General features: G+C 46.8%; 5 protein-coding genes and 1 long non-coding RNA gene across 12 annotated transcripts; 3 read left to right on the top strand and 3 right to left on the bottom strand.

Annotated features, from left to right (window-relative positions):
- Positions 1-3412: 3412 nt before the first annotated feature.
- HIF1AN (hypoxia inducible factor 1 subunit alpha inhibitor) lies at positions 3413-13571 on the bottom strand. The gene is made up of 9 exons (XM_051616868.1): positions 13523-13571; positions 12792-12988; positions 11614-11864; positions 10273-10421; positions 8394-8539; positions 7800-7906; positions 7334-7397; positions 7003-7113; positions 3413-5845 (listed from the first exon to the last, which is right to left on the bottom strand). Exons 1-9 carry the CDS (start codon positions 13569-13571, stop codon positions 5801-5803), a joined length of 1119 nt encoding a protein of 372 aa, XP_051472828.1. The 3' UTR covers positions 3413-5800.
- A 2214-nt stretch (positions 13572-15785) lies between these two features.
- NDUFB8 (NADH:ubiquinone oxidoreductase subunit B8) lies at positions 15786-19360 on the top strand. The gene is made up of 5 exons (XM_051617684.1): positions 15786-15917; positions 16140-16266; positions 16862-16961; positions 18332-18487; positions 19136-19360. Exons 1-5 carry the CDS (start codon positions 15818-15820, stop codon positions 19226-19228), a joined length of 576 nt encoding a protein of 191 aa, XP_051473644.1. The 5' UTR covers positions 15786-15817; the 3' UTR covers positions 19229-19360.
- A 1710-nt stretch (positions 19361-21070) lies between these two features.
- SEC31B (SEC31 homolog B, COPII coat complex component) lies at positions 21071-55288 on the top strand. Of its 6 annotated transcripts, XM_051619329.1 has the most exons (28): positions 21071-21133; positions 22902-22977; positions 25659-25747; positions 27288-27411; positions 28191-28386; positions 29153-29248; positions 30336-30476; positions 30977-31119; positions 31387-31486; positions 33475-33636; positions 35559-35711; positions 36434-36664; positions 38096-38170; positions 38769-38852; positions 39786-39894; positions 40300-40478; positions 41142-41268; positions 42306-42451; positions 43010-43183; positions 43793-43981; positions 44665-44863; positions 45258-45581; positions 46652-46690; positions 49430-49485; positions 50723-50869; positions 51237-51353; positions 52693-52764; positions 53481-55288. In XM_051619329.1, the coding sequence occupies exons 3-28, from the start codon at positions 25669-25671 to the stop codon at positions 53658-53660; spliced, it is 3642 nt and encodes a 1213-aa protein (XP_051475289.1). In that variant the 5' UTR covers positions 21071-21133; positions 22902-22977; positions 25659-25668; the 3' UTR covers positions 53661-55288. The 6 variants fall into 6 exon arrangements, with proteins under 6 accessions (XP_051475289.1, XP_051475287.1, XP_051475290.1 ...); XM_051619327.1 differs by lacking the exon at positions 22902-22977; XM_051619328.1 differs by lacking the exons at positions 21071-21133; positions 22902-22977 and adding an exon at positions 22988-23125.
- Positions 55289-59694: 4406 nt separating this feature from the next.
- Positions 59695-71737, bottom strand: WNT8B (Wnt family member 8B). Its single transcript, XM_051619335.1, has 6 exons — positions 71679-71737; positions 65733-65766; positions 64281-64419; positions 62754-62879; positions 60671-60813; positions 59695-60252 (listed from the first exon to the last, which is right to left on the bottom strand). Exons 1-6 carry the CDS (start codon positions 71735-71737, stop codon positions 59695-59697), a joined length of 1059 nt encoding a protein of 352 aa, XP_051475295.1.
- Positions 66405-137933, top strand: LOC127384627 (uncharacterized). Of its 2 annotated transcripts, none has more exons than XR_007889465.1 (4): positions 66405-66729; positions 69019-69172; positions 89484-89651; positions 137049-137933. It is a non-coding gene; the product is annotated as an uncharacterized LOC127384627 (long non-coding RNA). The 2 variants fall into 2 exon arrangements; XR_007889464.1 differs by lacking the exon at positions 137049-137933 and adding an exon at positions 92236-92846.
- On the bottom strand, positions 98047-118183 carry SCD (stearoyl-CoA desaturase). The gene is made up of 6 exons (XM_051619334.1): positions 117894-118183; positions 113857-114142; positions 106387-106517; positions 103691-103896; positions 103067-103299; positions 98047-101832 (listed from the first exon to the last, which is right to left on the bottom strand). The coding sequence occupies exons 1-6, from the start codon at positions 117918-117920 to the stop codon at positions 101633-101635; spliced, it is 1083 nt and encodes a 360-aa protein (XP_051475294.1). The 5' UTR covers positions 117921-118183; the 3' UTR covers positions 98047-101632.
- Positions 137934-140087: the final 2154 nt, after the last annotated feature.

Raw genomic sequence — 140087 nt, 5'->3', positions numbered from 1 at the left:
GTTGCTGTGAATGAGAATCAGCCCTCCCTCACCTGTTTAAGAGGGGATAAGAGTCACTACCTGACATCTCTTCACTCCAAGCAATGTGACCAGTGATTCTCCCAACTTTCATAATGAACACTGGATGAAAATCCCTATTAGATCCTGTCCTGAGATCTGCTGTTTTCTCTTTTGATTTGAGTTCATGTGGTGAACACTAGCCATAGGAAAAGGCTGAAAATCCAAGGTGACATCATTTATCTGAGCTCAGAGCCACCTGGGATCAAGCCAACATATATTCAGCTCTCCTCTCTGCAAGTATCTGCTCTGATTTCCTGGCACAGGAAGAATAAAGACCCTGATGGACACCTCCATCTCAAGTGAATGACACAGCCTTGCAAAAACAGGAATTGTCACTTAAATCAATTACTCCAATAAACTAAATGTTAAGATGCACCAACATTATATGCCCCACAAATGGTCTGCCATCCCCCCTCCCAAGTTAACAGCTGATGATCTTACCAAACACAGTGCCTCTTCATGTAAATCACACCAAAATGTTTAACCTGACAAGACTATGAATGATAGCTCTAGAAAAAACAGGTAAGAGACTTCATGTGTACTCATAATTTGACCAAAACCCAAACAAATGCATATACTGGATTGTGCATGGCTGGATTATGAGCTAAGCCAGCAAACGACAGACACAGAGAAGTTGCAACTGCCTTCTTTTTTTCACCTGTCATGCAGCCCATCAGGTTCTTCCTTGCTCTTGTGGAAAATAACATTATAAGGAAAAGAGCCTGGAACTGCTTTCACATTGCTCATCTTCATTTCTATGCATACCAGTCAAGGACAGTACCTATTCTCCTCTGCACCAGAAACTGCAGGATGCGGGGAGAGAATGCAAACAATTTAATAAGTTGATTCTGTAGTTTCTGCTGCCAGTTTGCAGCTAGGCACTGAGAAGGAAATGCAAGCTGTTGATGGGCCAAGGAAAGGGCTCCAAGATTTGCACTCTCCCCTACTAGCTGAGAATCACTGAACAGCATGGGAAGGATTTTGCCTAGCTGCCTTCCTCCACAAACTTTCAAATCAAGCCAAGACCCTTGCTGCTGCTCTGTACCTAGGCAGAGGGGGCTCTGTAGAGCAACAGTAGCACTCAGTTACACATCTCATGGACTTCACTGTGGCTCTATAGTGGCTGCCTCCATTGTTTGTGGAATATTCTCCCCCCCATTCCCTCCTTCTAACAAAGATTCTGATTAATGATCACTCATTCCTAATTGTCAAATTTCTTTTCCTTCATCCTGTGTCTAATCACCAGTGACAGAAGCCATTACGCAAATGAGAGCAGACGACTTCCCACAACTGTTCTCGTTGGTAAAAGCCTTGTAATTTAAAGCTCTGATTTGTAGAGGAAAGCTGCGTTTCCCCAAGGCGTCCGGGCATCTGTTCCACTTACACTCCAAGAGCCTCGACTTCCGCTCCCTCCCCCCACAATTAGTCCTCTGCTTGCAACAAATATTTGACTTTTCAAGGCAGTAATTAGAACTTACTTTGCATGTGTTTGTCACAGTAAGAGCAACTCTTTCCCTTTCACTCTAGGCAGTGCCAATGACAAAAAGTGCCCTGGGAAGATGATGACTTCAGGACTTACCAGGACACTGACAGAAGTGCAGTCTCCAAAACAGGAATGGAAGATGAAGAGAATAACCCTAACAGAAAGCAAGGAAGCTCCCCACACATAAGTAGTAGAAAGGAGGCTTAGAGAAAAGCACTTAGGAAAAACAGGTGCAAAGTTAGTACACCCTGTTGCAGTTGCTGCTCTGCTTCCACGGCTGGGACTGCAGCATGGGTTACACAGAGGCCTGCTGAGAAATTTTCAACAACCTGAGTGCACCACCCCTGTTCTAGGGCTTTAAAAAGCACTTCTGAGTTCAAGGTCAGCTTGCTCATTACTAAGAACATCTGTAAAGAAGCTGCACTCTTGGCCCAAGCCTGCCCCTCTTTACCTCAACAGCTGCTTTGATGACAATAGTCTTGCCCTTTACCCCACCTGTGTTAGATTGCCCCTGCACAGCAGCTGTGTCTCATACCTTCTCAACCCTGGCCCTGATCCTGATCTGTTGGCTTCACCTTGGACCTACTTTATCACACTGAATTTCCTGAGTGATCACCAGGCTAAGCCTGACCCTAACCATCAAGGGTGCATCAGCCTAAAAACCCATGCTCTTCTCTTTCCATGGGAAAGATCCTGCAGCCATGACCTACAAGGATTAAAAGAAAATTAACTTTTCCTTAGAAAAACCCTACTTTTCAAGAAACAGGGGAATGGTGGAAACAAAATAAAAGTGTTATAGAACCTAAGGTAATAAAAGCAAACAAGACTAAAAGTACAAGTGAAAAATCTTGGAGTCTGATTTGGTTTTCAAATGACAGTTCTCATCCTTGTTTCCTCCATTTCTCTGCACAACCTGAGACATTTCTGAGCTTTATTATGCCAATTGTTTATGTTACCCATGAGGCACATGCACAACAGAAAGACTGCAGGATCAGAGACATAACAGACCACTAAGTTTAGTGGAACAGAAGCAATTGTGTTCAGAGATGATGATCCCAGCAGGCACAGCAGGGAAGAGTGAACACCCATGGTCACAGAAGACTTTATCCACTTGTCTTTCCTACTCCCTCCACATCCCCACTGTCCCCTAATGATGTTCAATTCCAACGGTGGTACTCCAGGCTCAAACAGCTGTTTCTTTTTCTCCCCACCACCCCCAACATTCTTAATCTCTATTCAACTCTTCCTGATTGTACCACACATTAGAAATTTGTCTGGATTTAGGGCAACAACATTTCATTGATGGTTTGATGCCAAGACTGCTGTTAAGTGAATATTACCATAAAATAACTTGTGTCTTTATTAGGCAGAGCAGACTCCACCACTGCAAAGCTGCTAACATACAGCAAAGGTACACACAAAGGATGCCTCACTCCAAGATCTCCTTGAACAAAGTATGAATCAGATAAAGGACCAAATGGAGGACAAGATAACCCAAAGAATAAGCAACTGATAGAACTCATTAGACCTAACAGCATATTTTGCTCCATTGGTCCCATCAGTGACCAGAGCATGGTGACACCATTCAAGTAAGCAGAGAGGGGAATCTGTTCCCTTTTCAACACTTGTTGTCAGGGCTCAAGGATACCACCTTATTTCCCAGCTTTCCTTTCAGGCTTATGACAATAGTCTGAGGAAAGACACAAGGACACACAATAATAATGCAACTGGTATTGCTGTTTTGAAGGCAGTTCTAGAGACCAGCAGCTTTCAACAGTGAAGAACAGAAGTGGAGTTATTAGAAAGACTGAAAAGCAGCTTTATACATAGCTCTCCTGCACAGGCACTCATAAAATAAAAGCCACACAGTTCTGTTGTTCAACATTGGTTGTATTTAAGAACTACACTTCAGAAGGTACCGTGTGTTCATCACACCCCACCCCCTGCACACACACCCCTAGCAGAGAACACACAGCTTCCCAATACCATGGCAAGGGGCATTGAAAGCACAAGGTGAAAAGGGAAGGGGAGGGAAGTCAGTCCATCAGTGCATTGTAAATGAGCTTTCATGAAGTCAAGTGCAGCAAAAACCTGTTCAGACACTTTAAAGGTTAGACCTTTGGCAAATAAAGGAAAAAAAAAAAAAAATCCCAAAATTCTGTAAGTACCATTCTCTCTCCACATGGGATATGAACTCCCACCCTGAGCTTCAAGAGTTGATGGTGCCTAGCAAACAGTACTGGAGACTACTACGTCCTTAATAAATAGCACAGGGATGGAATTTTATTTGAGAATCTTTCAATGAAGGGCATGTGCCCACGATTCCTGGGAAGCCTTGCTTTTGGCCAGAGTCATCAGCTTAGCATTCTTCCCCACCTGCCCAGGGGCTCAGCATTGCTAAGTTTCCAGCTGAGTGACTTTCATTTGTAATTAAACACAGCTCTGGAGTCTGCAACAAGTAACATGGCAGTCAGACTACTCAGTGACACGGACTTATTTCTTAAACAAGGACCCTACGGCTGCCAATTATACTTCATTTGTTCTGACCTGTAAAGCAACCAGAAAACTAGACCCTGGGACCTCCTGTTTGAGAAGCCTTTCACTTTTGTGCAAGACAAGCCCAAATCAAGTGGTGCATGAGCTGTCCCAGTAAAATACAGGGCCTGAGATCAAAGACCAAGCGCTTCTTGAGCTGATGTTCTCAACACATTTATCAGAATCCCACGTGAGAACAAGCCTTGAAGAACAAGAGGGAAAAAACACTGGGAAGTCTCAACAAAACAAATTCTCTACTGTTCTCTGGGATGAGATATAATGGCCATGAAAAAGTTTCTCCCACTTCCTGGGACCCATTACAACCACATCAGATATACAAGACCTTTGCACCACACAAAAAACAAGGAACAGCAGGGCAACACACCTCAGGGAATAAAAAGTCAGCCTCCATATGAGCCTAAGGCTTTTACATGGAAGAGGAGGAAGAGGAAAGCAAAATGATTTTTCGGGGTGATTGCTAAGAACTCTTAAACAGAAGCTTGTCTGGTTCCTATGCCCTGGTCTTGTCACTTCCTGGTGTGCCATGTCAAGTCCCAGAACACAAAAAAAAAATCAAGATAAACTTAACCACACTGAACAGAAAGCCTTGACCTCTTTCAGGTGACCATGGTTCACATGGAACCACACACTGGTATGGATTTAACTGATGGATAGGAGCCACACAACATCACACAAACATGTGCACCTGTGCACAGCCACACACACTTGAATTCTTGCAGTTTTGGTAAAAAGGGCACTTTCCCTTGTTAGTCCGAAGAACCAGCAACCCTAGGTAGGGAGAAGGGAGGCTCTGTACCTGTCTGACACTGCATTTTGACAGTCTAGCTCAGCACCCCTGGGGAATTTATGTTAAAAATGTGGCTGAATCATTCAAGACTTGGGAAAGTGCCCTGACATTTATGCATCTCCCTTCATAACGCTACATCTCCTTTTAATCACACTGCACCTTCCAAAGAGCGCAAGAGAAGCCTTCACTCTCCAGAGAAAGCTGTCAGAAAGGAGGTTTATCTAGACTTCTACAACACAGATGTTATTTGGAGAGCATAGGATTTGGTGCTCACACACTAAATGAATTCACTCTGATGTCTGCCCGTACTAAGTCCAAAGCATAAATGTCTTAAGTTGAAGAAACTGAATAATTTGTCCAGTTGCTCATCATATACAGGCCAGCTCACATGTTCATTTCCATCAGAGAGGTGCCAGAGATGAGCATGGACAGGTCCTCTAACAACAGAGGACTGTGAAACCTATCACTTCCCATCTTACATCCACTGCAGGCACCAACACAAACCCAACCAGGAGGCCCAAGCCCCACAAGGCTGAGGACACAAGATCACTCCTGATTCTCCTCCGAAGTCTTCTTCAAATGCCTGAAAATCCTGAAGTGACACATCCAAGTGCCAGAAGCCATGATCCTTATTGTGGCAAACAGGGCAGAGGGAGAAAAAACAAATTGGTGAGCATGAATCCAGCTTCCAGTAAGTGCAGACTCTTTCTTGGGAGGTTCGGTTAGATGAGATTGGAGGATGAATGGGGTACTAACGGGTTTGCAGTTCCAGTAGCCCCTTTTATTGTAGTGGGGCAGGGATGGGCCAGGAAACCCCTCCAGTCTGTTAAGTGCTGCGTGCAATACTAGCGCTCAGTATCTTCCATTGCTTGTGAAAAAAGCAGCTCCAACATCAGTCACCCGACAGCCAGGCATTAGTCATACCGTCCCTTAATCATCATATTCAACAAGGGACCCACCTGTTCAAAGCAAAAACAGAACATCAGCCAGGACACTTACACAGAAATGGCAGCTGCAGAGCCTGCTCCCACTGCATCACAGCAGCTTATGAGCTGAGGGGCCCAGGGCAGAGTATCTCAGCCTACACACTAAGCCTAAGGAACACCAAATCAGCTTTGAAGTATTTTATAGATGAAACCCTTAAGCACATCCTCAAACACCCTACCAAAATTGCAGGATTCTCTGCCAACACCCAACTTCAGTTATTACCAAAATATTGCATCCACAGTATTTGAAATTTGTTTACTTCTTACCCTAGATTTGTGATTTCTCAGTAGACGATATGAAAAGGAGCCAACGGTCACAGGGGTTTCTTTTTGCAGGGCAGGGAAGGAACATTCTTACTCATCGAATCCTCTCTGGCCCCTGAGGTCACTCAGAATGACAGCGAGGACTGACAATTTTGATAAAGGTTTTGTTTTCAGTTAAGACCACTCCCATTTTCTAAGCAGTGCCTGATCAGCTGAGGGAAGTTCAGCATACTGAGCAGCAAGACAATCTCAGGGAAAGGCATGATCTCACATGAGCGTGCTACAGAGAAGATCCAGCACAGTGGAAAGGGTCTGACCATAAAAACACTTCTATTCACATTTAGCATTTCCACTTTCAGATCAGCAAGAGATCTTCAAAACCATATTCTTCATACTTCAATTTGCTTTATGGAATACCAGTTTATTAAAATTGCGAAGAGTTCAGGAACAACCAAGATGTGTTAGGTGGGAAGGGATTAATAGAAAAGGTTTTCTTATTTAAGAGATTTGGATTCAACAGGTAAAATGCACTCTTTTTTGCAAATACTGGGTATTCCTGCTGCACAGAAGGCCAAGGAGAGTTTGGGAACAACACTTCCCTGGCAGCGCCTAAAGCCAAAGTACACCTTCTCCCAGATACAAGAACAATATTTCATTCTTTGTAGTGGTCCTCTCCAGAATTATACTTAAGGAGATTGCCTTTCTGTAGCCAAAGGACCTTCTGAAGACACCAGGAAGAACCAGTCACAACAACCTTCTTTATCCTACCCTCACTGTCACACCTGCAGAGCCAAATAGTTGGCATCTCAAGTTTCACGTTGAGCCAACTACTTCAACAGCAGTGGCTATATGGTTCTTTTTTGTACCTCTTGTGGATTTCCTAAGGCTTCTCCCAACATCTTCTCAATGTTCCTCATGATGGCGACTTTCTGATGAGCCTTTAATGGATATTCAATTCTCTTTGGGGTTGGGGCACCCTGAAATATCAAAACCAGCTCATTACACACTTCCTGAACTGGCAGACTACTCCACCTTCTCCCAGCCTTCCAGTTCTTCAAACACCACTTAAAAAGAAGTAAGTGAAGGATTTGGTGCAATGAAGTTCTCACATGGACCACACATGCCAATACACTTCTAACTGAAAAAATCCTCTGGGATAGAGCTATCCAAGCTTCTCACTAAGGTACCTGAACTCACCTTATACCAGAAGTTCACAGTGATGGTGATCCCTCCATTCAAGAGAGATTCAATGTGGTGCCACCTGCATGGAAACCACACAAAAAAAGAGAATAAACTATTGCTTTAGCTTACAGTGAAATACCTTGGATAGATGGGATTGGACTGCACTAGACAAGCCTTGCCCTATACCTCCATCATTAAGGCCCCAGAACTTCTGGAACGCTCTCCTTATTTAAATATAGATCTTTTTCTTGCACACATTAGTGTAATACTCACAAGATAACATACTATCAGGAAGAATCACCATGCCCATCCAACAGACAGGAAACAGAAGCAGATTGGCCATAGATACCACAGAAAATACCATGCTTGCTGGAGAAGTTAAAGCAAAATTCTGTTAAGAGCCAACACAAGACTTTGAGCAGAAGACCTTTTAAACCTATGCTTGCTGGGTCACTGTGCAGTCCCCCACCATTGTTCTTACCAGTACATAGGTATGTATAGCACATCCCCTGGACCCACCACTGTCTCATAGCCAACCACACTCCGGAAGTTTGGAAACTTCTCATAGTCAGGATTGTCAAAGTCCACCTAACAGAAGAAAGCATTAAGAAACTCAGAAGAACTTCCTGAAATAATAGTCCTTATTATTGTCTCTCAGAATCAAATCATCCTGATGCTCCTGCTATGAATTTTACATTCCCATTCCATCTTAACTCCATCGAAAGGTCCTGTAGTACCCCCAAAGTATCACCAACATAGACAGGTGTCCTTCAATTTGTCTCTGAGCAAATCTGTGTTTGACCAAGTGATCAAGGAAATAGAACAAAGAAGGTACCAAGTGCAGCCTAGTTGTGCTATCAAAGATGTTTCTAGGCCTAGCAATTGCAAGTCAGGACGAGACACAGAAACATCACCAGTCCTTCCATCTATTTTCAATGTATTCACCAGTTAGCAGATTTTGCAAAAGCTCAGCAAGTAGTATGAAGCTTTCATTCCAGTGGAGCTTCCTCCCACCTAGCATCATCACAAATGCCCTTTTTTGGCATGGGGCAGAGAGCAGATCTGCTACTCTCACCTGGCTCTGTCTGTCACATGGATGGTGCACAGGATAAGGGTAGAGGCATTCAAACTGATCAGGAGGGAACAGGATACACCTCTTGTAACCCTTAATCTGAGCAAAGAAGTTCTGCTGTTCATCATAATGAGCTGGCGTCACATTCCCTGCACAGAGAGAAAAGACACTCTTACACACAGGTATGAAAGACAGAAGTTATATTCCTTACTCAAGACAGTAAATTCACTGCTACGTATTCAGCAAACTAAACAAAGAAAGTGACCACAGGATGGTTACAAACTCATTGCTGTATCAGTCAGCCTTTATTGAACAGCTGCTACCCCACTCAATAATTTCCACCCTAAATCTATATTCAGCAACTTATCTACTACAGGATTAGGATTTCCAGATTGTTTCCATGAGCAGCAGATGGCAAACATTGACAAGAAACTTTTTCATAAAACAGTCTCTTTAGATGACAAGTTGTGCAATGGACTTTCAAAAAATCATTAGTCTTGAGAAAAGGAATCTAACAGTCTGATTTTTGAAAAAAGTCCTAGTAGTTTGGCAAGAAAACAAGTAAACAAATCTCTTTGTCATCAGGGCTCCCAAGAGCACCTCCTCAGTCTCATTAACAGTTATGAAGCTTGACTGTCACTACTAGATCTTAAATTTAATCAAATCTTTAAACACAGTGGATCAGTCTGAACCCCTCAGAACTATGTTGTTCAGGCTATTTGCTAAATCAGATATTACTCTTTTAGTTTGTCTCTTATATGAATTTTCACTAAAGAGAATTAAAGTAACAGTTCATTAAATAGACCATACAATCACACGTTCCTGACAAGACACTCCTTTTTCTAGCACACACTGGTTCAAGACAACTCCTTGGTTCTTGTGCATAGCCTGTTGAAAAGAGGATTTCACTGATCATTTTCTGACCTGTAGGGAAGTGTTGATGCAGTGCTTTTATGTCAGGTTCTTTGCTCTCAGCTAGTAAAACAAGCGGCAAAGACAAACTACTCTAAGTTGAGTATGACTTGTTGCAAAGGACAAAAAACGTCTGCTGTCAGAACTGAACAGCCATGAATTGCCAAATAATTGTAACTGGACAATGATAATTGGATGTGCAGGCCAGCCTGATTATAGGCCACCCCACTCCACAAAACTGTACACATTCCTTGCCCAGTTTTTGAGATCACTTTCTACTAGAATGCTCTCCTTGCCAACAGCATAGCTGTATCTCTGTCTTCTAAGGCACCTGTCTATGAGTCAGTCTCCATGTGGATTTGGAATTCCACTCTATCCAGATATTTTTAGGTTTTATCAAGTTCTCCAGTGCCCTCCAACCTTCCAAGAAGAAATTCAGCTCTTAATTGAAAGACAATTTCTCCCCAGAGTGTACCAGCTCAAAAAAGATCAAATGCTTCACAGAATAACTGACATTTCCTCCTAGGTAGACACTGGATGTGCTAAGAAAAGCCCGAAGACCAGCTTTGCTCAAATTGCAAATCCTTTTGCATTTTAAATCTGCCAACTCTGAGCATTTAAAATGTACAGCACCTGAAACTTCAAACAATAAACAGGTCTCTGAGAAACTGGAACTAAAAGGCAGCCCTACCAGCATCACATAGAGCCTTTCCATGAGCAGGACACTACATCCAGGCATTCAAAGTACATCTCTGGGGAAATACACGCTATTCCTTTGGTTGTTTCCTCTCTGTAACCCAAGCTAAGTTGTGACAACAGAACCCTCCCAACCCAAAGCTTCAAACTACCTGCTATGAAGGAACACATAGAAACTAGTGGAAAATCCAACTGAAACACATTCTGGACATCAAATGCAGAACTGCTGACCAAATCTTCTCCACTTTCCTTCCAGTCAGATGAAACTGCTTACCTTCCATTCCAATAAGAAGCAAGTTGGAGGTCAGCTGACCCCAGCCACGCTTCCCCTGCTGCTTGTTAATCCAGTTCCAGTTGAAGCCAAGGAAATCCACCACAATCTTCCTTCCAACTGTGTCATTCAGGGTTTGCTGCAGATACAGCCTGTATTTCCCCAGAGAGAAGCGGAAAGCAAGTATTAATTTTTGCCATGAACATAAAGACTTATCTCGGCATCTCTTCAGAATGACTTCAACACAAACAGACGTGACTCTTAGAGATTCTGTTCTATCACCACATACCATAAACACTTGTGGAAGGAAACAGCTTCAGAAAGTCCCCAGACTTTGCTGAAAGATTTCCTCGCACAGAAAGGAACAGAATTCAGTTCTGCTTGATCACAAGAGAAAAAAGAATTTTGGAGCAAGAATAACCCCCTCACAGTACAGAAAGAGAAAAATATAAAAAGACTGGCCACTATCAAATATGGAACACACTAATAAACCATCTCCAGATAAATGGCACCACTGTGAGTCATCTGCAATAAGAGTTACCTCTTGTACCAGAAGTGAGTGCAAAAAAGGGCTCAGGAAACCCAACATGCTTCAGTATCACATTACTTTAAAGCCACATTCACATTAGGCATAGAGGATCAGAGGAGTCAAACATCAGTGTTAACAACTGCAGTACTACAGACCGCTGTCTGCAATGCTGGAAGAAAAATGCATTTTTAAGCTCAAGGATTGCCTTCTCTCTTGGAAAAAGCACAACCAAAACTGATAAAGAAAAGTATAGTTGACAAGTGGACACAGACACTGAGTTGCTTCCAGTTAATATACAATAAAGCATCTATATCTCCTTTTAAATGGCTAGTAACTGATAAAATTAACTGGCTATTTCAGTACAGCTGCTCAGAGTAATATTCCATATAAATGTGAAGCTTCTCTCAGTAAATTACAGCTGTTAGTGATGTACACCATCAGCACCAACAAATACTCAGCACATATGCAACATCATCTCATCTTTCTGAATGAGGGTTAGCACCAGCTGCCTTGCTATTCTGTAAAAAATAGGCTGAGTGCCACAGCCTGTACCTTTGGATCAGATAACTAAGCTCCTCTACCAATAACAGTCTGCCAAAATAAAGTGATGGTCAAGGCTTCCTCTATCCAAACCCTGCCTCAGACAGAGAAGAAAAAAATAAAAACCTCTGCAGACAATGCAAACAGTTCGCTCAGAAAAAGCAGGGCTATAAAAAAGAAAAGTTTGAGAGGACTTAGCCATCAACACTCACTGAAGATAAACTTACTCACTCCTCAGACCTGCAGAAATGGAGAAATCTCTGTATGTTACTTACCTCTCAGCACTTCCTTTTTGTTGTATTTCTTTAAGTCTGTCCACAAACTCAGCAAACTTCATCTCTTCTCTGCTCGACTTGGGTTTGAAATTCTTAAAATTGGCCATCTTCTTCTCATCATAGTACAAAAACTTGTGTGTGCTGGCACTATACACTGAGAAGTCCCCGTTGCCAATGTTTTCCTGCAGGTAGTCCAGGTCCCATTTCAGAGCAGGATAAACCAGATTTGTATCTGTCAGCACCACTGGCTCCTGGAGAGAAACAGGAAGTTTATCGATTCAAGGACCTCTTGAACTCGAGAACCATCACATTCATTACTGCAAGAGCACAAGCTCTCTTTGAAAACTGAGAATCAAAAAAGGCACTTAGGGTAATAAATATGACACCATGGTCTGGAAAGAAAAACAAACAAAACATGATGTGAAGCTTTAAGAAACTGGTGGCCTGCTCCTACAGTTGGCTCCTGGTAGCAATGGGACAGTCCCACTATCTACTTGGCTAATCTCTAACACGTGAGGCTACACAAACACTAGCTGGGACCAGTTTTAGACCTACTTGGTCCTGCCACGTAGCAAGGAAACAGTAGATTCTGTCTGGTCACTTTCAGCCTTAGCTATGAAGGGCTAAATACTGGAAGATAAATACTTCTGAATCCAGAAACAGACAGAGACAGCACCCATCTCTTTTCTCAGAGGACTGCAGATAGCCATCAGCCATTGAAAAACAGAGATTACACCGCCTCTTCTACACAAAAAAAAAACCCCACCACTACAAAAGGAAAACGACCAACATCCTCTCTCTCCTCGCTTATAAACAGCAACAACCTAAACGTGTGCTGATGGTTTTACACATAATTCCCACGAATTCCATCCCCAGAACGAAGTACGTTTCCTGCAAACTTCACAGCTCAACTCTGTGGCAGGGAAAAGCCATGCCCGCAACACCTAAAAGGCACAGGTCAGCGGCAACAACCGGGCCCGGGCGGGAAGCGGGGACCCCTGGAGGGCAGAACCGGGACGGGTGGGTGGGGGTACCCGGGACGGGGCCGGGCCCCGGGGAGCCCCACGCCCCGCCCTGCGGCCCTGCACCGCCCGGCCGGGCTGGCTGCCCCTCGCCGCGCCGCACGAGGTGCCGGCCCCGCCGCAGCCCCCGGGCCGGGCCGGCAGCGCTCCCCGTACCTCGTTCTCGATGAGCTCCTCGGCGCGGGGGTCGCTGTGACTGAGCCGCGGGATGGGCCGCGTCTCGAAGGAGTAACGACGGAACTGGGAGTCGCTCCAGCCGGGCCCAGCGGTAGCGGCCGGGCCCTCTCGGCAGCCCGCGGCCGCCGCCGAGGAGGAGGCCGCCGCCATCGCCGCCGCCACCGGAACACCCGGAACTTAAAAGCCGGAAGCGGACGTTGTCCGCGGAGACGGCGGGAGGCGGAGGAGGCACCATCGAGAGGACCGGAAGGAGCGGCGGCGGCGGCGACCGGCGCCCCCGCGCGGCGGGAGGCTGGGTGGTCCCTGCCCCACGTCCCGGCCCTTCCCAAGCCCCTTCCCAAGCCCCTTCCCGAGCCCTTCCCAAGCCCCTTCCCAAGCCCCTTCCCAAGCCCCTTCCCGAGCCCTTCCCAAGCCCCTTCCCGAGCCCTTCCCAAGCCCCTTCCCAAGCCCCTTCCCAAGCCCTTGGGAGGGCGGGAGGTCGCGCTGCGGGGAACAGAAACGCTTCAGTGTGCGTGTGGGGACATCGCTGCCTGCCTCCCCCGCCTGCGGGGGGTGCGGGCGGTAGGAGCCGCGGGGCCGCGCCCTCCCGCCTGGCCGGGCTCTGCTCCGTGGCCGTGCCCGAAGGGAGACACCGAGCTGCCCACCCACAGCTGAGTGCTGTGCCCGAAAGCCTGGAGCTTAATTAACACTTGCTGCAAGAAAAAGTGTACAGTGCTGCTCAGTGTCACTAACATCCACCTTTTGGTCATGGATGGACATGGGGTGAGTACGTTTCATTCATTGCGTGCCTGGGTTCAGAGATACTGCATTTATTTTCTTGGTATTGTGTTTATTAAGTGAGACGTAGTCTACATTTTGCTTTTAGTCTGCAAGCAGCAAGAACTATGGTTGCTCTTTCTCAAGAATGAGTGCCATGTCAGTTCTTGAGGAAGTTTCAGTCGCTGGTATTCAGTGGTTCTCATCTTACAGTCTATGGATCTACTTTTCTGGCCACAAAGAGCTTTGCTTTCTTGAGAATAATGCAATCTGTTTTCCTTTATCCTTCCAAAATGTATTAACATGCTTAGCTTCTGGGAAAATGAGTGTGCCCTTGCCCTTTAAATTTACAGCACTACTCCTGTACAGGTTAAGAAAATTTTTTACAATGTACTTGCAAACATATTTGGGTGTTTAAGAAGCTTAAGCCACATCTGTGGAATATTCAAACATAAGCCAGAAAGTAAATACCCTTCAGTGAAGCACCAACACAAAGAGCAGCCAACCACGACCTGAGCCTGCAGCGAGGGCTGAGCCCAGCCTGACAGCACAGCCAAAGGTCCCCATTTCCAGCATGATGCTGCTGTCCTCAAAGTGCCATGCGCTGCAGAGGTGGGAACAGGCACCCAGCACTGCTCGTGGAAAATGCCAGCAGCCTCTGCATCGAAGGGCTGGGCTCTGAGCAAGTAACTTGACTAAATAACTGACTGACATACTAACTTTGCTGCATAGTCAGTTGTAAGGGAGTGGGCTGAATTAAGACACTGTCCCTAAAGCAACTCGACGAGGCCTTTCTTTGGGTAAGTGAAATGATCCTGTTCCAGTCTGCTCCATTTCCCCACCTCAGGCATGCTTTGCATCACATGTATTTTTGTGGTTCATCACTCTCTTCATTCAGTTAGTACGTTTACAATTAATGTTGTTATTAGAAGGAATGGTTTTAATGACAAATTTTCAGTGATAGTTTTTGAGCTGCAAAGGTTTATAATGCAGATCGTTATAGAGACATTACCCATTACAGCTGATGTGAATAACTGAAGGAAAATGAGTTCAACTACCACAGTTTACATAATGAAGTAAACTGCAAAATCCTTTAATGCTCATATCGATTTTATCTGCAATAACATATAGCCTGTGTTTGAAGAATAGCATCCCTAAGTTAACACGCCATTTCAGCTGCTCATTTCCCTGGTTCCACAAAGGCAAGGCGCTTACATTTGGGTGTTAACTTTAATAGCATTGATACTGATACACAGAAGGTTGTTTGCATAAGGCCACCAGCCGCCCCAGCATCGATCTGGCTGAGCATCGACTGGCTGCTCCACAGCAGGCAGCCCTGCCTCTGGAGGGCAACACCAGCCGTAAATTCCCTGCCGTTCCCAGACGATGACAGCCAGGGTGGCATCCCGCCCCCGTGCCCTTTCCACATGTCACAGAGTGATACAGAATCACAGAACGGTTTGGGTTGGAAGGGATCTTAAAGATCATCTAGTTCCAATTGCTCTGCCATGGGTAGGGACATCTTCCAGTAGACCAGGTTGCTCAAAGCTCCATCCAACACCTCCAGGGATGGGGTATCCACAGCTTCTCTGGGCAACCTGTTCCAGTGTCTCACCACTCTCACAGTAAAGAATTTCTTCCTGACATCTAAATCTTCCCTCTCTCAGTTTGAAACTGTTACCCCTTTTTCTTATCACTACATGCCCTTGTAAAACATCCTCCCTCGGTTCTCCAGTTTACCTTTCAGGTACTGGAAGGCTGCTGTAAGGTCTCTCCGGAGCCTTCCCTTCTGCAGGCAGAACATCCCCAATTCTCTGAGCCAGCCCTCACAGGAGAGGTGCTCCAGCACCCCGATCACCCTCCTGGCCTTCCTCTGGGCTCACTCCAACCGCTCCGTGTCCCCCTGATGTTGAGAGCTCCAGAACTGGACACAGGATTCCCGGCGGGGCCTCACGAGAGCGGAGCAGAGGGGGAGACTCCGCTCCCTAGCCCCGGGGATGCAGCCCCAGGCACTGCGGCTTCCCGGGCCGCGGGCGCCCAGTGCGGGCCCTGCTGGAGCCGCTGGGCAGCCAGCACCCGCGCTGTGTATTTATGCCGCTACCACAACAACGTCGGGGAGCCAGCTCATCAGGACGGGTTCGCACCCGCCGCGCAGCCGGTGCGGGGACCGCCCTGCCCCGCCTCGGCCCCGCCTCCCGCCCTTCCCGGCCCCACCGGCCCCCGCCGGCCGCGCCTGCGCGCTGGGGGCGATGGCGGCGGCCGGGCTGCGCGGTGTCCTCTGGCTGCGGGCGGCCGCCCGGCTGCGGGCGCTGCGGGGCCCCGCGGCGGCGCCCCCGGGGGCAAGGGCGGGTGAGTGCGCGGGCGGGCGGGCGGAGGTGGTTCTGGGCGGAGGTGGTTCTGGGCGGAGGTGGTTCTGGGCGGAGGTGGTTCTGGGCGGTTGCGGCGCGGGTGTCCTTGGGGCAGCGGGCTGGTGGCACCGGGGCCGCGGGGTGAGGGTGGCGGGGCCTCCGCGGCCCGGCGGCGGCTGCCGGAGGGGTCCGCGCCCACCCTGCCCTGCTGCTCTCCCGCCAGCCTCGGAGATGTCCAAGGACATGATGCCGGGGCCGTATCCGCGGACGCCAGAGGAGAGGGCAGCGGCCGCCAGGAAGTACAACATGCGGGTGGAGGACTACGAGCCCTATCCCGACGACGGCTTCGGGTGAGGCGGGGGGTCCCGTGCTCCTGCTTCGGGCAGCAGGCCGAGGCCGGCAGCTCCTGCTTTGTGGGGCTGGCTGTCCCTGCTGCAAGCCTGGGGTGCTGTGCTGCGAGCTTAGAGCGCCGAAGGCACACGTCACTGTTGTAAAACAGGAGTAAATTGAATTGCTTGGGGGCCCCTGTGAATAAAACACCGTGTGAGCTGCTTCATACGCTGATGCAGAGCACGGCTAACAGATTAAATGAAAGCTGTCTCTGGAATTAGGGTTTCTGGAGACAACGTTTAAGTGTGGAGGAATGCTTTGACATGCAAAATACTGGATGGCTAGGGTTCTGTATTCCAGTTAAGCCTGTATTTTCTTCCACCTAGTATATGGCCCAAGAAGGTCACCTGGAGGAATGCTGTTTTTTACAATGACTGGGGTCAAGCTAATGGTTGCTGTGTTAGTTGCATGTGTGCCTTTAAAAATGTGCATATGTACAAGCTATAAAAACCATGCTTTAAGTTTTCAATTCCATAGACTGCAGTGTCTCCTATAAAATGTATATATTTTAATACAGATTTCTTTTGTGTTTGGCTTTTTGTCTGTTTCTTGCAGGTATGGTGACTATCCCAAGCTCCCTAATAAGTCTCTCCATGAGAGAGACCCCTGGTACCAGTGGGACCAGCAGGATGTGCGACATAACTGGGGGCAGCCGGTAGGAATCCTAGTAGCTCTTTTCATTGTGATTAAAATGGTACTGTTATTAAATGCTAACATCTGCATCTAGTGTACATATTTAATTCTTTGTGTATGTGTAACTTTACGAACTTGAGTTCCTCTGTCAGAATGGGAAAGCCTCATCCACTTTCTTTGCCTGATCTGGCTCAGTATGAGAGCTTAGTTCAGAACCATTTAGCAAAGAAGCCATTGTTTGAGAAAAGTCCTTCTAGTTCAATGGAAGTAGCTATTGTTGCTTTGTTATTTTGGGGTAGAATGCAACTATGGAGGCTTCCTCTGAAGAAAGCTTGCAAGATATCCTTAAGAGAGGTGGGTGAATTGAGAATCTATGTTAACTTTCAAAATCCAAGTTCTTCAAACTCCTTGTTGGGAGCAACTTTTCCATTAGTGCATGGTTTTTCTGCAAATGACTGTGATTACTGAACTTGGTAATTGATTTGAGCTCTCCTTACTAAAAGCAGAGATTATGTAAGCATATGTATGTAATACATCATAGTATAAACATATCAGAACATCATAGTGTGTGTACTACAGTGAAGTGAATGTTGTAACGACTGTAGAAACACAGGAAAAAACCCATGGTGATTCTGTGTTGTGGTGCTTGGCACGGGAAGGCTTGAGTATGTATCCTTGCACCTGGGGTTGGAGGTGGGGCACCAAAGGGAATAAACTGGTACGTTCCAGGGGTCAGCAGATGCCTCTGTTCAGGCAACTGAATGCTTCTTAGTCTTGCTCTCTGTGTTTGCTAGCAAGTGGCTCTCCATTCTGGGAAGCTAGAGGCAGTACTTGAGCTGCAAATTAATGAGTTCTCTGCCTTCTATAGGCAGAACATTCTTGGGACTTTTCTATGTATGTTTCAAAGCAGAAGTTTACATGCCCTTCTGCTTCAATCAGGAAAAGCATTAGTTTGCTACCAGCCCTGCTCTTGTCATGGAGCAACAGTGGCAGGTGCTGTACTGGTTTTGAGGAACCAGCTTCCAAGTGGCAGTTGCTTCTTTGAAATAACACTGATACTTCTCTTTGGGTATGTGACTGAACTTGCAAAATGAGGGCACGAATTTATACTGTGTCTTTTCAAGAGAGCTGGGGAACAAATCTAAGGTGGCATGATTATGGATATAAATAAAAGCTGCTGCTGTTCTGTACTTAAACATATTGCCTGGTATAAGCATAGGGTGGAATTTGGTGTCCTGAGTTTTACTGCAAGTGGCACTTGGCTCCACTGTGGCTTTATCTTCCCTTGCAAGGTGGAAATGAAATGGCTTTTGGCAGTAAAGCATTTCTTGCCTTGATAAAAGCAGCTTGAGCACTGTTGGTAAATGTGCAGTGTTTTCCTTTGTTCTTCAGATGCACTGGGACTTCGACATGTATATTCGGAACCGCGTTGACACGTCCCCCACTCCAGTTCCCTGGCACACCATGCGCAAACACTTCCTTGTCTTTTTGAGTACCATGCTGATCATGTTTGCTCTTGGAGAGATCTATCCATCTTACAGGCCTGTGGTGAGTGACACCCTTGGGTAAAAGGAGGAAAAGTAGCTGTGTTTCTTGTCACTGCTGATGCCCAGAAGAGTGGGTGTGCTGAAGCTGAGTGTTGAGTGTGAATGCAAAACCTTGCTGCCGAATTGTTCTCTTGCCTGGCTTGGCTCAGCTCATAGGTTTTTGTTTCATAGTGAGCACTCACTGTTCACAGGGAAATTATTTTACACTATGCTGCTTAGAGTATCTCTTCTTTGGTCGAGGAGTTCTCCTTCCCTGGGTGCATCTGCTAGAGGGAGATGCTTAATCTCTTGCCCTGTGTTTTTAATTATATCTCATGATCTGGGTCATTTGCAATGTGATTCTGAAAAATACATCTGAATACACAAATAGCCTTTGCAGTATATTATCCTCGTGCTTTGAGATGAACTGTTGGTTAAGATTAAATGCTGACCACCTTTATTTCTGTTAAAGGACTTGGGTTTATACAAAGAACTCTATCTGTGAATTTACTTTCATTGTATGCTAATATTCCTGCTGAAGCACTTAAGAAATAGACATTTCAGTTGTAAATTACAAGCCTTGATTTGGGTGGGATGAGACATTTCCCCTTTTCCCCTTAATTTGCTTGGTGAATGTGGTGAATTTGCCACTCTTTATCTCTCCTTGTAGGGACCGAAGCAATATCCCTTCAATGACCTGTATTTGGAGAAAGGAGGAGACCCCAGTAAAGAGCCACCAGTGGTTACACACTATGAAATCTGAACATTGCTACGTTCCGCCTGTGTCAGCTCTGCTGGGGATGGCATCTTCTCTAGTCTTTACTGTGGTAGATGTTAACGCTTGTTCTTCAATGTTCAATCACTACTTGCAGTGAAATACATCAGTGATACCTACTATGCTAGTTGTCTTCTCTTGGTTTGAGAGGGCTGAACAATGGTCAATGGCATTGAGTGACCTTTGACATTTTTCTACACAGGCTAGTATCTGTGGGGCAAAGTTCTGAGTGCAGTCCTGGCACTGCTGCTGGTTTATGTACCTTGTGCACAAACATTCCTTAGCTAAGCCTGTTTATGTAGGAGAGACATAATTTTATAAAGCTCCTAGATTTGTTTTCCAGTTACTCTTCCCTTAATGTATTATTTTCCCCTTAATGCTGGAGGGAACAGTACATTCAGTATTTACAGTGAAAGCTTTATCAGCTGCCCTGTGCTGTGCCTTGGACCTCACTGTTTGGTTGCTGGAGTGGATGATCACAGGAGGTGAAGGGCTTGGGCTCTTCTGGGTGCTTCCTATAGACTGGATGCTGAGCTGTGCTCTCAACGCCCTGTCGTGACTCATAGATTTGTGCTTTAAGAGAAGCAGGTATTTGAAGACAGTGATTCATGATTTTTCAATCTATAAGGATTTTTAACCCCAGATTCTGAAGGACAGATAGATGAAGCTATGTGTAGGACTTTCTTTATGGGTGTATGTTCAAGAGACTTTGATTGAATGCTAGGACATATAAGTATGTATGTGTAAGTAAAACTAACCCCTTTGGACGTGCTGAACAGTCACCATTCCTCTTGGTTTCTGTAAGCTGTCACCTTCTCTTCTAGTTACAGCAAGGCTTACTTTTAAATTACAGACAATTACGTTTTACCCCGGAAGGGTTTTTAAAAGTATTTTTTGAGCTGTGGGACCTTGAAACTGAGTTCTGTTACAAAGTGTTATGCGGGGGAAAATATAGCTCAGTGATAACTTGATGGCGGTTATGTGACACCACTGTATACAATGCTGAGTGAGTTTAAGGAGTCCACAAGTAAAATAACATTAACAGAGCAGTAATAGGAACCTTGTCGTGGTGTCTGTAAGGTGATAGTGCAGCAGCTGTGCAGAGGCAGGTTACTGTGCAGTGTACCACAGGATGCCCTGCCCCAGCCTGGTTTGCTGCTTCGTTCTCGGCGAAGTTTCGCGCCCAGTCTGTGTCTACTTGTAACTTAATGATCTTTTTCTTCATGGGGAAGGCATAATGGGTTGGGCAGAAAATGCGGCTCAGGAATCCTTAAAAACGGCGTTTGTAGTGTAGGCAAATTTCCTCTTTTTTTTTTTTTTCCTTCTCCTTCCTGAGAGGTAAACTGCTTTTAGGAAAACACCCCTAAGCTGTGCTCCTTTCCCTCCCGCGTGTTCTCTCAGGAAGGCTTATCGCTCTTGCTGAGGCAAAGTTTTTTTCCGAGGGGGGTGACTTCAGAGGCAGCAGGTCCTGGATGCAGCCGTGGTGTCCGTTGTCCTGCAGGATGAGCCGTCCCTGGCTCGTGGATGGAGCTAATTCCAGCCGAGACCCTGCTGGCGGGCAGCCCCGCGCTGAGCCCCGGCCGCTCCTGCGGCCCGCCGTCGAGATGCCCCCCCCCCCCCGAACCTGCTCGGGGGAGACTGAAAGCAGCCCTTCCGCCGCCACCCTCGGGACGCACCCGCAGGGCGCTGGGGGCCAGACCCCGCATGGGGCCGGTCCCGCACCTCGGGGCGCTCCCGCCTCGCCCGGGCAGGGCGGCTCCTCCCGCCCGGGGGCGGCGTCACGGGCGGCGCTTCGCGGGCGGGGGCTTTTCGGCTCCCGGCGGCCACCGTCGGGAGGAGTCATCCGTGGGAGTCGTTGGGCTTGGGGCGGCGCGGCGGGACCGGAGTGAGCCGGTAAGGGCCGCCGCTTCCCCCCCCCGCTCCCCGCCGCTCCGCTCGGCCGGCTGCCCCTGCCCCGGCTCCCGCGCCCCTCGCCCGTGCCACCTGCGGCGTCCCCGCCCTGCCGCACCCCGGGCCGGGCCTTCGCTGCCGGCCCCCCATCCCCGGCCCGCTGCCCTGCCCTAACCGCCCCGATGTCGCTGTGCCGGCTGCGTCTGCAGATCCCGTGGCTCTGCCCTGGGAGCATGTTGTCTCTCCGCTGGCGGACCAGCTTTGGGCAGCAGCAGGCGGGAGCACCCCGGGGGAGCTGGGCTGTGTGACCTGGGCCGCGGGGAGGCCTCTGGCGTAGCCCAGGGCCTGTTTTGTGACACCCGGGTGCCCCAGGTCAATGCTCTCTTCCTGGACCTTCCCTCTTTTTTAACTTACAGCGCAGTTCTGCTGTGCGGAGCCAGCCCACCCGATACGTGTATCTACGTTCGTGTCTGTGCAGTCCTGTGGTACTTAGCAATAGCTTTTGAAAGTGCTCACAATACAAGAAGTTTGTGTATATAACGTGATAGCTGTCATGGAGGAATGTGCTGAGCCCTACCCTGGAACAACCCCGCCTTGCAAACACCAATGATTAGCTGAGATTAGTGTTTCTGTGCCTCCTGCCTTCTGTAATCAGGGTTTATAATAAGCACTTGGGAGAACAGCTTGGCTGTAGAGTATTGGGGAGCTGAAAAAGGAGAGTGTCAGGCCGATGCAGAGGGAAGAAACAATGCAAAGACTTTAACTTGACTTTGGAAAGTAAAATCTGTAGGACAGCTTGTGTCTTAACTATTGTATCATGGCTGAGAAGCCTTTTTCAGTTCTTAGGGTGGCTGCTTGTTACTTGGGTGACCTTGGATAAGTCTTTTCTGTTCTGATGCTCAAGTTTTACCTTTATCTAAGGGGATCAGGGTACCACTTCCCTTTTGTGCTAAGCTCAAAGTCCAGCATCAGCAGGAATTGTTCAATGAGAAATGGTTGGGTGCCCAGTGGCAGGAGGAGGATTGGGAAAGTCAGTAGGAGGGGATTTCTGATTGACAGTATTTGGGTGGTGCAAGAGAGAGAAGGCCTCACTAGGGTGATATCACAGATGATTATCAGGGCAGCTTTGAGGGTCAATTAGCTGATACAACAACATCAGTTGTGGTCTTTTAAAATGTTCTCTTCAGCCACAAGTATTTCAGGTTGGTGTAGGTGAGGAATATTTGCCTCTGTCAGCACTGTTTGCATGGCTCATCATGATTTGAGAACATGTACTTTTAGTTTTCACAGTTCAGCTGTGTGCTCTCCATATACCAGTCGTGGGGAGTTCTCTGACCTGCCGGGTTTTGCTTTGCAGACAGTGTTACCTTTTAAGGACACTGTGCAGGAAACCATGGCTTGGGGAGGCTGCGGGGAAATGCTGTTTCTGTCCTTTGACACCCGTTGGGGTTGAGGTTCGTTAATACGTTAGATCTGTAATCGGATGTTTGTAGAAGGAGAAAGAGGAAGAATTGTCGTGATTAATTAATTAGAGAAGCGTGAGCTTTCTCAGAATTCTTAGATGCTATTTTGGGAGATGACAGCAGGTGGCAACCTCTCCCTAAAAAGACTGCTGTGGAAGAGTTCGGTGCTTGTGAATTTTCTCAGGCAGCCGCAAGAGGTTGCTGAAGAAGGGCTTCTTGCTGCTTTAAGGGTCGAGAGTTCTGTCCTAGGTACAGACGTTGTAAGATTAAAATGAAGCTTTTTTTTTTTTTTTCCCTTCCAAACTCAGAACCCACTGCCTTAAGAAGGAGGTGCTGCCGCATCCCTGCAGAGCCTCAGCTGCAATGGAACTGAATAGATAGAAGGTGTTTGAAAGATGGTGTGATACTGCAATCTTTGGCTTCTTATGCATCTCCTGTGGGCCTTCTCAAGTCTGTTGGCACTACTGCTGCTTTGCCTTGAGGACCAGGGATACAGCATACCTGTTCAGTATCTGTAATCCAGCACTTTTGGGTTTGTTCTGTTTGCTTTCCTGTGTCTCGGTGTGTCACCATAGGCAAGACACTTTACCTTACTATTCTGTCCTGACTTAAGTTTGTGGAAAGAGAGTAGTAATGTTGACTTTCTTATGCAAAATGCTTTATTGACATGAAAAGCTGGACAGTTGATCAATACTGTTCTGCACTTTTTTTGTGGCTTGTCTTTGTATTTGCCTGTTAAATGGAAATTGTGCCAGCCATACAGTCAGACCAGCACAGGGTAAAGAGTGGGAGCTTGTACCACTCACCTCGCTAAGTTTCTAATGGTTACACTCTTCATTACTTCCTTACCAGTTAACTTACTAGAGGAAGGAGGTGTCTTGGCTGTTGTTGAGTCATGTTGCTGGGTTAGCAAGGGAGTTGTCCTTTCAGAAGCTAAGAAACAGGGAGGCCTGTATGTACAGCCAGTGCCTACAACTGGTGGGTCGTACCTGGAGGATAAAAAGGCAGGAAGGGGCCAGGTAAGGACCATACCAGCTGTCCTGCTCCTCAGCAGCAGGGGAGTCAGGTATGGCCTTGTGTAGTAGGCTGTTGCTAGCAGGTTCATCTGACTCCTGGGGATATTTTCTTTCCTCGCTGCCAATGAAAGGAGAGGACAGAAGTGCTGTGCTAGTGCAGGAGACAGGTAAGTGAGTAGGTGCTAGAATTTCTTGGCAGAGGGAATGTGATGGAGCCCTAATGAGTACCCTGCAAAGGGTGTGCTGAAAGATAGGAAAGTAAGCTTCAGAGGTCTGTTATGCTGATCAGCAGGAGATGATCTTTCCACCTCTGTTCCTAGTTGCACTTCTTTTATTGTACAAGAGTTCTGTTCTCATTCTTCTGAACCTCAGCTAAGTTGGGATAAAGTTAATGTGAGAATAGCAATAGACAGTTTGAGCTTTGGGAGATACTATTACAAAATAATGCTAAAAAGCATACCATAAATTCTAATCAAGCAGCATGCCCTGATAGTGCATGAGAGAGAAAGAGGATATCCTTAGCTTCTCACTGGTGGGACAGAAGAAACCCTAAAAAGAGTGTGGAATTATTAGCCAGGAGGTCCAAGCCCCGGAAAGAATGCTGACCAGATTGTGGGCCTCAGGAGGCCACAGCTTCACATAAGCCATCAGCTGATCAATTGACGGGAGGCTTCTTCTATTATCATTTATTATGATGATTTGGCCAGACAGTGGGCTGGCCACAGCAAACTGCCTTATGAACTTGGTTATGAATAAACATTCATCCTTTGGCCTGACTAAGGCCAAACTCAAGCACTGACACTTGTAGCCCAGCATCTGAAGAGAGGGCCACATGGCACAGATGGTGGTTTAATGGTCAGCCCAGCTAACACCAACAGTGTCAAGTAAGCAGGAAAGGATTAATCACAGTGAGCTAGCAGGTTGCAGAGTGTTTTGCTGTGTGGCCTGCTGGTAGTTTTACTTTATTCAGCATAATATCATCTGAGTGTACCGTTAGCAGCTCTGTTTAGCTAGGGTTAAAAGACTGCACTGTAGCCAAGCTCGAAAAATGTAGGAACTAAACCCCACTAGCCTGCAACTGATACACCCAAGTATGATTTATTTCACTGACATGCCTAGAAGGCCTTGGCATAATATGTGGAGAGGTGCTGGGTACTTTCTCCTCAGCAAGAATGGAATTCTATGTGGAACAATAATTTGTATTTATATTCATATTGCAGCCTTCTGGCTGCCTGCTGTTGATGTTTGACTTTCAGTTGCCCTGCTGCATTATTGCCCAACTAATCTCTCTCTAGTGACATGGGGAAGTTGTGTTCCCTTTTTACAGGTGTCAGTTAATCTATCCATAGTAAATAAAAAGAATTGTCAGAGCTGAGACTGAAACCCAGTTGTTACTTCTGTTACTTCTAGATCACTTCTTCTCACCTTCTACCGTTTACAAACTCGAGCAGAAAGTAATGATTTTTTTTTTCCCCTTTTCAAAGGAACATGAACAAAGTACATTAACTGAATTGGCACGTGATAGCATTGTACTTTGTTTTCTGTTGCCACGTCACTTTTCTGCTTGGAATTTAGCCTGCCCAGAGATTCCTCCTGCTCCCTTTTTGCTTATGTATATACTGACATCAGCTTGCTCAGAGAGAGCAACTAGTGCTTTGCAAATACATTTGTGTAAATTAATTTCTGCAGCTAACCCTAAACCAGCCTGGACTGAAGACTTGAGTACGTTGTTTAATTTAAATCCCCTTTCTTTTACAGAAACTCTCTGCTGTAATTGGGGTATATGAAAAAAAAAGAGATGTATGAAAAAAAAAGAAATCTGGGATCAGACAGCTGGGATTGTTGTGTTGTTTTTTTTTAATGAATTCTAAAATACCTCAATTCCTGTGAAACTGTAGTCACTAGCTCAGGAAATAACAAGTAACTTCTCTCTATTGAGAACTGTATGTTCCCATTGTACTTTTGTAAGGGGGATATTTTGTTACTTGTGTGATTATTTTCATGTTGACTTTATTAACTGTTCTAACCACTATGTGAAATTTCTTCTAGAGCCTAGAAAATGAAGCTAAAAGAAATTGAGCGAACAGCTGTCCAAGCATGGAGCCCAGCAAACAACCACCCCATTTATTTAGCAACAGGTAAAGTTCTTTTCAATTTGTGAAAATTAAAGTTTGAGTCACAGAGTTTTATGTAGATTTGTATTGGCTTTAACTTTCAAAAATTCCCACCTTAATAAACTCTGGAAAGCTTTCAAGCAATATACCAAAAATGTTACAGTCTTAATTTTTTGCTAAATGACTTGTAGAGGATTATTTGTATGCCTATCTTTGACACATTGATGGCCACTGTTTTTTTCAAAGGGTGAAAAGCTAACTAAGACATTCTAATTAAGTCTGTATGAATTCCAACACCTGCTTATTATTACAATTAAAACAAAATAAGATTACATGCTTGGTGTGTCTGTAGGAAGAAAAAGTTTTCTAATCATGTTCATTGAAGATCACTTTTACTCTGTTGGTCTTCAGACATTATCACATGGTTTGTAGTAGAGTAGTAGAAGTCTCCCCAAAGTTTCATGTTTTAGTTATAATTAAATTTTCAGTATTTCTGCAGAACCTTAAATTTGCATGTTGTGGACATTATTCATTATTCACTATTACAGTAATTTTATTTCCTGAAGCACAAGGTCAGCCTGTTCACTGAGTCGGCAGTGAGTGAGTTTAGTGTCATTGTGGAACCAACAGCCTGGGTTGTTTGCCCAAAATGAGAGCTAGTCATCTCTGTCTCCTGCCTGGGTTGTGCAGCCCTGCCATATTGCTTCGTTGTTGTTTTTGTGGGTTTTTTTTAGCAGGGATGAATGTCAAAAGAAAGTGCCAAAATTTCAGCTATTGCCTTAAAAACAACATTACCATTTTGGGGGTACATTGTCTGTGTTTCTCTAATAAGGACAGATTTTTGCTTGGACCAAAGGTCTTGGCTTCAGTCTGCTTTAGATCAGAAACTACATAGTTTCATAATTTGTACTGCTATTTAATAGTCTCTTGGGCACTTTTCATGCCATAGACTTTTACAAAGCACCTCTGTGGTAACTGAGAATTTGCCTGGCAGTGTCCCATTAGGCAATGTTCAATCTATTTTTAGCTTTTGTTCTGTAAGCTAGGGAGAAGAAAGGAAGCCAGCACTGTGTGGCTACTAGCTGTCTGTAGATTACTGGGGAGCGTTTAATTGGCTAAGGTTAAAGAACTTTTGTTGTAGACCAAATTTAGAAATCTTGATCAAGACATAGGGTAATGGTTGAGGAGCAATGTACAGAGGTATTTGGGATCATACTTGTAGCAGGGTTTCATGATGCAACTGCATTTGTAATTTAAATAAGGACAATATCAGAAGCTGTGGCTGCTTGGAAGAAGATATAGGAATTATATTTATCCTAAGAGAGGTATTTATGCAATAGTGACCCTGTTGCCTAGAATTTCTAGAAAAAATTCTAATTTATTTTAAAGTTTTGTATTTATTTGTTGATTCCTCTTTCTGGAGTATTCTAACATGTCCTCTCCTTGAGTGCGTAGAGCCAACGTTGTGTTGACTATGAAGAACAGATTTCCAGTGCCTTGCTCTTTCTGTATCTTGTGCTCTTGAAAAAAGCGCCCACTTGTTTTGCCCTTGTACTTCTGCTAGGAACATCTGCCCAACAACTGGATGCATCCTTCAGTACAAATGCCACTTTGGAAATATTTGAGGTTGACTTCAGGGATCCCTCCCTGGACATGAAGCAGAAAGGAACACTGACTGCCTCAAACAGGTACTAGAAACTCATACTGCCATATCAATCAGTGGAACTGAAAAGGGTTTTTCTGCTGCAAGAATGGAGAGGAGTATAAAGTGATCTTTTACATCATTTGACCTCTGTCTTTAAGGATTGAATGTATTTGTGGACACAAATCATGTTGGGTGTAAAAGTACAACAGTTGGACCATTGGAGAAGTCTGAAAGGACTTACATGGTAGGCAGTCAGGAGAGTCATTCTGTATCGTGAATTTGCTGGGGCTAATGATTTGCAATAAAGAGCGTAGAGGCAGAGTGAAACTTATATTCCAGCTTTTTAAGACAGGGTGATTTCTTAGGCCCATCGGTGTGGGTGACATTTGTACCCAGTGTAAAACAGTCTTGATTTGTAACTGGTGGCTTTTACATTGGATAAGCATTTTTCAGACAGTAGCTCAGGAAAAGAAGGCATGTAGTCCTGTGATCTAATTTTCTGTATAGTGTATGTTAGAGTAGTTCACCACCAAATCCCGTATGAGGTTTCAAACATTTTAAGGGAGGAGGGGTGTGGGAAACTTGCGACGGGGGGGGGCGGTGGGGGGTGAGGGGTGGGGATGGTCTTTGGAAAAAAGCTCATTGTTGTTTTTTTTTTCCCATGTAAGAGCCACAGTCATCATCAAAGGGAAATGGTTATTTAAGTGCAAACTGATGGTTATGTTTGATAGGTCAGAACATGGATGTGGTTTTTGGTAATGCAGAGGGTGTTTTGACTTCCACCACTGTGGCCTGTGATAGCTCTATTTTCTTATTTTTTAGGTTTCATAAGCTGATCTGGGGTAACTTTGGAAATGGGTCCTCAGAGTCCTCTGGAGTGCTCATAGGTGGAGGGGATAATGGTGTACTGACAATGTACAGTGTGCACAACATTTTGGCTTCCAAGAGTGAGCCTATAATTGGGCAGACAGAGAAGCATTCAGGTCCTGTTCGAGCTCTTGACTTCAACCCTTTCCAGGTAGGCAACATCAAGATACTTATAATCAAATAAACCACTATATTAAAAAAAATGTTTTTCCCTTGTGTATAGAGATTTATAAACTGAAGTGACAATTTTTAACCTCAAAGAGGCATGGTAGTTGTGACATGAGACTGGTTTGGGAGCCAAATTTGGGTTCTATTCACGGCTTTAGCCCTCTGGCCTTGATCAAGCCTCTTACCTCTGTAAAAAGGTGTCTATTCCATGTTAGAGCATTATCCATTTGAAATCAGGACTGTTTTTGTTTAATTGGTGTCTGAATCAGTGTGGCTGTGATCACACTGCAGAGATTGCAACATAAGTGAGTGGTGAACGGAACACAGGTTCTCACAGTAGCACAAAAGCAAATTGAAAGTTGTCTGCAGACCCTTCTGGGAAGCCTGCATCTTCTCAGAAGAAATGTCCCTAGTGGCAGGAGGCCAGGCAAAGGCTCAGCTGGCTAGAGACAGTGGCTTCCAGGCCTCTGACAAAATGTAATGATGAGTAACACCAGCCACACACTGCACATCTAGTTTGCTAGACAAATTTTAAAGAGGTCTGTACTGTGGCACAGCTGAAGGCAGAGAGGCCAGAAAAGTGCTTGGTTTGTAATTCGGTTAGTATCTTTCTGCTTCACAGTGGCTGTGAAATGCAGCTCTTATCTGACCTCGGAAACTCTGGGGTTTTTTAATTACATTTATTTTTAAGAAATCTGTCCTCTTTCCTTGTGGAACTCAGCTGAGCTTTTTTTTTTTTTTGTCTATAGAGTAACCTCTTGGCTTCTGGAGCAAATGATTCTGAAATTTTCATCTGGGACTTGAATAACTTCAGTGTGCCTATGACTCCAGGGGCTAAATCACAGGTAAATGAGTTTTCCTCTGGGCAATACCCCTGCAGTTTTATATTGCAGCAGGCAAGGCAAAAAGATGTGGATGTGTGGAGTCCTCCCTGTCTAGTCAGTCTGTGAAGGGGGAATGACCTTGACATCTGTCAGGAGAATGGTGACCCAGAACTGACTGATCAGCTTCATTCTGAAGAGGTGCAAAGTGTGTTATAAGGGGAGGGGAGGTAATCTGGCAGGCTCTGGAAAGATGCGCTTTGCATGGATGGGTAAGCCCTTTGTGGATTTGAATCAAGTAACTGACCAGTTTATCTTGTGATCCAGCTGGGGCATGTGTGATGGATTAAGAAGGCTTATTGGACCTTCTCTGAGGAATGAATTTACTTCAGGCTTCAGCTGAAGCTTTTCATATCTCATAAAAGTAATATCCTTAGCAGAGCCAGTGAGCCGTTTAATGCATCTTGGCTATTAACTCCCAGATGGTGTTTCCTATGTTTGAAGAGGAAGAAGCTTCTGATCTTCTGTTGCTGGTTATATTATTCAGGACAATCCTGAATAGTGAAAAAAATCTTAGTAAACTTGTGTAAAAGCAGGCCAAGTTCTTATTCCAGTAAGCCTCCCATTTGTCTCCTCACCTATCTCCTGCATTGCAGTAGGTACAGTCACAGCAATTAGCCTTGAATGCTTCATCATTTTCCATCTCACTGCACTCCTGAAATGTTGCACAAGGTCATCTTTCCATTTAAGTTCATCCAAGGAGTCAGAGTAGAAGCATGCATCTGTGTTCTCTTAGCTGCAGTTCTCTCTTAACTGGTTTATGGCACATTTGGCCAATGCAGAATCCAGTGCCTGCTTCCAAAATGCAGAGCTGCTTTTCCAAGTGACATTCCCCATACAATTTGACTGTCCACTGTACATGCTGAGTAAAGGTCTTTCTGTGCTTCCTAGTCTTTCTGGTCAGTGTTGCTGCTTCCAGTCAGTTGATCAGTGATTGAAGAGAAGAATCTGTATATCCTCAAATCCCTCAGTTCACCTTGTGACAGAATACTGTGGTTAGTGTTGCCTCAACATGAGAATAATGGATGTGTGGCCTTTCCTATCTTGGCAGCCTCATGAAGACATCAGCGCAGTGTCCTGGAATCGGCAGGTGCAGCATATCCTGTCCTCCGCTCACCCCAGCGGCAAGGCTGTGGTTTGGGACCTCAGGAAGAATGAGCCTATCATCAAAGTCAGTGACCACAGCAACAGAGTGAGTGGAGGAAAGACTGTGGTTCTGACTAGCTTACAATGTGCCACATGTGACTGCAAAGCAATGCACAAGCTCTTGGAATCAAGCATTTTTATTGTGGGAGCCATTGGGGGTGGTTCTCTTGGAACTGAAGCATCAGAGCACCTCTCTCTTTTTCCCCTCATGAAATGGAGAGACAAGGCCTCTAGCTGTTCCTAAAATTATGGCATTCTTGCATTCAGTTTCTGTGTTCACAGCTCATTTATGAGAAGCCTCCTGTGTTTTAATCCCAGCTGTCTTCCTACATAAACTTTGAAATAGTCCTTCAACTTCTGTATGGCTAGTGGGGGTTTTTTGCTATGTAGAGAAGGCAGAAATACTTGCTTTCCACAGCAAGAGATTGCTAGACTTGTTATAAGTGTTCCTGGCAAGTTAAATACAGAATGATGTGGCTCTGGACCATCTGTGCTATTGCCAGGTTGCTTTACTGAATTTTCAGCCTGTGCTATTCTTGTCCCCAGATGCATTGCTCAGGAATGGCCTGGCATCCAGAAGTTGCAACCCAACTGGTCCTTTCCTCTGAGTGTGACCGCTTGCCAGTGATCCAAATATGGGACTTACGTTTTGCTACCTCTCCTTTGAGCCAGCTGGAAAGGCACACTAGGTGAGGACTTGCTTGTTGAGTTGCCTTTTCAAGGATCTCCATCTTTCAAAGGCAGCCATCTGGGAGACTGGACTTAGGAGAGCTATGATTTTTTGCTAGGCTTGCTTTGTTTCACAGGTTAATCTAGTTGAGGGTTGAGTTCTCATCTACCTGAGATGAGCACTAGCATTTCTGAGCTTAAGCAGCATTTCTGCTGCTTTCTTGGTGACAGAGTGGCAGAGTGGACCAGGTATGAAATATGACTGATTTATTTCTGATCTATTTTAGGGGAATTCTCTCTGTCTCTTGGTGCCAGGCTGACCCTGAACTGCTGTTGAGTAGCGCCAAAGACAATCGGATCTTGTGCTGGAACCCAAGTGTGGGGGAGGTACGTAGCCACAGCTACAAGTACACATGGTCTGCTTTATACAGAGTTGCATGCTATGCTATGTGTGTGTCCCTTTTCTGTAGCCCTGTGAAGTACCAATGTAACTTCCTTCAATATATTTTCTTCATTCTTCCTGTCTGGAGTGAATAAGAGTGTTGTCCATATCCAGACTGAAAACAACAGAGACAGGCAGAGATTATCTACAGTATATGTGTGTCCAGAGATCATAGAGGGAAGAAAGCTTTAGTTTCATAGAATCATAGAATCTTAGGGGTTGGAAGGGACCTCGAAAGATCATCTAGTCCAACCCCCCCTGCTAGAGCAGGGTCACCTAGAGCACAATTATGCTAATTATGGTTACTCTTGCTATGCTCACACATGTGGTGTTCTCTGTCTGTTTGTTTCTTCTTTCTTCTCCTGTAGTAGTAAGTTTTTTGGGGGGGGAAACTGGGAGGAAGATGAGGTACATTTGTTAAGGTCATTCAGAGGGGAACAATGTAATCAAATATGTATGTAAACTTTATTCATAGTACAGTGGTTTAATATGTATGTGCTTATCTAGTCACATGTCTCAGATTCACTGTTTTTGAAATATTTTGGTATCACCTGAATTAAAATAAGACGGTGTAAAAATATTTTCTGCACACCTAGTCATTCAATGCTGAATTTCTTTATAAAACTGAATTTCGAACTTTGAACAGAGTTCATGCAGTTGATCTTGATAATAGCATAGGGAAAGTATTCTAATAATACTGACCAAAGTCCAGCTGGGAGCCCCAGGCTTGATTGATTTCATGGGACAGTTTGACTTAGCTGACCACCTCTGCCTTGGAGACATGGAAAAAAATTAATCCTTTTTCATAAAATGCATGAAATGCTGCTGTTGTGGTTTTGTGGGATTTGAAGCTCACTCTGTACAGATGTCTAGTGTCTACAAGAGAATCAGATTCTGAAACATTCCCCAAGACTAATTTTTATTAATCTTTTCACTGTGTTTCAGTAGAAAAATAAAAAAAAACCCACAGTTTTAGCACAGCTGACTCATCTTTATGCATGCTGCTGTAGGTTTGCAGAGTCCACATTCAACTTAGGCATTTATGCACAAACTATTGTTAGGGGGCTGTTCTTGGCTACAATTTTTAGATACTACAAAAATTGGGAAGGTTTCCAATAGTAAGGATAGTACGGTTACAGAATGGCTGATGCAGTGAGTTTGGGAGAAGGGTTGTTTTTTATTATTTTGGGTTTTTTTGGTGCTTGTTTTGTTTTAAATTTAGTGATCCAGATTTTAATACAAGCAAAAACAGTGTTTTATACCTGGAGATAGAAAATGCTGTTCATGTTCCTACAGAGGAGGAAGCTGTGATTCTATGTGCTTTGTGCCTGTGAAGCATAAAGGAAATCTCTCCATTTTACAAACTGGAGGTTCAAAGTCAAGGCTGTGTTAGAGAGTTGCCCAGCATCAGGCAGGAAGTCCATATTTGGGCCATGAATTGAACTTTGGATTTTTAAATTCTGGAGCAGAAACTTGGTGACTGCAATGTCCTTCATAGTTCAGCTGCAGCTATTACAGTTCTCTTCTGCTCTACTTTTCTTTCTTTAGGCTTTTATTTTCCTTCTCAAATTTGTTTCCAGACTGTTCTTTTTGTTTACATGTTCTTGCTCCTGACACCTTCTTGCTTTTGGTTTTCTTGTGGTGTTTTCTGGTGTGTCTTCCTTGGTTAGCAGCAGGTGTGGCTGTACTGACTTGCTGCCTTTGCATTTTGTTCCACAATCAGGGTTCTGTGGTATGGTAGTTTTCTGTGGCTTTCTGCTGTTTGGGCTCAATACACTGTAACTTGGTTGCAATGCATCCTTCAAGAACCAAAATAAGAAAATTGTATACAATGGTGACGTGTAAATAAAGTGTGACACACTGGGCAAGTAATTTGGGGGAAAGCAGGGGAACTATTTGTGTTGTTCTTCTGCCTTCTCTCTTTCTGTCGTAGGTGGTTTATGAGTTGCCCATACGGAGTCAGTGGTGCTTTGATGTCCAGTGGTGTCCAAGGAATCCTTCGGTCTTCTCTGCTGCCACTTTCGATGGCTGGATCAACATTTATTCTGTTATGGGTGGGAACTTAGAAGCTCAGCAGAAGACACAGGCTGACAAGGTAAAGTCCTGTGAACATGTTGATGCTTGACAGATTGGCACTTACCTGACTTCTGAAAGCATTTGAAGCACATGTGTAGCTGTGATTTTTTTAAGTGATGCAGTCTGGCCCACCCACCAGGAGTATAGCTGTATGGTGTGGGAAGCAGAAGCTGCCTGTATGAGGACTTAATATCCACCAACTCCCAAAGGGGCTACCTAGCCTCTTGACAAGGGTGTCTCAGTATTTTTTGTAAAATTCATTAAAGTGTGCGAAGAGAACCAAGATCAAGTGTAGTTTTGATGTTATATATATTGTATGGTTTTTACTACTAGACTAAAAAAACCCAGCACAAGTGTTAGAGCAACAAGCTTGTTTTGTCATTAGATTAAAATGGAATACATTGATACTAATTAATAGATGTTAATATTTATTAGTTCAGAAAATATTTTTTAAAATAGCTTATAAGCCACTATTAGGAATTTTTCCTAAGTCAGTTGACTGTAACTTGGAGCATGTTAATATTTTGGTACTGAAATCCATTACCTAGCCAATGAATATATGGGTGAACTCTGAACAGATTAAGTGTCAGTATTGTCTAAAATTTTAGTTTTAATCTGGTGTCTAGTCTTTTAATTCTCTCCCTCTTTCCCAGCCAACAAATGCCTTACAATACAGGTTTTAAGAGAATATGTATGAGCTGGCTTAAGTGTTATTTATATAGTCATTTACAGCTGACTGAGTTCAGTTTCATAGGATTTGCAAGAGAAAGAAAATACTTTATCATGGAGCAGCTGTAGGAGATTAAGGATTTCTTTTAACCCATGGAGAATTTTCTTTCTGTGGGTTCTTCACATGCGTATGCCACACTTCCACTCTTCAAAATTGGAGAACAGTTAGCATAGAATAACTCTGAGATAAATAAAACAACAAGTAAGAACAAAAATAGAAGGAGATAATTAAAATTATGGAGGTGGGGAGTTCATAACCAAGGGATCTCTTTCCTCTGCATTCCATGGCATCAGGACAGAAACTCTGTTGAGGATCTGGTGGTTGATGTTCCTGGTACCCTGTTAGTGCATGTTGGTTTTTTGAAGGCTTAGGGTGAATGATGTGTTAGGTATAAGCTGTTCCTCCAGGAAATGGTCTTTCTTTAGAATTTGTTTCCCCTCAAGAAAGACTTGAAAGACAAAACATGTAGGTCTTGCCTGTAATTCTTTGTGAGTCCTAGTTTGAGCCTTGTGTTGCTTCTTTTCAGGTGTACCGGTCAGCTGTATTTTGGAGCTATGCCCTATGGTCCAGTCAACCTCAAACAGGGTTGTGTTTAGCAAACAACTAATCTATGCCAACAATGTTAAAAATTAAGAATGCTTGTGAACAGCATTGTATGTATGCTCACTGAATTCCTAAATATCAGAAATTCAGATCAGAGAGCACATAAACACTCTCTTGTCTAAGCGAGAAGGTCTGGAGAGATTATTTCTCCAGCCTTATGTAAGCTATAAAAGCTTGAGACAGTCCTTAAAACCAACCCATTTGGAGGACTTCAGCAACAGAAAGGGAGTCAGCTTTCCTTGCTGAGCAAGGAAAGAAATAAGTTGGACAACTTTTGGCCCTATGTTGTCAACTGTCTTGCATAAAACAAGTAATTTTGTAACTCCCGTGTTTAAGAGATGGTTGCTACACTGAGCAATGTTTGTTAGGGAATTTGCATCTTGCTGAGGAAAAATTACTTGAAAATCTCTCAAGATGAAGCTTTCTTGAGAAATAATTTCTGAAACTGGAAATACTGTTTCTCTCAGAGACTTAGTGGTACTCCAGGAAGAGGTGATATAATACCCTATTTTTTTCATCAGCAAGGAAAGTAAGCAATAGGGTTTTGTCCTTACTCAGTACAGAGAGGAATTGAATTATATTTTATTCTTTTCTCCATCTGATTCTAGATTTCTTCCTCCTTCAACAACCTGGATCCCTTTGGTACAGGACAGGTGCTTCCACCTCTACAAGTGCCAGAGCAAGTAGCTCAGACCACCTTGATTCCACCATTAAAAAAGCCACCCAAGTGGATTCGCAGACCCGTGGGAGTTTCATTTGCAGTAAGCAGATGGAGAATTCTTATCTTAATAAACACAATAAATGTGTCACCTTGTGACACGATTCTGTTCATTCACTACAGAAACCTTTATATCTTCCTGTTGCTAGTTGTTTAATGGCTGTTTAAGGTGCACTGTGGTGTCCCTTGGAGCAAAACTCTTTTGCTCAACATTCGGATATATTTTCGACAGGAGTTTTGTAGCAGAGAAAGGGAGATTATAAGTAAAAGTTAAAAAAGCTAAGGAAGACTTATAAAAGCTATCCTGGTAGGCTGTAACATGCATTCCTGTTCTTATTGGTGTTTCTTCTTCCTACCCATGTATTTAATTTTTTCACCTCTTTCCTACTTAATCAAAAGGCTGAATTGTTCTTTTACCCAAAGGCTTGACTTGTTCACTGTCTGTGTAGTGCCTGCCATTCTCCTGATAGTCATTGACTCTCCTTGTCCTAAAAGAACAAACACTTCCAAATGGTACGTTTTCCTCTGTGCCTATCTGGCATTTGCAAGTGGCTAGGCCTGACAGTGCATACACAACTGTTCTTATTAGTGTTCTGCTGAAGGGCTTGTGATGTGAACTCCCTTGATGTCCGTACCACATTAAACTGCGGGTTTCTTGTAATCACAGCTGGAACTTGAGTCCACCTTGCTGAATGAAGAGCTAACTGAGTTACTTTTACCTTTGTTTATAAGAATGCTTACTGTATCTCATTCTGTCTTCCTCAGTTTGGAGGAAAACTTATTTCCTTTGGTCTCACCAAAGCTCCTGGACAGCAAATGCAGCAGGCTCACCTGCACCAGGTATTCATCAGTCAAGTCACCACTGAAACTGAATTCCTGCTCCGATCCAGAGAACTGCAGATGGCCTTGCAGTCAGAGAACCTTTGTGATTACTGCCAGGGCAAGATCCAGACAGCCAAGTCTCCATTTGATGAGAACCTTTGGAACTTCTTGAAGGTAGGATGTCTGTGATGAAACACAGAGGTCAGTTCTTTTATGGTCCTGAGGTGTAATGTGTTCCTTCTAGCCCTTTATATTCCTGTTCCTTAAGATATAAAATGGAACTGAATAGGCTAGTAACTTACTTGTCTAAAGAAAAGTTTTTGCAGTTAAGGTGTTGGAGATTGCTTTATTTTTCAGTAGGAATGGTCTTTTCTGTGGACTCGTTTGGGCTTCCTGTCAAGGTGCTAAACAGTATTTTCTTGTCTCAACCCACTGCCAAGCTGTATCTGCCTGCTACCCATGGAGCTCTACTGTTACTATTTCTTAAGGCAAAGTCCAACTGGACAATGAGAATCCTCCATAACAAGGGAGAGAGCTGTGGTGGCTTGAGGACTGACTGTAGCCCTACGTAGGATGATTATTTCATTGATAATTTGCTAATATGGAAGAGTTTGATAAGGAGGAGTAGCCACTCTGGCAGGGGCAGAGCTTAGCTTGGGTAGTGTTTTACAGATCCTCACAGGCAGACTGTGCGTGGGGCGAAATACTGGGATCTTTTCCATAGTATTACTTTTACATGGGGAGTGATACCTGTTGAATAGAATGACCAGGTGTTGCCTAGGTAGTGACAGTAGTCTCCATTGCAAAAATGTCTTCAGCTGCATCCAGTGAGATACATCAAACTTTTCTAGTGAATTTTTGTAATCCAGCTGGCCCATGGTCCTGTGGGACCACTTCAGTACATACAAGATCTGTTACTATTGATTGTCTTAAACTACAAACCAAGCTACAGAAGACTGTCTGCATGACCATTTCTGCATCTGCAAGAACAGTTTCTACTGACTGTTTATCAGTTTCTTATCCATGTACAGTTTGGTCAGTTCTGTAGTAGGAAGAACCTGGAACTTATGGAGACAGATTCTCCTTGGGGAATATTAATCACACATTAAAGCATACAAATAGTGCCTGTCAGTTAGGCTGTGTGCTGGAACTGTCTGAAATCCCACCCAGTGAGCTTCCTTAATGATTAGTTAACTAATTTTTGGAAAGTCAGCTAGGACTTCAGGCAAACACCTTGTCTCAGTTTCATCCAGACTCAAATCAGTCTATTGTCTCTATGCAAAGATTAGCTTGGCAATTCCTAGACCATCCAGGGAGTTAACGACCAAGTACATTCGCGAAGTACGTATACAGTCATAGCCCTCACACGCAGTTGTACCTCATTGTAACTATGTGACAAACTTGAATTTCACCCTTTTATCTTGATTATAAATTCCATAGATTTTCCCACAGTAGTAGTTAGGTGGACTTGTCATAGTTGAGTTCCTTATCTATAAGCTGAGCTCTACACTTTGCTGCTGCCAGAAACAGCCACCTGTTGGCAGTGTGTAGATGTCTTGGATTTTTCATGTTTTCGTGTGTTTTTTAATATCCGTTGGGACTCAGGTGAATCTGGAGCAGGAGTCCAGGACTAAACTCCTCAGGCTGCTGGGCTACAGTAAAGAGGATCTACAAAAAAAGGTAAGGGGCCTTTCCAATAGAAGGAAACCTTTAGAGGACTAAAGCTGCTGCACGGGAATTGTAGAGTCCCTGCTGGAAATAAGTGAGAGATGTCACAACACAGAAAACATGGAACTGTATGAAATTTCAGCTGCGTGGCACCTCTATCTCCCCTTAAAAAGCAAATGCAGGCACTTTTAAGGGTATAACTGTATCTGTACTGTATCAAACCAAAGGAATCTTGAGCCCATTTATCTTGCTTCCAGATGGAACTCTGGGAAGTGTATAACAAGCAGAAGAGTTGTGAGAGCATCTAACATCCAGCTCTCTGAATATTAGGGTATTCCACAGCCAGAAAGAAGGTGACAGATGAAGACAGTCTGTCATATCACTGATGGAGCTGCAGGGGAAGAAACGTGCTGCAGCATGGACAATGCTCTGAGCAGGATAAATAAACTGATAGGCAGCCAGCCAGGAATAGGGAGAGGTGGAACTTTTCAAACAGTTGAAAAAGCTGGGAGAATTCTGTTAGGGGCTTGCCAGTCATTTGATACCTCTGCTGCTCAGGTGTTTAACTTTGGTAGGGGCTTCACTCTGTGAATGTCTGTTACTTTTCTAGATCTCTTCGTGCTTGAGTAATGGGATCCCAGATAAACAGCCCCTTCCTGAGGCAGATGAGACAAATGCTGTGCAGCCAGATCAGGTATGTCCTGTTCATCTTGCCAGTCTGGGAGAGCAAGGGAGGGCAGAATGGACGGTTTAATTCCAACCACAAGTTGTTGGACTCAATGCAGGCATCACAGAGGGCAGTTCACAGGCCTGTCAGACCCTCACAGGGTCAGACTAAATGATTGTAGCAGTCTCTGCTGGCTTTTGAGCAAATCAGTGAATTATGGAGACGGATTCCTGACTGTTAACACGGCAAGAAGGCCTGCTTCACCAGTGCTGATTTCTTCAGTGACAGAATTAGCCTTACCCCAGCTTAACTTCATGGTGCAGTTCTGGATTTCCTCTGTGAAGCTTCTCCTGTGGTATTTCTTTTGTATTTCTTTCCTTTTCACCTCTGTCCTTTGAAATACGTTCTCACATGATTTTGGGATGTCCGTCTTCTGGTGCCTTCCAAGGCCTGGTTCACCATGCACTGTAAATTTTGCTCCTCTAAGATATCTAAAACTACTATCCTCAAATTAGTAATCTTCGCAAACCTTAAACGTTTGCTGAGATATTCTCTGGGTAGCAGTTGCGTCCTGCATTTCAATAAAGCACTAAGCATGGCTGTGATCCTACCTGTTAGTTACAAATACCACTTGTTGTGTTTGTCCCTATTCTCTCCAAAATTGTTCAGCTTCCTGAAGCACTGTCAGTTGAGTTGATGAGTACTGGCCAGCGATACTGTTGGCACTGCATGTCTGACTGTCAGTTTCCTACATTTTGTCACTAGCAGCCACTCCAGTTGCTGCACTGTTGAAACTGCCCAGATTGATAGAGCAGTGACAGGAGGCATGATGGTTTTCCAAGTTGAAATCAGACTTATATGAGCATGCTCAAACAAATGGAGAGCAGTAATACATTAAACTGTTTTGGGCAGGATCTCTGTGTTCAATCAATTAATTAACCTCTTGCACTCTTTGCACAGCTTTTGATAAATTCCAGTGATGACGTAGCTGCCGTTTCCTCCTCTTCAGCCTTTTTTGACAACCTCATCCCACAGAATATGAGCACATTGGAGATTCCTGTCACAGAAGGTACATGACATGAAATGTGTTTCTGCACTCTTAGGGAAAGAGGAGAGTAGGGAAAATCAGAAAATGAGAGATACCAGGAAGAATCTGGTCAGTTCCAGCAGATGAATATTTTTAAAACACGACCCATTCCCCTGTTGTGCAACATCTCTCAGCGTCTTGCAAGGAACTCTTTGCAGATAAGAGACCCATTAAAAGTATAGAAGAATATTTTAGATGATGGCTTAATGTCAAGTCAGTGTATTTTTTTGAAGTACCAAACCTGATTTGAGTTTCCAAATCTTCTTTTAGCTAGGCTTCCATACATTGTTGGCTTTGGTTTTTTGTACTGTATGGTCTGTAAAGTGAGCATCATCGATACATCTGAATGATGCCTCTGTGGGTTAACTCTGCTTCTCATCTCTGTAGATACAGATGGACTCATCAGCCAAGCTCTTTTGTTGGGGAACTTTGAGGGTGCAGTGGAGCTGTGCATAAGGGCAGAGCGTTTTGCTGATGCCATAATCTTAGCTATAGCCGGAGGGGAGAACCTCCTGAAGGAGACCCAGAAACGCTATTTTGCCAAGCGTAAGACAAAACTCTCCCTGGTAAGTGACAGTTTTGTGTACCTACTCAGCAGGGGAAGGTGTGCAGTATCTTGGCAGATGTTTGTCTGAATATATGTGGAAATGGTTTGGCAGGAAGTAGAATGTTGGCAGAATCTCTTCATCTCCTCTTGGCTAGACATTTACTCTAATCTCTTGGTAGTTGTGTAACAACTTCATGTTGTCCACCAAGAATGTCTGTGTTCTTTGTTTCTTTTATTTTTTATCTAATGGTTTCTGCCTCAGCTTTCTGTGCTTGTAACTTGTGGAGCATATTGCTCCTTTACAGCACAGCTAGAATGGTCCTAGCTGACAGATTGGCAAAGGATGATGTGTAACAGGAGTTTGGATATCCTAATGCTACATTCCCAGTCATAGAGAGTAGCTGCTCTGAAACAGGTATGTGTTAGCTGAAACTTCAGTCTTCTCTAGTGTGGCTGTTTCCATATTGTCTTAAGTGCCTTGTTGGGCTTTTTTGCTTTCTTTAGTGGCATTGGGTTCCAGTTACCTTTAATACTGGGATTGGTGGACCTTCATGTACAGTGAAGTAGTTGCTGCACTGTGGGAAGTGTACCTGAAAATGAGCTATCCCTGTGGATGCCCGTACTTAAGCAGTCAGCTTACCTTTGTCTGTAGTGACTGACAGGCCTTCTGGTTCTCTTACAGCTGCTTTCCTCCATTGTGCAGCAGAACTGGCAAGATATTGTTTGCACATGTGATCTACAGAGCTGGAAGGAGGCACTGGCCATCTTGTTAACATACTCAAAGCATGAGGACTATACCCAGCTCTGTGGTATGCAGTGTACTATGTTATTATACAGTTTCCCTTACAGGAGGGCAGCTCTGGACTGCTTACCGAAAGAAGTGGATACTGTTAAGGAAGGAAAGCACTCCTTACTCATTAGAGCTAGCTGAAACTTACTAAATAAGTGTGGACTGTTGAGTTACATGAATTATGTGTGCACACTGTATCTGGAGTCATAGTGCAAAGTTACATGTGCTGATATTTCCTGTCACCTCTACCAATAGCATGTGAAAAACCAGGATAGGCACTAGACTGAGACACTAGGAGGAGGATATTTATTATTTTATTCTGGGGAGAAAGGGATTTTCTTTACAGTAGAAGGTAAGGTGGCTTCAGTAGTTTCTTCAGTCTTGTTAGTAGTCCAACATGCTCAGCAACAGGTTGTTCTGAGGCTCCGAGTTAGAGGACGATCTAGTGTCTGAATCTGATTAAGTTACTCATATTGCTTAGCTGGGACCTCCTGACTGATGGGAACAGTTAAGTGCTGTTGGAGAAATGCCAGCAGTTTATGCAAGATGATACAATTTGAAATGCAAGAAAACATGACACCTTTTACAGACTCAACTGTAGGGCTTGGAAGGTGGTGGTGGTGATGGTGGTATAGCTCCAGCTCACCTTTATCTCCTAGCATTTGCTAAACATTGACAACTACCAGATTACTAGGTGTCCCTGGCATTGGACGCTACTGTTGCCTGGATATTCCCACAGTGCTTTGGAGAAAAAAAAAAAAGGATTGGATTTTTTCACTGAATTAATCTGCCATTTTTAAGCCTTTTTCTTTTTTTCATATGTCTGGGCAGACATATAAAAATTAGCAGATACATACAAAATTACTTATTTTTTTAACAAGTTGGGTTTGGGATTTCCTAATGATGCCCATTTCTCTGTGTTATCTAAGAATTAGGTGCACATCCAACATTTTCCCATGCCAAGCCAGAGTAGGATTGCTAAGAGATGACGTTTGGTGTTAAATGAGCTCTTCAGAAAGAGTGTGTTAAATGTTGGTTGTGTTTCTTCCTCTCCAGATATGCTGGGTGCCCGCCTAGAGTCAGAGGGAGATGCATCCCTGTGCAATGATGCCTGCCTCTGCTATATCTCATCAGGCAATGTGGAGAGGTTGGTGGAATGCTGGGTAAAAAACCATGAGACTTCGTCACCCCTTGCCCTGCAGGTACAGGTGCTATAATGTTGGTTGACTCCCCTTTAGCCCAGTCTGGTTGCCCTGATCTGTTTGCACTATCAAACAGAGTATCTGGCTTCCAGCAGACAGTGGAGACCTGTTTGTAGTCACCAAGGTATCTCCTTCTAGACCAGACTCTTAGATGTTAAGGGTTTGTGTGTTCAGAGAGTATTGATTACGTTGCATATAAATCCATGGACAGGAGTTATGGCCTACCTATCTGTTTTTGGATATTGATGTACTAACTTCCTAGTAAAAGATCACAGTTGATGGGAATGTCCTTGTGGCTTCTGACTTTCCTTTTCCTTTAGCATAAAAGTAGCACTGTCAGGGTTTGCTTCCTGGTTCCTGTTTTTCTCCACAAAGTGCACCTGAGGCAACAGTAATCAGTGGTAGTATTTGTTCCAGAGTGGAGTAACTTCCATTCACATTGAATCCAATGTCAGTTGAAAGTGAGGAAAGTCATCTGATACTGTCTCAGCATAACATGGACCAGTGAAGCAAGTCAGATTCTGAGTGGTCTTTTCTATTTCCCTTTGGCTTATTCAGGATCTCATAGAGAAGGTGATGGTGCTGAGTAAGTCCATTGAGATGCTTCGAGGCACAGCAGGACCAGCTCCAGGCCCTGTCTTGGCAGAACGAATCACCCAATATGCCAGTCTCCTGGCATCGCAGGGATGCTTGGCAGCTGCAATGAATTACCTGCCCAGCAGCTCTAAAGAGGTGAGTCAGACATGAGCTGTTGTGGGAAGGAGTAGTATATGAGGGAAAATAACACTTTGTATGAGAGAGACCTTGGATTTTGACAGGAATCGGGACTTAAGGTTTCACCTGAATTATGATAACTTGAGAGTAGGGGTATGGGGTTTTTTTACAGGACAGCTTTTGTCTTCATTTGCTTTTTCTTTTTAGTGCCTTTGATTCTGGGAAAAGGAAGGGAGCTATGGAATGGTAAAGGGGTTCCTAGAGAACAGTGCTGGCAAACAGCTCTCTAGGGAAGCTGCACCTATTCCTGGAACTATCTGGTAGAAGAAGGGAATGGGGAGGTCACCTTGTAGTTTGAAACAAATCTGTCTAGTGCCCAAATGTGGGTCAGGGTTCAGCAGGGAAAAATCTAAAGACTGGAGGAAGGACTGGTGAGACTTTGTCTGCCTGGGAGTATGGCAGGTGACATTCCAGATTGCCACTTGTTTTTTTTCCTAGTGGTTTTTGTGGAAATGGTTAGTTTTGCAGGTTGATAGTCAGTACTTTGTGTCGGGGTCTGCTGACCCTCACCAGCACCTTCCATCTGAGGCTCTCAAGACACTTTTACTAAAGCATAGTTTGTTTCAGCTCCTGATTGAACAGCTCCGAGACCGGCTTTTCCATGCTCAAGGAGAGAATGTGGGTGATCAGCAGCCACCCCCTTTTCCCTACACACGTGTCAATGTAGGTGTCACTAAACACACATCCCCAGCAGCCAAGGGCACTTCTGCACCTGAAGGAGCAGCTCACAAAACAGATCCCAGACACCCAGAGAAGGTAGGCCTTAAATTCAGGTGTTCTGGCTTGGAGAAAGGGAGGAAGGCTTACTGGGTTATGGAAGGCATATGAAGTAATATGAGATGATGCAGTTTGGAGGCACTGAGGAGCTCATCAGTGATGTCCTTCACTGGAGCAAACAAAAACTGTGATAATCCAGAAGTAAACTTCTTGCATCTTTTAATAAAGGCCTGTGCCACAAGTAGTCACTAGAGGAGACTGTTACAAGTGTAGTGATCCACTGAGGGAAAAGGGGGCTGTGGTTCACTCCTCTGTGCCCATCTCATCCTCATATCTCAGTTAAATTAGTGTAGTCTGTCTTCATCTCAGTTCTTGCACAAGAAAACTCTTCAGGAAATTTTGCTTCCACTCTGTACTACTTCTGAATTGTTCCTTTATTATTTCCTCTGGCTGTGCTTCCAGGAGGTCACTGTGTGGGAACTGGCTCCTCAGGACTAATCCTTGTGAGAGCTGGGGAGTGCTCTGAAGAGTATGGTGCTCAGCTTGTTGATCAAGTTATGTGGTGGGAAATCCACCCAAATTGATCAAACCATCCAGGGCACTGACAGCAGCAGCCTATTCCCTTGCCTGAGAAGTGACAGTGATAGAAAGTGCTTCTGCTTGTATGTGTATGCACATGACTGTGTTGGCCATTTGCAAGTTCTTTGCTTTTCTAATTGCAGCCCAACTATCAGTCATCATTTGCCCCCTCAGCACCTTCTCAGCCTTCAGTGCCTTCCCTCTTCACGCCTCAGCCAGTGCCAGCGATGTCGATGACACCTCACCATGTTGCCCCTCCCCAGGCCAGCACGGGTCCACAAACAGGGCCCCCATACCCACAGTACAACTTGGGCTTGGCTCCAGCAACTGTTTCAGGGCCAGGTAAGCATTGTCTGATAGTCGTGTCCATTCTCCAGGTTTTCTTAGACTAAAGCCTTTAACCTGCATGGCAGCTCTACTTTCTTCCTCAAGGGCCTGTCCTACTTAGAACAAACAAGTCAGCTGTCTGACAGGCTTTGCAGTGCTTCTGACACATCTCAGTTCTAGCAACTGTTGCTGGATATCGACTGATTAAGCATATCTAGGGTTGGAGAAGCCACAGCTACCTTTGCGGCAGAGTTTGATTGAAGCAGCCTGGGCTTTGAGGGATACACCTGGCATGGATTTTCTAGGGTATGGCTTGGAGAAGGGCAAACATACTAGTATGAAAGAAAGCATCAGGAGTAGTTTGCACATGAAACGAGTGATGCTGATACATACCCTTTCTCACTTGTAGCTGTGTGTCAGTCTCAGCCATTCGGACCAGCAGGAGTCAGACCGGTTGGACCTGCTCCCTTCCCCAGCCAGCCTTCTCTGCCAGGACAATCCATGCCCGTGGCATCTCCTGGTGTTCCACCACCCAGACCTGCCCACTTCACTCCAGCCTCAGTGCCATCATCTCAGCTTCCTGCAGCTTGTCCTCTCCCTGTGGCAAGCCAGTCTTCTCTAGGTTTCTCTTCAGCATATTTCAGCCCAATGAACATGGGTTACCCTCAGGGAGGTCCTGGAGCTCCAGCTACTCAACCCCTGCCAGCAGCCAGTGTTCCTCCTCCTCCCACAGGTAAGTACTGTTTGTGTGGCTTGTGTGTTCAGGACACTCCTTGATATGGGGTTTTCACTGTTTAATAGACACGGACCTTCTGTGGTCTGGTCTGCCACCATAGAGGCTGGAGGTGGTGCTGTGACTAACCTTACAGGCACATTGTGCTGAGTCTTGTGGTGATGGTGAAACAGTAATGTTGACAGTTTTGTTCAGTCTGTCCCGCTGCTCAGTCTGCCAGGTTGCAGTTACAACATGCTTTCTCTTCAGGTCTCCAGTGCACCCTGAGTAGTCATCCACTGCAGAACAATCTGCTCTGACTGAAAAACTGGCAGTTCCCAGGGAATGCCTGGTGGAAGGCTTGCTGAGCTCATCCCTGCTTATGTAACTTATATAAGAAGTGCATTTGAAATGCTGAGAGAGCAGGTTGCTGCTTCTCTGTCTGTGGGATACCCCTTGCTTCAGGATAAAATTCCTCTGACTGCTATGCTCTATTTCTCCCTGTTTTTTCCTGTTGTTCTGAAGTGCTTGACTGGCACTTCTGTATTCCTCTGTGCAGTGCTCCAGACCTGCAGCCTTTCCCCTCTGGGTCTTTAGTTTGAATTCAGCCCAGCCTGCAAGTACTGTGAAGTCCTTGCTAGCACAGCAAAGAAAAATGAAGTGTTGTTGGACCTAGTTCCTAGTGGATGGGCATCCCCTCTTTCTATTTTCCACAACATCACCATATCAAAGTTAATCCTTTGTGTGCTGCCTCGGGGGACAGGTTTAGCCAGGCTGTGGAGAACCCTAACAATGAGGCTGTCAATTCTTAAAATTTTGAGCAGGTGCTCCTCCAAGTCACATGTATTCTGAGGGTGAAGGAACTGAAACTTTGAGGTTTCCCTCCACCTGGAATCTTTTGCTGGGCTGTGTTTAACCAAGGATAGCAAATCCCACTATGTGAAGCCTGTGGGACTACACACAAAGGTTCTAAGCTAGGGCTGGACAAATTCCTTCTGAAAAGCTAACAGGGATACTAGTCCAGGGACATTACTCACTGAGTATAAAAGCTGTTGGTGATGATGACTCTCCCATCCTACCTTGATTTTCAGGTTTCTTCCCTTGGCTAGATCCCCACGTGGATCATTCAGGTAGTACCCAGAGAAGCCTCCCGACCTGCGGGGGAGGCGATGTTGCTGCTTCCAGTGAAATGTGGGGGGTGTGTGCACGCTTCACTGTGTGTGCATGCATGCTCATTGCTGTTGTTTCCTTGCATGCCTGGGCAGCTGTACAGCTGGGCTAGTGGGCATACTTGTCCTGTGGACCAGTAAGTGACATCTGGAGATGTCAAAAGTGAAATGAAAGCACTGTGATCTTACTGGTTTGGGTACGGAAAGCAGGGGTTCCAGCATGTTCCTTCTCTACTTCCCTCCAGTCTTGGAGGAATTAGACCATTCTCAGTCTCTGTGTCCAGCAGTTGCTGCACCAACAGGACAGGGAAGCAGCCCCTTTTCCTTACTTGGTTCTTTAGGCAAGGAACAAGCCACTGGTTGTAACTTACCTTGTTTTCTCCCTGTTACACTCCCAGTCTTGTGTTTGTGCTTTTCCCAGGTGGTTTGGAAGAGGTGGGTCCCAGCATGAACAGTGGTGGTGGAGAGCTTCCCAAGCAGAATTTGGAGGCTCTATTCCAAACAGAACTGGAAAGCCCTTTTTGCTTTAGTTACAGGACAAGGTTTGGCTTTGAATCTCAGTCCCAGGTTTTCTGACTGACAATGTGTACTTTCTCTCTTTGGGATTCATTGATGATGGAGAGATATTCCAGTCTACACTGTCAGTGGGGTAAGGCTCAATGCCTTGGGCTGTCTCTGCACAGTGAGTTTTATTAAGGAAACCTGAATACTTGGTAGCCACTTACACCACCAAGCAAGGCATGCTGTGTGAAGTGGGACTCTAGAAAGGGAGTTTATCCCTTCAGCAGAGAAATAAAAAATCTCAGTGATTCCCTTTTAAAAGCAAGATGATTCCATGGCAAGGATTTCAAGCACTTCCCCAGGCTGAAGTTGCCTGGGAACTTCACTGGAAATTCACTGCTGGGAAGTTCTCATCCCCTGGTAGCATTTTCCCCTCAGTTTTAATGGCTGCATACAGCACACCCATATCAGAAGTGCAAACTGGCTTCCTTGAGAGTGCTTTCTTGCCCGCTACTGTTGTTTTGGTTTTGATGGGCACTTTTCTTTAGTCCGGAAGGGGACCGTAAGGTCACTTAATCTGACTGACCAAACTTGCTTGCTTTGGAAATTCCTGAACATGATCTGAATAGCTCATGAGCAGTCTCACTAGCAGGATGACAAGAGATCTCCACTTGTAGCAATCCCACGCTCCTGGGGAGTGTCAGGGACAGGGTGAAGTACAACACCATGCTGGCTGATCTCCTTTCTGGCTAGGATAATCCCTGACTCCAACCTGTGCCGACTGTCTTGTTTTTTCTAGGGCAGGCATTGCTGGAGACTGCTGCCATGTGCCACTTCTTTCAGGGTTGGTGAGAAATCCTTTCACAAGTGGCACAGGCAAGATAGCCAGAGTTTCATCCCAGCAGAATGCAGCAGGGTCTTGTTGTCTCTTGTCTGTTGATTAAGTGCCTGGCTTAAAGACTATAATTTAAATAGCTGTTTCCTGTGAGGATTCAAAGTGTCACTGGGTTGGAATAGTGCCAGGGACTGCTAGGCCACAGGCTCGGTGGGGGCCAGCAGAGTTCTAGGGCACAGAATCCCCAAGCTAGAAATAAGTGCCAACTTAATTAAACTACTGATCCAAACTCATCAGAAAGTGAGTCTTGAAATCATGGGAAAAGGGAGGGCAAAAAGAGGCTGCCAGAATTTTAATAATAAAGGTAATTAAAGTAATGAAGCACCTTTTGCATGTCTCCCCTGTGATTTTTAAAGCTCAGTTCAGGATCAGCGGCTCATTAAGTGTGGCACTGAGCTCCAGCAATTTTTATATTGCCCCTTAGAATTATGCTACTTTCTCACAGATTATTCCTGTCTCATCAACTTGAGGTTATTAATACTGGGGTGACAAAAGAAGCACTGGGGTTTTGTCTAGAGATGCAGGTACCCTTACAGGACAGCAGCAGACAAGGTAGTTGGAATTTGACCTTTGCAGAATGAAGTGTAGTCGCAAGTCTTTTGATGTGATTTTTGTCTGATGGGTTTTTAATTACTTGCAGTGAGGTTAGAGGCTAGGTACCACAGAAATGACTGCTGAGACAGCCCTCTGCTCCCAAGGCACTTGCTGGTTGAGTCTGTTCTGTTCTAGTTGGGAGGCCAGCAATTTTGCTAAGCTTTGGTTCTGAACATGATTTTGGAAGAAGCAAAATTTCAACCCACCCCAAACTTTCCCCCTCTTTATCACAGTAACCTGCATTGCTGTGGACTGCCACCGTGAAGCACTCCTGTGAGTGCTGGTCAGAAGATATGAGATTTTATGTTTGGGGAAGCCCAGATGCTCCATGAACCCTGATGTGCACACAGATGCAGATCCTGACCAAGGCTCAGGCCTGACTCTGAGGCTGACTTCTGCAGCCTGTGCAGAATGCAGAATGCTTCAGATAGCTGCAGGCAAGCTTTCTGTGTGGGAGCGGGTGTGTGCCAGTTCAGTCTGATCAGACATCACCTCATGAATCCTATGCACATATACAGATGTTAAAAATATTACTAAGAAAGAAAAGCACGAGCAGTTCTGTGATCTGGGCCTGAAATTCCTCAGTTGAAGTGGTCTGAAGGTGGGAGCCACGGACCCTTTTGCTGAGGGAAGTTCCAAACCATGCAAGCAACCGTGAATTGTTGTTGTGGCCACTTTCTAGGCATTTGTCTTTTTCTTTCTCCTGGCAGCTCAGGAACCTTGGACTGATCCTTCCACTGTGAGAGGAGGCCTTCAAAAGAAAAAGGTAAGCTTTTAGCTGCAATGTGTTGGTTGTCTTTTAGCCAGGGAGTTCCATGTGACAGAATCCTATAAATGCTTCCTATCACACTCAACAGGTCTCATACCATGTTGGCCTGTCTACTTCTGTATTAAATGCATAGCTAAGACTGGAGTCCTAAGTCATCTTGTCCCTTTGCTATCCAAACTTGCTTGCCATTCTCCAGGATGGCTCTTCTGTAGCATGGTAATCATCTGTGATGCTGCATCCACTGTCAGTACTTCTCAGGCTGAGTACAGTTGCTTGTTGCTAGAAATACAGATTTAATCTTATTCCCTTGCCCACACACCTGTTTTGATAGTGGCTGGAGAGATCATGCTCACTTCACATCTGATAGTTGGGAGCATCATTTCCCCTCAGCATAAGGAGACCTACAGTGATTTTCCTCAGATGCTGATACCAACTAATAAGGCACTTCTGCTGAAAGAAGCTGGGACAGGTGTAGCTGTGTGAGCTGCCTGCTGCATTGGCTCTGCTGCTTTCTGCCTTGTAGTGATTGTACTGGAGGACCTGTGAGCTGAGCTCTTTTGCAACATATGCTCTCAGTACCCATTTCTATCACTGCTGCCTGCTGGCAGGTGTGACAAGAAGCTTCTTTGGCACCATTCCCACCCCCCACTCCTCTTCTTTAGCTTGGAACAGACTTCTCGCCCTTTTTCTGGCAGCATAGCTGGGAACCTGCTTCAGGCTGTGCTCACTACAACAGGATTAGCCTCTTGTTAAAGCCATCTCCTTTTGATCTAGCCCTGTCGGAGTGAATCTATCCTGACTCTCTGGCTTAGCAGGGGCACGATGAAGTGTTTGCAAGAGGATTCTCCCCCCATGTCGTGGGATTTTCCCCAACACTTGCTCTGTTGGACACTTTACTGCTGCTAATCTCTACATTCAGGACTCGTGCCGTCGCAGAGCCAAGGCGGCTTTCTGAGGACCCGTGCTTTCAGGGGCAACGGATCTGTTTGATTGAACAATTCCAGAGAAGTTTTCTTGCTGTCGCTTTGACTGTTCATCTAGGATGCAAGAGGAAGGGCCCCATGGTCTGAGTCAGGGGGCTGAAAGAACAGGGATGTGTTACACATCATCTTGAGAACTGGGCACTCTGCAAGTTAGTAAGGAAGTTGAATTTGACTGTGGATAGTGTAACCAACCCTCCTTCCTTCAGCTTGGTTTTCTTGATTTATATTTTTTTTCTTTCTTTTGCTGATAGTTACCTGAGAAATTTACTCCTCCAGCCCCCATCACAGCTCCAGTAATGAGCCTGCCTGCTGAGCCCCAAGGGATTCATCCTCAGCTGTCCAGGTTGCAAGAATCTGGCCAGTCACCCCCAGGAGCACCCAAGGAAGGCAGCCTGCAGGTACCCAGGGAAACAGCCACCAACACACTGTCAAGTAGAAAAACAACTCAGCTTTTGACATTCTTGTTGACTGGCGGCTGCAGGGCTTATGTTGCTCCCTAGCCCTTAAAGACATCTCTGGCTGACTGTTAGAGGAATTGCCAGGTTGGAAAATGACACCTGGGTACGGCTGAGAGAGAGGGAGGGAGGCCAAACAGGCTGTCAGCCTGCTGGGAGTTGAGAATCCACAGAGGCCTGAAGCTATACCAGAGTCTGAAGATCTCTGTGCTTCCAGGTATTCTCTGGGTTTGCAAAGGGATAAAATTCTTCTGTTCATATTTGCAAGAGTTCGCATTGCATTAATTCATCTGATTCTCTCTCTTGACAGTATCAGCAGCTACCTGTGGAGAGGGTTGAGAGGAAGGAGGTGCCTCCTGAGCACCAGGCTCTGAAGACCACATTTGAAGGGTTGGTGCAGCGCTGCTCTGCTGTCGCCACTGATCCAGTAAGTCCTCCTTTCTTTGATATTTGGCCTTTTTGTCCTCATAGATCTTTGACTGGTGCTTTCTTCTTTTGGTTGGCAAAAGAGAGGAGGAGTCTTGTCCCTATAACTGTTTATCTCCATCTGACTCTCTAGAACAATGGTTTTGTTCTCCTGGCTCTTTTCTCTGAGGGAAGTAGAAGAAATCATAGAATCATAGAATGGTTTGCATTGGAAGGGACCTTAAAGATCATGACCCCACTGACTCAGTTTCCTTTTTCATTGGATTAATAGTTTCTGTAGAGCTGGTATTACCAGCTATCTCAGAGTTTGCAGGTAAGGGTTGAGCTATTCTGGCTGAAAGAGAAAGCCAGGCAGTCTTTATGCCCGAGTCACTGTCGTGTCTCCAGCCTCGTTCCTGGAAGGCTGTTGTCATACATGTCATGTTGCATGAATTTATCAGGCCAGACTCTCTGGAACCAGAAGAGCAGTGTTTGCAGCATCTTATTAGGTTGCGAAGTCTTCCCAGAGCTTGGGAGCACCATGAAGTCTTCCAGAATACCTCTGCTTAGGATGAGCTCAGAGCCCAAACTGCTATCCTAGAGTCAATTTGTGTGCAGCAGCAGCTTCAGCTGAATGCTCTATACAAATTCCAGTGCAAGAATTTCTAGGAGATGAGCTAAAGTTTCCCCCTGTGAACAGAAAGGCCTGTTGGTTTGGGTTTAAGCACTCAGCTTATATGAAGGTCAGATGGCTGGGTTGGTACAGCAGTGCCATGCACCTGAGCTCCTAAGGCTGCCAGGCCTGTCCCAGCATTGCCCAGAGCCAGACATTTCTATCCATAGTATAATTTACCTGTGAGTGGATTACCCAAGGTGGAGTGAGCAGGGTTAGTCCCATCAGAGCTTTGGTATTCAGGCCCTTTCCCTAGAGTGGAAAGGATATTCCCTCTTTTCCCCAAGGAGACCAGGAAGAAGCTGATGCTTAGGTCAGCCAGGATTAGGCTGTCTGAAAGCCCTGTGGATCAACTAGCAGATGTTTCTCAAGCTTTGAAAGTAGTCAGTGTCCTGTGGTCTACAGGCACTGGCAGAAAGGAGGAAAGCCTAGGCTGGGAGATGAGGAAAAGGAGCAAATGCAGCTTCCTGACTTGGGAAGAGAATGTGTGCATGTATTTGTGCACAGTGAGGACAAAGGCATGGCTGGCTTGTATCACAGTCTTTGGCTGGCAGAGGCTGAGATGCAGCTGAATTGTAAGGTGCTGTGGGAAGAACAGAGGAGGGGAGGGACTGAGTGGGAAAGAGCCTGGTTCTGGCAGAGGTGGCTTTGTAGCTCTGGCAGAGCTAGCAATACCTGTTTCACTTAGAAAACCCGGAGGAAGCTGGAGGATGCGTTGCAGCGGCTGGACTGTTTGTATGAGAAGCTCCGTGAGCAGGCGGTAAGTAGATGCCACCATTCCCTGTAGTCCAGCCAGTTTTCTGATCCCCCCCCTTTACACAGGGCAATGGGCCTTGGTGTCTATCCCAGTGTTACCAGGACATATGCTCTGGAGAAAGCTCTTGCCAAACCTTATTAATGCAACTTGAATCCAGCCAGCCTTATCTTGTCTGGGCCAAGGTTAAGGAAGACATAATGTAAGAAAAAGCTGGGAAGGTTATCTGCAGGGTCCCTTTGCCCCCAGGAAGTATACTGGCATATAGACAGGTTCCACATGGGAATGGGTAATTGGGTGAACTTGTTAAGTGTGAACCTAATGTAACCTCCAGCTTAGAAAACTCTGAAACTGCTGATGCTAGTTGCTGGAGGGATAGCTATCAAGGGGGAAAATCCTTTTCACATATATCCTTGTCCTGAGTGTCCATATTAGGGTTCTGTGCTAGATGGAGCTTTGACCTCCTTGGATATATTCAGTAAATGCTGAAATGTCATTACTTAGAACCTGTGTTCATTGTAACCAGACTATTAGATTAGTGTTTATTGTGGGCTGAGAAACTGCAGAAAGAAGCAGGCTATCCTTCCTGACAGTGCCTGACTGTGTAGGTAGGTACTGTTTGGTGAGGATGAGGTGGAGAACACGAGGGAAAGGTGTGGAGGAAAGGGTGACCTGTGTTATAGTGCTGAACATGTTGACTCATTTCTACTCCCTCCCCACAGCTCTCTCCAACCATCCTCATGGGTCTCCATGAAATTGCCCGCTGCATTGAAGCTAGGAACTACCAACAAGGTCTCCTGGTTCACACCCAAGTGGTGAGCAGCAGCAGTTTCAGTGAGGTGTCTGGTTTCATGCCCATCCTGAAAGTCCTCATGACCATTGCTGGCAAGCTGAATGTGTGAAGTGTGGAGCAACTGGAACAGAGCACACTGAGAGCTGGTGGACCTCTTCACCTGTTGATGTGCTGCAGGTTATGGACTCTCCTTCTGACTGTGGAGAAATAAGTCTGTGCCAGTGCCTGGAACTGTGCTGGGCCACTGTCCCTGGCCTCATCCACTCTCCAGACAGCCAACTGGGGCTTGGGACTCCTGGAGACTGTTCTTTCTCTTCTTTCTCACTAGTCTGAGGCCACTTCCCAGACCAGGAATCTTAGTTTCAGGCTGTCCAGGTTGCCCAGAGATTCCCCTCTTCCCTGTTTTCCCTGGCACAAATGGGAAACTCCTTCCCACCCAGGCTGACCTTGCTTTCTTGTTTTAGAGGACAAACAGGGCTGGCACCTGCAGCAGACAGAAGAGCCTCGGGCTCTATTCCTTGCTGCAGTGTAAATTGCCTGAGTGATAGCTGAGCTCCCTCAGGACCTAAGCTGGGGTGTCCTTGCTCTGTTGGGCTACAGTGAAGCTCTCTCCTCTGGTTCCTCCTTTCTCTTCATTCTCATCCTTGACTCACCTTCTCACCCCTCTGCACCCATATCCTTACTTGGGCTAACTACCAGCGTGCTCTGGGCTAGCTTTGGTTCTCTTTTTCTTCTTCACCCAGCCCTTTATTTTCATAGTTGAGTCTCCTGTTCACACTGTATTCCCTCTCCTTTAGAACGTATCCTCCATAAGCTGCAGGCTTGAACCCTTTTTGTTTCAGGCCTTGGGCAGGTTCCCCCTTCCAGCTTCTGGGACCTTCCCATTCAGGAGTTACAGCCGATTGGACTGCTGTGTGTGCTCCTCCCCAGAGCCAGGTGCATCCTGTGTTTGGGCTAAAAGCCACACATGCTGGCTTTTTGCTTTTTTTCTTTGTTTATGTTAGGTGGTTGGCCTTTCGCCCACTGGTGTTACCTAGTAATTATCTACATCAGGCTTTTCAGACAGTCTGGGGGCTTTAAGAGCAGAGGGATTGTTCAGGTCCCATAAAGAAAATCACTTCAAGCTACTCTGACCAGCCCAGACTTGAGCAGGAGGACAGAGCTCACTGCTCCAGGTGTGGTGCATTCATTCTGCCTACAGTAACAAATACATGCAGAGGTGGTTCTCAAAGGCCCCTTGACACTATGGTGGCAGGAGGTGATGCTGTCAGGTCCCAAGGATATGGCATTTCCTCTGGGTTAAAATTGATGAATGAAGCACATTGGTCCTGGGGAAGAAATCTAGGAAGGCAGATGGGATTTTAGACCATCTCTGTGTGTCTTTTGCTCTTCTTCTCTCTTGCCCTCTTTCATGCTAACCAAACAGTGTAATTCTTGGGCCCTAACTGGAAGCAGGACTTCTTCCCAGTGTTTGGCTGCAGCCAGCCCCTGCTTCCTCTGCTTGCTGCTTGAGTGCTAATGCCATCATGGGCTGGTGATTCAGCGACTTATGTGAATCAGCCTGCTCTACCATGAGACTCAGGAGGGAGGGGAATCAGAGCAAAGAGGGAGAGGATACATCTCATCCTATCCTTTCCAGGTCAAAGTGCCTCCTCATTGCTGCTGTGTTGTTTCTATTGCTGCAGTTTGATGCACTGAGAGATTACAGAACAGTGAAATAAAAGCTGTGTTTTGTGATACTGTTAGCTTTTTTTCATAGGCTTGTCACCTCTGGCTACAGGGAGTTCCCTTCAGTTTGCAAGGCCACCCACCCAGAGTTGTGTTATCAGCTTTGGTGAAAGAGGGGAGAGTGAGAACGGTGTGGGGCAAACCAGATTGTGGGCTCTGCTGATATGGGCAGCAATGGTCCTGGTGTGGTGAGACCTCAGGCCTTACCCACTTCGTAAAGCTGTGGGGATGAAGAACTGATCTTCTGATCACCCACCTCAGCTGTGACTGAACACCTGCATCAGTCTCAAGATGGTCCCTAGGATGGCTGAGGTTTTCTTCAACAATCACAGCAGTATTGGGGATTTTACAGTTGACACTGGGAGTTGCAAGTATGTCAGTAAGTAAATGGAGAGCTCTTGATGAGATCCTCTCCTGTTGGAAATCAACATTACACCACTGAAGCTGTGCCACTTAAACCAGGATGAGGATCAGACTTGTGTGGAAATCAGATGTATACCATTGAATTGTCCATTCGGTGGTAACTTCCGAATCTGTTGGCTGATTAAATTTAAGCTTTTATGGAGATCAGGCTGTAGGGAAACATCAGTAATGGGATAAAGTCAGGGGAAAACAAACAAAACTTCTGCAAAAAGACTGATGAAGTCTCAAAAATACTTATTTTCTTGTTGCTGTCAGCTGGGTAGCTGGTGTATACATACAGGCTAGCCAGTCAGCACACATGGAGTACTGTATTACCTGATTTGTGGTTGGAGGAAGTAAAGGTTAAGAAAGATGGTTTAGATGAGAAAGATTTGAAGGGCCATTGCTGGGAAGGCACTAGGGTTTATGAAGGTTCTGGGGTGCTATGGACACAGGGCACACTTTCGGGGAAAAGCAGCCTTTATTAGTTCTGCTGCTGGTGGAGACAAACACACTAAGTGTAAAGGAGTCTTGCAGAGCTTTTGCAACCCCATATGGGAGCAGTTAGCAATCAGTCTAGCCTCCCAGCTGTTCCCCATCAGGGAAGTGCAAGCTGATTTGCAAAGGCAGCACTTGTGTTGTGACCTCTTCTGATACCTAACAAGTGAGCAGGTAGCCCCGCAGGCACACATTTGCTTAATGAGTATATCAGTAAAGTCCTACCTTTCTGAGATCACTTAACAAGCCTGGTATTAGATTCTGCCTGTGCAATCAAGCCCCTCTTTCTTTAACTCAGGTGTGTTGTCCTCCCATGTGAGCACACGCTCCTGCAGCATCCCTGACTGCTCAACAGAGAACGCATGTTCTGTTGAGTGAGGAGGCCTTTGGGCTGGCAAAGAACTGGGGAAGGTGGTAGGAAAGGATCCCCGAGCACAGAGAACAGAACTCTAATCCTGTTGCAGATAACATCATGTCTGCCGGCTAGGCTTGTGTGTGTTTGGGGGAGCTGGAGGGGCAGAGATTGTTAGGCAGTATTTGTTTGTAAAGCCACTTGCTCTGAAGATAATGCTTGCACTAACTTCTATTGAGGGAGCAGTGTGAGTCCCCACAAAGTCCTTTCCCAAAGTGCCTTTGAAGCCAAGAACCCATTGAAAGGAAGAAAGGCCAAGAGAGGGGATTAGTTTGTTCAGCAGCTGTGAATTTCAGTGGGAGGCTGATGAACTCCAAAGTCTTTGTTGAGATGTTTTTTGTAAGGAGCCCTGCTGGAGGGAGAGACCCACACGGGGGCCGCAGCCTTAGACAAGAAGGAATCCGAAGCGGCAGGGAGCTGTAAACGGGCCACAAGGACTTTTCCCAAACACTTTTCGGAAAAGGTGTTGTGAAGAGAGCTGAGGGGGATTAGCATGTGAAATGACACTTTCCATTGACTCCACAGAGGGGAGGGGAAAAGGGCTGGCTGGCTGATTTATTAGCATTTCTTTCCTTTCTCTATTCTGCTCCCCCAGCAGCGCCTTCCCCCCCGCTTTGCTCCCCTCCTCCTTGAGCCCTCTAAAGAGGTTTGGATTGGAAAAGGGAGCAGGGGGCTGCCTGTTTGTGTGTCATCTGGGCGAAGGTGGCCACCTGGGAAGCTGAATGTAAATATTTCTCCTCTGAGGAATGCGCCTTCATTAAACCGAAATGAATACATGGAAGCATCCAATCCAGCCGCACAATGGCCGCAGTGCCTTTGCTGCTTCGGGCTCCTTGTGCCGGGGAGAGAGGACCTCTCCGGGCCCCGACCCGATGCTGAGGTCAGCACATTTTGCAGCTGCGGTGCTGCCATTTTCTCCCAGAAAAGGAAGCAGGCAGCGGTGGGGCCCCCGCTTGGAATGCTGCCTGTCTGTCCCCTTCACCAGGAGGCATCCCTGTGCCCAGCGGGCACATCCTGGGCCGTGCCACGGCTCTAACGGGGCATTAGTGTGGGGCAATAATGTCAGCAGGGAAGGGACAGCACAGCCTGCCATGTCCTGGGGAGGAAATGGGAAACGTGTCATTCCACCTGGCCCTGGAATGGGGGGCGCAGAGGGACAAGGAGGGGCTAGAAGCTGTCTTCTCTACTTTACAGTTGTCCTCAAGCCAGCCCACACTGGACCTTTCCCTGCTTGCTGAGAGGCTTTTGCCAGCTCTTTTCTTCCCTGCCCAAGGATGCATCTCCACCACAGGGAGATGGAGAAGATGCAAGGGACACTGAGGGCAGGGTCACTGTACTGATAAGAACCTTTGTGCAAACAGCTGGTAGTTTGTGCATGAAATTGAGGTGTTTCAGCTTTCCCTGAGAATGGGCCAGGATTGCTTCATGCCATCTTTGAAGGGCCAGATTCTTGCTTCACATGAATGCTCTTTGGTAAGATCCTGGCTTGCCATAGATCCAAATTCCCATCCCAAAAAAGTAGTCCTGGGATTGAGGGAGTTATTTGACAACTAAGAGACACATGCAGACTACTGAGTCTGTATTCATGTATCATCTCTGAAATGGGCAAATGGGACCCTGTCTGCCCCCCTTTTTCCCTGCATTGCAGTTGGATGCAACCTCAGACAAGCTCAAGGAAGGAGCAGGCCTTTTCCCTCCTGGTAGGGGCTGTGGTGGTGCTGTGAGGAGGGTGCTGATCTGCTCTTCTTATGCATAACAGATGGGTAAGTGGCTGGGTTTTAAATTACGTACAACCACACATACAATTGGATGAAAAAAAAAATCAACTACTTAGACATGAGCATTTTGCAAGCACTTGGCTACTGATTTATTGTATTGGCTATTGATTTACAAATATTGGCTACAAGACAGGTCTAATGGCCAGTAACTTAGCTCTGCTGGCTTTTCGTCTGGCTAAAGGACACTTTAAACAGCAAAGTAGACGATAACCTCACGAGCCCAGGGGAGATCACTGTGATGAGGGAGCAGTGAGCTTCCCCAGGTCCTGCAGCTGACAGCTTCTTCACTCCCTACCCCAGCCACGGCAAGGGGGCAGAGATGCATCAACCAAATCTTCCTGCTGCTTACTTAGCCTATAGTATATATACAATAAGTGGTAGAGGAAAAACTGTTATGTATACATCACAGTAACTGTGCAATAAATTAAACTTAAAAGTGCTTCACTTTCCTATTTACAACACCATTAAATAGTAACTGACATTATTTTCTCAGACTAGAAGGAAGTATTTAGTTAGTTAGATGACAGAGTGCTCAGCAAGTATACCAGGAGGTGGGGAATGGGCTCAGCTGGCAGCTCCTCTCTGTGAGAGATTTGGGAGGGAAGTGGGACTGGAGAAGTGTGAGGGCATCTTTATGGCACTGATCAAGAGCTTTGGCAGGGTTGCTGGGGTGAAAAGGTTGACTAGACCTGGAGAATTAAAATATACAGAGAAAGCTTCTAAAAATAAGTGACGGGTCTCCACTTTTGGACAGCTGCTTAATGGCCAGGTCAAGCAGCAGCTTCAGTCTCACTGCTGCCATCTCAAATGCCAAGTACAGCACTGGAGAGTTTGGCAAAGTTGTCAAAAGGTAGGAAATGATGCTGGGCCCTCCTGGGGACTGGCTTCCTGCAGGAATAAGTTGCCCCTCTCTAGTGGTGCCATCTCAGCTTCCTCTTACTTTCTTGCATGTTGATCCTGCTTGCTTAAAAGCCCAGAGCAGGTGCTTGCTTGTGGAACAGACAAGCTCGAAAGAGCAGGAGCCACCAAGATCACCTGTGGTTTCAGTGATAAAACTGTAGTCACTTGATAGAGTGACTCTGGGCTGAAGGGACCCAATCTCACCTTGTTTTGTCAACACTTGATGGTTTTTCCATCACCCACTGCACTGATGGGAAGTGCCCTGTGTGGCTAAGGTCCAGGGGCTCATGAGTGCTCTTTGCCTTGGCAAGCCCCAGTGAGGCAGCATTAAGAATGAGACAAAACTAAACCAAAGGGAAATGGTGCTAGGGGGCTGCTGGGGAGATGGAGAGGGTCAGACAGGACTATGGAGGAGCAGAGGCAAGTTAGAGCTTTCTCTTGAGCTTGCGGCTGGCCCTGCCACCCCCACTCCTCTCCCGCTTGTCCTTGCGGACGCAGAAGTACTTGGTGACCCTCTTGCGGCACTGCTCGCACCGCACCGCGCAGCACCAGTGGAACTTGCAGTTGCAGCTGGACACCATCTCGGCTCGCCTCTCCTCCACCGCCAGCCCGCAGTCCCCGCACAGCCGCCGGCAGCTCCGCTTCTCCCACTTGCTGAGCGCCTTGCCCCTCTTCAGGCACTCCCTGCCCTCCGTGCCCAGCAGCCCCAGTGTCTTGTTCTCCAGGCAGTAGTCAGGAGAATCTTCTAAATGGACCAGCTCCTTCTTGGAGATGGAGCTGAAGGTCTCAGCGATGGCTCCCCGGCTGGCAGCACTGTTTCCTGCCCCCTGCAGCAAGTCCACCTTCAGGGCTTTGTGGTACCTCTCCTTGAGGTAAGTGCCCACCTCCCGAAACTCGGGCAGCTGCAGCCAGCAGGTCTGGGTGGTGCAGCTCCCTGACACGCCATGGCATTTGCAAGTCCGCTTCATGGTCCCTTTCACAGCCTACAGGGTGAGGAGGGAGAGGGCATTCAGGAAATAGCCCAGAGGGCTAAATTCTGTTCTGCAGTGCATGCAAAATAACAGCTCGAGGCCTGGGGAGCAATTTGCCATTGATCCGCCCTGCACAGTAGTTCTGTCCAGGGGTGGCTGGCTTAAAGCTCACAGATATGCTTCTCCAAGGTACTCTCCAACTTGAAAGAGGACAGCAGGAAGCTATTAACAGTATAATCACAAAGGGTTTGCTACCTTAGGACAAACACCACCCATCACATCAGTACTGCTACCATCCCCCTCTCCTTAGCAGGGCAGTTGATTCTTCTGGATACGTGTTTTTAGTCACAGCAAGGCTTGACTCTCCACAGTGAATGGCCAGAGCCAATCTGGTACGGGCTGTCAGGACTGAAGGGAGAGAGGTGCTCACCTTTCTACCTGCCTCGTTGTTATGCAGGTTCATAGCAGCTCTGGCATCTTGTCCAGTCTCCAAGGCATCCACAAACTGCTTGGAAATGGCTTCCCCAAAACCCACGTTATCGCTACAGCCTCCCCACAGCCAGCCTTGTCCCCCTAGGAAAGGAGATAAGATGTGCGCTGTCAGGGAACCAGCCCCCTCACCTGCTTGGCTTGTGATTCCAGGGACAAGAAATTATCTGAGAAGTGATGGGAGAGAATGGGGGCAGTGAAGCAAATCCAGCCTTTTACCTCATGATATTCTCAGATTCCCTTCTCTTTGGCTCATGCCATTTCTGCTGAGGCCTGGATAGTACAGGGCTCATGCCTGTAGCAAAGTTTGTCCTATGCGACAAACCCAGGGATGTCCAGGATTCAGAAGCTGTTAATTATCATGCATTAGCAGTCATACAGATGGGGGTTTCAGTTTTCAATCACCTTCCCTCAAACGCTGACTTGAACTGGTTCTGTCTGACTTGCACAGACAGTACCTTGCTAATGTGGATTAGCAAGCTGGCAGAGCCAACCTGGTCAGGAGAAACAGATTCCCCCCTGATGGGAAACAACCCAGGCTTGGCACACAGGTAGACAAGGGCCTCTTTTTGGTACACCCAGAATCCTGGGCTGATATTGAGCATCTCAAAAGGGTCTGATTTTCCCATTATCATAAAGAAACAAAGGAGTCGGCACAGAACTGGGAAACTGCACAGCAGGATGTGGAGGGTATTTTCCTAACCATATGGGAGCTTGATAACTTAGGTCAGTTGACTGGAAACACGTTGTGCGGTTTGCTTCTTTTCTTCCTAGAGAAAAATGCCAAATTATTTTAAAATATTTGAAATCTAGAATATTCTGACCCTGATGCGCCTTGGTAGTATATCTTGGGAGTTGTGGTTTAATGGCTTAGTACCTCTCTTTTCCCTGAAATACCTGGCCCTTCTGAAAGGCCTTTTTCCCTGAAAGACTTCCACAGAAAGACAGGGGTATCTCATGGGCGGTGAAGTCCAAATCAAGATCTGGGACCAAAGGGAGAATGGAAACCTTTCACCAGCTAGGATTCAGCACAACAGCAGTTAGAATTGAATCATGCTGGTTTGGACTAGCCCAGAAGTTTCCTTTGCCTTCTAAGGTTTCAAGCTCACAATGGAAAATTTTCATGACAAATAGATATGTTTTGAGAAAAAGGAGTAGCATGACTAACTCAATTTTCCAGAGAAGATAAAATTTGGTGTGTTGCTGTCCAGAAGTCTTGCTCTGCTAGATGTGGGCTATCCCATGCATTGAGCACCTAAGAAGCAGTGGCTGTTTTAAAAACTATTAGCCAATGAAGCAAATTGCTAAATACTGGGCACTCCAGAGGAGTTTGTTATAAACTGACACATACTGACTATGGTTAGGCAAGGAAAGTATTTTAAAAGATTTTGGCAATTTGAAATCAGACTTCTTTCCATTCAAAACAACAGACTGGAACACCAGTGTTTTCTGTAGAAGCTAAGCAGAGAGCTGGAGTGGTGCCTCCTGTGGTTCCCCCCCCAAGGGTGCCTAACCGCTGTGGGTACTACTGTGATGGGGATGGGGTGAAGGCTGTATGCTGCCACAGTGATTCTCCTAGCTGTGCTCTCATGTGCCTGCCACAGTGATAAATGCTGTTGGGGTCTATAGGTGCCACCTTGCTTTTCCTCCTGGTAATTCTGCTCTGGGGCCACCCTGATCCTGCACACCCTGAGAGCCCTGAGGTCCCTGATCAGAACTGATCTAACCAGACCTGCCATTTAGGTGCACTGCATCAGATTGTCTCCTCTGCCTGTACAATCCAGTCCCTCCAGTGACTTAAAAAGAGTTCTTTATTTGAACCAGGGAAACTGCAACCCCTTTCTACTTTGCTGATCATTTAGAAAGCTACTTTGGTTTGAGCCAGGCAAAGCTTTGCTGTGGGCATTATTTCTAGGTGCTGAGACCAGGAGGAGGGTTTCTGCAGGCCTCAGTGGAGGAGAGGAGAAGAACTTTCTCCTGCCACCTGGGATGTAAGGGAAGGATGGCCACTCCTCTCTCCTTACCCAGCTGTCCATTGCGGGAGTCATCACAGCCACAGTTGTCAAAATCCCCCAGGCTGCAGTTCCGGGTCAGCGTGTACATGACGCCCGCGGAGCTGATGGCGTGGACAAAAGCAGTTTCTCGGTTCGCTGTCAAGTGGAAATAAGTAAGAGCAGATGGGCTAAAGATTTCAGGGCAACACCAGTGTTAAAATGACTCATGCCATGCAGCAGACTGGGTAGGAAGAGATCTGCAACCGGCAGGGCTTTGTGGGGTGAAGAGGAGGCCCTACGTGTCAGATTGGCTTGGTTTTGGCTTGAACTACACAAAGACAGAAGCTCCCAAATTCAATCCAGTCTGACTTGTGCCATTGACAAGGGCATGGAAGACTTTAGCAGTTGGCTGTCCTTGTGGGAGCTCACCAGTGGGGACAGAGCACAGACAGCCATATGTCCCCTTTGTCTCACTAATACACTTTGAAGGGGAAGGGGCCCTTCCCAAGCATCAAAGAGCTCGTTCCCCCCAGCCCCTGTGAGCCTTACCTTCTGCTGGACACTCTCTGGTGCTCAGGGCAGTGTCCATACCTACCCACCAGGATCAGTGTAGTGATCATCAGCTGACTTCACTGAGCCTTTGACTTTCATTTAATACCAGCAAGATCTGGATCTGAGCAGGTAACCTTGATGGGAATGGTCCAGGGACCTGCTCCCAGTCCCCAAGTGTTACTTTGTGCTGCAATTGCCACCTCAAGGGCCTACTTCAAAACCTCTGTCCACCTCTGCCTGTGGCCCTGGGCCCTTGGCTGCTGCCAGTCCCACCAGAGACCTGAGGGTCCCCTCCATACCCAGCTCCAGCCTGTACAGGGCAGGTATGAGCTCAGGCCAACAGCACACATGTCTCTAGAGGATCAGGTATGCACTGAAACATTTCCTGGCACCTGCAAATGGGTAATGAATGGGAAATAATGACAATGACCACAGCACCACACCCTTTGGTGACACAGGTCATGGGTGCTGGATTTCTGCCCAAGGTGACTCTGATATCTGGAAGCTACAGGAAGACCCTTGCCTCTTGGCCAGAGCACAGCCACTGGTGAACTTTTCCCTGCCATTTAGCCGTATCTCTCTGCTTGGCACCCCACCACCCTGTGCTGGTTCTCAACCTGCCTGGGACACCCAGGTAAGAGCCACTGCTTGGACAAAGCGTGTCCAGAAGCCCATACCACAGGTTGTGGTGGTGCCTCCTTGTGGGGAGCCAGTTGTGGGAGGGCTGGTGGGACACTCTGGTCCTGTGCAAGCTAGGGCCTGGTGGGTCCACAGGCAATGCTGCCATTGCAAGGCTGCCTTATCTTGAAGCTAGATACCAGCATGTGTCTGGGAGCTGATGGGTGAAGGGGCCTTCTGGAAAGATCCCTCTGGGACATTCCTGAGAGAGTGACATCTCTGGTGCGAATGGGGAAGAAAAGGAGTCACTTTGGAAGAGACAAGTGGCCTGCAGGCTCTAACCTGTAGTGAGGGGTTCCCAGTAGTGGTATCCAATGGTTTCCTTACCGCTGCGCAGCCCGCCATGGCTGGAGAGCTGCAGTGCCCTCTCAGGGCAGTTCCAGCGGTCCCAGGCAAACTGGAACTTGCACTCCTCGATGCCGCTCTGTGCCCCAGCTGCCACACTGCTCGAGTAGATGAGATAGGCCTAGGAGAAGAGCAGGTGGTCAGGAGAGGGAGTGGTGCATGCCCCACTTCAGCCTCCCAACGCTAGGTGTTAGCCTGTAAAACTGATTCAGAGTGAGGTGGCTTGGTGAGAAGAGACCACCTTATGAGCAACAGGCTTGGAATGTCTCTAGGCTGCTTCTAGGGTCCAGGACAGTCACTCAGCAGCTTTAGTTTCCATTGCAGACAGTGTGAAGCTGGTGTAGCCCCAGCTGCTTCCCACACAGCCGTGGGACTGATGCAGGCGTCAGCTTTCCTGTCCTGTGCTGTATATTGTGGGTCCTGCTGCTTTGGGGTCTAGATGAATGGAGAAGCACAGTGCAAAACACCAGGGAGAATATGGCCCCAAGCTCCCCAGAAGGTGGGTGTTCAGCTGAAAATAAGTCACATGCCATCTGCCAGAGACAAGATGTACAGAGCTGAGGATGTCTCCCAGGCTTTGTGGCCCTGGGGAGCAGTGCTCGCCAGCAGCAGCAAGGAATGCATTTTGTGCTGTGCCAGGTCAGAGCCTGAGCCTCCCCGGGGAGAAGGCCAAGCAGGGCTGTTGGCTGTTAGCCATGTTAGGAGATGTGCTAGCTCGTCACTGCAATGGGGAACCCTTTATCTCACCAGCATGAGAGGAGGCAGAGGTGTCTCCTCAGAGACCAGCAGGCCCCAGACCAACAGGTACCTCAGCCCACCTCCTTCACCACAGCCCCAGGGTGACAGACACTGCTTTGGGGCAAGGTTGCTCCACCACAGCACTGAGAGATTTAGCAAGAGATAGATGGGCTTGAGGTTTTCCTTGGAAATAGCCAGGAACATAATATAGGTGAATTTCACAACTGGTCCTGGCTAGGGGAAAAAAAAAAAAAAAAAAAAAAGGGAGGGCCTGTGAAAAGGGGTGCAAGGAGGAAGGGGGTCAAAAACACTGAGCAAGTCATGGCAATTCCAGTTTTGCTTCTTGTGGAAGTATATTTTGCAGGGCCTACAAAAGTGCCCTTCCAGCTGGATGAATATGCTAATCCGATCATCAGGAAGCAACAGATGACAGGTGAGATGCCCAGCTGGTGCCAATATACCTATCTGCAGAGCCTGGCCCCCAACCAGCTTAAAACCAGACCAACTTTGCCTAAGGCTGACATAGTTCAAGGAGTTGCAGCTTGTAACAGATCATTTCTGACCCTCCTTGCCTGGCTGCTGGAAATCTGGGGGTAAGAGGAGTTGTGGCCAGGGCTGACTGGAGTGGGAAAGAGGAGCCCCTCCCTCCCTGGGTTTAGTAGAATCAGGGACAGAGATCAAAGGAATTTCTCTTACCTTGGGGCCCGTCATCAGGAAATTATTCACTGACCTGGAAGACAGAGACAGTGTCAGCAGGGAGGGGGTGATGGTGGAGGAGTCTGGGGAATGCCAGGCATCCCAGGGCTCATCTCTTGCCCACTGCAGCCTGTCTGTCTCCTGGCTGCAGGCACCTTTGGTCTCTCCCCCTGTCTTCTCTTGCTGGTCCCTTCAAGCTGGGATGGTGCCTTTTCCATCTCACTCACCCTGCTCCCCCAAGCAGGCTGTACCAGGCTGCAACCTCCTCACCTCTCCCTCTTTTTGCTTTCTTCTGCACAGCTGCCCTTCATGCCAGTCCCTGATTTATTTAGGGTGCTCCTGTTCCTTCAGCCTTGCTTTTTGCTGTACTGAGATGCTGCTCAGCTTAACTCAGGGTAGTGTTGCCCCAGCCCCAGGAGCACCCTGGTTGCTCTTGCTTTCCCGGGAGGTGGGCTGTGTGCCAGCACTGCTCTCCCTGCAGGACCATGTTGAGGGAAGCTGCTTCTACGTAGTGTGTATGTCCTGGCAGCATCACTGCAGATCACAGTCCCCTCTTTCCCTGCAGTGCCAGGTCTGGCTGCCCAGTCGCTCCGCTTGGTCACATTAGGGTGATGGCTGAGCACTAACACACTTGTCCCACCTGCTGGACTCTGCCTGGGGAGGTGTGGGGGCATGAGTGAGGTGGTCTTCGCCAAAATTAAACTTTTCTGTTTTGTTTTTTTTTTCCAAATGAAATATGAAAAATCAAGATGAACAGTTTCCAGTGGTGCATATTTGTAAGTATTCCTGTGAAACATTTAATTCTGTCACCATTCATGGAAAACTGTTCTACTGAAAATAGGTTTTGTAATCTGAAATTGCACACTCCTGAAACCTCCACCTCTGGGGAGCCTCATGATTCACACTTTGTTCTGTAGGTCAGTAGCTCCTGCTCCTTGTGTGGAAGAGGACACTGAGGCCAGAGAGACGGCATGAGGGGACTGAGACCTTACAGTGGGTGAGTGATTGGGCAGAAGGTAGAGCACACACTAAGAAACAAGGCTCTTCAGCTTCCTCTTGACATGATGTTCTACTTCATATCCTGGTCATTTCCCAGTGGAGGATTCCTCTCCGTTTTAGCTAGCCTTTAACCCACACTGTGTCCCTTCAGCACTCTCTGCTCTGCTATCTCATATGCAGTGATATTTGTTGCTTTTCTAGCTTCTCTCTCTTTCCTGAAAATCCAGCTGGATGGGCCTTGGCTGGCTGTGTGGAGAAAGTTGCTGCTTAGGGTATGTTTTTTTCTCCCTGTGTTTTCAAGTGATGTTGTCTGAAGCCACAGGTCTCCCTGGTAAGGGGAAGAATGGCAGTGTCCTGTTGTGCTACAAATCCAGCACAGAAAAGCACAGGGGCATCCCAGGGTGGGCTTGAGCACAGGCAAAAGCAGGCACTGCTGCCACAAGCTGGGGGACGAAGTGTAGCTGTGCAGCAGCCCGGAAGTGGCATGGGACAGACAGAACGTGGCTGGGTTGAAACCTCAAAAAAGAAAAAATAGTGTTTGCTGTTTCTCACAGTTTAGAGAGAGTTGAGAGAACTAGTTTGTAAAGTTTCACTTTGGCAAGTCTAACTTTTTTTAGTTGTGTGTCCATATGAATTAATTGTGTGCTGGGAAAGATTGCCCTGGGTCAAAATGGGAGGGAGAGGGCTGTGCCAGGGCACTGCGAGAGCAGCAGATCCTTTCCCTTTGTTCCGAGCTCAGGATTCAGACCCAGCTGTGCTCCAGCTCCTGTGGGTACTCTAGCACAAAGTTGATGGCTGTTTTGCAGAGGAATTTTCCTTTGGGAGCTGGTTCTGCATTGTACAGCTAATTAAATATTTCCTGGGACTCGGAGAGACGGCATCTGTAGCCGGGTGATTAGAGCATTGGGTGACCTGAATCACACAGGGCCATGAACCTGGGGCTTTTCAGACTGTGTAAGCTCCATGGGTCCCCATCCATCCTAGTGCAACTGGGTAGCAGCATGAACAAGTCATTTTTCCATCTGGTTTCCCTCCTGTCCTTTGCTTTGCCCTTAAGCACTTTGCTATGGGGACCACACTCAGGATGGTGTCAGTGTGAATCTGAGCTCTTGAGTAGCAGCTGTGAGAAAACTCTGCTAAAATGTCCCTGTGTAGGCAAGGGAATTGCAAGTCCTTGCTTATCTTGCTTTTGTGACCAAAACAAGGGACACGTCCCCCCATCAGCATTACTTCCCCTCTCAGTAGCAAAAGTCAAATTCATAGTGTGCAAGAAGGATTTGCTTCAAACCCTTTCTGGCCTCATCTTGGATTAGGAACTTCTGAGCCCTTGCATGGGTGGCTTTAGGAGAAGGACAGTAATCCACAAGTTCAGGGTTTACAGCAAACCAGCCTGTTAGCAGGTGTCAATTGACATAACAGCATTGAAGCAGAGGATCTGTTCCTCCCGGGATAAACCTCAAGGTTCATAAAAAGGCCAAGTTCAGGATACGCCAATTCACCATCTGCAGCTGAGCAAATGGTACAGTAGCAATTTCCCAGCAGCATATTCTAACCATTTTTATTAAGTCAGAAGGACAGAAGGCATTTCCCTGATCTCTCTGATGAACAGGCAGGCACGCTGCTGGGCGGGTTTGTAGGACTTAGACAAATAAGAGATTCATTTAGACTGATACACTTGACACGCCCCCCCCCCTCCCCCATTTATCTCATGCAGCTGCAAGTGAATGCAGGAGAAGGTGAGATGGGACTGTCACATGGCTGAAATTTTTATTTGTGGTAAGAGAAAAGGAAAGATAATAATGGAGACAAAATCTGTGTGCTTGTCTTTGCTCATATGATCTAGCTAAGAAAAAATGCGTCTTTGTTCTGGATGTCTTCTCCAGCAAGGGTAGGGAGTGATTAAGTTACTTGTTCCACAGATGTACAATATTGACAATGCCACTAGAGTAATCTCTGTGCTGCAAATAGGAATCACTATGAAAATGATTCTCTCTTCATTTTTGTCTCTGTAGTGGTCCTGGTTTTTGTTTTTAATGTATGTATTTCTGCTAATTTTCCATACTACTGTAAAGAAAAGCAGAATGTAATCCTAAACTAACTGGCTAGCTGCATCTACACTGGGTGTAAACCAGCCCAATTCCCATGACTACAGTGTCACCACAGTCACTTAAAACTTTTTGAAATCACACACATGAAAGGAAATGCTTGGAATTATTATTGAAAGTATCTTCTCCAAGAAAGCTCACAGAGTTTCTAGCTATCTAAACCCCTTTCTCTCCACCTTCAGTCTCCAGGATAGCATTACACATGCTGAAGCTGAGCAGGGGCAGACCTCAGCAGGTAGACAGAGGAGTCCCACCGAGTTCTTCAGCCCCTCCCCAGCCCATGCAGGGCCCTGGGCAGGACATGCTGCTTCTCTCACTGCAACTCTACACGTCCAGGTAAAAAGGAAATCTAGGGCAAGTGATTTTCATTGCATCTGATATTAGGAAATTATCTCATAGCTAATGAGTATCTATAGCAGGAGTTCTCTATCATAGTTTTATTGAACCCAAAAGCGAATCATCCTGCCAAGCATCTGTCCCATTATATTTCACATATATCAAATACTAATAAGCCTCTGATAATTTCTGTTCAGTTACAACTTTAACCAACAACAGCATACTGCTCCTCAGCTTAATATGCCCCAGGAACCCTATCAAATCTTCCATTAAAGTATTTGTTTGATACCTTATCACCCCCTCATGCTGCTGTGCTGCTGGTTCAGCTCATTAGAAAGTTATAAAGCTGTCTGTAGATCTTTACTGTCATTATTGTGAATATGGAAAATTGATGTAATTTCACTTTGCATCCAATTTCCATTCTCAAGTACAAACTACCCCAAGATATTAGAAAACCAATGACACTGGAAATGAAAGGCAGTCCTACAGCTGAAGTGTAAAAAAAAATTTAGAAACAAGCTGCTGGGTTAGAGATTTTTACGTTATTCCAACCAGATAGGAGACTGGGAGAAAACTCAATGTTTGGAGCATTTCAGCCCCCCCCCCCCCCCCCCCCCGGCCCCGATTTTTCTGGTTTTTATAGTTATTTGTTTTTTAGTTCCTAAATGCAACCCTGATAATTTTGCTCATCTAGAAACACAATGACCATTCAGCCCAGCTTACAGAATGTAATTCATACTCAGGGAATGGCCACATGTACTTAAAACAAAAGAAATTATCTATATTGCCCCTCACTCCCGATTCTCGATATTAAATCACAAGAAAAAAGCATCTTGAAGCATTTTAAGCTGTTGGATCCAATAAAGAAGACCAGCAAAAATTACAAGCAGGATGATTCCCACAAACCTTGCTTTTTTTCTACTCCAGAGTTAAGGGACAGGATCTGCAATATGAGAATTTTGAATAAAGTTTGCAATTTTCTCAGGAAATTATGGTCTGCAAGCAACATACAGAGTGGAGCAGGGCCATTTTGATCTATAAACTTTTATTTTGGATAAAAACTTCTGAAAGGCAGATAGGGATTATAGACATCCAACTTCCACAGAAAATGCCTGGAATTTCTGTATTTAACTCTACCTCTACTCTGTGCTCCAAAATTTCTTCCCCTTTGAACTGTTTCTTGAAAGTCTTAGGTTTAATTTTTTTTTTTCATGTATTCTAAACATGTTTATATTGACAAAAGCAAGAGACATACACAAGAAGAGCAGTAAAAAAAATAACAGCATTAAGTTCTTGCCTAGCTTCTGCGTAACATACATATCCCCCGTGATCCAGAAGGGAGGTTTATTTGCTACTGTATAATATTTAGATACGTAAACATTGTTGCACATTCTTTTAATGAAGGGAATAGAAAATCTCTGAAGGAACACCCAGCCTAAGAGGAATGAGTTCCCATTTACTCTTGAGTTTCTTTTCTGTAATTTTGTTTTCTCCATCCATGGTAGTAACCCTAGAGATCTTCTATGGGGGAGGCAGGAGATTTTAGTAACTGAACAGGAAAAGACTTTCACTGCTATCAGAGATAAGTCTGTAACCCACTGAGCAGATTCCCCAGGGTGTCACATAAATGGAGAATAAAGTTTGGATACTTGGTAAAATCACACAGGAAAAAATACCTACAGAGCCAGGCTGTTTGAGTCCATCTCCATTTTGACATGGGATAGATAAATTCCACAAGGAATGAAACAAGATTTGATACAAGTGCAATCTCTTTCTGTTCACCCTTATAAAACATTTCTGGAAATAAATGTAAAACCACTCTTAGGACAGAGCAAGAGGCCCAGAGGAGATGACTGCAGGTTTCTGCACAGGGGAACTGCTCTGACTGGACCCAGGTGGTTGGGAAAGAAGCTGTAGCAATCTCCATACCAAATGCTTCTCCCCAGGAAATCCTAATACATGAATTTCAGATGGGTGTAATCCTGACCCTGTGCCTGCCAAGGAGCCCGGGTCTCAGGCTGCTCATCCAAAATGATGCTCCTGTGGAACTAACTCACCCCTGCTGGCTCTGAGCTCTTAATCAGGGACTGTCCTCTTCGGGGAGCAGGGGAGAAGCTCTGCTTGATTTGATTAAGGCAAGGGACAAGGTGACTTTGCGCCTTTGGAAAAATAGAAATCCCTGAGTCTCCCATTGGGTTATCCTCCCAGCTGGAAGTGAGGGGCTAGATCCTCCGTGTCCTCTCTCTTCTACTCTGTTTTAACCCAGCTCGGGATTTGGCCCACATAGTTACTGTTTGGAGGTACAGGGGAAAAAGGAAACTTTCTTAGATCTAAACTCTCTGTCAACGAATGTGACAGGACTTTATTAAATATCTGGTAGCACTAAAGACCAGAACGAAGCTAAATGGGAAAGAGGGGACATTTAGAAAGGTGAAGAGGAGTTTCCTTAGGGTGTCCAGGAAGAACACCTGCCTGTGGCACAGACTGAGGTGCTCTCAATACTCACCAGGCACAGCAGGAGTGGAAGAAGTGAGTGAGGAAGAAGATGCCCAGATAAGGGTCCATGTGAAATATAAAATCCAAATAAAGAGGGAGAAAGAAGATCCTAAAAAAAAAAGCCAACTTAGGTACTACCAGAGGAAAAAAAAAAAAAAGAAACACAACAAAATTAGGGAAGAGATGGAGTTATTTTCCACCCGGCAGTCCTGGTGTGATGAAGGGGTGTATGCCTCCTGAATCCCAACTTCTGCGAAGGGCAACCAATCCTAAAGTAAAAGCTAAAGGGGCTTGGTGAAATGGAGCCGCAGAACTTCCTAAGAAGAGATTATCTACTTAATTAAAGATTTTTTTTTCCCTAAGTCCTTCAGCCAATCAGGACTCAAGTGCCAGAGAGAGATTGAACTGATGAAAAGAACACCCCAGGTTCCTCGAAGACAAATGCACCACGAAAGGGATAAGAGGGAGGGAAAAGGGGAAAACAAAACAAAACAAAACAAAAAAAAAAAAAAAAAGGAAGAAGAAAGAAAAAGAGAGAGAGGGGTAAAGAAAGAGACAGCAAATCCCTTAAGGTAATCACTAGATTCAATCTCCACCGGCACAGCACTGCCTCTCCATCCCCCACAAAGGCAGCAGGAAGGGCTGCTTTTGGTGTGCTCTTGCCTCCCACTGCCTTTGGAGACACCTCTAGGGTTGGTGTATGCTGGGTGCTCTGGGATGAGTGGCTTGGGTTTGGGCCACCCGCTGCTCAGAGGCCAAGCTGCATGCTTCACGGAGGGCTGGAAAGCAGGCGTCTGAACATCATCTCTGCCTCAGTCTCCCCAGGAGTTCAAGGCAAATTGGAACCAGTTTATTCCTCCATCTGCTCTTCTGTCATCACGGTGACCTGCTCTTTCTTCCTACCTCCTGTTTGCATCGTGCTACTCTTACACCAGGAGAAAGGCCTCAGACTAAATCTTCCCATTCCCCCTTTATTTTTTTTTGCTTTTGGGGATTCCTATGAAGTCCATGGGAGGGGGTTATTGGTTTGGGAGCATCGCCAGTCTCTCAGTGAGGGCTTACCCCAGGCCAAGTGCAAGTGCTGCTGGAGCTACTTAGAGGTGCATGCAGCCTGTGCCTCTGGGGCATGTGGGACAGCTCAGTTGCTGTCACCACCACAGCCACTCTGACCAGCCCTATGTCAGTTGGACCAGCTGTGCCACCCTGTCCTAGAGCCATAGGAGCATCTTCTCCACACTGCACTACTGATTTTCATGCTGTGGAATTAGACAGCTAAAACATGGGCTGACACCAGTCAAACTCATTTCACCTGGGGTGCAGCTGCTGGGCAGAAGGGCAGGATTCAAAGGGGAGTGAGACCCAGTGGCTGAGCTATTACGCAGGGCTGGCTGGAGGCTGAGCCTTGCTCAGGCTGCCTCAGGCAGATGAAGGTCCCTCCTGGGTCATGCAGTCTTGGGGAAGGAAACCTGCCCAGCAGATTTTTGCTCTCAGCTGGACTTTGGCCATCCCACCTCGAGCCTGGCTCTGCCAAAGTTTTGTGTTGCTCCAGCCAAGGCAAGAGTGTGGCACAGAACACAGGGCACCACTGGCACATCTCTGCCTTGGCCTGGAGTGCTGTCCACCCAGCCCCTCACCCCAGGGGGTGGCTGGGCAGCTTGCAAGCACCCAGGTGAGAAGAAAATGCAGCCACCAGTAATGGATCCCAGGGCCAGCTGTGTCTCTCAGCTACAGCCTACTACAGCAAGGTTGATGCTCTATGCAGTAATGAAGACTCCAGCTCCTGGGGCGGTGAGGCTTTTTAAAAACTATGGTGTTATGTACACTGAGAAAAAGCTTGAGAATTTACCTAGGTAAAACCCCAGAAAATGAAGGGTGAGAGGAACAAGAGCTTTTTTTTTTTTGTTATATTTTGTTTGCTATTTATTATCTTGAAATAGATTTTCAATACTGTGATGCTTAGCACAGTTTAATGGTTTTGGTGGCCTAATTCAAGTACTGAAGGTGTCTGTGGTCTCCCAGCAGAAGAGGCTGTCCTGGACCCAGCGTAGGAAGCAGCCACAGTGGCTGATGTTGCCCTGGGGGAGCTGAGGGTCTTTCCACCTTGCTGGGGCTCAGCCTCACAAGCACAGCACCAGTGGGATGCAGGGGATGCTGCCACCCTGCACTTGGCATTTATTTCCAATGGCAGGAAGAAGAATATTTCCAATTATTTCTTGTAGGTCTCCAAATGTCTGTTTCAGGAGTCTTGAACAACAGTTTTCTCATTCCTCATGTCCATTTTGAAATCATGCAACAAACACGTCAGACATGTCTTCACCAAATGGAAAGGAAGGACACTATTGGGTTTGCTGGGATGAGCTATTATTTTTTACTCCAAGAAAAAATAAGGGATTGCAAAAATGAGGAAAAAAATAATTGTAGGTGGATCCAAATTAAAGAGGAGGAATATATTTTTTTATAAGAGGCAGCCAGGCCTTACTCCAAGCTCACAGAAGTACCAGCAGCACTAGGGTGCTTCAGAGCCAGCAGCCTCTCCAGTTAAATTCTAATTTAAATTAAATGTAATAGTCACTTTCCTGGAATCAAGAATGTTTTTCAAGCCAAAAAGTCTGGAAGCAAAGCCTGAAACAAAACTGTCCCAAACATGTTTCAAAGCACCTAAATCCAGCTCTGGAAAGCTGTTTAGGAGACTCTATGAGGTACTCTCTAATGAAACAGGATACATAATAGCTTCAGAATGTTCCTCAAATTTTGTTATTATTACTAACAAAAGCTCTATACATTTTCTAAAGTGGCTCAGAAAGCATTAAAATGCACTTCATGGCTGAAATGACTGCTATAATATCCCATCTGACCTGTTGGCCAATACAGATCCCTAATGACCTTTGTATTGAGTGCTGTAATGTTTGCTTGACTATTTGCTCATCTCCCAGAATGAAAGTTTGAGGACAACAGCAAATAGAGAACCTACCATGATCTGTGGTAATTTGTTCCAGTTTGTTGAAACAACAAACTAAAACATTATATAAGATGTCTAAGTTTTATTACCAGAGTACAGAGAAGATCTGAATTGTCCTCAAAGAGCTTGTGTAATTAATTACAAGAGTTCAAAATAACGCTCTTGCTGTCTTCCACCCTGGTACCAACACTACTGATGGATATGAAAAAAGAGGTTAAGAAGTGAGTGTAGAAATTCCAAGTCTGCCTTGCAGTTTCTTGGTGTCAACACAAAGTGCCCAAAGGACAGATTTTAAAAATAAAATGGCCATTAAAAAGGTCAAGATGAAGTATCTTATTTTAAAAGATACGTGAATGGTATGAGACTAAAATAAATAAATAAATTCATTTTGTGTAGGGGCAGACAAAATTCAACTCTGAAAGAGCTGAATAAGTCTCAGGAAGGTCTGGCTTCCCAGTGCAGTTGGCAGATTTCAACTGACTTGACTGCAGCTTTGCCTTTTGCACCAGCTAAATATGGCTTCGGTAGCATCTAATGCCTGTCAAAACATTCCCCAGCACCCCAGGAAAGTGTAAGTGTTGCTTGTGATCCTGTACTGAACATTCCCTGTGCTATTCTGCTCCCACAGTCAAGTGGTTCTCAAAACAAAGCCAGACAAAGGCTGGGGAAATGTAATAGCTTTTATTAGATCTTGATTGCTATGCAATGGAAGCAGCAAACACACTTTTTGAGCATTTTGGCTCTGAAAAGACAGAAGCCTGTCTGTTGTTAGTTGAGTTTTTTGGTGTGTTTTTTTGTGTGTGTGTGTTGTTTTTGGTTAGTTGGTTGGTTTTTTGTTTTTTTAGCAATATCAATCTGAGATTATGCCATTAAAGACAGTATTGATACATCAGGACATGCAAATGGCTGTGTGACCTCTTTGCTGTAAGCTTGATTTTGTAACCTTTATGTTCCCTAGTGCTGTCCTCTGCATGGATGACGCATGCTGAGCAGCCTCCTGTACGGTCTGCTTGTGCTTTCCCAGTATTGAATATATCCTCACCTTTGCAAGTTCTCATACAGTTCGTGCAGGGACAGCTCAGGGGATCCTTGCCTACTGCAATCAACTGTGTGACTGGACACATCCATCACACTTCTCACAGGAAGTGACTTCTGTGAAACTGTGGAAAAAGGCAAGAGGGTCAGATGTTCAGGCTGCTCTTCAGTTGCTGTAGAGAAGCTTAAAGTGTGCAGAGGAAACCAAGAAAATTATTTCACATCAGAAGGGACAGAAACATTGCAATGGCTATACAGGGTCAGTTCAAGGTTTGAGGTATGGACACATACAAAGTGTTTTCTACCTGCAGCTTTCAAAATGCCTCCCCTATTTTTCCTATTTTACAGGATGCAAAATTGAGTCCTAGAGCCAGGCTGTGGTCTGGGGATAGATCCAGCCTCCTGCTCCCTGGGCTGGCCCCAGCCTCAGTCTCAGTAGTCTGATGTTCGGTGTAGCCAGTTGAAGGTCAGTAAGGGAAAGACCCTCTTTAACCATGGTACATAGAAGTTGGCCATGCCCTGGAGCAAGTGCTCTGCTTCATCCTAAGCCTGGGCTATGATTCCTTTATCACATACTCTCAGTTACAGTACTAGAGGGTATTCCCTTGGAATGGTCTTGACTTGCTATGGCAGTAACTTGCACAGGCTCATGTGGCGTGGGCCAAAGAAGCATTTATTTTGAGTCCAGAAAGCAAGTGTGGGTCCAGGGTGTCTTTTTCCAGCACCCACTGACAAGGAGGCTGAGGGCTGCAAGAGGGAAAGAGACAGAAGTCCTGAGAGGTGGGGTGCTAAGAAAGAAAAGCAAAGGAAAGTGAGGAGTGGTGTGCCTTTAAAGGACAAGCGGGATCAGCTTGGAGACAAAGGACTATGAGGGTGGGAGGGAAATTATATATAGCACTTCAGGAAGGTGTAATTAGGATGAGCAAGTCAAAGCACAGTGCTGGCTAGCTGCCAGGAGGTGAGATAACCCTGCAGGTGAGAGGAGCCACACTGAGCTCCCAGGTCTAGCAACATACCGTGGCCACTTGCCAGCTGCACCCCACTCCTGTCCCTGTGCACCTTGAAGGAAGGCCAGGCTCCCATGTGGAGTGGCAGCTACAGTGCTCCCCAGCACGGCTCTTCGGGGACCAGCAGCCCAGGCCATGTGCTACTGCTCATCCTGGACATGGCCACCATCCTCCAGAGAGCCTTTCTTAGGCCACCACAGACAAGCTCAGGGTCACGGGAGTATGTCACAGGTGTCAATGCAGGTGGCTCTGGAAAAGCAGCCTCTCTTCAGCACCTGTGAGGGGCAACGTGACTGGACCCTGCACAAGAAGATTTGGGGCATGGCAAATAATAATAATAATAATAATAATAATAATAATAATAATAATAATAATAATAATAATAATAATAATAATAAGAAGAAGAAGAAGAAGAAGAAGAAGAAGAAGAAGAAGAAGAAGAAGAAGAAGAAGAAGAAGACAGAGATATCCTTCTATACTGGAGAGAAGGATGAGTAGCTGGAGGGTAAAGGGCTTTGGGTTTGTGGTGCTAGACTAGAGGATGAGGCAGGTAAACCAGGAAGATGGCTCAGCAGTAAGGTGTAAATAATTGCTAGCTTGGGTCTTTAGGAACCCAAGAAAAATCTGCATGGAAGCTGCTTAAATGGATCCACTGTTGCAGCAGAGACATACATTTTGTTTCTCTTTCAGGCTCCCTGTGCTCCCCTCAATATCATTATTATCAGGAATATTTGGAAACAGAACCACATTTCAAACTGAACAAAATGAGGCCTTTTTATTAAGAACAACTGTCCAGTGACATGCTTTGATCTTTTTTAGCTGAAACCCTCCACGTGCTCTGCAGGAGCTGTAAATAGCTCCATCCGACTTAAAACTGGAGATCCTTCACTCACCCCAGCGATTTTGCTCAGCTCTAGTACAGAGACACTGATTGATTTGGAGTCCCTTTTGTAACGCAGACAGGAGGAGGTTCAGCTGAGGGTTTTACCAATCCTGTGATGTTTTTCATCTCTAATTTGCTATGTGGTCTAATGTCCGTGCAGCAGCGTACGTAGCTGGGAATTGCCCTGTGCCGAGTCCCCGCCGTGAGCCAGCTCGCAGCTCCGCAGCCGGCAGGTGGTGCTCCCGGCTCGGCTGGGGCTCTGCGCTGCTGCTGAAGAGCATCCTTGGATCACAGGGTCGCAGGGAAATGCCCTGGTGCTGGGCATTGCTATGACCAGCGCAAACAACAGGCTCTGCAGGGGATCCGAGCTTAAAAAAATCTTCCCTCCTCTCCCATTCCTTGAGGCCTCGGTCTGGCTTAAGTCCAAAGGCGATCATGAATGGTCCAGTGTTCACAGCCGTGGTCCAGAGCCGCTGGCAGCTGTGCCCACAGGAAGAGACCAGCAGCACCCTGAGGTGAGCTTGCTGCCACAGTGCAGCCACCGCTCCTGTGCTGCAGCAGACTTCCCCATGGGCCATTCACCTGGCAGCCAGCAAATCTTCTGCCTACGCCTGGCCTTAGCTTGGGAAGGATCAGGCACTCAGCAGGGAAGTGGATGTAAAGCCATCAGCAGTATGCACAGAGAATCTGGATCCACACATTTTCACTTGTGTACTCCCTAACAGGCCCTAGGACAAATCCCAAGGCCATGTACCTGCAAATCTGGCTCTTCCCCCTAAAACAGCGGTAAAAACCGTCCTGGCAGAAGTCCAGTGAGGTCCTTCCTCTTTGCCTACGTATGACTAACATGACTAACCCTCAGCATTTACCCAAAATGAGTCAGGCCTGCAAAATCATGAGACTGGTTTGAAAATAACACACAGTGGGAGCTATTTGTGTCCAAGCCTTTAAGGTACTCTTGGGGCTTGTTTCCTCTGGAATCGGCAGGGCTGGGAACATGCTGTTCTCTTGCATGCAAGGCAAGCTGAGAGGATTGGGCTGTGGGCAATGGGGCTTTCCAATGAACACAATGTCTAAAGGCTTGCTATAAATCACAGGAGGTGTCAAGGCTGAGAAGGCACGTAAGACCTCTCTGCATTGCCCAAAACTTGCTGAGTGTGGGTCCTGGCTTTTTGCCTGTGAAATGTCACACGTTCACTGTTCATACATAAAAATACCAAATATTTTTTGTTCGGTCCTTGGCCAAGAACTTCTCTTGGCCTTCAGTTTATTACTTGTTGCTACTCTTTACCTTGGGAGTGGCTGCATTTCAGTGTTGAGCATCAGATCAGGCCACAGGGTGCTGTGGCCCCCAAAGAGCTGTAATGAAAGTGGAATTGTTTCCCAATAATCTGAGAGCTCAGACTCTGGCTCCAGCAATCCCCAGTGTCATCTGCCCTCACTAGGACTCTCTCTTCTGCCAAAATAGTCAGTCAGTCCCAATAAATGGTGATGATGAGAAGCCTGGAGACTGAATCAGAGCGTCAAGATGAAGAAAAAGCTCCAAGATGGTGAGGGTAAACTGGCACCACAAAATCTATCACTAACCCTTTGTAAATGTCATTGCTGACAGAGCCAGAATCCAGCTTCCTGCCAAAATCTTAACTACAAGGCACTTTTATTGATGGTTGTTGGAAAAGTGAACACACTGTTGTTGGACAACCCTGGCCTCTTTTTTAAGTGTCGCAAGAAACAGGCTGCTGCATAAAGCAACACTTTTGCTGGCTTACTGGGGACAAACATCTTGACTTTCATACTGTCAGCCTGGATGAGGTTTCACCACTGATGAGGGCCACCACAAAGAGGTGCTTTATTGAAACATAACACTCTCTGAGGAATGTGTTTCTTTTCTTGTCTAATGGGACCAGACATTTTGGTTACAGGCTAAGAGCATGGTCTGTGGCCTGATCAAGATTTTCCACTGAGCCCTAAAAAATAAAGACCCAGAGAGTGAAGGAAAGAGAATTGTGGCTAGAAATAATATCCCTCTTCTGCATGTCACTCTTGAAGCACAGCTAGGAAAGAGAGCTTCGTGCTGGGCAGGTGCTGCTGAGGGGAGTCAATCCATGATGGTGAACTTTGGCTGGTTATATTCCTTTGTCACAACTGATAGCAGTCAAGCTTGCTTTGTATGAATGTTTTACAAAGTCATCCTTCTCTGACCTCCATCACTGCAGCATCCCAGGACATGCTCTCCTGCTGCCTCTCAGTACACTTACAAAGTGTAAGCTGTTGACTAGAGGCTGGTAACCAAGGCACGGCTCAGATAATGACTTGCCCAGACTCAGGCAGTGAGATGATGGGTGTATCGTGTCATACATCAGAGCTGAAAACAGACCAGAGAATAGCCTGCTATAAGGGAGAGAAAGAGGGAGCTGAGGGTACCCCTATGACACGTCACTGCTGAGAAGGGGTGTACCCCATGGAAGAAGATGCAAGAACATCCTGGCTTCTGGCCAGAAGCTGCTGTAGGCTGGGACAATAGTGCACTGGGATGGCACTGCCTCAAAAGCAAAAGTGGCTGCTGAATAAAGTCAGCTCTTCCCAAACAGGGTGTATATGGGGACCTGCATCCGGTCTCAGAAAGAAAATCAACAGCCATGTTGGTGTTGGTTTTACATTAACACATGCCAAGTAGGAATGAGTAATTAGAGGACAAAGCATTCATTGCTACACTGAGAGAGAAGGCAGCAAAAAAGCCCATCTGGCACCACATTAGAAGAAACCAACATTCATATTAATACATCATGGGGCAGCATTTTGTGATGTACTTCAGGTAGTTTTGTCCTTAACTGCTGCCACTGTGAAAAATGTGCAAACTTCAGATTTTTCACTGTCTGATTTCATCACAGTCCCTGTTTGGATGGCAGAGTCCCACCCTTCCTCTCCTCAGTTTTCAGAAATATGACAACATGGGGATTGGAACTAGGTGATCTTTAATATCCCTTCCAACTCAAACTCTCTGATTCTATGATCCAGACCTCATGCCATCCAGGGTGAGCAAAGAACAACATGTAACTTGCAGTGGCATTGAAGACACCAACTTAGGACGCATTTCTCCTGCAGTTCCCTCTCCAACTCAGGGATGGCGATGCTGCCTCAGCTTTTACTTCAGCTGGTAACGCCCACTATGCACTTTGTGAAGGGCTTTTTTTATTAGCACCACAGGGTGTGCTGAGAGATGACTGCATATGACAGAAGTCATTCTTACAGCCATGGTCTGCCTGCTGTTGCTGCATCCGAAGCCTTGCATGCAGCTGCTGAAACAGCCCTTACTGGCCCATGATTTGTAACCAGAGAAAGAACAAAATGTCCTTGGGAATTAAGTGTGGCTTGTTTCTGGGAGTCTTTTTACTATGAGTACTTACAGACTGTATCAGTCATTGGTAGGTAGTGATGCTAAGAGGAGACAGCAGATTCTACTCAGGGCAAAGAGGCTTCTAATTCTAGCTCAGCCTTTGACCGTGGATAAATTATTCCTTTTCCTCATATCTCAGTCTCCTTCCTCATTCATGTATCTACTTAGGCTGTAAGCATTTGGAGACAGTGGGTCTCCCAGTGTGGGTTTGTACAGCACCTAGCACAATAGAGACCTTGATCTCGATGGCTGCCTTCACTTATTGTCTTAATAGGAGAATAAAAATCTTCATATGAACAAGCTTTTTGCCATATTGCCTTCAGACCACATATGTGATAAGAAGTGAGTGAGGAAAGGGTGTGCATATAAAACCACTTTCTGGGGTTGGAGTGACCAGAGGTGTGACATCTGGGCTGTGAGTGTAGGTGACTGCCCTCCGAGTGGCAGCACTGCACCCCAGACACGATGTGTATGCCTCCTACAATGCCTGCTAGAAGCTTTTGTCTGTGTGGGAAAAAGACTCCTTGTCTCGGATACCAAAGTATTATTTTGTAGCAATTGTGGTGGCTTTCTGTGGAAAGCAACTCTTCAGAGCGCAGGGCTAACAGCACACTAGGACTGGAGAATGAACTGGTCCCTTAATTTCAAAGGAATCCCCTCAGCCTGTCTGAAGAGGGAGCAAAAAGCAAAGGTTTGAGACTGGACCCTCCAGTCCCTTTTCCATTTTTAATCTCCCACTAGAAACAGCAAGGGAGGTAGGAAGTATCAGTTCATAAGACAAACTCCCTTTTGACTAAGAGCAGCCTGACAAAGGACATTTACTCATCAATTTTTTGTCCTTTTCCCATAAATAATGTGACGACCACTAATACTGCTCCATCTGTCATTAAGACAGTGAACTTCATGTCTTGCAAGGTGGAGGAGCAGACCCCACTGTGCATCTCACCTCCCATGGTATGTCTTCCAGCTTTGCTAGGTTGCAAGGCACAGATCTGTGTGCACCAGATATGTGTCTCTACCAGAGAGAGCCTATTTCATTGGCTTACTACCTCTCTTGATCAAGACATCAGCCAGTCATCCAAAAGACCTGGTGATGTTTTACTGTGCTTCCTCAGGCCAGTCTTGTGTCTTATGTGTCTCCTCTGCCCCATCTTAGCAGACCCACATCAGCACTGTGCAGGATCCTTCTGGCAACACTAGGCATCCTGAAGCAACAGTGAAACCTCTATTCCTCACATGCCAGCTAGTTTCTAATCCAAGCCTTGCTATTTTTATTCAGTTAGGATTTCTTCACTCCCTTAATAAATACATAATGTGGCACTCTATCAAATGTCTGGTTAAAGGCAGAACAGTTGCAATCATTGCTGGCCATTTGGGCCCAGAAAAAAACTGACTGATCAAATGGCTTGTTTGCTAAGTTGACTCCAATAGCAAGTCTCTCAGAGGAAGGACCTAGATATCAGGACTCTGTCAGCATTTCCCCCAAACTGAATCTCTCTTCCTCCTCTCTCCCAAAGCATCTGCATTAATGATGTAGTAGAGGAGCATTCAGCAGCCTCCTACCATGTTCACCATCTGACCCATGCACCAAAGGAACAAGCACCCCACAGGTCATAAGGTTACAAGACCTCAAATAAAATCACACAGTCCTCTGAGATTTCTATCCCCAGTGTCCCAAGAAATGGCAGCAGTGCTCACTGCCATGTCACCTCATGACCTCAGCCCCAGTGTGTCCTACATGTGATACTTTCATCGACAGCTGAGTGACGTTTCTGCTTTGGACCACCAGCAGACACTGCTGGGCTTCATCTGAGCTGAGGAAAAGCACACACATTCAAAATATACTAAGCTCTATTAAAAAAGGGAGAAGGTGGCCACAGATATGTTGTTTGTAAGCATCAGGTAAACGGTAATTTGGAGCTGTTCTCCCTCCCCCTTTGCTGCGTTATCTTGAGAGGACAGAAGCCAGAATTCCCAAGGAGCTAGTCATTGCTAGTAAGTTTCCAAGAGCAGAACTCAGAAACATCAAAGGAAAACAAAACAAAACAGTCATATAAACCTATCTCTCATCCTGATTTCTAGGAAAAAAACCAACCAACAACAACAACAAAAAACAAACAAACAAACAAAAACCACACAAAAAAACCCCAAAAAACAAACAAACAAACCAACCAAACCACAAAACACCTGATCTCTGAAAACTGGATGCTTCACAGTATTTTTGGCAGAATTTCCAGAATCACCTTCCACAGATGTAAACCTGGGGCTCGATGTGATCTTCACAAGGCTAAGGTGGTGGATCATTCTCTTATGCTCACTTAAATACGTTAATTAATTTATTTCAAGCATAGCTCTGTACTCAGCATGTGGATTTTAGAGCATTTGTACCGAAATTAGCACAAACTTGTAACTTCTCTGCTGAAGAAAGGTGGACTGACCCTTTATAAGCATCAGCTGTGCCTGCTCCCCCTTCCAGGTGGGGAATTGGTGGGGGACAGAGGGCAGCTGACCAGAGGGGGTTTCCTGTAAAAGGAGTCTGCTGAGACAGGGGCTTCTGGAAGGTTATTTGGGTGGTGAGAGCATGTAGCTGATAGTATGTGTCAGGGAAAGGCTGGGCTGCAGCAGAATTCCAGTGCAGGTTTAGAGATTAAGACACAAAAATTTAGCTTGTGGTTTAGGCAGCTGTGTAAGGCAGCTGCTAGTGAAGAGGGCTGCAGTTGTATTTGGAAACTACCTATTACAGCTGATACTGTGTAGGGGAGGGCGAGCAAAGTGATGCACGGTCTGCTCTAAGGAAGGAAGTTATCTTTTGCAATTCTCCTTTGTTTCTGTCTCTTTTCTGGGGTTAGGTATGCTCTGGGTAGTGTGAAAGAGAAGATTTTAGGCTCTGACACTGGGAACCTGAAGCAATTCTGAGGCTGCAGAGCCAGTAAATGACAGCTGAGAGTCCCCTGCCCTTGAGGAAAGCAGTGCCTTTGTCCCTGGCCTTACAGGCAATGGAGGCTTGTGAAAGTCTCTCTTCTGACGACGATGATGATGATGTGGCAGTCTGACCTCCTATGTGGCATTTTTCTGCTTGTTGCTGGTATATCATTAGGGTCTAGAAGCTTATTAATTAGTTGGGGGGGGGGGGTGTGTGTAGCTGCTATTTTAAGTGTCTTTATGCCCCTTCCAGGGGCATAGAACAGCTTCTTTTCTCAGGTCTCTGAACAACTTAATAGTCAATCTATAGGCTCTTCCCTATGCTAGAGCAGGTCTGCTGCAGGGTCTCTTTGGCCAAGTCAGGGCTATTTCTCAACTGGTGATCTCACAAATGCTGGGATGGAGGAACAGAGTTCAGAAAGAGTCATCTGAGGAGCTGGAGGCTGAAACCACTCTTTGATGAGGTCTGTCTCTGAGCTGCTGTCTTGGTTGGGTGCTACGTGTTTGTGTGCTGGCAGTGTCTGATCAGGTAATTTCACTTAAGAAACTCCTTTCTCCTCCCATGTCAGAGAGCATGGGGTGTGCGTCTATCAGACAGTTTCCTTGTTGCCTGGCATCAGTCTTATCACCCATGAAGTTTACTGTTCTCAGGTTTCTGTGGTCAGCCAGAGATTTAGCAACTCTGATGCTTGCAGACAAACAGAAAATCTGGCACTTTTGCAAGTGTGACCGTGTTCCTGTGGTGGTTGGCAGGATGTCCTGTCAGAAGGAAAATTACAGATGTTTGATCTTCAAACTGTGTCCATAGTAAATCTTACTAGATCTGAACAGCTATCATATCTCCTCTGATATCTGGAAAGCAGATATTCTAGCTGCAAGGCTTCCAGTGGCTATATCTGCTGCTGTTTCATCACTAAGCAAATAAACCAGTTACAAACCCTTATATTACTTAATGATGTCAAATTTTTAAAAGCTCTTTGATCTGAAATTGATTTTTTTTTTCCTCCATCTGCAAAAAGATCTTGGGCAAGAATGCAGAATCAAATAAGCCTTGGGATGGTTCAAAACCAACTAATTTGCTAAGCCTCTGGCTATCTAGGACATGTCAAATTATTTCTTAAATGGGTGCAGCTGTATCACATAAGCTGCAGCAGAAGTGTGTTGCATAAAGCTCAGTGAGGTGGGGATTAGTCCTCATGAAGAAGGAAGAACAGGGCATGGCTGAGGTTGCTCAGCCACTCAGTGATAGTGTGGAAATGAGCATCCAAACTTCTTGAGCTCCAGTTCATGTTTCATGCATTAGGAGAAAAAATATTTTTTTTCCTCATGACAGAGGGAAAAGGGAGTTGGGAATTTCTACCCTCATTGGTCAAGGAGCTGGTATGTACATCTTAGGCATATAGACCCTGACTGGAGACACTTATCTGAGGGAGGGAGTGGATGTCACTGGATTTTAACTTGAGTAGGTGTACTGCTTAGTTACTTCATACAGGTTCCTTCACCCACTCTATCTGCACTGGAGTTAATTTAACTCCCACACTGATGGGATTTAATTCTAAGGTTCTTGCTGACTGCCCTCTGGCAAGTCTGGTGATGCCACCTAAGAGAACTCTCACTTGATACTTTATGGCTTTCTAGATGCTCCCCTGCCAGACAGAGGTGGCATCTGCTTGGGTTGCTGGCAGCAGTGGTTTGGAAGCTTTAGAGGGCACTGAAGCCATGTCATCAGCTACTCTGCTTGCTGATGCACAGAGAGAGGTAGAGGGAAAGGCATTTAGCTTTCTGAAGTAGGAAGGCTTCTGCTTGAAGTGTGGGGATTTGAAAATGTTTTGGCACTGGTAGAGAGGATTGGAAAGGACTCCCTTCAGCTTTACAACTGCTGACATCCCACAGGCTTTCCTTGAAGTCTGAGGTAGAAGTGGAAGTGTCAAAGCTAAGCGAAGTTTTTAGGACTGTCTCAGCAGAATTGACATCACCTATGTTTCACACAGATAAAAGAGATAAGAGAGGGGGGAAAAAGGAAAACAAGCTTTGAGAACTTTGAGTGAGTAAAAATTAATGACTAATATAATTAAAGCAGAGCTGAGCCAGCTAATTTCCCCTCTGTTCTTCAGTCACATCCAATTTGGCTTCTTTTACTTGGGCATTAAACAAATCCAATGGCTGTAGGCAACACATGGATTCAGGAGGTCCCACAGGATGAGGAACCTTCTTTTGCTCTCAGAGCAAGGTGCTGGGTGCAAAAGCTAAGCACTTTGTTGTCTGCCTGAGCATGCAGGTGACTATGGGAAATGAGCTGCTGATTGCAAATGTTTGCTGACCACTGCTCACTGGGAGTGCCAGCTCCAGTTGCCTGAACCCAAAAAGCTCACAAAGCCAGAACCTCATCACTGATGGGGAAAAAAAAAGATACTGGAAACACCCTGTTCCATCTCTTAATAAAACATGATGTTGCTGACATCAGTGTGCTGGGATTGAAGGAGTTACTGGAGACAATAGGAAATACGCTCATCAAGCAGAAAGTTTTGCTTGAATGACATTTGAGCTAGGCACGTGTCAGGACCATGCTTGTGCACTCACAGAGATCAGGTGTGCATGTGAAGCTTCAGTGATCAATGTTGGAACACCATCAGGAAATCTGGAACAAAGTTTCACCTGTCAAAGCCTTTGTTTCTTTAGTCTAATAATTTCCATCATGTTTTGGACAGATGGTTTTGAAAATATAACCCAGTGTCAAAAGATGGCATTAGATTTTCAGCTTTGCCACAGATGCTTTGGGCTGCCTTTTGCAAGGCAGCTCTGTGCCTGCATCTGTACATGAAGGTTTTGCCTCTTGGATTATAAACTTTCTCTAGAGTAGGAGCTGCAAGACTGTGGGATCTGGCTCTAGACTTTCAGCACTTGCATGGAACGGGTGCTTAACAGAGGATGAGCCTGTTTGTAGTTATTAAAAATAAAGGTCCAGATACAATCTGACTGTTCTTCTATAGGCCTCTAAGCATCTGCTGCTGGCTGTGGTCTGACTTCTGGTCTGACTCATAAAGCTAGTTTTGTTGCAATAGTTATTCAAATAACCTCATGTTCTTTTTATAGATGGAGAAATCTGCCTGTTCCTTAAGTGGAGGTACAGACTTGACAGCCCTCAAGAGATGGGAATCCAGGTTACCTGGAGGCAGCTTGAGGGGGAGGCTCACAAGATAAAATGTTGTGGGTCTCATTTCTTGGCAATAGTGTGACTAGGAACACTTGTTGGTTTCCTGCATTAGAAGTGCTGAGTCTGCATAGTTACTCTGGACATCAGTGGCAGACACAAGGCATCATATATGGAAATGCTTTAGAAAAACAGCAGACTCAAGTGACAACCCATGTCTGCAGAGCAGCAGAGTTGGGTCTGTGAGTTCATGGTCCCCAGCCATGCATTGAAGCATGCAGAGAAGACAATGTGTGGGGTGATGTTAGCTGGCTCTTACATGGGACCTTCTCTTTTTTAACATATCTTCCTCTTGCACAAACACGCACATGGTTCCTGTTAAGTTTCTTCGCAGGGCTAGATTTGACTGAATTTCCTATAGCACATTTCAGGAGGAAGAACATTCCCCACAGCCACCAATTTGCTCTGGCAAACAGTGGCAAGGATTTTACTGTGATTTCAACAAGCCCTCTCATGCCTAGTGCCTTATTTGGTCAAAGAAGCTGTCCTATGCTAGCACTGTCTGTCCTAGCTGGGTCTGCAGCTCCCACCAGGAAGAGGTATGAGTGCCACACTGTCATTAGCATGTTTCTCCCAAACAGGTGGTGTAAATTCCTTTTTCCTTGATTGGGTAGTGTTAGGGGAAAACACAGATTACTACTGCTATTTCTTAAAATATCTTTTATTCATTAGCTGCTGTTGTTAATAGAATCAAAGTGTTATTAGTAATAGCAGGTAACTATTCACATAACACACCTTTCATTGATGGCCACTTTTAAGCTGGAGCAATGTGTGGAGGCCAACCCCAATGAGCACACTCAGAAGCAGAAGGTCATCCTGATGCACCACTGGCTTCTAGGCAGGTCTTTAAAAATTCCTTTAGAGGGCACTTTGTGTCACCAGCTGTATACATAACTCCATGTTCTTCATCTGCATATAGCAGCCACTGCCCTCCTGGGTGTGATCCAAGTTACACAACCTGTTGTAGATGCTAATTATGTGCTGGCAGCCTTGTACAGCACTAGACCCTGATGATCTATGTTTATCAGTTCTTGCAAATTCTTCAGGATTACTTGTCTCCAAACCTTATCTGTCCTTGGGAAACTTTCACATAGTATCTTCTTAGTATATACCTTTCTCTTACTTGGTCTGTGATGTTTTCTAGTAACTATTTATCCATCTGAATGTATAGAAACATCTAGAATTTAAACACACAAACTTTCATAAAGGGAACTTTTAAGACATCAGAAGGTAAAGCTTTGCTGGGGTGGTGGAAGATACATGTCCTTGACAGAGTACATTATATTGTGGCATAAAGTGGGCTGAAATTCATATGGAATAAGCTGGTTAGATCAGTACTTGGGCACATGTGCTGGTTTGGTTCTGGCATGGTTTCAGTAGTGAGGGAGGGGCCCCAGGGGTGGCTCCTGTAAGAAGCTACTAAAAGCTCCCCTGGCTCAGGTGGCCAAGGCCAAGCCATTGAGAGACAATAGAGGCACCTCTGTGACTAACATATGAAATAACTGATATAAGACCTGAAAGCAGAGAGAGCAAAGTGGAAGAGTTGAGCTGGAGAGATGAGAGCAGTGCCAGAGTGGAGATCCCATGGTTGGTGAGGAAGAATGGGAAGGACATTTATCTACTCCAACTGGTCTAAAAGCCTGTACGTGACACAAAGAAAGGCTCCCTGCCACAGCTCTTCTTCATGTTTTACAGACTGTTTAGGGTGTCCCCCCACTCTTTTGTTGCTTCCTAGACCTCTCCATCCACAGAGATGTAACTCCCCATTTTAAAGTGTGTGTTTGGGCTTGTGACCAAATGTATCACCAATCTTCCTGTCTCTGATTTTGACTAAAACTATTCAGTTATACCCTTTAGAGAGGTAACATAAGTTCAGGTAGACTAATTCTGGTTCCTGATTTTTAATAGTATCTGTGGGCTTTTGTCCTGTTTCTGTTCAGACGGAAGTCTTCAAGACATTCCTTGTAACACTTAATGGAATTGAATCTGGACATGCAGAGATTTTTCCTGGAGGTCCACCTTTCTCATATATGGAGTGATGACCTCCTCCACCAACTGTGTTGTAATGCCCAGTCTCACTGCTGGTGGGGAACAGAGACTCTAGAAGGCTCAAGAGGAGCACAGTGACTGTGTGGCACCTGGCAGCTGTAGGGAATGTAGCAGAGTGGGATGGCCCCATCTTTCAAACCAGCAGAGAGCTATCTGAGATCTCAGCCATATGGCATGTGCACTGGTTACTCGTGAATAGGTTTGCTTGGGGCTTTTCTATAGATGTGGTTGGTTAATGAGCAAGTTTACTTCTTCAGCAGATCTCAGTTACTCTGACTCCTTTGTGAGCAGCACTGGCTCAGTCTGGCAGCTTCACCAATGTTCTTGGTTGACTTTCCCTGGTTTCTCCTAGATGAGTCTTGGTCTTCAGCTGCTGAAAGAGAAAACACCTTTGCTGGCTGCAGAGCAAGGATCTCCAAAGAAGTCTGGGCTGTGGCTGGCAAGCCTGAATTTAATGCCAGCCAGCAAGCCTGGAGAATGGAGTGTTTATCATCTTGAGTGTCCACAGCGGAGGAAAGGGGTGAGTGCTCTCAAACTTTCTAATTCCAGCTCTGCCTTTTCCCCTCCATGGAATTTGACCCTCCAAAGAGGCTCTGCCCTGAGCAGATGAAGTGGCTGGGGGTAAGGACTGGGTAAAGGGACACTGTAACAGAGAAGTCTGTTGGGATCCTGATCACCACTATTTGAGCCCTTCCCTGCTGCAGAATCCCATAGGTCTTGCTCCTCACCTTACCAGGAGGGCTGGCTTTCAGTCCTGCTGGAGCAGTGAGCAGGTAGAGAGGACCCAGTCGGTCTGATCTGCCAGCAGCCTGGTGCTCTGACCCTTGTCATGGTCAGCTGCAGGGGATCCAGAAGCTGGGGATCTGCTAGTGCAACCAAGAAAACAGGAAAACAGTTTTTTAGAAGGAACCATAATGGAGAAACACTCTAAATTAGTAACTTCAGTTTTGGTGGGGGAAATTGAGAGGGTTGTGATGCTGTGCTTGACTGCTAGCTCTGTAGCTATTACCTGTGACAGTGGAGGTGAGGTCAGCAGGTGTCCAGGCTGGCATACATTGCACATCTTTATATTGCTGGTGTTTTCTGTTAGTTTTCAAAAGCATTCAGAAGTCCCACATAGAATTACAAAATTAAAACAGGTGGTGGTTTGTGTTTCGTGTGATAAAAAGTATAAACCAGCAGGTAAGTGTGAAAGGCCATGCTGTCGTGTCAGTAAAGAAGAGTCACTAGCTGTGGACTTAAGCTCTAAGTGAAGTGCTACAGACTGTTTGACAAAGCCAAGTTTCTTACCCAGCTTATTAAAGAGCTGTCATTTGGGAAGCTGGAAGCATGTCCAGCCCTTACGGACAGACCATGCTCTTCATGGCCTTTGATGGGGGTTTTCAGCACCAAGTACCTTCACTTTTATTTATTTGTTTATGTCACTGTGATAGACACCTTGCCAGTCCTGGCAACTGTGCCATTTGTTATCTGTCTTGCCCTTAACTGGAATTAGCTTGCACTCCCATTTCCCTGCTGGCTCAGTCAAACAGCTCTTCAGCCGCCAGGTCATTTCTCAGCCTCTGCTGCCTATTGCCCTGAGTTGGTACTCTCATAATCACTATCTTGCAGTAAGAACATTTGTGTATCTGTACCCTCATCTTCCCCAACAGGAAGAGCTAAATTAAGCCTGTCCTCTCAGCCATGGAAAAGCTATTTCCAAATACAGGAGGAAGGAGGCACTTTTTCAGTAGTTATAAATCAGAGCTATTACTGGGAGGCACTTTCTCTGTGCCAGCTAATCTAGAGTGTCTCAGTATTTTTCACTGAGGATGGTTTAATTATTTTTAAGGGGATGGATTATCATTAAACTAACTCACTTTCTAAGTGAGCACTGCTCTTTTTTATTGCTGCACTGACCCACCCTCATGACCAGGAATGGATCCTCTTCTCCCCAGCAGCCTTTTACAGGATGGCAGCTAGTGCATTTAATAGGCTAATGTGTGGGCTTTGCATGAAAGATGCAATGCCTGATCTTAGCCTGACCTTATAAATATTTACTATATGATATGCCTTGAGCAGTCCTATGTGTTTAAGGCATGGCAATGAACAGCAAGCACATTTCTAAGTATGTGTGTTACTACCCTTTGTGCTACAGCTGATGCCATGAGGCCAGGAAAGCTGTCTGCCCTACCAATTGGAGACCAGAGAATGTGGGAGGCCATTGGCACCAACACCATATGCTATGGAGCAACAGGCAAACATTAGGGTTAGAAATATCTGTATGTACTGGCCACAAAGAAGGGCAGTGTATCTTTATTGTGCAACTAAAGGGCAAAAAGACAGTCCTCAGCATTCACTGAGCTTAGAGCTCACCTGTGCCCCCTCAGCTGTGTTGCTGGGCAGCAGAACAGGGCTGGTCAGGAGACAGAGAAGGGTTTCTTCGGCCAAACAGAAATCTGTTACAGCACAACATGATATTGGGGCTAAATGAAAGTAACTTAGCAGAGCAGGGAAAACGCAGCCAAGCTGGTTACTGACAAAGACATGTCAGGCAATTTGTGATCCTTGCAGTATGTTCTGTGCCTACTTGGGTAGAAGAAAGAGTTCCTTTGCTAAGGAATGAAATGTGTCCAGTTCCCATGGCAGAAGCATTTATTATTAGACTGTGCTGTTCTGTTAGCTCAAGATGTCCAGATGAGGATGCTGGCATAGAACAAACCAGATACTAGGAGAGCTGTACCTCAACCCTTCCATCATTCAAAAGCATCAATCATTTAAATGTGCAGTTAGAACTTATTTGAATCTTTTGTGTGTGCACCTCTTGTGAGAAGGTGCTTTAGTTTAAGTGCCTCAGTGTCTCTCATTGCACAGGAGTTTGCTTCTGGCAAGGGTTTCTGCAGCAGCAAAGGACAGGATACTATTCTGCTCTGATTTTCCTCAAAGGCAGAGGGGTCACCTAAGGACCTGCCTTGTGAACCTCACAGAAACAGGGACAGCTGAACTCTAAACAGAGCAGATAAATTCTGTCTTGGTTTCTACCATGGCTATTTGGGTTATAACATCCCTAACCACAGGCTGGCTTCCCTGTGCTAGATGTGAAACATGAAGCCTTTCCTCCATAGAGCACAGCAGAAAATCTGGGAAGGAAGAAACCATCATCTTTACCAATTCCTGGAGGATTAGAAGACCTGCCCAATATCATGTAAGAAGCCAATAGCAGAGTGGGAACCAAAGAAATGCATTAGACTCGAGGCTGGCCCAGCTCAAGAGGAATAAAACTGCATCATCCTTCTTTCAAGCTAAAATCTACTGAGGGGATGGATGTCTTGCCAGCAGAAAATGTGGTCATCATAATTGAAACACTGCCTAAAACCAGAAATACCATCTTAGAGGAGAAAAAATATTCTAGCCATTTTTAAATATTCTGGCTAAGGTATTTTCAAAATTAAATGCTTCTAGCTTTTGCTTGGAAAAGACTATTTAGCTGTATTTTTGTGCAAAGGTGCTGATTATGTATGTTAGGATGGAAAAAGTTAAACCAAAAAATCAGGAAGAAAAACAAAAGAAGATGCAGCCTCATGAACAATCAACCAGACAAGACAGCTGAGAGAACACAGCTTTTTGTCTGTCCTCAGATAAATCCATAAAGACTGGGAAGTTTTCCTTCAATTTTTCACCTTTCTGAATCCAAATGAAAGCTAGTAGCAATAAAGGCTATTGCTGTGAAACAAAATTTTCCATTTTTAATGCTCCTCTAATTCAACCCTTTATGCTCTGCCTGCACATGACTCAGCTTAATTGGATTTGGAGAAACTGGGGACAAAGAAAAAAATCTCATAAACACAGAAAATAGATCCCACATGGATATTAAAACAAAGCTAGTACATTGGTAGTAGTGGTTCTAAAGAGCCTTGATATTTCCTGAAAACTCCCATGTGTCTGCAGTATCTTCCACAACATCAATCCCAGCATGTTATGTGGTCATTAGTCCAAAGAACATACTCATTCATTTATGAGTTTGAGATGGGCTCGTTAGTTGGGAGTGGCACACTGAGTTATGAGCCGCATTCACAAAGATGCAGTATTTATTGTGTGCCATCAGAGATTTTGATAATTTGATGGCTGGACTTCTCAGAAGCTTGGAGTGTTAAAAACAAAGCCTGGGGGAAGTGAACTGGAAAATCTGAAAGGAATCACATGGAGAATAGGAGTGCTGCCTCCAAAGCTGGGGGGGAGTTGTGATTCCAGCCCTCTTTGTCCCTTTGCTGCAACGGGGGCCATCATGAGAGCAGAATTTAAAGCAGGGTAACTACTGGCAACTATTCTTCATCCCTGCTGTACCTGCCTGACAGCAGTGCCTGACATTCCTACTGATAGTCCGTCCTGCTCCATGTCATGTTCTCCATCAGTGGCAACCAGAGCAACTGTTTAAGGAGAGCCTGCAAGCCTGGGGGCTGTTTGAGGTCTGCTCTACTCAGGCCTGTGCCAACAAACCTTTTGTGTTTGTGTGTGTTAGAGGGCACATCTCTGTTTTTACCATCTGGCTAGGGACCTTGTTTACTGTGAGTCTCCCTAAACCCTCATGAACCTGTTGATGTTGTCTGCTGCCACAACATCGGCAACAATTTCCAGAAGTTTATCACCTCCTGTGTCAAAAACCAAAATTAATCTAATTGTTGTTGAACCTGAGTCAAATGGTGACATCTGTAAAGTGCATCTAAAATTTTCCAGTTTTACGTTTCCAGTAATTCTTGGAGCATTTTGAATTTCCTTAGCTCCAAACCAGGAGGTTGAGTCACAAACCAAAGCCACCAAGATGTCTCAGATGACATGTTTCTCCCTCTGAGCACTCAGAGCCTGGGTTTTTGTGGGTTGCTGCTGGAGAGTTAAAGGTTCTGCTCATTAAAATCCAGGTGTGGAACTCACTGCACCAAATTCATCATCTAGAAGACAGGCATCCAACAACTAATTCAGGTACCTGTATATAGAAGTCACATATGCACCACCAGCAGATGAGTCACCCTCTTCTAAAACAGGTATCTCAGATTGCTGCTGTGAGTCACTGCAGGAACTGCCTCCCTGTCTCTCTCAACTCCAGAGGATGCTTATTTAACCAGAGTGGATTTCATATGTAGGTTTAAAATTGCTGAAGTTAGTTGAAACCTGCCCCCACCATCTCTGCCCTGTGAAAAGAGACATCTGAACTCTAAGTCATCTTGAGAGAACTTTGGCTGAAGGGGGATAGTGGGCAGGTGAGTGCAGGGTAGCCTGATGCTCCCTCACCTGCTTGAAGGTAGGAAAACATCCTGACTGCAGTCACAGCTTCAGTCTTTCTTAATTAGAAAACCAATTATCTGTGTTTTCTAATGATGCACTGCCTGGTGATCACCCAAGAACAATGTATCTAAGTGGAGTTTATTTGGAATTCATGGTCAAGCTAAATCTATTTTAGGTGATAAAGTGGCCATATGGTTCTATGTCATATGGTTATATGGTTCACTGCTATTTAATTAGGCAGCTCAAAAAGACAAAGAAGAGGTGCAATATTATAACTGTGTAAGTCTCATGTTTCTGAAACGTTAAAAATCACATGGCAGGTGTCACTAGAATTGGGTGATTAGCTTCAAAACCATTAATCTTATATATCTGTGTCAATGTGACACCATGTAAAACCTCTCTGTAGATGAAGGAACAACTATTTAAGAGCATTTCATCAAAATGACGATTTTGCTTTGTCAGCTTATAAAGTGACTGAGGTCACAGGCCTTTTGAAAAGGGACAGGCATTTCTTCTGAGTGCTGAAGATCAGGGTTTTGGAAAACGCTATTTTAGGAGAACTGAAAAAAATAGTAAAACAAGCAGATGAGTTTGTTACAAAGCCAAATTGGCATGTAGCAGCTTTCAGCACGATGGTCTCCATTATGAAATACTAGTTGTTCTGCAAAGGGCTGTATCTTTCCATGCAGTTTAAAAAGAAAGAACAGATATAATTTACAGGTTGCGTTTGAAATTAAGAATTTTTTAAATTAAGAATTTCAAGTAAGGGAGGATTTGACTGAGTAATGCAACTTTCAATATAGTTAGAAAACAACGGATTCATAAGACAACTAACATTTATATGAACGAAAATAGTATTATTTTTAAGCCTCTTTTCAAAATCTAAGTATCCTGCTTTATGGCTGATACTTGTGTCACCCGTTTGAGTGTGACTGTGTGTGTCCACGTGTACTGGATTATAATTTTTCTGTATCTTGGATATTTTTTATTTTACTTTCCTTTTACAGCTAAGACTGGCGCTCATTTTGGGATGGAAGGGCGTGCTCGGGTTTCCCACGGCTCCAGCACCCGCCGCTTTAAGAGAAGGCACTAGCCGGGCACAGCTGGCAGCGCTGGGTTCGAGGGGCGATGCCCTGGGCGGGCAATCCAGGCGCAGACACGCGGCTGCTCTGCCTGAAAGGGCATTTCTTGCTGTCCTGCCATCCCGCTCCCGCCGCCCGGGCGAGGCAGGCGGGGCTGCGCGGGGCGGTGCGGAGCGGCGCGGGGCGGTGCGGGGGTGGCTCCGGCGGGGTGTTCCCGCGGGGTGGCGTCACGGCGAGCCCCGCTGTGGCCGTGGCGTGACGTGCCATGGCGGGGCGGGGCGCGGGCTGGGCCCGGCGGGATCGGGCAAGGGCGGCGCGGCGGCGATTGGCCCTGGCGGGTCAGGCGCTGTGGGGTGTTGGACACAGCCGAGCGCGGGGTGACCGGCAGTAACCCGCGGGGAAACAGCCCGCAGGGGGTTGGGTTGGCTTTGTTTGTGGGTTGGTTGTTTTTTTTGTCTTTTCCGTTTTGTGCACAGTCAGCCGGTTGCGGCTCTGCCGCGGCGGCCCAATGGCCGGAGGGGGTGTGCGTGTGCGTGGCAGGTCCCCGCTTGTCCTGGGCAGCCAAGCGAGGGGCTGCATGAAAAGACCCGCTGCCGTGCCCGGTATAGACGGGGCTCGGCTCCCCTTCGCAAGCCAGCACCGCGGGAGGTGGGGGTTTAGGGGTCGGGCGCCCCCCAAGGCTGTGCTGATGCAGTCTGTGGGGACCCCGCGCTCTTGGGGTACCTGTGGCCCCCAGCCAGAGCGCTGCCCACCAGAGGTCCTGGGGCAGGGGTGGCTGCCAGCCTCCCCGGAAGAAGAGGTCCCTCTGGGGCAGGGCTGAAGCTGCTTGGTTGGGCGTTCAGCAAATGCCACCCACTCCATCCATCTGGTGCGTGAGGCTGCTGTGGTGTTATCTCCTCCACGTTCTCTCTTGGGACTTGGTTCACTTCCCTCTGCCTCCCCTCTGCTCCCCACAGCCTTCTTTGGGTCCTGCCACCTCTTGAAGGGTCAGCAGCATCTGCTGGTTCATTGCTGTGGTGGGTGCCAAGCCCTGCTGCTGTGCAATTCCTGCAATGCTCTTCCTCGGGCACCTTCCCTGGTCCTGCTTCCAGGGTCCTGGGCTAGGCAAACTGGGCACATCGTAGCTGAGGTCACCACATCTGGGTGCAGGGGAAGGAGCTGCAGGTGGAACCTCATCCCCTTCCTCAAAGACCATTCTGACATTTCTTGCATGATGCATTCAGAGCAAGAAGAAGCAGCAAACCATCTAACTGCTGACAGCCGTCAGGCCGGCCCAGAGCCCTCCCTTCACTCCCTTGCCTGGGTCTGAACAAGTAGGCACTTGTTTGCCTGTGCTATCCTACCCAGCAGAGCTGGCTGGTGCATTAACCCTTTCCTTCCCTCCTCTGCTGTCGGGTGGGAGAAGCAAAGTTGGGGTGCATTGGAATTGCAATCCAAATTCATGGGTTACATAGGAAATTGAGAATAATAATCATGTGTGAGACACTTCCAGGCAATGAGCCCAAAATGCTGAGCTGGCCGTGGTGAAGGGCTTGATAGTACAGGAAAACCTATTTTGGGCAGGGGATTTAATAACAGCCTTTAACAAAGAGGGAGAGGCTGAGATCTGAGTTCCACTCATGCAATCCAGACAGAGGGATCATTAACTGTATTTTTAGGCTTGGCTGAATAATCGGGAGGTTTGAAGATTTGCCTTCTCTGTTTCACTTGTTCTAGGAGGGCTCAGCTCCCAACTAACCTCCCACTCTCTCCTTCAGGCACGTGTTCCCACACTCTCCCCCATTCTCCCATTTGCAGTGCTGTGACTCTGGCATTCCCACACAAAAAAAGCTTTCCAGCAGCAGAAGCTGCAGCTGGAAACCAAACTTGGGCCAATTTTGTGGACAAATTCAGCATCCTGGCTGCAAGGAGCTGGCTAGGCCAGTGAACATGGGCTGGTTCAGTTATCCCCAGGTGATGTGGGTGGTGAAGCTCCTGCAAACAAGGCCATCCCTATGCCTGCTTCCACATGGAGCCAGCTGGTGCCATGCTGAGGTGGCCTTATTCACTGCTATGATCAGATGTTTGCAAGGCAGTTGGATGGGGGAGCTGGGAAGCTAACAAAGCCAGCATCAATTAAAGTGAGATTTGGTCAGGGGATTTCCCCCTTCTTTCACTTCCCTCTAGCTGTGAAAGGGGCGGAGAGAGGAGGGACTGGCTATTGCAGGAGGAAAATACCACCTGGCTGAGGTTAATGAGCCCGCCTGACACGGCGGTGGCCATTCCTGGCCGGGGAGACAGGCTGCTGGAATTACGTGTTATGCTGCATGTACATCCCTCAGCCGCGAGGCTCTGGCAACAGGCACCGGCTGGAATTAACCTGCAGTAACCCCGCAGCTCAGGGGCAGCCTTGGCAGGGCGTGCACAGCCAGGCTGTGCTGGAATACGAAAGCCATTATAATCCTCTCATTCATGACGTTTAAAGAGCCAGAGGTTTTTTTCCCTGGTTCTCCTGGAAGGGAGTAGCGTTCTTCATCCCAGTGGGGCACTGCGTGGTTTACTGAGCCTGGCCCACCATGTTATATATTGAACAAGTTTTAAAGTAACATTTTTATTATGAACAAATAAAATTTCAGTTCAGCACAACCAGATGTCTGTTTCCATATTAGTAGAAATTATTTCAAAAAGTTTTTTTTTCTTTTCCAGTACACAAAACAGAGATACTACTATGCAGAAACCCCTAAGCTGTGAAAAATCATATCCTACTCACATTTCAACAGTGACAGAGCTTAGACAATGTGCAGATTCAACTTTCCAATCCTTCCCTGAACACCCAACACTTGGACATATGCTCTTCACAATACCAGCAGGGCTGGGAACAGTTTTGGAAAACAAACCAGTCCATGTTTCTGCCAGCAGCAGTGTGCATGTGGTCCATATGCCTCCCTCCTCTGTGCTCGGCTGGTCGGCAGTGAGGCAGGGCGTAACACCTGCTACAGATGGGGAAACTGAGGCATGGATAGTTTTTAAGTGACTTTGTCCCACATCACGCAGTGAGCAAGTAGCTAAGCCAGGAACAGGTCCCAGGAGAACAGCTGCTCTAGCCGTGAGGTCCCACTGCTGCTTTCTCGGTTTCCACCTCTCACGGAATCATTTAAGCTAAACATACAGACGTGTCCAGGATACACACATGCCACCAAAAATATATATATATATTTATAGGTGTATATATATATATCTCTCAAAAAAAAAACCTTATACTGAAAGTGTTGTATGTTTCTTAATCTAAAAAAAAAAATTCTAACTCAAATACATTCAATTTCACCTTCACCCACAGTTCAATGTAGGTGATTAAATAATTAAGAAACCCCTCAAATGCTTGTAATTCAGAAAAAAAAAAAAAGAAAATAAAATAAAAGAAATATGGCAAATAGCTGTCAATACTTCTATGTATATTAAAGAAATACTTAAGGCACCCAGAGATATTTGCCAATCTACCTTTAAAGTGACTGGACAAACACCAGGACTGTTTGGTTACTGGTCCTTAGCTTCCACCCTAATTCCAGATTCTGGACCCAAATCAGCTCTTGAAATTTGAAAGGAACCCTTGATGTCAAACTCTCCTTCTCTGCTAAGAGGATGTGAGATACTGCAGCATGTCACAGCATGCTTCCTTACCGTAGGGTATGTCACACAACACACTAAGGGCACCAGGAGCAAGGAAATCATTCTCCACACCTGCTCCCCTCCATACACCCCTTTCAAATTACTGGCTGGAGCAAAGTCATTCTCTCTGGAGACTTCTACGAGTTCTGAGAGGTTTAGAGCAAAATCAGCCTGCAATTACAGAGCTAACAGTGTTTCTCTTTTTTTGGATGGCTTTTTCTGTTTTTTTAAATGGCAAGATACAATTCTAGCCACAAGAGCCTCACCTCCAGCCAGCCCCCCGGCAGTCATGACCCTTGGAGGGGTAAGGATGCTGTCTCCTGACACTGGAAGCTGAAGGGCTCCCTGTTCTATTCCTCCCTGTTGTACATCTCAGCTGGAGACCACTTCACTCCTGATGGCTCAAAACCTTGAAGGGTCCTGCTTTTGAGCAATAAAGAAGGCCATGGTGGTGGCAGGGAGGAGAAGGACTTCTTTTCTGATTAACAAGAGTGCTCTTGTTAAGGAGAACATCACAGAGCTATGATGGCTCCTGGAGTTTCACAGCAGCAGGAAAAAGCAAAGGTGCAGAGACTCGCTCCTGTGAAGCTTGCGTGGCTGCTGCCTGGCACAGCTGAGGTGAGGAAGTTGGCATCTGCTCTGTCTGTGCCCTCCCTGGCCTGCCTGAATACAGGAGACGCTGCAAACCCCACTCCAACATCACTTCGTTCCAGCCAACTCTCGTGCTTTCCTCCAGCTCCATTTGATGAATTTAAACAACAAAACCAATACTATTGCTACAACTAATAATAATAATAAAAATTAATAATAATGGGGAGAGTTAAGGGAAGAAAAGCCTGTTCAGCCCAGTGAGGGACTTGAGGCCATGATGTGATGCCTTGAACCTAACCCATTGCCTGAACTCAAGCTGCAGTCTCTGGAACTTGCAGGAAACAACACCCACAAGGGCCTTTTTCCCCAGCACACCCTTCAGCTGCATGCCCACATTGGCTTGGTGATATAACTGACCTTTCCACAGGCTCAGCTGCCCTCACTGCCTGCCTTGCCAGAGAAGGAGCGAGGCAGCGAGATGTCTCACCGAGGGGGCCAGGAGGCCAGCTAAGGGACTGACAAGGAACAGCTTTTGCCTGCCCTTCCCACTCCCCCAGAAGGGCAGGGAATGGCAAACCACCTTGGTGGACCCTGGTCAAGAAAGCCCAGAGGTGGCCCACAGTGGCAGCAGTGTCTCACCTCAGAGGTCTCGGGTCCCTGGAGCCCCCTGTGCCACCTGGCCCCACGTCGGTGTTTCTCAGGCACTTGATAAATTGATCCAGCAGAGGCTCCGAGGATGGGGAGACCTGCTCCCAGAGACACCCTCAACACTCCCTACACCTGCAGGCGCTCTCTTGCCCCATCTGTGTGCTCAGCACAGGATGCAGATCCACAGGGCAGGCATGGACATCAGGACATCTGCCTGCCACCCAGCTGGGACCCTCTTCATCCAGGATATAAAGCAGCTTAATTCAGCAGTGGAGCTTTGGTTTACATCCTTCTGTCCCTCTCCATTTCAGTGGAGTCCTGTTTGCTGGCAAAAATCTCAGTGGTGGTGGTGATCAAAACCACCCCAGGCTGGTGCTGCTCCACAGCAGCCAGTGGCACACCCCCTCCATCTGTACCCCCCCTTGCTGTGACTCTCCAAAGGGGCTGTGGAGCATGGAGCCAGGCTCTGCTTTCTGTCCCTGGTGGCATAGGGCACAGTGGGCAGTGCAGGGAGGGAGGCTATGACACCAGAAGGAGAAGGTAATAAGGCCACCAAGGCTTCCCCTCCAGTGCCCACTGTGGCCATCAGGCCTCCCCTAGCCACTGGTGGACCTCTGAGAGAGCTTGGAGGCTCTCCCCTCCCGGGCCAGAAACATTGTGCAGTGGAGAAGGGGGAAGAACACTTCCCAAGAGACATCCTGGAAAGAGACAATTCTCTTTCCAATGGCAAGGGAAGAGGACAAGGCTACTTTTCCCAAGGAGAGCAGTTTAGCCATGCCATGTCTGTCAGCAGCTCTTGAGAAAGGAGGAGGGACAGGGGAAGGAATTTTGGGAGGAAGGTGGTGGGGAGAGGGTCACTGACTTTGGCTCAACTCTTCAGCTGGCTGGTACAGGCTTCCCTTAACTCCATGGTACATAGCCAGCTGTGATGGAACTCCCTGGTCTGCTTCCTACCAGCTCCTCTGCCAGGGAGTGACGACATAAAGCGGGAGAAGGGATAGAGGGGCTGGAGAGAAAGAATGGAAAGGAAAAGGAAAGGAGGGAAAGGGGTGGCCTTGCATTATAAAGGCAGAAGCCTAGATCTTAAATACATCACGTAAAATACAGTATGGGAGGGGGGGTTAAAACTCATTATCTTAAGCAAATTGGTAGCATTATTCAGTAGTTAGTAAACAGAACATTAAACCTTTGTCCAGCGTGTTTGGAGGGGTCAGGAAAGGAGAAAGGGAGAAAAAAGTAGGAAGGTGTGGATGTGTGTGTGTAGGGGAGTAGGAACTCAGCCACTCTTGTGACTCCCATCTCCAGTCCGCATTTTCCGAGCCAGGATGACCTCCTTGGAGACCTTCTTGCGATCACTGGCCAGTCCCAGGAAGCACATGAGGTCAATGAAGGCTGTGGTTAAGTTGAAGCGCCAGCCAAACTCACTGGTGGAGTAGTCATAGGGGAAGGTGTGGTGGTAGTTGTGGAAGCCTTCTCCTGAAAAACACGACCAGGGAGAGGATTTTGCAGAGTTCTAGGGGATGAGCCCTTAATCCTGGACCAAAGAACCACATTCTTGAAAAAGGCTCTGAATTGAGTCCGAGCTCCTCTCTCCTCTCAGCCTTATTTCATCTCTCTACAACCCCTTCTTATTTGTGCATGCTCTGACATGCCTGGGCTGGCCTAAATGAGGCAGTGACTGTCACAGAGGACCAATGGTGCTTCAGAGGAAACAAGTGCATGGCAAGCAACTGAGAAAGGCCCTGGCTGATCAACTGCACCAAAATAACAGGGGAATCATAAGGGCTCTTCCTCAGCGACCAGAAGAAACCACCTAGTATTGGTTGAGTTACCAGCTAGACCTGGAGCATGTCCCATATAAGCCAGGCCAATCCGTATTCTCAATACTCCTAACACACTGGCAGTCTTTATGTCAAATCTAAAGGGCATTTCCAGATGGGAATAATGCAGACAGACTTGTACTAAGCAATCCACCCTGGTCATCCACCCTCTGCTCTGGACACTGTCAAGCCTGGCTTCAGTTTTCACCCCTTCAATGACATTACTTGGCCTCTTGCTCCTACCCCTGTGAGTCTCTGCAGTTCAAATCCCATCCTATGAAAAAAACAGGAGCAGATCTTTCAGTGTTGAAAATCAGTGCAGCCCCAGTGACGCAGAATGATGCAAACCAGTGGAGGGTTTGGGCTTAGGAGAACAGACCAGACCAAATGCTGACCCTGGGATGTATTTTCCTAGGTCCTTGACATTTTAGGAAAACACATGAGATGATCTGGCTTGTGTCATCCTCAAGCACCCCAAAAATCACAAGCTTCCATGAGAACACATCCAAATGTGCCTGTGCTGCTTTTCAAGCTTACAAATCTTAGATAGATAAGCAGAGACTGCAGCTCACTTTATTCAGTCTAGTGAACAGGGCAAACAGACCTTTGAGCAGGGTAAATTTGCTACTGCTATTGAGATAAGGAGGTGCTAAGTGTAGCAGAGTCCTCTCCAGACTGGAGAAAAGCTAGTGGGAGCTGATAACCCCACTGCCCTTACGTACTCACTGGCCAGCCTGGGAAACACCTCCAGATGCAAAGGCTGGAGGGAAAGAGCAGGGTGAAATGGGGACACCTGAATTCACAGAAATTCCTAGAAGCAGCTGCAGCACCAAGGGGCAGTTCCCACTCTACAGTCTACCCACAGCAAACGACACGGATGCTAAACATACCTAGAGCCCCCAGGCTGACCAGGGGGTTCTCCCGTGGGTTGATGTTCTGATCATATGGCCGGTTGCCAAACATGTGAGCAGCACTGTTCACTAGCCAAGTGGCATTGAGCCCTATGGTGTAGCGTAGGATGGCTGGAACGAAGAAGCTGATGATGATGGATTCATCCCAGAAGTACCAGGGCACTACAGTGGGCAGCGTGAAGCACAGCAACACCACCGAGGGCTTGTAGTATCTGGAAAGAAAGGGATGAGGAGGAAAGTGCTCAGTGGCAGAGGTAGGACAGAAAGGGCTAGTTCAGTCCTCCCTTTGGAGGATTCATGCTCAGGTATACAAGGAACATCAAGGGCAGAAATACCTCACCCCTGAGCTTGGCATTTTTTGCTGTAGATGTGCAAAGCCACCCCTAGAGACTTCCAAGTCCCCAGGAAGGAGACTCAAACTGAAGTCCTGCTCTCCCTGTCTCAATCTCACATGTGCACAAAGCAATGTCCCACAGCACACTTCTCACATGATGTTCTCAATCCCCTCACACTCTATCAAAGGTGCTTGGGGTCCCCAGCCCATTTGTGGGGTCCCTGCTCCATCTCACATGGCTCTGCACTGGGGCTGATCCCACCACTCACCTCCGCTGGAACATCACCACTTTGTCAGCCTTTATGTCACTCAGGTCCAGCTTCTGGCCCTTCTCTATGACGTCCGGGTGCTTGCGCACCAGCAGCCACCCGATGTGGGAGAAGAAGAAGCCCCGCATGGCATTGTGAGGGTCTGCATCTGTCTCAGAGAACTTGTGATGGACGCGGTGGTCCCGCACCCACTCATAGATGTCATTCTGCAAAGCAACAGGAGCAGAGACTTAAGGCCAGGACTGGAGACATTCCCTTCAAATTAACAAAAGGCCTAAACCATTTAGACACCTAAATCCCACTGATCTGAACTCATATCAGTCATTTTCTCTTTCTTTGGTTTTTGGCTTTTAAAACAGAGGTTGGATCTTCTTTGCACAACCACTTCAATTTTATTTCAAATCTACTTTGTTGATGGTTTGCCTTTACTCTTTTAAATTTTAGTTGGTTAACTTCAGGGTTTGGTTTGCACATCCTCTACAGCATCACAGGCTCTGATTGGTCGGTCTGTTCCCCCACCCCTGCAATAGCCAGTGCCTCCTACCTCACGCGCTCAGCTCTTGTTGGTCACTTGTCCCTGTCCCTACACTGTGCCAGCTAAGATTGATCAACCTGCCCCTTCCCTCCACCCTGACATTTTCCATGGGTCAACCTGCCTTGCATTTCCTGGGATTGCAAAATCAGATTTGTTTAACTTGGGGACGATTTTTTAAACTTTTTTTTTTTTTTCCTTGGAAATTAAATGGTCTTAAAATGAAGGTCCCTCTTTAGAAATAAACACACCTTTTAAATGATAATTATAAAAAATACTTCCCTTCAGTCCCGTAGCTGTTCTGTTTAAGCTGCAAAATCAGAATCTTGACTGAAACTTTAGCATGTATCTTTTCAACAGATATAATTTTGGGACCACCTCTAAACTGCAACCTTTCTGAAAATTATGGCTTTCTGAGACTAGAAGGCAAAGCCCAGGAGAATGCCTCCTTTCTTGGGAATTTCCACCTGCAGGCTATAACTAGAAGAGCTTCTGTTGTGCTGCAGCTGTGTGGTCTCACAGGTAGAGGAGCTGACTAGGGGCAGAATTCCTGAATTCTCTGAAATCACAAGCCACATGTCTCCAAGCAGCCAACAGGCATTTTCTGGAGGATCTCAGATAAGATAACCTATAGTTTCCTCTGGCCTTAAAAGTTACCAGTCTGATTTTAGAGCTGCTGCCACTAACAGCAATGAGGTAAATAGAAAATAAACCTTCTCTTTATCTCTTTTAATGTAACTATTAAAAAAAAAAAATCAATAAGGAACAGTATTGAATTTTCAGTAAAACTTTGAATTAGTTCCTACTGAAGCTGAAATATCTGTCTTTCTCTCATCTTTGTCTATTCCTATCCCCTACAGCAATAGCTCAGCAAATTCTTCCCCCTTTGCTCTATAACCCTGTTAAAGATGGTCTTTGTGTGGGACTAGCTGATACAGAGCAACCCATCCCATTCCCTTGCTGAGTGCTGGACCAGTAGCTAGAATCAGGAGCTTGATTCTTCCTCATGGAAGACTCTGGTTTGGTACCAATGGAGAATAGGAAAGTGAACTGTGTTTTAGAAAGTCTGAAAAAAAATCCCCACCCTGTTTTGATTACCTGTCCGTGAAGTGATATCCTCTATGGCTTCACAGGAGGGAGAGAGGGAGATGATGTCTCTAAAATACTTTGTCCATGTGGGCTTTATCTGTCCCCCATACCTCAGCTGTAGAATTACTTAGGGGCACTGCAGTAACACTATCCTCTTTACCTTCTAGTGGAAAAGGCTGCACCATGTCATCCTACCAACTACTTCCTACAGATGGGCAAGTCTGCATGAAGTCCCTCCAAGTACAGTTGGAGAATGGAGTGCTGTCAGAGCTGCCTCATACCAGCAAATCCAAGAGACCACCAGGATTTTTCTGTTCCATGACAGGCTGGGTTTTCACTCTAACGTTATTCTTCTGAAGTGCCATCTTGGCTACTTTCTACAATCCCTAAGTACATCCCGGTCTGTTTGCTTCGTGGACTGTGAAGAGGTTAGTGGTTAGGTCTTTAGGTACTTATCAGCTACCTGCAGTCTCTTGTGCCACTCTGAAAGGGCCCAACCCTTCTCTCCTTGAAATATCACTGATCCACGATGACTCTCTGGCAGTCAGTGGTGTGACTTAAAACAGCATTATTCCTAAATATCACTCTTCTGAACCAGAGAATTATCAACAAAATATTGGTCTTTCTGCAGCAGCAATTTCACAGCCAGGCTCCCTGGGCTCTTCAGATGTCTCCCCCCTTATCAGCCAAGCAGCAAGAGCAAGGTGAGACAATCTGAACATCAGGAGAGTGCTCAGCATTTCCACACCTCTTTCACAGGACCTGGAGCAAGCATAGGAGACCACACCTCCTGGGAACCGTGCATTCTTGCTTTGGAGAGTTTTCCTACCCTCAGTGTTGGCCAATAGTTCTCTCCCCACCCAGTTTGTCTCAGAGTAACCCTCTGATGAGACAAGGTGAAAACAATGAGATGGACTCTGGCACTGCGGTGTTAGATGGAAAGGGCAGGTTGTTTCTGAACAAAGAGGCAGCAGAAGAGAGGAACCTCTCCACCAGCTTCTGCCCCGTATCTGAGGCAAAGATTCAGGGGAGAACTTCCTTCTGAGGACCAGTGGCATACTGAGGAGGTGCTTACCTGGAAGGCCATGGAGTTTGCAATAGTCAGGAAGATCCTCAGCGGCAGTGTGGCTTTGTAGGATCGATGGCTCCAGAGGCGGTGAGATCCAGCTGTTATTCCCAGAGCACTCACCAGGAAACACAGAACAGCTGGAGAGGAACAGAAAGTGCTGGAGCAGTTAGAGAAAGTCAGCTTGCAGCAAGGTTTCAGGCAGAACAGCACAAAGGCAGGCCTTCCCCACAACTGTATAATCAAGTGAGGAATTAATGGAGAGCACAGCCTGGGACAATTAAAATCAGTGTGAGTGCTTGAGCTACCACAGGTTTCTTAAGCAACGTAGGGCAAACCATTTCAGCTCTTCATATCTCACAAGGGAGGAGGCTCCTCCTTACAAGCCTTGCCACAAGAGTTGGTTCTTCAGCACAGTGCCACCTGTTCTGGTGCAGGATTGTCAAAACTGTAAAGTGACTGCTTCTGTACAGTCCTGAGGTAACAGCTCTGGAGTCCATCAGGGAATAGCTTCCCACTTTCCTCCCACCTCAAATAATCAGGAGTCTTGCTTTCCTATCTCTTTTGGATTTCTGTCACCTAGAGGTAGTAACTCTTGTTTTAGGTTTTACAGTTCTTCAGGGAACAGCATAAGCCAAGGGTTAGGCTTCTTCTCTGCTCCCTTTCTGATAAGAGGCTGGCTAGAAAAAAATTAACCTACCATCCCACTGAAGACTGGGCTTCAACTTCAGCTCCACCACTGACTTAAAATCTGTCCAGAGACTGCTGTTCCCAGGGTCTTTTTTATCCCTTCCCCTGCTCAGCTCTTGCACCATCTACAGAAGAAAACTCAGAGGCCAACAACGCATTGCAAGTCACGCCCATGGCAGAGGCAGACATTGCTGGTCCCAGTTAAGATTAGAGGCTGCTCAATGCACTCCCTTTCCATACAGGTCAGAAGAAATTCCTCGCACCTCTGGCAGCTGGTAAAAAAACCACATCCCTCTCCCTTTGGATCATGTGTTTATATCGGCCCTGCTGTGTGTTCCCACATGCCCTCCTGGGACTTCTGAATTTTAACCTGGGTTCCAGTGTCTGGTCCTACAACTAAAAATGGAGAAAAGACCCTGTCAGGGTCATAGCAGCATTACACTGGGAAGCTGGGGATAGGAAGAAAATTAGATCTGAAAGTAAGTCTTTCTCTAGGAAGGATGGGTCAGAAGTTTGGCGGAAAGACAGAGGGCATTCAACAGTTGGTTTGCTGAGCAAGCTCAGACAGCAAGAGGGAAGGGTGCATATCCATGCATTTGACCCACCTTCAGTCCCCTGGAGGAGGCAGCACCTTCTTCCCAGCTCCCCAGAGGAAACTCTTTCTTTGGTATAAATTTGCAGATTTCAATCAATTGGATCAATCATGAAAACAGCTCCTTATTCTTACACATAAAGTTGTGGCTAGGAATTGCTGGTATGCTTGACAAAACCATTCAGTCCAGCCAAAAGGCTGTAAGCAAGCTTATCTTGAACCCAGAAAATAGATACTCTGCCAGAAACGTGTCTTGGATCAGAGATCTGAGACATGTGCAAGGCACTCTTGCCCTGTTCTTTCATTCAAAATAATCCAGGTTTTATTTCCTATCATCTCCTGATCCTTCTTCCTTCTGTCACCTCCTTTTTGTTTTTCTACATTCCAAAGCTAATCTCTTATCTGCTAAAAGCCAATCTCAGCTGATTTAACATACTCTTCTGGCCCCTTAGACTTCCATGAACCCTCCTCACTCCCATCCCACTGTATAATAGCAACCTTCCCTGTCTGCTCATGTGACCGTGACTTCCCATCTTCATCCCTTGGCTTCCCCACCTGCTGCAGAATGCACTGCAAGTCTTGGACCAGCACACCTCTGCCTCATTTCTCCCAGCACCCTGGTGGTCTCTTAGAGGACCCAATCAGTCCCTGGTCATAGCTGATTTACAGGGCGTGAAGAGGGATGAAACCACATGCAAATGCAGCAGGATCCAGCCTTTGAAAGAGACAATGGAGATGAGTGAAGTTCAAAAAGCTGGTCAAGCCTGGAAGGGGACAAGGGAGGGATGTGGAACAAGGCCTTTGGTTAAGGTGTCCCTTTGGCCTTACTGACAGGAAAGTTCTCACGCTGGACACCTTTGAATGTCTCACCCAGCTCCACGATGCTGACTTGAAAGCTGCGAACAAGCTTATGACCAGTTCTCCATTGATTTTAGATTTTAAGACTAATTTTAAATCAGTCACTCTGCCCACAGATTCATACAGAAGAACAAACTTTGAAAAAGCTCCTAACACATGGCTCTGGTGTGGAGAACCTCTCTGGCCTCAGACAATGCAATAACAACAAAACCTGCTCCCTGATGTTTCAGACACTTCCTACTAGCGGCAGATAATGACTCACCCCCATTCTCCCTTGAACATAAGCTGCTGTGTCCTGCTAACCACAATTCATAAAACCTCTGGGCAACAATATACCTATGGTGCACAGATCAGTAGCTGAGGTAGTTTTCCAAGGGTGACAAGTAGTTTATGGCAGAGCTGAGAGCAGCATCCAGGAGCTTGGATTTAACCTCCAAGCTATACAGTCTTACGAAAGACACCAGACAGGGCATCTGTGGAAAGAAACATCAGCTTGCAATGGATGTAGGGGGCAAATTGCTGGGGAAAGAGCCCAGCTCTCCACTGTGGGGCAAGCAGGCATGAATTAACGGTGCACTGGGCACAAAAATGAACTTTGCAGTCTTTCAGAACGTAAAGTAAATGTCAGATTAGGTTAATACAGGCCCTATTTATTGCCCTGAGTTCAGGCTTTCTCTCTAATGAATTCTCACATGCTGAGTGGGAATTTGTTGGTAAAAGGCCCTCAGGAAGAAGACTCTGGCTGAGGACTGTGATATTTAAGCTTTGCAAGAAGAAGTTAATCTGTATCTCTTTTATATAGGCAATTATCAGAATTTGCCTGTGGATATACCCCTCAGGAAAAAATGACACCAGCAATGAAGACATATCAGCAAGCACAAGGAATCAAGAAAGAGATGTGATGGGGACAGCAACAGACCCAGAAAACAGACAACTCAGTACTTGTTTTTGGGTAGCCTTGACTGAAAGCTCTTGTTAAAAATTTGGAAGAGTACTGACAGCTTTCAGGTGGGGTATAGAACAGCCACAGCCTTTATCCAAAGCCTATGAACCTCAGCAGCTCCTGTTGACTTCTCTTGAAGCTGTGTCCCAGGTCACTACTACTGACAAAACTCTATAATTACAATCCTCTGCTGCCTCACCTCTTGCCCACATATGGCAGCCATAGTTTACCTAAGGGGCAGACACTTGCTGAGGGAAAGGAACAGATCCTCAGTATGTGCATACATGGCACCCAGCCCCACAGAAACCAAAGCCCTACTTGGATGCTATTAGATCTATCACCCTTACTTACAAGTTGTTGTGACAGCGAGAGGATATGGATGATAAGATTGAAAAGCCTGGTAGAAAATAGAAGAATCCAGCACCCTAATGATTTAGAGGTTCATCCCCACAAACAGGTACAATGATTATTATTGCAAGCCAGGGAATGAGCATCTCACAGGGAAGGAATAAGAAAATCTCCAAGATCATCCACTAGGAGTGAAATTGGAAAGAGAATAGAGAAGGTGAAATAAAGTAGTACAGAATTTCACAGGTGCCTTGTGAAGCTGCCCCAAACTGAAGGACTTAGGGACTCTATTAGCTGAGGTTTCAAAGTAATCTTCCACACCATGCTTTGAAGTATCAAAGATTCAAAAGATTGACATCTCACAGGTCATGTTCCCAATTACCCACTGAACAGGAATACAAAAAATTATGACCACCAGCAGTATTATACACTCAGTGCTCCAAAAACTAAACCCAAAACATTCCAGATTCAGTCATGTCTATATGAGTCACTAACCTTTACCTCCTCAGAGCCCAGATTCAGACCTCAAGTTATAATGGCAAGCCAGGAATGTGCTAAAGGCATTGCCACCTGCAGTCAACAGCAAGGATGTTTACATGAAGAGGTGCCCCTGATCCAGAAGGTATCCTTGAGCTTCTGCTCGGTGCAAGGGAAAGCTACAGCTTTAGGCTGTTCTCTCCTTGCCTCCCAGCCCTTGCTTGCCAGGTAGGTCATGATTCTCCTTGGTCCAAAGCAGCAGCAAGAAAAAATGGCATCAACTCACATTGCTGCCACTGCTACCACTTAAGGGAGCTGGGTTATTGTCAGAGCACCACATCATGAGGAACCATCCCTGTTTTATAGACATTGTTGGCCAGGCCACCAGGGGTTAACACAAATATTGTTGGTCTGCTGCACACAATGCCAGAAAGACAACCTGAAAATCATGTTTCCAGGGAGGCTCAGAGCAGCTAAAGAAGAAACTGTCATAGAATCATAGAACTATTCAGGTTGGAAAAGACCCTTGGGATCACCAAGTCCAACCATCATCCCTACTCTACAAAGTTCTCCCCAGTCAGTCATCACCTTTGCATTCAGACTCAATCTCTGTGCCGTTTGACAAATTATGTGAAATCTGCCCATGATCCCTGAAAAGACTGCGCAAGACTGTGTCAAGTGCAGTGGAGAAGACAGTAAATAAAAGGGGAGCTGGCTAGAAAGCCATAGTGCTGGAAGGGTTTGGAGAGCTCTTGTTATGGTGAGCTCTCACCTGACCAACAATCCCAGCTCTTTCTGGGAAGCTCTGTACCAGAAAGAGATCAGGGGATACAATGCACATAGCAACGCAGAACAGCAAACAATGATGAAGGCAGGGCTGGAGAGCTTGAGAGACAAAGAGGAATTAGCACACAGAGAAATGAAAACAAAAGAGGACACAATCACCAACATAACTGGTTTCAGAGGGACAGGAACATCAAGGAGATGGTGGGTGGGATGAAAAGGGTATAAGCAGGAGATTTCTCCTTACAATAAAATACAGAAGTAGATTAGCTACCAGGCATCACAGCTGCCTGTAGCATCACAGCAGAGAACATATGGGGCTGTGTCAACTTTATATTATATGTACACAGCCTGAGGAAGGAATGATCTGAAAAACAAACAAAGAAACAAACAAAAACCCCAGCAGCTCCAGAACTGTCACTGAGAGAGCTGCTCTGCTGTGAGCCCATGACAGTGTACTGCTGGGAGCAATGTCAGTCTCTGTTGTTCTATCATTGTATGTAAAATGGGAACCATAGCCCTCATCTTGCTACAAAGGGCTGCTGGGAAAAAACAGCAAACTTAACTGAGGTAGCAGTGACAGATGCTTTGTATGTGCTAAAGAAAGGTATGCGCTGTGAAAAGGACAATGCAAGAAGGACCGAGGGGACTTGCTGAGAAGCCAGATCTGTGGAGAATCAGAGTACCCCAGCTCTGGTCAGAACTGGAGGAGAATGGACTATAGGGAAAAGCTCTGACTTGCCTGCAGGATGCAGGGAAGGGCGATCCTTCCCCAGAACAAGTGCCAGGGATGCAGGAGATCTGCAGGGAGATCTGTGGAACTGCTCCAGCTTTGGTTAGACAGAATGGATCTTCAGCAAGTCCAAAACAGTGCAGTTCCCCCCATGCTCCATGTCCTTCTCCCATATTACTCCAGAAGCCACGAAGGAATCTTGTAGTGCCTCACAGTGGCAGGAGAGCAACTGGCGTTTCACACCAGAGTTAACTGAGGGAGGGGAGCAGGGAGTGCTGGCATCAGGTAAAAAGCAGGGCAGATTTGCACAAAATGCCATGGGAGGCCATACAGTCATCCTAAACAGGCACATAGTTGCAAAGACACTGCTTCAGAGACCATTTTGGAGTAAGGTGGGCCTAGCAAAAAGCAAAGCAGCATTAACATTCTGGATCAAGATGCTCAAGCCCACTTAAGTATCTCAGGGAAGCTCAAGGGAAAAGAGTTAGATGAATTTAGAAATCATAGTGCATCACAGCAGCCTTGAGATGAAACCAGTAAACCCGACTGACCTCCTCTTTGCCTCAATGCCCTAAGGATAGTTGGCTGGGGTTGGAGGACCCAGGCTGTCAGCTCAATGAGTGAGAGAAGCCAGCAGCCCCTGCCAAGCCTCCAGCTGAGAGCCCGGGGAAGGAACACACAGAGCAGGACTGAGAGCACTGAAACACTCCTCCAAGGTCATGCTGAGGCTGCATGTTCTGCCTTGCCCTTCCACCCCTGAGAAAAGTGCAGCCTGTCAGGTTTTCACAAGGGAAAGGCCCAGCAAAGCATTTTATAGCAGCCCCTTGAGAGGCTGTGCTGGCTGCACATGGAACACATCAGTGCCTTTGCTTTAGTGGATGCTGTAGCCAGCCTCTGATGAGTTGAGTCCTGTGACCTTCAGTGATGCTCATCTCCCAGGCCTCTACCTGTGAGAAGCTGAGGCGGTCCAGGAGGGAAGGAGTCAGCCTGGCTGTCCAGGGAGCCGTTTCTTCCCCAGTCCAGCTGTGACACAAGTTGCTTGTAGCCCTTGGGAGGACACATTTTAAAAGTGTGACAGACCAGGTGTATCTCTCCAAAGCTGGGCTGGCCAGGACCCTGCTCCTGGATGAGCACTTTACAGAACCACCACTGAAATCAAATGCTATGTCAGCAAGTCGATTTTTGTTTCAGGATGCTGTTTCACAGGAAGGCAGGGGCTGGATGCAATCTCTTGACCTCCCTACAGGAAACCATTTGATTTCTTGACTCCTCCAGAGGTCCACATAAAGGCTCATGGAAAGCCAGGCTCCCCTACAGTGTGGGCCCCCTTTCAAGCAGTCAAAGGAGAAGTTTCCTTCCAACCCAGAAAGAGGAGCTTTGCCTGGCTACCTTCTGCTGGGTTTTGCGTTCCATTGGAATTTGCTGCCTGGAGAGATGCTTATTTCGTTTTTGAAAGCTGTCAGGCTTAGTTCTGGGATGATGGGAGCTAAACTGTGCTCTTGCAAGAATGATAAAAGACCTGAGCTTCAGACGTCACTCTTGACTTCTACCTTCAATACAACTGTATTTTGTCTCCTTCCCCTCACACACATGTGGAGACTCTGTAGGATTTATCCTCCTTAGGTAGGGGCCAGTTCTTGTCCTTGGGCAGCAGCCTCATACCAAATAATGCCCTCTACCAGCCACCCCTTAAAATGCTCTTGCTAGCGCCTTGCTTTCAAACTTTCTCCATCAAATATTTTCTGTGCTCCACAGCAGAAGTGGCTGCCCATTCCAGTGTGGGCTACTTCCAATCCTAATGCCTGTGAATTAAGTTGCTCTTTAAGCAGTCAAGCATTCCCCTGTGAAATCCTTCCCTCTCATGCATGACCTTACAAGAGACACTAGCAAGCCCTCCCACAGCTTGCTATGAAGCTGGCTAAGTAGCTTCTTCTAACAGAAGACCTTCACTTCCTTCTTTATCCTCCCGAGTCTGTGGGCCTGGAAGGAAAAAACAAATACCACCCAACAAACGGGGTTGCAGATGCCAAGGAATAAGTGAAGGAATGTGCTTACCCCATGCCAGTGTCTGGATCTTTGCAGAAGGTATCAGCATCAACCCAAATATGGCCCCTAGATGCAGTAGGCTCATGAGGATGATATTCCTCCAGACGTATCGTATGGGGGGCTTAGGGCCCTCCTTCTCCCGGTAGGTCTCATCAAAAATATCGTCTATCATGCCCCGGTCTCCTGCCAGCTCCTCGTGATTGAATGAGTCCTTCTCCATGACAGCATCCCCGTTCCTGGTCACCCGGGAGGTGACAGTGCCGACAGTGGCGGTGCTGGAAGTGGAGGAGAACTCCTTGGAGAGGCGGCAATGGACATTTTCAAGAAAAGAAAAAGGAAAAACAAAACAGGAAGTTAGTGGTTACCAATGCAGGGAACTGAAACACAAACAGCTTGGCTGGCAGTACCAAGATGGGCAGCCTGCAGTTTTCCTGGGAAGCTCCATTCTCTCAGCTGAGCCCTTGGCAACAAGAAGAGCCCCCTGTAGCTCCATGGAATCATGGCTTTAGAGGGAGGGGGCCTGATATTTCTGGGAAGTGGGGACAAAAAGTGGACAGGATGTAGAAGTTAAAGTAAAATACTTAAAAGTCAGTCTTTTTTTCCACCAGTGGCTTTGGTAGGATCATTTGCAGGCTGCAAGGATTTTAATTTTCCTTCAGTTTTATTAGTAGGCATTTTTAGGTGGGCTTATGGTCTGGACTTGTGGACTATGCATAAGCAGACAACAATAAAGAAAATATTTTGAATGGACAGAGGGAGGTAGGAGAGAAATACAAGCTGACACACAGTTTTATTGTAAAACACGGGGCTGTGCTTGATATCCTGCCTGTTTATGTCACCCCACTAGGGATCACGGGAGAAATACCAGGAAGATTCACAGTGGGATTCTGCTGGGGTGCCTCCTTACATCCCCCTGCCTCACTTCCCAGGCTGGGATGTAGCAAGACCAACAGGCTTGGAGATCAGCAGACAGAAGCAGTCAAGCGATGTGCTTCCAATTAGACATCCTATCCCATGGCTGCTGCCAAACCTCTTATCCCTCTCCCGCTTTCCACCCACGGGCAAACTGAGGCACAGGAAGACTATCCTCTGAGCCAAGGCCACCGGCATGCAGAGAGGAAGTTTTAAGCAGCAAGTTGGCTCAGCCTTGCTCACGGCTCCCTTCTGTAATCATGACACAACATTCCCTCTGCACACGCTTGTTTGCCCTGGCTGAGTGACAGCCTGCCTGATCAGGCATGCAGAACGAAAGGAGCAGGCAGGACTGACCCTAATGAGACAGGTCGCTGAACCCTCAATCACTGACTTCCATCTCCATCATGACAGCTGTGTGCTGGCTGGTGCTCGCAGCCCTTTGTCAGGCTTGAGCCCATGTGCCCAACTGGGCTTGACCCTGGAGGTGTCAAGCACATGGGACTGGAGAGGTGAGAGGACACACCAGCCACATCCCCTCAACCCCTGGGAACCTGCCCAAAGGACATGTCCCTTTGATGCTCACCCCCATGCCTCCACATGTGAAGGGGCCCTAAATGTCAGCTGAAAGGAGCAGAAGAGCCAGGACCATGGGAGGGAGTGTTGCCAAGCTGGGAAAGCTCCTTTCCCAATAGAAATCTCCCCTGATTTAACAGCAGATTCCCACCCAGACAACAGGAAGTCATAAAAGACCATCGTGCTGCCATGGCCTAATTTCCAGAGGGAGGCATTAAAATCAGGCCAGGCAGCTTACGTGGCCACACCAACTCCTCCCTTTCCCAAGCGTAGAAACTAGAGGGTTACAGACATACCTTCCTACAGGGAGGAGCTGGCAAAGCTGACAGATTCCCCATGTTTGGGAAGTAAAATGATCTCTACAGAGGTAGCCTTCTAAGTTTTTCCTTCTGGAATCAAAGGTTAGGACATGAAGTATCCTGCTGCTTTCACTGAACCCAGGCAGCTGCTGAGCTTGGGACCAGCTCCTCTGCATCCTGGCTAGAGGCTGTCTATAACTGTTTTCTGGGCTGTTGGAGAATTTTAAGGCAATCCCCCCAACAAAAGAGCGGTGGAAAATGGTTTCTAATCCAAAGATCAGGCAAGGAAAAGTCCTGCCCATTCCAAAGTGTCAAATATTATCATCTGGCATTTTGGCAGGAAGGCACAGTTTTCTTTCTTGGCTGGACGACAATCTATCAAAAAGACCTAAGAATTGTCTATGCAGGAAAAACTCCCAACAGAGATCTGGTGGTATGATCAGATGGTTAATGCTCCCCATATGGACATGCTGCTTCCAGAGTAAGAATGTGGGGTTGGAGTTGCATTTTTTTTCCCTGTGATAACTTATGTCAGTGCCGAAGTTGCACTGGGGCAGAGGAGGAAGAGGAGGGAGCGCACACAGGAAAGAGCAGAGAGGAAAAAAACTTCTTCCTCCAGAGTCACAGTAGCCACATGAGAAATGTTACCAGCATAGCTATGCTGCTGGAATGATACTGAATCAAACTGTTCATTTCTCACATGCAAATTAAAGCAAAAGGGCTATAAAGTAGCTGTGAAACACAGCTCCACCGTTACAGGCTTGGTGGGGGGAGCATGGGGGAAAGAGGGAGGGAAAGTAGTCAGCTATTTAGCTGGAGACAGAGGAAATGAGGAGGAAAGAGGATTTTTTACTCCTTTATGTCTGCAGTGGCTCCTGCAGCCACTGAGGAAAATGGGATAAGGATTGATCTAGGGTCTAGAGGTGAGAGGGCTAAGAAGCCAACTAAATCCTTTTCATGAGCTCTCCCTCACTTCTGAATGACTCTGCAGCTCTCATCTGCAGAGCAGATGTGTTCCCCCATCTCCAACCCCCACCACACCCTACCAGCCTTGAACATGCCATAGGTGTTCCTGGCAGCCAGCCAGCTTATACAACCAGCTACAGCTCAAAGGCTCTGGGTTCAGCCTAGGGGCCCCAGGGCACTCAGTCTCAGGTCCAGGAGACTTGAATATGCTCTATCTGACCCAGGGACAGGGTTCCTTCCAGCCTCCAGGATATGCCCCAAAACACATGCCAGAACCATGAAATGTGGTCTGAGCATCCATCTGGGGTGGAAAGAGGAGTAAAGCTCGTTACATCACAGCATTCCTGGAAGGTCATGGCACCTGCACAAAAGCGCCAGGGGAGACCCTTCGTGCTGGCAACAGGCAAGAGAGAGGGGCTGAGGTTTACCTCCAGTCCTCAGCATAGGCAGGAGGGCAAGGATGAGAAGGTGAGAGCAGGAACATCAGAATCAAACCCCTGCCTCCCCTTGGGCAAAGGGTGGCTGCCAGGAGGAGCAGAAATAAAATATCTAAAGATCCAACAACTCTATGTATCTTCCTGGTGCCAGATTGTTATCCAAGACCTTCTTATGCCAAAAACGGGCAGGCTCCCCATTGTGTTTGCTTGGCTCAGCCAATGCAGAGAGTCATTCATTTCATCTCGGCAGTTGCTGCTTTCACCTTGCGTCTGCCCTAGAGACGCTCCCTGCTGCAACACTTGCCTGAAAAATGCTGCGGCCGAAAGCCCCTTCTATTAAAAACACAAACAATAAAACACACCCCCTCGTAAAAACCACAAACAACCCCCACCCAAAACAAAAAAAAAAATCAGTCTGAGTGTTGCCGAAGTCTCTGCGACCTCTTGACACAAAAGACCTTCCTGAACAGCCCTTATCAACAGGCTTAGACAGATGTTTTTAAAATAAACCTGTATTTTCTGCTCGCTCTGTTCAAGGGCACAGGCTCCGGGGAGATAACCCCAGCGGAGGACACCCCCTTCTTTCACGGTCTCACCACGAGGCCCGAGCGATGTCTTCAGTTAGCACCGAATCACTTCTCATGGCTGAGAAGCGGCACAAGAGAGGACACGCGCAAACACACGTGTGTGCATCTGTGTGCGTGTGCGTGCACGGACACGCGTGGATGCCCAGACCTTTTTCCCCAAGAGAGCAGCAGCGCAGCGCTGCCGGAGCCGCGGAGAGGAAAACAGGAGGAAGGGGCGAGGGGCAGACAAAGCACCCGCACCCCCAGGCAGGCCGGCAGCCCCCGCTCACCTCCTCCTGCAGCAAGTGCGCAGGCATGGAGCAGCCCAGTCTCCGCTCCTCGCAGCGGTGCGCGGATCGCAGGTCCCCGGGGGCGGGAGGAGGCTGGCTGTCGTGGGCCCCGCGCCTGGCGAGCTGTGCGGCTCGGGGAGGCGGACGCGGAGATATTTAAGCGGTGCTGCCGGCCTGGCGACTGGCGGGGCCGGGCTCTCTGCGCCCCGGCCTCCCGGTGACCCCCTGCCCGCGGTTGGGATGCGCGGGGTCAGCGCGGCAGGAGAAGAGGCGCGGCGGGGGCCCAGCTCTCGGCGTGCCCGGCAGGGGAGGCGGGGCGGGGCGGTCCGGGGGGCGGGAGGAAGGATGCTGAAGAAGAGGAGGATGGCGAGGGCCAGGCTCGCTCATGATGCCTGCCCTTTTTTTTTTTTTTCCCCTCGCTCTCTCTCTCTCTTTTTTTTTTTTTTTTTTTTTTTCTCTCCTTTTTTTCCTCCCCTTCGGGAGCCGATTGGCTGCTGGAAATTTGGTGCCACCTCGGCCTGCTCTCTCCATTGGCTGCCCGCAATCTGCTGTTCGCTCCCCGCGGCGCGCACCCTGCGCGCACGGCTCCGCGCATGGCTGCGGGCGGGGTTGCTGCCGGCCCTCCGCGGGGGCCCCCGCATCCCTCTGCTCCACCGCGGGGGCTGCCTCTAAGGAACGAGGAGCCCCGGGCCCCTTCTCCTGCGGGCTGCGGAGTGCGGTGGAGAAAGAGACATCAGCGTAACTTGCCTACTCGGTATAAGGGGTCTGTATGGGAAGCGTTTATGTATAAAGTCATACATGTCTGCAAAGAAAACAGACCCGTAACTGTATATCCGGATAAGCATGTATATCTGTATAGGTGTTTATCTCAATAGGCAAAACCAGTCTGGAAAATGTTTAGCTGTCATGTTTTAAAAGGAGTCCCGGCCATTTTCCACCAGAAAACAGTCCCTTTTGGCAGAGGGCAGAAGGAAGAAGCAGCAGCTCAGTTTGCTATCAGCTGTTTCCCATATCAACCTTCTCATCAGCCAGTAATGCCAGCAGCAGAAAAAATCCAAGCTTTATCCCAAGGAGACCTTCAGTATTAAAAGTGAAAAAGAAAGCCCTTACAAACAAAATGTTGCTGGTGGCAGAGCCTGGAGGCAGCTCTCCTAACCCCACCATGCTGTCATGATGCCAGGCACCCTCAGCTGCTTAGCAGCAAGGCTTGGGGTGCCCTAGTGCCATCCCCCCAGCCAGGACCTGTTTCAGCTTCTTCCCCCTCTCACGGTATGTCCTATATTCAACCTCTTGCCCCTGCTGACACGAGTCATTCTGGGAGTGGAACCGGGATGTCAAAAGCCATTTTGAAGTGTGCTCATATCCCCTCACACATATCCTGTCTGGGTGGCTATCCTGCAGCAAGGGAGGTGCAGATGGACAACCAAGACCTTGCAGAGTCCCTCTCTTAGCTGATACTGCTCAGACATAGTGGGGCTGATTCAGTGGCAGCTGTCAAAAGTGAGCTGTGTTGTAATCACTGGGAGGGAAAAATGACAACGAAAAATAACAATAGCCCAGTTGTTCTCTGCATTTAGAGGTGTCCAGCAAAGGGGCAAAATATGTGTCTCCTTTTTCGTTTCACTGTGATGGATGAAGAGATCAGAGAGTAGCCTGTGTTCTAGTTTTACATTAGGAACTCCATTCTTGCCTACTTTCTGAAACACCCAGGTCAGAAGATGTTCCTAGGTGGTGAAAGCTGACATGAGGCAGAGAGGGACTTTCAACCATCCCTTTTAAGACCCTCCATTAAATGTTTGGTGAATAACACTGAGGGTTACTGAACACTGGGAATAAATGGTGTTTTAATTAAAGATTCTACCTATTTTCTATGTGAGTGTTGGAAGAACTATGAACTCTGCTAAAAACTACCCTAAGGAAATCTGACTCCTACTAGTTCAAGGAAAAATAGAAAGGAAATAAATATTTTTAAAAAAGAAGAAAGAAATAAGATGGTACTTGTTGATTTTAAAAAAAACAATCTGCAGCTTGTGCTGCATGGGGAAATTGATCTCAATGCCACGAACCAGGGAGAGAACTGACAATGCTACTGGTGGTGACAATGAGGATTTTGGAGATTCAAAGTTTGCTGTTTTGCAGATACTCAGACCTACGAGAGCCCTTTTCTTTCCCACCAGTTAGTTTCTTCTGACATGGAGCATGGCTAAGAGGGAACAAACAGGGCAGCTAGACTTTATCATCCTCTAAAATTAATACCATGTCTGGCTGCTCCCACACAATAGAAACAAGTTCCCTGAATGTTCCCTGACTATGTTATCCTAGGAGATGACCATAATGTTTTTTTCCTGCACAAAAGGAGAGATGAATCTTGACCATCACCAGGGTTGTGCTCACCTGGCAGGTGTCAAGTCTTATGCACAAAGGACTGCCCTGAGAAAGGCCCTTCACCGCATGGCCAACTTCTTCAGCTGGCATTTTGATCACTTTTTAAACAGGTCAATACTCATGAATGTGGTCACATGGGTCAGGCATTGACATCTTGGTGAGGTGTGCAGGGTAGTTTGTTTTCCCAGCGTTTAGACTGCAGTAGCTCCAGCCTTGCCTGTCAAAAGGCCTTTTGGCCCTTTGTGGGCAGCACCGTACCAGGCTCCCTCCTGTGGAGAGCTGCTTGCCAGGGTGATGGCCAGCATCCTGCCATCCCCTGGTTCCTGCCTATCTGAGTCTCTGCTGCAGACTCTTGTCTGATTGCTAATACTTGACACAAGAGGGGGGATCTCTAGGAAGCCCAGGTTGCAAACCAGAAATGTCTAGGCTTTTCCTGGTTTACCTTGTATCTCTCCAGACAGGCTTTGCCCTCCTTCCAGGGAGAGCTGCCCAGCTAAGCCTTCAGCAGAAGTAAGTATCTGGTGGAGTTCACAAACTGCTTAGCAAAGATTCAGCTTCAGCCATCACCCTGAAGCAACTGGCTCGATTCTTCTGCATCTGGTGACTGCTGATGCAACGCTAGGGCCATGGTGCAAGGCAGCAATGAGCAGAGCCATGCCATGGGCAACACAGGCCATGAACTTCAGCACAGGGTTTCTTTAGAAATGCATAGCCTAACGTAAGAGTGTGACAAACCAGCAGTGGGGCATATCACAAGACACTTATCTGTGAGCAGAGCCCATACAAGAAAGAATGATTGCATCTCTCTCCTGGGATGCAGTAACCAACCTGGTTTTGCTACCACAGTGCCAGGATGCAAAAAAAAAGCATCAAGGCTAAGCTAAGGATTTTTCACCAAAACATTTCCCTCCCTCGTCTCTGCTCAAAAAAAACCCAAACCAAACCAAACCAAAAAAAAAAAAAGACAAAGTATTGCTTTTTCCATTTAGCAGTAAGTTTTGCAAGGAGATTTTTTCTGGTGTTGACATCTTGGAAATTTTAGTAATTCTCCTTAGTTAACCCCTCCAAAAATTTTGAAAAAGTCACACAGAAAAAGCTTGCTGCAAGAGCTTTGCAAGGTTTGTTTCATATTGTTTGTTTATCTTCTTTATCTGCATTCCCCGTCTCTCCCTTTTTCTTCTATTTCACAACTGGAAGTTGAAAAAAAGTTGAGGAGACTCAAATAAAGAGGAAATAAGCTGAAATTTGGGGAAAGAGCTGACCTCTACCCCTTTCCCTTTGCAAAAAATAAAGGGGAGGATTATTTTCTTGGGATTATTTTATGCATCTCTTGCATTGTTTTCCTGAAGCAGTATGAGGCAATTCCAGCTTTAGAGCTTTTTATAGGGATAGGAAAATCATGCCATGGGCTTTTGGTCAAAGAAGTGCAGGGGTGGTTTTCTGCCATTTCACCAAACCTCCTTTCTTTCTCCTCCTTCCTCTCACAAAGAATCTGCTTGTCGAAGGAGCTGAGTCCTCTCTGCAGTGCAGATGAACCAGTGTGATTCACCACTGTGGCCAGCGGTTGCAGAGGTTGACGGTCCTCCTGTTTTTGACAGGTTGACTTCTGGACACAGTTATGTGTTGCAGAGAAGTGAGGTGAGGACCCACAGCTACAGAAGGAGTTGAGATAAGACCTGACTCAGACACAGGAGTTCAGAGTTAATACCTGCTTGAGTTTTTATGGCAGCTGCAGGTCCTTCAGGATTGTCAGTCACAGGAGTTCAGATGCCAGGGGATTAGACGCCAGCTTGTGGGGTTGCCACCCTTTTTAAAATATTGCTTTCTCCCCTCTGCTTTCTTTTGGAATCTGGTAATACTCTGTTATATTTTTACACACTCTTCCTCAGCTAGGATAGGCAGCAAATGGCTTTTCTTTCTGAAACAGAAAGCCAAGACTCTTGTGTAGTCACCTGGCTCCAGAAACTGCGACTTGCGGAGTCTGAGATCATGGCATTTGCCTAAAGTGAGGTTTATGTTTAAAGACCTAGCATCATTTTGCTTGTTTCCCCCCTTCCTTAAAGCATCATTTGTTGCTCCAGAAATTCAGTGGATCCCACAAACTCCTGAAGATCTCCTGCTCCATCCTCACCCTTAAAGAACAGGTAAATTCAGTATGGATTACCTGGGCTCTTCAGTTAACAACAGCTGCTGGGAGCTACCAGAAGAGCAGCAGTGGCCAAACCCCCAGCTGCCTTTGCACAACTGCTTGGAGAAGGGCCACGGCTGAAAGAAGAAGCTGGTGCTCACTTTGCCACCCCACTGCTGCTGAGTGGGAAATGTGAGGTTAAAGGGAGGCAGTAAAGTAGCAGAAATCACTTGTGTCTCATTGCCAGGGTCAGAAGGGAAAGCAGATGTAACTGGGGTGACAGGCCATGCCTCTAGGCCATGACCAGGATGGCTAAATTCCCTGCCATTGGTGCAATAATCTTATCAGCATGGAGAATTAGGCTGATAACACACTGATGACTGGAGTAGGGTGGTTATCTCTTCACTTTGCCCCACCCCTTGCTGCCTGACTCTGTGACAGGCCCCCTACCCATCCTCCTCCCCTCCTGTTGCCCCAAACAGGCTTTGCTCCCAGTCCTTGGGCTGCCAGCAGCAAGAACCCAGCCGGTATTGTCTAAACAGGGCCATACAATGGGCAGCATTGTTGACACTGGATTTTTGCCCTCATTAAAGATGACCTCACAGCCCACCCCTTGGGCACTTCAGCCAGCCCCTCAGGACTGTGATGCTGTCTTTTGAACTCGGGTAAATAAATTGGGAGAGGAGGGGGAGAAAGGGATGGGGAGCAGAGGAACACAGCAGTCTTTGTGTTGCCACCCTCTCTTCAGCACTGGTGCTCTCTGGTGTCTTTCTACCCACATCAGACATGGCAGGCCAGGTTCCAAGGAGCCAACATGCTGAGTGCCCTTCCCCACCCTCCTTGGCCTGTGTTCACCAGGCAGAGACACCCTCTGTGGTTTTGCAGCCTCCCTTCTTTGGGATGCAGCTTGCTGCCATCATCTCAGCTGTGCTTTCTGCTCCTTCAGGCCTTCTGGGCCTCCCTTCCCATACCTGTGGCCCACACGTTCTGTCCCTTCTGTTCAGGCTGAGACCACCCTCTCAAGCATCCCCTGCTGAAAGTGCCAAGCAGGGACCTGGAGAAATGTCACCTCCTAGTGGCAGATCTTCCGGTCTAGCTTAGGTAGGGTCACAAGGTCTCTTGCTCCACGGTGTCACACAGCTTTAGATGCGGTTAACACAGATAAGATGCCAGCTGCCTCTAAGGGTAGATCTCCATCTGTGTGGGGAGGGAAGTGATGCTGCAGGGCTGTAAGTGTGAGCTCTGGGGATGGATTGCCACATAGTCATCAGAGGGACAAATTTCAGCACCAGGAAAGGATGAGAACATTTCCAAGGTCAGTTTGCTGCTGCTACTGTTGGACAGAATGCAGTGTCCCATGCCAGCGTGTATCTTCTCTGTGTGCGTGCTCTGCATCATTGCTTTCTACTCCACCTCCTTGCTGCAATAGTAGCCTGGGCATCTGGGGGCTGCCCAGCACTTAGGAGAAAAAAAAAAAAATACGGTTTCCCAAAGTGAAAAATGACCCGATGTCTAGCGATCAGAGAGACATCTCCCTTCTGAGCTGTTGGCTGAATCCCAGGTATTTATTCTCCTTCTGGAAAGGTTTCTGGTAGACTCCTGTTGGGGGAAGCAGGCATACCCTGGCAGGGAGAAACTGGTGGGACTGCCCTGAGAATGCTGCTGATATGAGAAGCAGGAAGGAAAAACTTGCTGGACCCTTCTCCCAGCCTTTTGTACTCCAGGCTTAGCAGTGGCACACAAAGGAAAACCTTAAAAATGGAGTGTGACTCTCTCTGCATGCTACCCCTGACTCTGCTCAGTCTCCTTTAAAGTGAAAGGTTTTTTTTTTCCTCTTGGGCAATGGGACTACAGCAGAGAGCTGTCTTTGTATTCCTCCGGAAGCCAGCCTTGCTTTTTCTCCTTTTCCTTGTTGCTTATCCCAATGAAGAGCTCTATCTCACAAGCAGCATTTTTGGGGTCTACAAACTGGGAGTGGTACTTGTGTCCTTTATCCAAGACCATTCATAACAGAAAATCATTCAGGATTCCCACCTGCCCAGAGTGCCTCCCCACCACAATGTGTGATGGGCTGCAGCAGGTATGCATGGCTGACCAGGGAAGTGACATTCAGAGTCCTGAAGAAGAGAGGTGATACAAGCTGTTACACTTCTGGCCACGAACACTTCTAGGTCTCCTTGCTGGCAATGAAGCCCTTACCTGCCTGCCTGGTTTTGCTGCCTTTCCAGGTCTTTAAAGAACCTGTCTACCCTGTCTTCCTTGAAGAAGGGAGCTGGAAACACGCTCTTCCCTTTCCACATCTACTTCTCCGCTTAAAGAAAAGGGCCACAGACCTCTGAATTCATGCTAGTTTGAGTGGGTAGAATGCCTTGTATCAACCTGCTGTTTGTGTTTGGAATGTTAATAGGGGAAGAGATCGGTTGCAAGTGTAAAAGAAATCCTGCAGGTTACAGTGAAGGGACCCTGCAGCCCAATATTTACTCTTAGCTATTTCTGAGTACCTTTTTTAAGTGTCCTTGTTTTGTGTCTTAAGTCTTGTGACAGTGCTGACATAGAAGTCTCATTCAGAAAGTCAGTCTAGATAGGCCTCTTACACAGTCTGGTCCTCATGGCTCTGGAGAGCTGCAGCAGGTGATTGACCGCCACATTCATTCACAAATTCAGGCATTCATGCAGGCATTCAGTGTGTTCTGGAAGGTATGTGTTTTGCTTCATATGGGCAGAGTTTGAGAGAATTCAGGTATAAACTTCAAGAACAACCCATGTTGGCACAGAAATTACTTCAGCCTTCTCTAGGTGGTAATGCCAAATTATTTTATCTGTGAGTCTTTGGGCAAAGAAAGTAAGAAGTAGCAGAATTGTACAGCTTTTGATATAGAGCTACATGACACTATCATAACTGCTCTTACCCTCCTAATTTTACCCAGGTGAGGATGGTTGTGGAGCTTTTGGAAAACTGGGCAAAGAGCATCCACTTTCATTCTGAGGCTTGCTGGAACAGCTCTGGGATCCATACCTGCAGTACAGCTACTCTGAATTTCCTTGCTGATCTATGTGATGAAAGACAGATCAGGCTTCCTACTTCTGCAGATGGTGCTAACAAGAAGAGTGGAAAATGTGTTGGAAGTCACGCTGCTCAGCTTTTCAATGAGATCTTAGCAAATGGGATACACAGACTGAAAGAAATAGGATGCAGTTCACTAGACAAATACGAAGTTGTAGCTTGAGGGGAAGAGTCAACTATCCAAACCTACACTGGGAGAGTAGCTTGGTAAGATAGCAGTTCTGCAGAGAAGGACTGGGGGCAACAGTGGAGCATGTGTTCAAACATCATGCTACTATAAACAGAGCAAACTGTCGATGTAGAAATAGTAGCATATGAAAGACGCATGGAGTAACCGTCTGGTTCTGCTTGGCGCTGAGGACACCTTAGCTCTGAGGTTTTGCTTTGTTTGCCCATTGTGTCATTCTGCTTTTTAAATAGTCTGCTGGCTCTGTGTTGTACCTTGGGAATAACAGCTGTACAAAAGGAATTCCTTTTTTAAAGGTTAGCAACCCTAAAACTTGAAGAGCCTCCACGAATGGACAAAACAACATACATGGAGAATCCAGGCAAACTTACCCTGTCCTGCACCAGCAAAGCTTCAGTTGCACATGTGTCTTTGGGCTGTGCAGCTCTGGGGGATGGATGCCTGTCAGGATGACACCTCTCAAACCACTATCAAGAGACTGCAATATCATCCCCCTGAGGATGTCCCCACCTGATCACAACTTCTGTTATACGTTGAGAGCACCCCACAGGGACCCTAGAATCCCAGCTAATATTCCTGAAAGCTGTGGTAGAATGGGTCTGGTAAGTGCTGGAATGCAGATAACAGCTAGCTGATGTGCAAACACACAATGCTGCCTGTGACTGATAGGGCCCCAGCTTCTCCTTTCCCTTCTTTTTCTCAATCAGTAAAGTTTATCCTCAAAGAGTTGGCTCAACCAGATGATTGGCTCTTCCCTGGATATCAAGCACATGTAGCATCTAATCCAAGAACTGATGCCAGCCTCTGGCTCTTCAAATGGCCACCTGGGCCTTTCTTATCTTATTTTCGTAACTATGGAATGGTCCCCCCTAAAATGGGACCTTCACGGATTATTTGGAATGATATGGTCAGGAATGAATAGAGGAAAACAAGTACTGTACAGCATAGGACTATGCAGGTTGAGTTGATATAATTGCACTGCGGACAAAATATCTCTATCTAAACAATGGTTTGGTTAGAGAAAATTGGTGAACAAAGGTAGAAAGGTGATGAATGTTTGGCAACTCCTGAAGAATCTGCCCCTCTGCTCTCCAGTCAGGACTTGGCTGGCAAGGATCAGAGATGCTTGTGGTTTTGCTGTGGAGGTCCCTTATCTCATGGTGTCTCATCTCTAAAGTTTGCTCCAGGCATGACAGGAACAGACAGGGTGTATTCCCCTGGCCAGGATTAATCTGACAGTTAATCAGGGTGTAAATTTGCACTGCTGATTTCCATTTTATCACCCCAGCCCCACCCCTTGGACGTTCCCTAAATCATCTCTATGGGATACTGGCATTGTCTGCCCCTGCCAGAAGGCCCTGACAGGTGTGCCTGTTCCTAAGGTCTCTCATCCAGCCCCTCTCCACATGCCATGATTCCACTGCTAAGAGCCTGACAACTTTCAGCTGGTGGCTGCTGCTGGGGACTGGTACTGCCCTCCATGCCATGTGTCTGCCCCTCATGCTGAAGCATGTGGATGATGCACAGGGAGCAGCAACCTACCAGAAAAAGCTTTCACAGGTGGAATAAATGCACTCCCTTCATGTCAAACACCTGCACTGGTCCTAGGGAGGGATTTATAGCCGAGTGCTCTGCCTAGCTTTTGGAGGAGGATGTGTTGTGGTTTTTTTGGTGTTTATTTTTTTTTTTTTCTTCTAGTTGGTAGGGGTCTCTGTAGCTCTGTCCTGGTAGTCACAGTGTTGGCCTTGTTGGGACTGTGCTGGCTCTGTCCATGTTGCCTTTATTAGCAAAGGTGACAAAGTAGGCAGTAATTGACTGAGTTTGGCAGAGAACAGCATCAGTCTGGTGTGGGAGGTAAGTGCTGGTGGAACTGGGGTTCCCAGTGCTTGTGGCTGCTAAGGAATGTGGTCCCAGGCAGTAGGAGCCAACTGAGGAGAGGGCTATGCAGGCAGGTCCAGCTGCACAAAGGGGACAAGGCAGCAAGTGCTCAGGCAGCTGACATGCTCTTTCTGGCCCTGGAGGCCTTGTGGAGCTGCAGCTGAACCCAGGTTGGCAGTGCCAGAAGGTTGCTAAATAAGCTAACAAAGCTTAGGCTGTGACAGCAGGAGTGGCAGAGGTCAGTATGTGAGGTTGTTGTGACACTGGGAAGGTACCAGTTAGTGAAATGTGCTCAGCAGTGGGCACCATGCCCTCAGAGAGGGAGCAAATTTTGGGACAATTCAGAATGCAGTGAGGAAAATAGGAACTAATGCAAAGTGTGTGCTCAGCCTGAAGGTGCTGGTGATTGGCAGCCGCAGGAGAAATGAAGGGAGGCAAGGACAAGGCTGGAAGGAGAGAATAATCTACTTCCTCTCTGCACTGAACAAGAGGGAATAGGGTTATGTTGCAGTAAATTAGATTTATATCCCACCCGACTCTGGCTCATAAATTGTGCTCAGCCTGCTGGGACAGTGGTTTAGCCTGTGCTTCTCCCCTGGCCTGACATGGGTGGGCATCAGGGGAAGTCAGCAGAGGAGTTGGTTTGCTGTCCCCCAGGAATGCCATCTCCCACTCCACCCCTAACCTGCCATGGACCAGAGGGACCTTCTTGGAAAAGGCAGTAGCCCCAAAGCCGTGTTACTGGAGGGCCCCTGGGACAGAGGTTTGTCCTCATACACGGGCTTTGCTGTGTGTGCATCGGAGGTCTGGGCAACCTCCACTCCTATGGAAGGACATCCAAGGAGATGGTTGCGGCGGGAAAAAGGCGTGAAGACCACACGGCAGCCCCTCGACCCACGGTCCACAAGCGGCTTTCTACGTGTGGGTAGCGCTCGGTTCGGGGCTGAGCACGGAGCACGGCTGCCACCCGGTGGCTGGGGGGCCGGGCGGGGAGCCCGGGGACGGAGGGATCCACCCCGCCTGCCCAGCGGGGCCACCGGCTCCCCGGGCGGTCGCAGGCAGCGGAGCGGGCAAGGTCCCGCGGGCGTCTCGCCTGGGCTGAGCACTGGGGGTCTGTCCTTGTCCCGCCCGTGGGGCTGCAGCTTTTCTGCTCAAGGCCGTCCTGTGCTGCCGCGGGGCCCACAGCTCATGTGCTCATAGAGGGTTTTCAATTTTGGTTATTTAGGGGGGAAGCTGAGGGACAGATCTCATTCATTGACTCCTGCAAGGTTGCTGAAGTCCAGAAAATTGGGGAGTGTAGGACTGCAGGCCTCCAAGCATCCCATAGAGATTTCAGCTACTGAATTGCACCCCAGTCAGGGGGGTAAGTGTCTGAGGTAGGCTGGACCTGGATTGCTGAGGGATGAGAACACCATCCTCACAGGATGCATCCGAAAAGTCAGAAAAGGCCAACAATGCTTCCAGTGAGCTTTCCCAAGCAGGGTGGCCCTGTGAGTTTGTAGCCACAAGCCACACGTTATAAAATACCGGGGAGCTGCCCAGCAAAATGAGGGTGCTGTGATGAGTTTAAGAGCTTTGATGAACTTGTGTGTAATCTGTGAGCAGAGCATAGTGATCTGTGAGAAAAGAGCATAGGCTTTATCTATGCTTCAGAGACTAAATGCTCAAGAATGTGCTGGTGCATTTAAAGGTGAGCAGTAGGAACACAAGTTCACTAGGAGGGGAACAGTGTCACCACAGAGACCTTCTTTTGCAGTGTCCTGTTGCAGGAATTGTGGTACTTTCTCAAGAAGGTGGATGCTGTTTTCCATAGTCCTGTTTCTGTTAACAAAGCCCTTCTCATCTCTCACTTGTGATGCTTCCTACATGTTTTTTCCTACACATTAGCCTATACAGCAGTGCAACTTTCAATAGTTTTGGACTGCACTGTTTCATGAGCTGCATTTCCCATTTAATTAGTTCTTGCTACCTCTGTGGAGCTAAACTGTTCCTTATCTTATTATAGAAGCATCCTGTGTGCTAGTAGAGAATCTCTCTTTGAGACTAAACTTTGAGGCGAAGTATTAAATTCCTGGATGTGGACCTCTCCCTCTTGGGGTTCTGCTGGAGAAAGGCAGGCTGCACCTGCCAACAGCCTGGTGGGACTGGAGTCTGGAGGTTTCTCTTGCTCAGCTCTTTTTGGCTGCTGTATAAGGTTCAGTCACTTTCTTCACCTCTCTGCCTGCTTCTGTTTCCTGTTCATGTAACCTGTAAGTCCTCTAATGGAATGGGCTCTGCAGAGGCGAAGGATTCCTGATTATTGGAAAAACCTTTATGGTATAATGCTTTTTTTTTTTCCTACTTGGTTCTTCCCACTGTGCTCAGATGTTGTTGAAGGAAAGCAGTGAGGGGTCTGTCTTAACAGTCAGTGACTGTGGTGAAGGGTTTGCAGGAAAAGGTGTTCAAAGGATAGTGATCTTCCAAGGAAAAGTGGTCATCCCTTCTCTCTCATCATGCCCTGCCACTGGTGCTGGTAGAAGCCAAGCCTACAGGAAGCTGCTCTTTGAGCACCTTGAAGGGAGCCACTCGGCTCTCTAAGCGCGAGTCATCTCAGGGAGTGAACTGCTGGTTGGGTACCCAAACCCCAGAGCTAGCCATGTTGTACAGGAGGAGGTACCTTTTGTGTTCAAGCAGGCCCATTAGGACACTTGTGCTTCTTCAGCTGTGGTGCCTGATTGGGTGTCCCTCCCTGCTCAAAGTGCTTCAAAGACAGACTTTCCTCTCCATAATGCCAGTACAACATCCACCCAGACAAGCTGCCAGGAGTGCAGAACATGCTTGCTGCAGAGATGCTGCATCAGAGCTGTTTAACCAGATTCTTGCTCTGCTATTATGTCACATCAAGACTCACCAAGGCCAGACCAGTCCTGCTGGTACTGGGCCTACAGGGGCTGTGCAGCTGCTGGAGGCTCACTGGCATAAGAATGCTCAAGGCCCGGAGCAGCCAGTGGGGTATAGGAGGCTCCTGCCTTAGACCCCATTCCCTTGACCAAACAGACTGTCACACAAAGCACCTTGTGTAAATTGAGAGGGAAAGATGCCCACAAAGCCTCAAGTTTAGAAAAGGGTTGGAAGTGCAAGTTTTAATCCTTTTTAGGTAATATGGAACTCAACAGAAAAATCTGTAGGAGCTAAGTGTGTACATGTGCACACATGCATATGCACAAGTGCATGTATTGTGATGGAAGTTCAGGAAAACAACACCCTGCAGAGTAATAGTAAAGCTCATTCATAATCAAAATAACTAAATATTGTTGATCTGTTAGTATTATTATATTCTGAAGAGAGGAAAATTTACCGTTATCTACTAAAGGACCTTGTACATTTTTCCCACACCCTGCTTCTTTCAGCTCAGCAGGAGTTGCACATGCTGAGCATGTGAATTTGCAGCCAGCCATTGAAGTCCTTTGCCTTACAGGAAGGCAAGAGAGTTCTCTAGTGCATTAGGAAATTTACAATATTTGTAACTATATGTTTAGACACATGCAAATATTTATGGAAACTTGTTACTGTGTTGCACAACTTAGCAATACCTTTCTCTGGCTCACTTGCAGTGTGTGCTTGTCTAAGATTCACTTCTATCCCTATTTAACTTCTTCAGATAGATTCATCTTGATGCAATGGAGACATGTAGGGTTGCTTACTGACACAGTTCCTACGTCTTGGTCTTAGAAGCAGCTTACATCTCTTATGTTGGTTTCTCACCAAGTCTCTCATGAGATGGTTGGCTACTTTAGCCACTGCTCATTCTTAGAATGAGAATGGTATCAAGTAATTCAAGTGCAGAGTAAATCTGCTCATTTGATGAAAAAATGGAGACAGGCAGAGAAGACTTGGTTTAAATTAAAAGTAATAAAAACAGAGAAAACACTGCCCTGAGAAAAAATTTAACATGCAGCACAAACAACTTAAAGACTTTCAGGCAAAGTACTTTTTTTTTTTTTTTTTTCTTCTGGCTTTTAAAGCTGCCAGCACCAGTTTCCCATCCTCTGGCCCTAGTGCAATCTCCAGGGTTAACCAGCAGTTCTAGTTCAGCTCAAGTTGCCTGGAAGCAGGAACCAAAATGGCCTTGTATGAGGTGCACGGGAAGCTGCTGAAAATGGATTGTCACCAAGAGAATCAACATAAGAAAATGAGAACTTGGGTGTAGAATTATTTATCCATGGCTGTGTCTTTTGTTTGTTTTAGTTGCAGCATGTTGGGTACTGCTGTAACTTTCCTGTACAAGGCTTCTCAAGAATGAGACATCTGGGAAATTCTAGACGTCTGTCGTGACTACTAAGCTCCTGAAGAAAGCTAAAAGGACTGTTCAAAATCTAGATAGAAGCTGGTTGTGTTACAAAGCTGGATGTGTCAATTCTGGTTCTCTGCAAGGGGGCAGGGGCGCGGCCCTTCAGAGCTGAGCTTCCATTGCTGCTCAGCACAGAGAGTTAGTTGGTAATTGGTGTCCCAGCATCATCTCTAAGTGATAAAAAATTTTCCTGAGGGGTGGTTCAGCAGGGGCCAGTGAGCTCCTGGAGAGATGTTCCAGGGAGAGAGTCTGGCAAGCAGATTTTCCTTCAGTGTCTCAGCAAGTGTCTGCCCTTTATGAACAGATGGAACTTTTTTCTAACCACGAAATCTAAGTGCTTTGTAGCTGGAGTTCAGCGTTCAAACCTGCTGTTTAGTGGAATTCACAAGTTCTTTGGTGTTCTCTTCCCCGTGCACTGAGGATTTAAGTGTGGGACGTGATCTTTGTGTAGGTGTTTGCTGATGTTGGAGTGGGACTGCAGGAGAGGGTCACTTTGGGTAGGCTTATTGAGGGGATGTAGTACAGAGAGTAAGAGAGCAAGTGGGTGTGAACGAAGGAAGTCAGCTAGGTAGGTAGTTTGTTTTGGACAGTTTGTAGGTACCTGCCGGGTACGACATAGGGGTCAAAAATGACTTTCTCTGTGTAGCGCAACTGGATTGGTGTGGGAAGCTCATCAGAAGTGCATGTTTTGCAGGCGTCAACTGCTGTGCCATTAGGAGTAGGAGAGATGCTTGAGCCGCACCAGCAGAAAGGATGCGGTTCTGTCCACCGGGAGGTGGAAACCGTCTGTCCTCCGTGCCGTCCCTCCCGCAGAGACGCGGGCAGCGGGGCCTCCCAGCCCCGGCTGCTCCTGCTGCTGCGCGGGAGCGGCGGGAGCGGCGACAGCCCCGCCCTGCAGCCGGCGCGAGGCGGGGCGCGCGGGGCGGGCTCAGCAGCGCGTGCTGCCAGTGGCGGCGGCCGCGCGGGCGCAGCGGCAGGTGCGAAGGGGCCGGAGCGGAGCGCGGCGGGAGCGGGGCGGCCGCGCTCGTACCGGCCGGTGAAGGGTGCGGGGCTGGAGCGTGAGGCACCAGGTGACGTGCGGAGGAGGAAGGGGCAGCCTCGGGCTCCAGCGGGGGGTCCCGGGGTGCCTCGGTAGCCGCAGCGCGACGGCCCCGGGCTGGGGAGGGAGACGGGAGGGCGGTTTGGAGGGCAGGGAGCGCGGGGCTCGGGTGCGGGCGGCGGGGCTCGGGTGAGGCCCGCGGGGACTCGAGGTGCGAAGAAGGAAAGCGCGTGCGGGGGGCGCGCGGGGCGGAGGGCGCGAAGGCGGGAGCCTCGGCGGGGGCAGCGCGGCCGCGCGAGCGGGGAAGGGGCTGAGGTACCTGAGGGAGGCGGCGCGAGGGGCTGGGGCGGGGGAGGCTGAGGTGCCGCGGGGAGCGGCCGGGGCTGCGCTTCGCTTCGGAAGGCGGAACAGCGAGGGGACGGCACCGAGGGGGCTCCGGTGGGAGAGGCGGAGGAGCCGCAGCGCGGGGACGGTGCTTGGGGCGCTTCAGCAGGGAGGCTGAGGTACCTGGGCGAGGGGGCGGCAGCGGAGGGGCTTGGGCAGGGAGCCCGGAGGCAGCTCAGGGAGGGGGTGATGCCGGGAGGGGCTTAGTGGGAAAGTCCGAAGTGTCTCCGCGAGGGGAAGTTGCCGAGGGCCACTGGAGCGGGAAAGACTCGATCACCCCCGCGAGGAAACGACCCCGGGGGCGCTGGTGCGGAAAGTGCTGCGGCAGCTCAGGGAGGGGATGGTGCTGGGGGGCTTGGGTGGGAGAGTCTAAGGTACCTCAGGGAGGGGCCGGCGCTGTGGGTGCGTTGGCAGGAAACTTTGATGTACCTCAAGGAGGTGACGATGGCGGGGGGGGGGGGGGTGTGCTTCAGCATGAAAGGCTGAGGTACTTCAGTGAGGAGGTGGCACTGGAGGGGCTTTGGCGGGAAACTTTGAGGTACCTCAGGGCTGAGATGATGCTGGCTGGCCCTTCAGTGGGAAAGGCTGAGGTATCTCAGTGAGGGGATGTTGCCAGTGGGTGCTCCAGCAGGAAAGGCTGAGGTATTTCAGTGAGGGGATGATGCTGGGGGTGCTTCAGGAGGAAAGGCTGAGGTATTTCAGGGAGGGGATGATGCTGGGGGTGCTTCAGGAGGGAAGGCTGAGGTATTTCAGGGAGGGGATGATGCTGGGGGTGCTTCAGGAGGGAAGGCTGAGGTATTTCAGGGAGGGGATGATGCTGGGGGTGCTTCAGGAGGGAAGGCTGAGGTATTTCAATGAGAAGATGGCACTGCAGGGGCTTTGGTGGGAAACTGAGGTACCTCAGGGGGGGGATGATGTTGGTGGGCACTTGACTGGGAAAGGCTGAATTACCTCAATGAGCAAATGACATGGGGGGCTTTAAGCAGGAAAGGCTGAGGTATCTCAGTGAGGAGGTGGCACTGGAGAAGCTTTGGCGGGAAACTTTGAGGTATCTCAGGGAAGGGATGATGTTGGGGGGCACTTGACTGGGAAAGGCTGAGGTATTTCAGGGAGGGGATGTTGCCAGTGGGTGCTCCAGCAGGAAAGGCTGAGGTATTTCAGGGAGGGGATGATGATGGGGGTGCTTGAGCAGGAAAGGCTGAGGTATTGCAGTTAGGGGATGATGCTGGGGGTGCTTCAGGAGGAAAGGCTGAGGTATTTCAGTGAGGGGATGATGCTGGGGGTGCTTGAGCAGGAAAGGCTTAGGTATTTCAGGGAGGGGATGATGCTGGGGGTGCTTCAGGAGGAAAGGCTGAGGTATTTCAGTTAGGGGATGATGCTGGAGGTGCTTGAGCAGGAAAGGCTGAGGTATTTCAATGAGAAGATGGCACTGCAGGGGCTTTGGTGGGAAACTGAGGTACCTCAGGGGGGGGATGATGTTGGTGGGCACTTGACTGGGAAAGGCTGAATTACCTCAATGAGCAAATGACATGGGGGGCTTTAAGCAGGAAAGGCTGAGGTATCTCAGTGAGGAGGTGGCACTGGAGAGACTTTGGCAAGAAATTTTGAGGTACCTCAGGGAAGGGATGATGTTGGGGGGCACTTGACTGGGAAAGGCTGAGGTATCTCAGTGAGGGGATGTTGCCAGTGGGTGCTCCAAGAGGAAAGGCTGAGGTATTTCAGTGAGGGGATGATGCTGGGGGTGCTCCAGCAGGAAAGGATGAGGTATTTCAGTTCGGGGATGTTGCTGGGGATGCTTCAGCAGGGAAGGCTGAGGTATTTCAATGAGGAGATGGCACTGCAGGGGCTTTGGTGGGAAACTGAGGTACCTCAGGGAAGGGATGATGTTGGGGGGCACTTGACTGGGAAAGGCTGAATTACCTCAATGAGCAAATGACATGGGGGGCTTTAAGCAGGAAAGGCTGAGGTATCTCAGTGAGGAGGTGGCACTGGAGAGGCTTTGGCTGGAAACTTTGAGGTATCTCAGGGAAGGGATGATGTTGGGGGGCACTTGACTGGGAAAGGCTGAGGTATTTCAGGGAGGGGATGATGCTGGGGGTGCTCCAGCAGGAAAGGATGAGGTATTTCAGTTAGGGGATGATGCTGGAGGTGCTTGAGCAGGAAAGGCTGAGGTATTTCAATGAGAAGATGGCACTGCAGGGGCTTTGGTGGGAAACTGAGGTACCTCAGGGAAGGGATGATGTTGGGGGGCACTTGACTGGGAAAGGCTGAATTACCTCAATGAGCAAATGACATGGGGGCGTTTCAGCATGAAAGGCTGAGGTATCTCAGTGAGGAGGTGGCACTGGAGGGGCTTTGGCTGGAAACTTTGAGGTACCTCAGGGCGGAGATGATGCTGGCTGGCCCTTGAGTGGGAAAGGCTGAGGTATCTCAGTGAGGGAATGTTGCCAGTGGGTGCTCCAGCAGGAAAGGCTGAGGTATTTCAGTGAGGGGATGATGATGGGGTTGCTTGAGCAGGAAAGGCTTAGGTATTTCAGTTAGGGGATGATGCTGGGGGTGCTTCAGGAGGAAAGGCTGAGGTATTTCAGTGAGGGGATGATGCTGGGGGTGCTTCAGGAGGAAAGGCTGACGTATTTCAGGGAGGGGATGATGCTGGGGGTGCTTCAGCAGGGAAGGCTGAAGTATTTCAGTGAGGGGATGATGCCGGGGGTGCTTCAGGAGGAAAGGCTGAGGTATTTCAGGGAGGGCATGATGCTGGGGGTGCTTCAGGAGGAAAGGCTGAGGTATTTCAGGGAGGGCATGATGCTGGGGGTGCTTCAGGAGGAAAGGCTGAGGTATTTCAGGGAGGGGATAATGCTGCGGGTGCTTGAGCAGGAAAGGCTGAGGTATCTCAGTGAGGAGGTGGCACTGGAGAGGCTTTGGCAGGAAACTTTGTGGTACCTCAGGGAAGGGATGATGTTGGGAGGCACTTGACTGGGAAAGGCTGAGGTATCTCAGTGAGGGAATGTTGCCAGTGGGTGCTCCAGGAGGAAAGGCTGAGGTATTTCAGGGAGGGGATGATGCTGGGGGTGCTCCAGCAGGAAAGGCTGAGGTATTTCAATGAGGAGATGGCACTGCAGGGGCTTCCGTGGGAAACTGAGGTACCTCAGGTAGGGGATGATGTTGGTGGGCAGCTGACTGGGAAAGGCTGAATTACCTCAATGAGCAAATGACATGGGGGGCTTTAAGCAGGAAAGGCTGAGGTACTTCAGTGAGGAGGTGGCACTGGAGGGGCTTTGGCGGGAAACCTTGAGGTACCTCAGGGCCGAGATGATGCTGGCTGGCCCTTGAGTGGGAAAGGCTGAGGTATTTCAGTGAGGGGATGATGCTGGGGGTGCTCCGTCAGGAAAGGCTGAGGTATTTCAGTGAGGGGATGATGCTGGGGGTGCTCCGTCAGGAAAGGCTAGGGAACCTCAGCTAGCGAAAGACACAGAGGGGCTTTGGCATGAAACGCTGAGGCTCCTAAGGGAGGGGATAATGCTGTGGGATGCTTCACTGTGAAAGGCTGAGGTATCTCAGTGAGAGAATGGCACTGAGAAGGCTTTGGTGGGAAACACTGAGGTACCTCAATGAGGGCTTAGTGCTGGGACACGCTTCAGCAGGAAAGTCTGAGGATTGATGAGCAGGGAACTCGGCTTTTGGGCTGCATTTTATCTTGATTTACTTGGGATTTGATTGAAAAACATGTATTTACTCACCTCCTTTCCTCCTTCCCTTGCAGCACCCACTTGGCTGGAAAAGCATGTGCATGAGAAGATCCATCCTGTGCCACAAGACAGATGACTGCTTACTGCTGGGGGCTTCAGAGACCTGGAGAGCCATTCCCGTCTTGCCTTTAAACAGCCTCTGCTGATACCCTTCTCCCAGGGAGAACACAGAATTCCCCAATAAAATGCCAAGCTGAACCATGGGGGGTACACTCTGCAGCTTCCAAGCCCAGCTCTACCTTAGCTCACACCTGCAAGAAGGCACTGCACATGCAAACTTAATTGAGCACTAGTCATTGTAGAGTTTGTCTTTGGTGAGGACAGTGTGTGTTTGTCAGCAGTTAGCATAGGGTGGACTCTGATGGAGAAAGTGGAATTTTTCCTGCCAGAACCTGTTGTTGTTGAAGCGTTATTGTGGAAGTCTTCAGGTAGGCATTTGTTGATGTTGGAGTGTTACTGTGGGAGGAGTGGATTACTTTGTGAAGGCTTGTCTGTGAGATGGTATAGAGAGAGTAGGGGAGCAGTTTAGTGGAAAAGGATGAAATCTGGATGGTTTGAAGGTAGATTCTGGAAGGTCCTTGGTGGTACAGGTACAGATTAGGCATAGGGTAGAGGCTGAAGCTGACTTTGCCTGTGCAGTGCAATTAGATTGGTGTGAAGAGCTAATGAGAAGCGGGCTTTTGCAGGTGACCCTGAAACTTGGGACCAGGTTGGCTGTTAAAACATGTTCCTGCTGCCTGGCTGGGCTGAGGAATGCAGTGCACATTTGTAGTATTACCAAACCTCACTGGAGTGACACACAGCAAGTTGAACCTCTGCACATTGCAGAAAAATGTACCAAGTTGCTTAGCAATACGTTATACACAGATATTTTCCATCCTGGATGACTGGGATAAATATGTCAGTTTTTTAATTCCCAAAATTATTTTTTGACTGTATTGTGCATTGTCAAAATAAAGTTTTTTTTCTTCTACAGAATTAATATTTTGTTGTTGTTATTAGAATTAATAGAAGTATTTGAGTTTTTCTAGTTAATCTGGAGAAAGTTAACAGGCATGTGTACTTTTTAATCAAAATTAAATCAAGGAACTACATTTGCTGCTTAGCACATGTTATCTAGGATCTCTTCCATCTGACCTACTGTTTGGGTTTTTTTGCGAAAAGAGCATATCATGAGACTCAATAACCATCTAATTGTGTAATTACATACATTCACTTCTGTTTTCTCTGCTTTATACTATTTGTAGCTTTTTAAAATTTTTGCATTTTTTTGAAATTGGTTTTTATTTTGGGTCTAAATGGGCAGCCTTCAACCTCAGTTCACTATACCTGTGTAATATGATTGTGGCATTATCCCCTGATGGCAAAATTAACTGTGTTTTATTTCTTCAGTCAAATAATTACAAAAAGGCAATATAATGATTATGGTAGGAGGTATCTTCAGAATAAGTATTTGAATGAAACCTGCTGCTAATTTATTTTTTACTTCTTATCTGGATTTTTATATGTAACAAATGTCCACTTCTATCCTTTATGTGGAAGATGGTTGCATTTTTAATAGCAGATTCCAGCACTTGTTGTAAATTGAAGAAGCTGGATATATTTATTCGTATGGTATAAGCACCATAGATTAGCTATATCAAGGAACAGTTTAAAGAAACGAAAAACACCAAGAAAGCCAGCAATAATGAAATAAACCAAACAAAATTACACAAACCCTGCAACACTAACTGCTGTGATCTCAGTCTTCCTGAGAGCCTTTGAGCAGCCCGCCACATAACTACAAGTACAGGTAAGCTGAGCCAAATGATGCCACCAAGACAAAAATTCTGTTACCCTAGTCAGATTAACTTGTGACTCTGTGAGAAGCTGGTGAAAAATGGCAGGTTAGAGGCCTATGGTAATGCTATATGAAACTGTGAATCCTAAGTATGCAATTGCTAAAACAGTCCCAAGCACTGGCAAGTCTGTTGTTTCCTAACTATGGCAGTACAATGAAGGATATTCCTTGTTCTTACACACTGCTTTTTTTGTGATAGCAGGGTTACTTAGTAGACAGTATCTTTATATTTTATCCTGTTTACTGCAGCTCATCAGTAGTGGTTCTAATGCTTTTAGTTAGGGGAATCTTGATGGAAAACTGCAATGGGGATGTTTGTGTGCATACCCTCAAGATAACTTGATTTTTTTTTTTGTAATGTTAAGCATTTTGTTTCAATTAGCCACAGGAATCAGCAGTTCAAAATAAGTCAGAGCACTGACAACATTATGCAAACAATACGCCATGATTAAGGTTATTTGTTGGATTTGCAAAATGTAACTCCTTATCATGTGAGTTACAATAGATGCAATCTTTTAATCAGCTTTTAAAAGTCATTCTTCCCTCTGTGTGGAAGTAGTCTTTCATTCATAGATGTCCTTGCTTTTGCCCCAGGACAAATTTCCATTTATAAGGCCTAAAGTTTGCTTTGGGTCACGTTCTCCCTGAGCTGACACAGCTCCCTGCACTGTGTAATGTAAAAGAAGGCAGCTTCCTCTGCAAACACACATCCTGCCTCCTAGCAAAGAATTGCATGTACCATTTTGCAAGCCAGACAACTTGAGCCCCACCTAGAATTATCTCCAAGACTGAGGCGTGCACTAACAGTGCAGTTCAGATTTACTGGCTGAAAAGGACCTTTACAGACCTGCATAAATGAATGAGTGACTCCGGTCTGTCTGCAAAGCACTGCCTGCATTTCCTTAATTGGAGAGTGCTCTTTGTCCTGCCTCATCTCAGGCTGCTCAAAATGAGGCGAGAGTGTCCCCTATGGGGCAAGACAGCAGATGAGATGTATGTGCACAAAACCAAGATTTATTGTAAATAATAAAAGATCTTAAACATTGGACTAAAAGGCCCAAACTGGATTACCCAAAAATTAGGATATCAGGGTAACAAAACATTAAGTCACCTTAACAACAGAAAACAACTGAATAACCAGTAACTATTACACAAAAGCTAATTGTTTGAGTGCTAGCAACTTATTAATAGGTCTTATACTAGACTTGAAACA

This window comes from Apus apus, chromosome 4 (genome assembly GCF_020740795.1).
Source record: "Apus apus isolate bApuApu2 chromosome 4, bApuApu2.pri.cur, whole genome shotgun sequence".
Taxonomy (NCBI): Eukaryota; Metazoa; Chordata; class Aves; order Apodiformes; family Apodidae; genus Apus; species Apus apus.
Note: the sequence above shows the minus strand (reverse complement) of the source record. Positions and strands in the feature narration are given on the sequence as shown.

What these genes read in the sequence shown, in the direction of transcription:
- HIF1AN (XM_051616868.1), bottom strand. Translation starts at nt 13,571, where the DNA reads ATGTCCATCCATGACCAAAAGGTGGATGTTAGTGACACTGAGCAGCAC. An exon ending in AGGAGCTCATCGAGAACGAG is followed by an intron (nt 11,865 to 12,791) that starts GTACGGGGAGCG and finishes GTTTCTCTCCAG; the next exon opens with GAGCCAGTGGTGCTGACAGA. An exon ending in CTATACATACCTATGTACTG is followed by an intron (nt 7,398 to 7,799) that starts GTAAGAACAATG and finishes GTTTCCATGCAG; the next exon opens with GTGGCACCACATTGAATCTC.
- NDUFB8 (XM_051617684.1), top strand. Translation starts at nt 15,818, where the DNA reads ATGGCGGCGGCCGGGCTGCGCGGTGTCCTCTGGCTGCGGGCGGCCGCC. An exon ending in GACATAACTGGGGGCAGCCG is followed by an intron (nt 16,962 to 18,331) that starts GTAGGAATCCTA and finishes TTTGTTCTTCAG; the next exon opens with ATGCACTGGGACTTCGACAT. An exon ending in ATCCATCTTACAGGCCTGTG is followed by an intron (nt 18,488 to 19,135) that starts GTGAGTGACACC and finishes CTCTCCTTGTAG; the next exon opens with GGACCGAAGCAATATCCCTT.
- SEC31B (XM_051619327.1), top strand. Translation starts at nt 25,669, where the DNA reads ATGAAGCTAAAAGAAATTGAGCGAACAGCTGTCCAAGCATGGAGCCCA. An exon ending in AAGAGGATCTACAAAAAAAG is followed by an intron (nt 38,171 to 38,768) that starts GTAAGGGGCCTT and finishes TTACTTTTCTAG; the next exon opens with ATCTCTTCGTGCTTGAGTAA. An exon ending in ATCCCAGACACCCAGAGAAG is followed by an intron (nt 43,982 to 44,664) that starts GTAGGCCTTAAA and finishes TTCTAATTGCAG; the next exon opens with CCCAACTATCAGTCATCATT.
- WNT8B (XM_051619335.1), bottom strand. Translation starts at nt 71,737, where the DNA reads ATGGACCCTTATCTGGGCATCTTCTTCCTCACTCACTTCTTCCACTCC. An exon ending in TCCTGATGACGGGCCCCAAG is followed by an intron (nt 64,420 to 65,732) that starts GTAAGAGAAATT and finishes CTCTTCTCCTAG; the next exon opens with GCCTATCTCATCTACTCGAG. An exon ending in CTCCCGCAATGGACAGCTGG is followed by an intron (nt 60,814 to 62,753) that starts GTAAGGAGAGAG and finishes CTCCTTTCCTAG; the next exon opens with GGGGACAAGGCTGGCTGTGG.
- SCD (XM_051619334.1), bottom strand. Translation starts at nt 117,920, where the DNA reads ATGCCTGCGCACTTGCTGCAGGAGGAG. An exon ending in GATCCAGACACTGGCATGGG is followed by an intron (nt 106,518 to 113,856) that starts GTAAGCACATTC and finishes GTTCCTCTCCAG; the next exon opens with CTGTTCTGTGTTTCCTGGTG. An exon ending in GTGGTGATGTTCCAGCGGAG is followed by an intron (nt 103,300 to 103,690) that starts GTGAGTGGTGGG and finishes CTTTCTTTCCAG; the next exon opens with ATACTACAAGCCCTCGGTGG.